The 144,179-nt window shown below is 41.7% G+C and overlaps 5 protein-coding genes across 7 annotated transcripts; 1 reads left to right on the plus strand and 4 right to left on the minus strand.

Moving 5' to 3' along the window:
* The first annotated feature begins 5,592 nt into the window (after positions 1–5,592).
* On the plus strand, positions 5,593–61,458 carry MCUB (mitochondrial calcium uniporter dominant negative subunit beta). Its single transcript, XM_044428655.1, has 8 exons — positions 5,593–5,879; positions 49,928–50,003; positions 50,694–50,864; positions 53,753–53,857; positions 55,218–55,378; positions 57,635–57,838; positions 58,607–58,723; positions 61,049–61,458. The coding sequence occupies exons 1-8, from the start codon at positions 5,727–5,729 to the stop codon at positions 61,124–61,126; spliced, it is 1,065 nt and encodes a 354-aa protein (XP_044284590.1). The 5' UTR covers positions 5,593–5,726; the 3' UTR covers positions 61,127–61,458.
* Positions 61,364–75,124, minus strand: CASP6 (caspase 6). Its single transcript, XM_044428656.1, has 8 exons — positions 74,954–75,124; positions 71,072–71,113; positions 70,137–70,179; positions 67,926–68,075; positions 66,837–66,913; positions 66,018–66,193; positions 64,408–64,564; positions 61,364–63,143 (listed from the first exon to the last, which is right to left on the minus strand). The coding sequence occupies exons 1-8, from the start codon at positions 74,994–74,996 to the stop codon at positions 62,905–62,907; spliced, it is 927 nt and encodes a 308-aa protein (XP_044284591.1). The 5' UTR covers positions 74,997–75,124; the 3' UTR covers positions 61,364–62,904.
* A 10,768-nt stretch (positions 75,125–85,892) lies between these two features.
* On the minus strand, positions 85,893–92,679 carry PLA2G12A (phospholipase A2 group XIIA). Of its 2 annotated transcripts, none has more exons than XM_044429661.1 (4): positions 92,176–92,679; positions 90,507–90,583; positions 88,895–89,060; positions 85,893–85,940 (listed from the first exon to the last, which is right to left on the minus strand). In XM_044429661.1, exons 1-4 carry the CDS (start codon positions 92,393–92,395, stop codon positions 85,927–85,929), a joined length of 477 nt encoding a protein of 158 aa, XP_044285596.1. In that variant the 5' UTR covers positions 92,396–92,679; the 3' UTR covers positions 85,893–85,926. The 2 variants fall into 2 exon arrangements, with proteins under 2 accessions (XP_044285596.1, XP_044285595.1); XM_044429660.1 differs by lacking the exon at positions 85,893–85,940 and adding an exon at positions 86,403–87,886.
* Positions 92,680–94,669: 1,990 nt separating this feature from the next.
* Positions 94,670–111,050, minus strand: LOC123023111 (complement factor I-like). Of its 2 annotated transcripts, none has more exons than XM_044429511.1 (14): positions 110,992–111,050; positions 109,952–110,111; positions 109,535–109,790; positions 107,825–107,975; positions 106,402–106,571; positions 105,858–105,968; positions 104,595–104,705; positions 103,758–103,787; positions 103,242–103,274; positions 101,927–102,030; positions 100,709–100,815; positions 98,753–99,030; positions 96,121–96,222; positions 94,670–94,960 (listed from the first exon to the last, which is right to left on the minus strand). In XM_044429511.1, the coding sequence occupies exons 2-14, from the start codon at positions 110,009–110,011 to the stop codon at positions 94,746–94,748; spliced, it is 1,728 nt and encodes a 575-aa protein (XP_044285446.1). In that variant the 5' UTR covers positions 110,012–110,111; positions 110,992–111,050; the 3' UTR covers positions 94,670–94,745. The 2 variants fall into 2 exon arrangements, with proteins under 2 accessions (XP_044285446.1, XP_044285445.1); XM_044429510.1 differs by lacking the exon at positions 110,992–111,050 and adding an exon at positions 110,564–110,581.
* Positions 111,051–115,518: 4,468 nt separating this feature from the next.
* LOC123023110 (complement factor I-like) lies at positions 115,519–135,419 on the minus strand. Its single transcript, XM_044429509.1, has 13 exons — positions 135,090–135,419; positions 134,669–134,924; positions 133,857–134,031; positions 131,675–131,838; positions 129,865–129,975; positions 126,738–126,848; positions 125,119–125,148; positions 124,275–124,310; positions 122,943–123,046; positions 121,302–121,408; positions 120,058–120,335; positions 117,443–117,544; positions 115,519–116,143 (listed from the first exon to the last, which is right to left on the minus strand). Exons 1-13 carry the CDS (start codon positions 135,171–135,173, stop codon positions 115,938–115,940), a joined length of 1,764 nt encoding a protein of 587 aa, XP_044285444.1. The 5' UTR covers positions 135,174–135,419; the 3' UTR covers positions 115,519–115,937.
* Positions 135,420–144,179: the final 8,760 nt, after the last annotated feature.

Here is a 144,179-nt window from a genome sequence, read left to right on the forward strand (position 1 = left end):
ATAAGCCTGATTGTTTCTTGTGTTAGCAGTCTAGATGCCTGCTCATTCAGTCTATATAGTGAGGTGGGCAAATTGTAGATCTACAGATGCTTTGGTTTACAACTTCCATCAGTCTTACCCAGAATAACAAATGCTGAAGAATGATGGGAGTTGTAGGGCCTCAAATTACCCATCCTGAAATATAGTATTGCTGCCAGTTCCAGCATCACTCATTGCAAGATATCCTTTGGTAGGCTGCAGGAAAGTCCAAAAGTTCTCAGTGAGTAACCTTGATGTTTAACTTCAAATTAAATGTATCAATCGTTGCATGATTTATATGTCCAAGTACCTGGTTGACTTGAAGTTAGATAACAGTGGAAGTGCTGGATAGTCACAAGTGCTAGTTTTTCACTGTTGGCAAACAAAGGGAATGGCAGAGACAGTCTTTGCCTCCCTGACCTATGTTCCTTGATTTTTCTTTGGATTTTTCTCTCTCTTTCAGCCCAACTAGTAAGGAAGCTTCAGAGAGAAAATGGAGGACAACCAGTCATATCCTGGCCTATCCAGTCTGTTTCCCACCCAGTGGAACACCTTCCTCCTCCTCCTCTGAGATCCACTTTCTGAATAGAGGTAGCCAGTGGATCTTTGATTCCTCTTCCAGGTTGATTTACTGTCTCCATCTCAGACAGGGGAATCTGAACACTCCTATGATCTATGGGATGTTCATGCGGGAACCACAGAACCTTCAGCAATTCAAGATTTTAAAAGATATTTCCTCCTTGACCTTCTTGCAAAACTGAGGTCTGCAAGGCTAATATTTTAGTATTTGCAGTAGGGCTTCTAAGTCTTCAGAGTAATCCTATAATCTTTCTAGCAGATCTGTGTGGTGAGTATTATTACCTGCTAATACTCCTCTTTGTGCAGAGACAAATATGAAACATGGGATGAGTGAGTCTGGGAAGCATTTCCCTACCAAGACCTTTAAGCATTGTCACTTCACTAGTAAGAGCTGCATTCTATCTGAGTCACTGTGAATTTGTGCTGCACCATACCACACAACAGACATACATGCACACAGAAATAGAGATTGATTCTTTGCCTTTTTGAGCCATTAGTTTTTAGCTGAATTATAAAATGTATCCTATTAATAGATATCTGAGAATAACTTGGGGATATTAATTTTCCCAGCAGGCCTCAACTGTTCAATGATGTTAACCTTTGAAAGTATTATTTAATCGAAGTCTTTGGAATCAGGCTACTGTAGTCTCACTGATGAAATCAAGACAAATTTAGCCTAAATTCACACAAATTGGTTTCAGTGAGCATATGTCAATCAGGCATATGACGGACTGTGACCCAGTCATATTGTTCTTTATCTGGGAGCAGGGGAGTTGTATGTTAAATGGTTAGCCTGTTCTGCCTTGTGTGCTTGGAAGGTGGAACATAAACACTTGTCATGTGGATAAAAGCAGAAATGGGGAAATGTTAAAGACTGCCACTGAAGGAGATAAGTTATAAATCAGGGGTCTCAAACTTGCGGCCTGCGGGCCAATTGCCGGGACGGGCAGAGCACGGGGAGGGGCCCTGCGGCCTTCAAAGCACTGGCGGTGCCCGGGCTGGCCTCCGGGAGCCACGCGGGATGAGCGGCCCACCACCACCGCTTGATGCGGCCCAGCCTCACCCAGACTCTACTTCCAGCAGCCCCCAGGTAAGTTGTGTTTGAGACCCCTGTTATAAATAATCCAAGCAGAACTGAATTTATTCTCCCCTAAAGTGCACAACAATGCAGTGCAAGGTTGTCATTTTTATTCTATGCTTCTTCCAAGGTTATACATGGTTCTTTGCATCTCCTCATCCTCACAAAATCATGGTGAGCTAGGTTAGGCTGAATGCATTTCCCAAAGTCACCACCACATTAGCCAATATGGCACTTTGTTGTGTGCTTTTTCCAAACTTTAAATAGTAGTAGAAATATTACCCCTTAAATAGTACTTAATAAACAGCACAATCCTATGTATACTGTGTGCATACAATTGCAGTATTATCTGCTTTCTGAGTTCAGGCTGAGGCTTCTAAAATGAGCACATCTGCTAAATAATACCAATATTTTTGTAACCTAGATTGCTGTAATAGTACCCATGTGTTAATTATGTATCAGTAGGGATTCCCTACCAGCCCCCTCTGCCCCATCATGAAGTTCAAACAATGGGAAATCCAAGTAGAGGAAATCTAGCACCTCAGAGTAAAATCCAGTTTTTACCAAGCCGATAGGAAACCTCTGAATTCAGAAACTCACATTTCATCCCGTACAGTGCAGGAGTGGTAGAAGCAATCTTAGGTGTCTGCACCTCTCAGCCTGCAATATTTGTTAATTAGGCTTTTTTGATGATCTAGCTAGAGTATTTCAGGGAGGGAGGGAGGGAGGCTAGGGCAACTTCAGGATATCCTGGCTGCTCCATGCTCCTTGAACCCCTTCTCTGAGGTCACTCTCCTGACCTTGGAGAGAAGCCACTGTTTGTGCCAGCTGCAAGGAAGTGAGGGGGAGGGTTAGAACTCTTAATTCCCAGCTTTGAGGTTGGGATGCTGCCTCCTATCTCAGATTTGGGAACCCAAGTATCCTACGCTTCCCCCCTGCCCCATCCAGACAGGCATCATAAGTTTGTTCTTTTAATAAAAAGCAGCTATGCATTAACAATGTTCATGCAATTTTCCATCTAACTGTTCTACTCAGATGGTCAATTGTTTATGTGTAAGAACTGAATCCATTAGACTGACCCAATTTTGGATAAAATTATTTTTCATTAAGCTGTGGTTAAAAAAAAAGTAACACCATTCATGTGGTGGCTGATCACAAAGGCTATTGTGTCAGACTTTTAAAAGAAATAGAAAAAAGAAGGGATGCTTCTCCCATTTTGACTCAGCTTCTTGGAAGCATGTCAATCTGTCATCGTCACTACATGGTGTCCCAAACCTGCCTGCCAGGAGCAATGGCACAGTGATTTGAGTGACACCCCAGCTGCCCCCAGCTGCATAACTGCAGGTATTGGCTTCTGCATCAAAATGTGTGGTAACAAGTCTTTTGTTGCAAGCTGGGTTCAGCGTGCCTTGGGAAGAGAAATGCCATGGAATAATGTGTGGACTATTAATGTTTCAAGCCTTTGGCTGACAGGGAAAACAACACAATTATGTAGCAGTCCTTTTTATATCAGATTGATTCTGAAGTCAGCACCCAATTGGGGAAAATATATAAGAAGTGTGTAACAGTCCAGATAGACTTGTTTTCATTCATAGTTTGAAGTGCTCTGAAGAGGGAAATGGTGTATTAATGAAGAATTAAGGGATGGATGTCTAGTACAAAATATGCTGATTGCAGAGAATCCAGAGAATTGCAAGGAGGCGAGTAATTTTTATGGAAGTTTCTAGTCCTTACAGAAGGAAAATAGGTTGCAAAACACAGCATTTATATTGCAGTTTAAAACGCTTCACATACATATTTTGTAATTCTTACAACAGTCGTATAAGTTGGTTTGGTGTTATCTCCATAATGTACTATTTTATTTCAGAAAATATCTGTAATGTTTTTTTCATTTAACAATACCAAGCTAAAAAGCCAGAATACCATAATTTTTAAACATTAAAAACATCAAAATAACCAGCCTCAGCTGCAGTGCTGTGTATGTATGTGTGGGGGGGGAGATAAGTAGGGAAGAGCAGTGAGAGAAGGGTGCTTGTCAAAGGCCACCTTGTGTGTGCAAAGCAGACAGGAGAATACTTGAAAGAAAGGAATCTATTATTTGGAGCTTCCTCAGTCTCCAAACTATATTCTCGCATGCTTTATGTAATTTACACAGGTTGTAAAATGTGAGGGATATGCATAATTGGAGGATACAGGTACCTTTAGTAAACCTCTAAAATATTAAAAATGCCTTCCAACATCAGGCATTGGGGTTAGATTTTTCTAAATGTTACAAAGGTAGTAGGTGGTGGGAGAAAGCACTATAGTTTTAGTTAAGCTTCAGGCTTCTAAAATGATCTGAACTGTTAAATATGACCAAAATCTGCTTTTGAATAGCTGGCAACCACTTGTACTAAAACTCCAGTTTATAGTAATGAATATTAATTTGGAATTACTGTAAAAGGTTACTCACTGCTCTCTTCCTTCCATTTCCCTGTTTGAGAGCAGCCATGTGGATGCAAATTACTACTAGTGATTTTAAGTATGAGGTAAGGGGTGCCATTTGCTGTGAATTAATGTTACTTGAAGATCAGTGGACAAATTCCTTCAAGAGCAATGCACAGGTTTTGGGCTGACTTCTCAGAGTGGTGAGTTAAATCTTCAGGCCTTTGGCTAAACCAGCACGAGTGTGCAATTGATGTTTTCTTCTGCAAGTGGAACTTGGACCCACAGCAGCAATAAACAGTTCTATAAAAACATCAAGCACATGAGTAGTGGATTGCCATACTCATCCTGTTGCTAACTTGCTGCACAGAGAACCACCTGAAGCTGCGATTAGGCGAGGGAGATATTTTGCAAAACACGACATTATTAACAAAATTTACAGTTTCTCTCTTTCTAAAACCTCAAATCTTCCTCCCACTACACTGGGTCAGCCCATAGCAGAGGGCTCCCTTTCGACAACTGACAGTCCCGTGACGTCACTCCAGTCACGCCCCTCCAGTTGCAGGAATTGGCACTGTGGGGCAGCCTTCAGCTTTCTCCCTTTCTTCTTTTGTGGCATATCCTAGATCTAATCCCTTAGTAGAGCCATCCCCATATCCGTGGATTATGGTCTCATTTATATTTGAAGCTACTTCATACTTTCTCTTACAACCTCTTTATATTGATTTTGCAGGTTTGAAATCGCCATCGTAATCTTTTATTTCCCCGTCCCTACAGCTTCTAACTTGAAGTATCTGTTTTCCTTCCCTGGCACCTCCATCTCCTGCCCGTTCCTCTCTCGGCTCCGCCGAGGTGTTCACAATTCAGGAAAGTTCAAACCAAATAAGGGCGCAATGCAATACATATGTGTTGCTGCTATGTGCCGTCCAGCCGTCTCCAGTTTATGGCGACCCTCTGAATGAAAGCCCTTCAAAATGTCCTGTCCATGACAGCTTCGAAGTCCTACGACTCCCAGCATTCCCCAGCAAGCTGCCTGGGAAACATATTACTCTGCCCAAACATGCATAGGATTGCATTTAAACACGTTAGTCTTTAAAGTACCACAAGGTCCTCTGCTCTTTTCTCTGCAATAGATGAACTGTTGCTCTTTGGAAACTAGCTGGATGCAGGCACTAGATACCCTTCAGAAAATTTTGATTGTAGACACCGCAGGGCAGGGACCTATCCTCTTGCAAAGCTTTCTTCGTATTGATTTTGCAGTGCAAAGACCCTTATTACATCTTTTGCAGTAAGCCCTATTATTGAGGTCCATGTAGACATCGAGCTGGGAGGGCAGAAAGTACTTTGCAGCTCCGCCCTAAAGTAGCATCCCCTTTTGGTTTTCTCAGAGAAGCGCTTTTTTTTTTTTTCTGTCGGCCAAACATATGAGGTGGCGGGGCGGGCACGAAGATATCCGAAGCAGGGAAGAAGCGCCTTCCCCTTTAAACCCGCCCTCTCTGATTCTTGGAGGCGGCTTCCTAGGGTGGTGGAGCTGCTGCCTCGCCTTCCGCGCGGGCGCGCTCCGGCGGGACGTGGCTTGCGCGCCTGAACGCCTCTCTCCTAAAAACGCGCAGGAGGACGAGGGAAGATGCTCCCTGGAGCCAGGCAGTTGCTCCGGAGCTGCCAGGGAAGATGGCATGCATCGCCGCCTCTTCCTCAGCCCCTGGTGCTGCTTGATCCCGCTCCGGCAGGCGGAGGGAGAAGCAAAGGCGATTGTTCTTTGCCGACGCACCGGACACAGGTGAGTGGCCGGCAGGCAAGAGGGAGACCTTGCTCTCCTCCCTCCCTTTCTGGGCTCAGGCCTGAGGAAAAACTTTCCAGCCACGCCTCTTCGCCCCTTTTGTCCGGGCTGGCAGGGCGAGGCGAGGCGAGGCACTTGGCTTCTTCGTCTTCTTGCTCCTTGGGCTTCCTGAATTCTCGCCCCCTCCTGCGGGGAGATCCTTGGCCACAAATAGCCGAGCATAAAGTTGCATTCGGTATTTGAAAGGGAGTGGGCTGGAGGGCACCCTTGCTCTTTTCCCCGGCAACCCTTCCGGGCGCCGATCCATTTCTTCAGAGTTTTGGGCTGGAGGAGACATCACGCCTTAAGAGTGATCGCATTTTCCCGGCGGGGAAGCTCGTAACTAATGCAGGAGACGTGGAGCAAGAGCGGAGTCGCCGAGGTCCGACGGGCTTGCTCTCGAGGGGTGAAAGTTCGGCTGGAAGTCAGGACTTTGCTGAAATTCGCATGAAAGGCCCTCAAGCTCATTCCGGGAAGAAGAACTTGTAAACAATCCTATTTAGATGAAACAGATTTAAAAAAAAAACTTTCCAGTTGTGCAAAAGGATTTTAAAAAAAATTATGTGAACAGTGTGTTAATGATTTTTTCCAATTTAATTCTGGGAATGCTTGCACAAAAGTGCTTTTCGTTTTGTTTGATGGGGCTTAACCCTGGCCAGTTTGGAGGTCGATTACTGCCCGTGTTGACCCTGCTGACTGGGGATGATGGGAATTGTAGTCCAACACTCGCAGAAGGCGCAGGCTTGGCGAATTCAAGTATTGCAGCCTTATCACACATGTAATAAATAAATAGATGAATAAAATACCTTGCGTTGAATAATCTGTGCAGGGAATGTTGCATGTCCTTAAGAAACTTCGTACATATTTTCTCAGAATGAAGGTTCAGATTGCATGTGTATGTAAGATGACACTGTTTTACTCGAGCTGCAAAAAAAATGAAGTTTCAAGCTGTGTAGATGCAAAGCTCACTAATTTGTGCAATCCACTAAAGCCATTTAAAATCACTAATGGTATTAAGCCTCCTACCCCATCCATTAACCTGTGTGCACAGTGGGCAAAATGTCCAAAGAGGTTAAACTATACTAAAGGAGCAGTCCTGTGCCTCTTCTGTAGCATCTGAAAGACCATAAGATAGCTTGGATGCCCCAGTCCCAGATCATATTCGGTGCTGGAGAATCCTTGGGGGTTCACTGAGGGTGCATTTCATAGATTTATACCATAAGGGATAGTTCCTCAGCCTTAAGTAAGTGTGCTCTTCCATACATGTAAAAGGTGCAGCTTTAATGAGACTGTAGTACTAGAGTGCTTCAACATTAGGAATCCTGTGGGTGTGCTTCCATAGGAGAGATCAGGTCCTTTGGTTAGCTAGAACAGTGGTTGGCAGGCTGTCTTTTCTACCTTCTCACACTCTCTTCACCATACCCCTATCTCACTGCTTTCTAGAATATATTCTTAGTAGTCAGTCCCTCTAAGGGGAAGAGGGATATGGGATAAAGTGGAGCAGGGCACCCAGAAGAGAAGAATCAGGAGTGGCCTCCAAAATACTTAATCAGTATTAAACCAGTACAAATATTAGCACATGATCTCTCCCTTACTCATCCTTTTTCTTTGTGTTTTCTTAGATTGTAAGCCTGGTGGCATGGTTTCAATCTTTCTTTTGTAAGCTGCTTTTCAAGGCTTTGGGGCATACTTGTTCCGCTAGGTTCTGCAGACAAATGTGCAACCTTTAAGATCAGTGAATCTCAAAAAAAAAAACCATCAACAGATGCTACACAACTTTTATAGGTATTGGTGACTCACTGCTTTCCAAACCTTTATACTAGAGCAAAATCATTTCTTTCTTCAGGAGCCTCTGGCCATTTTTGAAACAAACGCATTTGGCAGAAGCAATTGCATTGTTCAGGGAGAGCAGTGTTGGTGGAAAGCTTCATTTTGCTTAGAAACAAAGTGTTGTCCTGGCTCAAGTTTTTTGTCTTGTCAGGTGGTACAACAAAACGCTTCAAAATCCAGAGCTGAAATGTGTGACCTTCAGTGCTCTGTTCTACACAGAACATTGTTCTAGTTCTGAAACAGTAATGAATCATTCGTGCAAAATGTTTAAGTGACAGTTAATTTAACACAGCTGTATGCTGCGTTGAGTCAGATATTGAGACAGTATTGCCTGGGAAGTAGAAAATCTGCATGGAAATGAATCCTGTAAATAACATTTTCCATCAACGGGCTGGATAAATCTGTAGCTGCCTATGTCTACTTTTAGCTATTGAAAAGATTGTTTTCATTAACAAGTTCCAGAAAGTATGTAGTAATCCTGGGATATGGTACTATGTGGTATGAAGAGAAACCTGTAATGTGATCTTTTTGGAATGTATTAGGTTGCCACTGCATCTTCCATTAAAATAGTCAAGTAGCTTTACAATCCACCATTATTTTGCGACATGTGGCCAATTGAACAGTATCTCTTCAGTTTTACCCTTGTGGACAGTGGCAGCATGATTTAATTTAATTTATTTATTTATTCATTTATTTTGGTATTCTCCTTTTCATGGGATATGTATTCACTTTCATTTCCTTAGAGATCTACTGTGGGAATGCCAGTTTGGCTTTGAAAGTACAGGGATAAGATCAAGTGATTATGTTGTTCCCTTCCCTATGAGTACTTCTGGGTTTTTTTCCTATTAAGTTGCAAGACAGATTATTTAAAGGAAGATTATGTGTTTGGGTTGCATCCACATGGTTGATGTTGAACCATATGCAGAGTTCTTCATGTGTAAAAAAGAAAATCCTGCTTATTTTATGATTGAAATATAAAACTTGTAACTTCAAAATCCTAATCAACAGTGAAATATTGCTAACAGTTACAAAAATTGTCTCTCACAGTTAATGCTGATGACTCACTTTTCTCTTTTGACACAAATTTAGCAAATTCATATGCAAACCTTTAATTGCACTAGATTTAATTGCACTAGATTTAGAATGTTAAGTATGAAGCTATTGAATTGCAAAAAAACCTTTGGGACAATGCAGGACTTGTACTAAATCTAAGAGGCATTCTGTTCCTTTTTCATTTACCAGCAAAAGTGCTATCGAAACTAGAATTCTGTTTGTTGCTTTATGCACAAAAATCCATGTGAAAAATGTGTGTTTAAAATGCTGATCCTGCTTCAGATACTTTTTATCCATCACATTTATAGACAGAGGTCCCCAAAGACTAGCTAGCATTGATGACCAGCTAAAATGTGTAGTTGTCTACACATTTTAGACATTGTCCTTCCTTCAGGTTGGTGGGAAAGAGACATTTTGACTCTTTGTGCCAGATTGTTATTAATGACCCTCTGGCACCTTGGACCAGCTGTGTGCCTGTAGGAACAATCCCATGTCCTCCACGCCAGCACAAAGAGTAAGAGCAGGAGCTGGAGAACAAGGAGATGGATGCTTGCCATGCCAAGTGGATTTGGGTACCTTGATTTAAAAGCCCTTATCGAAAGAGGAACAAATACCTCCTATTTGAGGAACTCTATTACAGGGGAGAAATTTCCTTTGGGTTAGCAGGCAGAGTATGTAAGCTTTTCAGTATTGTTAAAACGTTGACTTTTCATATTGCTTGAACATAAAACAATATGAAGATTCAACATTTCAAGAATCTTGGAGAGCACTGGGAGTGAGAGAGACAGTTCCAGATGTTGAGGAGAGAAGTGGAGGTACTTCTCAGGTGCTCATGCAGCCTCTGAGAATAACCAAGATGTACAGTTAAAAAACGTAAGAGTTTTTCAGAGATAGATGAAGTGGGTATGGCTCTCAACTCCATGATGAGAGTCAGCAGAGGGGGGCAATTGGAAGATCAGTGTGCAGAGTGAAGGCGTGCTCATTTCCAAAATGCCCCCCCCAAAAAAAAAGGATGGAGCCCAGACATACTCATAAGGAGAGTTCCTAGAAGTAAATACCAAGTTGAGTTCAATTAATGACTCTGCATGCTCAGAGATTCATTCTGGGTATTTGTGCTTCTGGAAAAAGAACATTTTGCAAAGTCTGTGGCTTTGAATGCGCAAAGGGAAGAACCATAGCTCACAAGAGGAAGGAATCAAGCCGCCTGTTGAGAACCTCGTGCCATCATCTTAATAGTTGTAACAGCTAAGGAGGTGTGCTTGCTAAGAATTCTTTGCACCGAAGCCTCAAGGAGGGAATGCTGATTCAGTGAGCAGCTTCTGCCAGTTGCATGTTGGCTTAGGGCAAATCTTTTGAGTCTTTCCACCCAAGGAATGCCACTTGCAAGCACTAAACAAGATTCTGTTAAGAAATGATAGTGTGAATCAGGCTGCATGAGGACATGAGCCTTTTACATTCTGTGATTATGATGGATGCACAGAAGACTGTGGAATCTGTATATCTTGACTTTTATCTTGTATTGGGAGTTGTGACATGGAGGAAGGAAAAGCCGTTGGTTCAGAAAAGTGAACTAGGCCAGGGTATCTGTTATCCTACCCATGGATGCATAGGAAGCACCATGTGGGGGTGGTTTGAAGTGACTCCCTCCATGCAACAAACCAATTCTTGTGCAGTGGCTTGCCACACAGATCAGTGTTTATTTATTTATTTATTAAAACATTTCTATGCCGCCCCATTCGCCGAAGCCTCGGGGCGGCTCACAACATAAAATTAAAATACAAGAAATAACAATGTAAAATAAGTCGCCCTGGCCAGATAAAATAAGCAAATAATATTAACAATTAAAATGACGCTTAAATAAAAAGGTCTTTGCCTGGCACCGAAAAACAAATAACGACGGCGCCAGGCGGACCTCTCTGGGGAGCGCATTCCATAGATTGGGCGCCACCGCAGAGAAAGCCCTCCTCCAAGTACCTACCCTCCTAATTTCTTTCACGGAGGGTTCCCGGAGAAGGGCCTCTCCCGCAGATCTCAAGGGGCGGGCGGGCGTATATGGATGTAAGCGCTCCTTCAGGTAACCAGGACCCAAGCCGTTTAGGGCTTTATAGGTCATCACCAACACCTTGAATTGGGCCCGGACTTCAATGGGAAGCCAGTGAAGCTGACAGAGGACTGGAGTCATGTGAACATAACGCCCAGTCCCCGTCAGCAGCCTTGCAATTTTGAACCAATTGGAGTATCCGGACCGTCTTCAAGGGTAGCCCCACGTGGAGCGCGTTACAGAAGTCAAGGCGGGAAGTCACCAGCGCGTGTGTCACTGTCGCCAGGCAGTCGTACTTCAGGTAGGGGCGCAGCTGATGGATCAGCCGAAGCTGAAGGAAAGCGCTCCTCGCCACCACTGTCACCTGAGCTTCCAATGAAAGCTCCGGGTCGAGGAGCACTCCCAGGCTGCGGACCTTGTCCCTAAGAGGGAGTGCAACCCCATTCAGGACTAGGTTCAATTCACCCTCTCCGAAGCCCGACCCACCAACCAACAGGACCTCTGTCTTGTCTGGATTGAGCTTCAGTTTATTGGCCCTGTGTTGTTTTCCTTGCCATCTTCTGTAAACCAAGTAGCCTTTCCGACTGCCTCAAATGTTTGGGAATGCTCCAGTTTGAGAGAGGACAAAATGTAGGCAAGCTGATTTATGCAGCATTGAAATTATTCTTCACTGTGTTTACGTAAGGATTAAAAGAGGCGTGTTTGCAAATGCACAAAACAAGGTGTGTCATAACTGCAGATTTTCTTTCAAGGTTTTATTACTGCTCTCTCATTTTGCCAAGGATGTGAGATATATTTGCTTTCTTCTCTGGTTCTTTGGTTCCTGAGTCCTTGTGTGTTGGGTCCTTCACAAAGGATCTTACCTGAGAGCCAATGAAAATCATAATCATAATGGGCTCAGGATAAGGTTTTTCTGACATGGAATTGGAACCTGACTGCTATCCTAAGCCATAGGACAGCCTTCCACAACCTGGTTGGGGGCTGCAAACTCACATTGGCTCAGACACCATGGCCAGTGGGCAAGAATTCTAGGAGTTGTAATTTAGAACAGTTGGAGGGCACCAGACAGATCCCCAGGGGTGTGATACATTGATGCGTTGTGATTCACATTGCACATTTGTTGGGTCCTCCATGCCTCCTACAACCATGCAGCTTGTGGAGATGGCTGTGGGATCAGGAGAGGCATCATCAGCCTTCTCCAGGCTGGTGCCAGCTCAGCTAAAATGGATGACAGCTCTCATAATCCCCAAGCCAGCTACAGAAGGTGTCCTTGGTGTGGAAGAGATAAGTCAATTGCACCTCCTACATGGCACAGTTATGTACTGTAGCACCTGCCAGACATCTGCCATGCACATATGGCCTCAGCCAAGCTCCAGATGTGTGGATGAATTTAGAACCTTAAAATGGTACTGAGAGACAATGAGTCAAGAGCAGTAAAACTAACAATCCCAGAAGAGATTCATAGATGAAGAGAAAATTCATAGGACAATGTGATAAACGTGAATCTGGAACAAAATGAATATTTATAAATGTTGCACATTCTTTCTGATCTTTTGATTAGCCTAATAAAGGTATTATACTAATACAGATGTTATAGGGTTGAATGTTATGTCTGTGTTGCCTAAAATATAATTCAGAGTAAAAGGCTTAAACATTAGGCAAGAACATGCTATGTTAAGGAGGCATAGTTGGACATTTCTAAGGGATTCAGATCAGTATTTTGATACAATAACCTTGATTGTAATGTGCTTCAATCTTGTCATACTTCAGTGGGGGAAATGTGTATGTTAAGCAAATTTTGCAGGGTTTAATAATCTGGCACTCGGTGATCAAAGTAAATGACCAGAATTATATAATCCAACATAAATATTTAATATATGCAATGCAGGCCAAACTCAATTTCCAGAAAACTAGGTGTTATTACCAGGGAAGTCTAAGGACATCATTCCAAACAACCAGTAGTTTTGGCAGCTATATTGTAATCACAAATTAATGAGCTCCCTACATTATTTGAGCTGATGTTGCTGCTGCCATAACTCTTCTGCTGTCATACAGAGATGCTGTTGATTGATGTACATACAAAGCTGGCTCCTGGTTGGCGAAATTGAGACCGAGCCTCAGCAACTAGCAAGTCCCTTTCCCCACAGCCGCTGCTTAGTGGATTTCCTTCTCTCTTCCATTGCACCCCTCCTGCTCCTGCATAAGGCTATCTAGATTGTTCTTCGAATTGGGAATTTGTTCTTCACTTCAAACTATGATGTCATGTTTTTGCTTTAAAGAAGACCCGTCTTAGGCTTAATTGTGGTTCATTGTGTTGATGCCTGATGGAATGCTCGGCTGCAGTCATGGGGACAGCTCTTCCAAGGAGGAGAAGCAGCACACATCCTGAGACTAGCTGCCAATCTGCCAGCTGTGCTTGGGGGAGAGCTGGAGCCTGTGCATGTCAGCCTGGTGACTGGCACGGCAGCTGTGGTGCTGCTTCTCTCACCTGCATTTTCCACATATTTGTGCGGTTCTGTGATTGTGAATTGATCAGTCACCTTAACAAGCCTGTTTATCCAGTTCAAGTTAGAGTTTGCAGCTTTTTAGAACAAACCCAGCTGTGTAAAAGAATCCAGGATTGAGTCATGTGGACGTTTACAAGTAAACATTTCTATATTTCATGGCAACAAAACATAATTTTGGGTTGGATCCATCATAAGCTGGGTTCCTGGTCCATTGGGTATTCTGCTGACATAATGGGGGCAATACAATCCTCCTTGATTCCCCTTCTCCCCACTGTGCCCTATCTCCCTAAAATTTGCTCCAGAGGATTGGGAGACCCTGTGAAGCAGTGGGGGGTGGGAGTGGGGTGTGCAGAAGGCAAGCGAGACAGCAGAGCTCACTTCCTACCTCCTTTTCTGGCAGAGGAGTGTTCCTAACAGGACTCTGCTCAGGGACTGTTACCAGTGGTGGAAGAAAAGCTGGATTCAAACTATAGTAGTTTACTATAGCTTGTAATTGCCATTCGCTCATCTTATTTCTTTCACCGTTTATATATTTCAGCTTTAAAGCATATGGTGGCATCAGCGTCTCAAAACAACTTAGTTCATTGGGACAAATGTAGTAGTAGTGCAAAGGTGCACAAGCAGATTTGTTTGAAAGTCATTGATTGATTGATTGATTGATTGGATTTTTTTTAACTGCCTCATTATCCATAAGGCTTTTTGGGCGGGTTACAAAATTTAAAAATATACAATAAAAATGCAACTAAAAATAACAGTGAATAAAATCTAACAATCCAGAAGCAAAGTATGTCATTGTAACATTTCACAGAGCCATAGATTGTGCAGAACCAACCTGAAAGGCACAACTATAGATAACAACCAGATATATAATATTAAACCATTGAAATTATTCCAGTGATTAAAATATCAGGAAAATAAAATGGTCTTTGCTTGGCGCTGAAAAGAATACAAAGAGGGCACCAGGTAAACCTCTCTGGGGAGCTGATTCCAAAGTGGGGGTGCCATTGATAAATTCTCTGTTATTCTTGGAACAAAATGATCTTGGTAAAATGTGTTCCAGGAAGAATATTTGAGATACAGTTCTCATGTGTGTTAAAAATAAATCTTAATGCTTACTGATTTTGGTCTTTTGCTGCATCAATCCCAAAATAGAATTTTAGATGAATATTAAATTTGATCTCTCATTGTATTTGTGAATACAGAAATTGAACTCATACAGACTTGTGGCTAGCAGCATCCTTCATAGCTGACTGCATGAGACCATCTGTGCTAAAAGATAGGACATAATGCAACTGATACAAAAATAAGCTTTAATTTAAAATGTTCTTCTTTTAAGTACTTTTATATTTAAAGAAGCTTATAAAGCATTAAACAATCATGTTAAAATTAGGAATTAAGTTGTCATGAAAACTACTGAAAAGTAGCAGAAGACCAAGCCTTCTTTAAATGTGATGCTGCTGCTGCTGCTGATGATGATGATCTTTATTATGGTCAGAGACCAGACCAAAATAAAACATTAAAAATACAGAAATATTGGAAAAATACTGGCAAATATTAACCATTGGTTATAAGGTATGCATAACAGTGCAGCAACAGCAGCTCATAAACTTGCTTAGATGAGTGAATTTGTAAAACTTGTTCCAACACAGGAAACCGAGAGTGCTTGCCCTGTCCAAAATTTTGGTGCCTTTATGGCGGAAGCCTCATCTCTTGTATTTGTACATTATGTTTTAGTGTTGGAAGAACAAAGAATACGCCTTGGATGCTAATTTTAGGGCTCAGGCAGATTTGTTAGGGGGTGGCTTTAGCTCTAGCCAGTAAAGTATGATATATGATGATGAACTGTCAAGTACTGAGACTAGGGGAGAATAACAGGAGGCTCTTGCAAAGGATGGCTTATAAATATCTTTAATAAATAAATAAACAAACAAAGCAGGAGGATTCTATCCTTTTCATTTGCCTGTGCTGCAACATGTGTGCTCTGCTAGTGGGTTTGAGCTTCTACTTCTCCCTGTTCTGTAGAGTCCAGTCCTAATGGTTTAAGAAAGAGTTCTAGCTTTTTAAATATTTTTATCCAACTTCAACACTACCAGGCCCTTGGGATTTTTCCAGTCCCTTTGATACTGCAGAGCTTCCAACTAGCAAGACCATCTCTCATCGCAACATACAGTTGAACAGGTTTTAAATCAAAGCAGGGTTGGTACTCTCATAGGGATAGAGATTACAGGCATGAGAGGGAACAGAGAGATGTCTGCAGAGTGGAGAAGCTCTTTCATTTAAATGTTTTGAATAGATGCTGATTTCTGACGCCACCAGCATAATTTCAGGGTTTGCTTTGCAAATTCATGAGGGCTTGAAACAAAATGGCTCGGTGAATTGCTCTGCCCATAGTTACCATAGTTGTCTCTTACATTTTCCAAGCTCCCAGGTACTGAAGCATAAATACAACTGGCTCTCTCCTCCTTTTGGGGTGTAAAATACAGAAGGGACAGCTTTTCAGGCCACTTGTGTTTTCCTGAATGTGATCATAAAGTTTTATAATAAATTCTGTCAAGTCTAACATTCTTACAACATCACAGGCACTTGCACTGAATCATTCCTGAGTCTCTTGCCCTAGCACAAAATTTGCTGAATAAATCACACACCAGTACGCTTGGCATTTTATTTATATGCATTTAGTATTGCCTTCAACCTAGTGCCCTCCAGATAGTTTGGACTGGAGCACACCATATCGATGAAAGGGTTTCTGCAGTAAATCTGCCTGTACTTTGCAGGCATATCTTGGTCTATGACCAAGGCATTTTGGGTTTCTTTGGATTTATTAGTGCATCCCTTGCAAAACAGCACACCATTTCTAGAGATTAACTTTGCTTTATACCATCAAATTGGCTTTAAGTGAATTAACTCCCAGTACTTTACTCAACCAGCCCATTGAATAGATTTTTGCCCTTAATTAAACTCTGAACTAGACATGTGCAGAATTGCCTAACAAACTTGCCAGGGTGACAAAGCCAATGAAGCAGGCCTTGTTCCGTATGTTAGCCAAATTAGGAATCTGGTTGAGTTGGTGTGCCAGCTTCCTGTTGAAATCTGTCAAAAACCAACGTTCTACAGGAAATAGAAATTTCCGCAGTAAAGTTTCCATGAGCTTTTTATTTGTGAAAGTGTCAGCTATTCAAACCTATAGAGTAAGTCAGCTGGGTTGTATGTCCTGCAAAATTGGCATATTGTTAATCTCCCAAAGATTCTAACAGTATGTGGTATTGCCATCTTTCTGTTTGTAAGATCACTTTAGCATGCAAAAAAAGAAAAAAAATGCATTTTTTTCCTCTTGTTTCAAAGCGTCATGTGAGCAAGTTCTAAGTCTCAGCTGGTCCATGTGCTTATAAGCTGGGTGTGTTAAATGCCAGTAAAAACATATAGAGCCCAATAAAAGCTTGGGTTAAGCTATTCACATGTCATCTCTTATATGACTACATTAAACTGCAGAGTTTGGAGAAAAGCCCCTCATTTCTTTTACAAGGAAGTTGCCTGCCTCAGCACTAGTAAGAACATGGTCATTCTCTTGCCTTTGATTTTGTTTCCATGCCATTGTGACATAATAGAATTGAGAGTGGCAGATTGCCAACATAGTATTTTGCTTGGCAGGGTGGATATGGAAGCTACTTTCAGATTAAAAAATATTTGCTTATTCAGAAGGTTTAATTGTAATGTTCATATTTTAGAACTCCTAATTATCTCAAGTCCTTTTGAAATTGAACTTTTGGAGCAGATGTTCAGTTGAAAATAATCTGAGCACATGAGTTCTCTTCCAACCTGGGGTGATACCGAGTATTCCTGGGAAGGGTTCCAAACAGCTATGTGTGTCTGTTTCCAGGAGACTCCATTCTTTCTCTCTAGTGTTTCTCACCCCAACCTTGTGTTCTGTGCCTTGGGGCATGCGCAGTCTTCTTTGAGCTGTTTCTGTATACTCTCTCCCCCGCCCCCATTTTCCCCTAAAGATGTGTTGTGTTTGGTTAAACCTGGGGGTTTCCCCAATCTAATTTCTCTCCTGTGTATGCATATGATGCTGTTTTGATCAGGTAAAGATTAGCACTCAGAAAATTTCACTATGAGTATATGTTGGAAGGAACTGAAAGATTTTTGTGGTGGTGGTGAAGCTGTAGCAATGATTGAGTGAGCTGTCTTGATGTTACAGAGAGGCAGGATGTGGCAGGGGAAAGTCTCTGGCTGCCATCGGCTCCTGCTGGGGCTGAAGGAGGAAAGAATGGTAAATTGGAAGGCAGGAACAGGGACCTTCAAAGACAGCAGGACTACAGAGGAAAGAGGTCTAAGAAAGGGACTTGTCCAGAGGAAAAGGAAGAAGAGTTGAAGGCTAGAAGGAAAATTTCAAGAGAGTGAGGGAATTGTCCAAATCTTTTAACTGCAGGCCTAGGTATTCCATTCCAGTTAGATTTTTACATTTGCTAAACTGTGAGACCTGTATTTGGTGCTTTTGACCATGGGCCCTCAAACTACGGCCCACAGGACAGATCTGGCCAGCCATGCCCATTTAGCCGGCCTGCTCCACTGCCCGCACGCGTGCTCACTGCCACCTCACCGCGAAGGTGGGGAGGCGGTGGCTTGCTCACTCGGAGATGGTTTTGGACTCGCTGGGAGATCTCCAAGTGAGCGAGCTGCCACCGTGCATGCCCGACGACACCTCACCTGCCCACATGCCCAGCTCCCCCCCCCACTGGCCCTCACAGGTCGCCACTGCCTTTCAACTGGCTCCCTATTGAAAAAGTTTTAGGACCCCTGCTCTTGACATTTGCAGATCCATTCACAGGCGGAGCCTAGAAGCCCCTAGAGAATGTCTGAAGGGCCACTTACTTACTTGCCTATTTTTGGCTTCCCCAATCCAATGTTGGAAACACAGGTTTGATTTTGGAGCTGGGGACCCCTTGCTTCCCCCCTTGCAACGGGGTCTGCCCCAGCAACAGCCACCAAATCTCTAGGGAAGGGGGAAACAATCTTATTTCTCTTGCACTTTCTCTTCTCCTGATGATATTGATTGGATGGTTGGTTCTCCTATACTATCCACCCCACTTACAAAGTAATAAGAAATAACACCTGCATTTATAGTACCTTTTCTTATTCCAGTTTTAATATTACGGAGAGGTTAACCATAGAAAATGGAGCCCTTTTCAATCTACTAAATACCTTGTGCTGTAGTAACAAAAAATGGAATGTTTACAGAAAGGAAGGAAGGTTAAGGCTAAGCAACAGTCGGCAGCCTTCCAGGTGCAAATTGCTAACCTTTGCAATCTGTGTGCCACTCTTTCAGTCTTGAGAGGGTTGGCTGCAGAGCTGCATCTCATATCTAGTGTGATCTATGTGAGAAGCTCTCCAGTGGATTGACAGGCTAAGGGGAGAGAGTTCAATACTGGTTGGTACTGTGGAGAAGAAGCATTATGATTTTCTCTCTGTCTGGTAATGTTGTGATCCCTGGAGGTGCTCTCTGCTTTGTTCTTTTAGAAAGAGGGTTATGTAAAACCAAGATTTACCTAGTTGAAATTGGATAGATAAATTCATTGCAACTGTAGTGTGAACATCTTTGAAAATGGTTGAGAAAAGTTTCAGTGTATTTTTGACCAGAATTTATTGAATTTGTGCCTCATGGAGCTTAACATGGATCTAAACAAAATATGCAGCCTTAAGTCCACAGTTTCCAAATTTGTGATATGATTCATGCAACAAGAAACTGATTGGGTTCACACAAGACAAGCCATCTCTTGGCTTTTAAGCCACTTTGGTTTATCGTGTTGTGTGAAACCAGTCAAAACGTTTGAAAAATGTGGAGTTCAGCCATGGGTGGGACACATTTCCACATGAAGTCTGTGGGCAGAGCAGTGCATTCAGTTGGGCCTACTCCCAGGGAGACTCAGCCAAATGCACCCCTCCCCCACAGCCATAATTGTACAATTGATGCATGCATTCAGAAAAAATACACATAAAAGCATGCACAAATGTTCATGCAAAACCCACCACAAAATTCACACTGCCATACTGACTTGAATGAGCTAGAGATCAGAGAACTTTGAGCTCAAGCGTTGCTTGCTAACACACCTTTACCCCCCTTGCCCTAGTCTATACCTAATGCTTTAGAGGAACTGTGATTATTTTGGGCCCTTTCTTTGGATGGACTTCTCTTATTCAGGCCTCCTGGCTACATAAGAGTTGGTATCAAATTGTAGTTTTCTTACTGTGTATAAATGTGGGCATATTTATTTTAAGGCAACACTCCTCTTAAGGGCTCCTTAAGGGTTTTTAAAATGGGAGGGGAGAGTGAGAACACACAAATTCAGGTAGGTTTGGAAATCACAAAGTTCTTCTTACAGCCAACTTGAATAGAAACAGTTGATGGAGAAAGGGAGCTGGTCTCTCCACTGAGGTCCCAGAATCATAGACTAGTAGAGTTGGAAAGGGCCAGAAGCCGTCAGGTCCAACCTGCTCAGTGCAGGGATTCAAGGTAAACCATCCCGCTCAGATGGCTGTCCAGTTCCAAGGTGACAGAGAGGGCCTGCTTTCTATCTTTTTAATTGATTTTAATCATCTAGTACGTCGCGGGTCTCTGGACAGCTATCTCCCTCTGCTTTCTACTGCTTCTGGCATAGCTGTGTATTCTGCCGTGACTGCTCTTTTACCTGGATCAATCTGATTTTTACATAGAATGTCTGAGTTGGAAAGTAACTTAAAGGTCATCATTCCTGTCCCCTGCTGATGCCGGAAATCTGCTGAAGCATCCCTAATAGGTGGCCATTCAGGCTCTGCTTAAAAACCTCTAAAATGCCAAAGTGACATCCAGATTTAGTCACACTTAACCCAGACCCACTGAAATCAATGTGAGCTAAGCAAGTTGTGAATGTTTGGCTTCTCTTCCTTCTTTTGATGCATGTTGGTTTGACAGTCTCAAAATTAATCACGAGAAATAAAAGGGTTATTCTTTTTGTTTTTATTAAATAACTAGAACATCTGAATGTGGACATGAAGAAATATGTGTAACAAATGGGAATTGCTGATGTCTGCATTTCAGTAATGCAAAATGCAAGAATGGTATTTTTGCATTGATTGGTCTCTAAAGCTGGTTTTCTGGGTGACCGCCCAAATAGGACTTGCTTTTGTGCTTATGCCCAGCAACAACAAACAATTGAAACTACAGAGAGGAGCTTTTGCTTCCTCATTGATGAACATGCACCATGAACTTGCAGGTTGGCATTTTGATGAGGTGGTAAATGATATTTTTTGAAAGGTACTAGTAGTTCCTTTTCATTTAGTAGCTATATTTTCTTTTTCCTGTCACAGATATTCTGTTAACTTTGTGTTTGAGTGTTGATCTTTGCTTATAAAGTGCAAAAAGGGTTAAAAGTGCCCTGCACCCAACATTTTCCTTCTCAAAATACGCTTTCAATGGCCAAAAAGACCATAACAAGATCCTTAAGTAAAGTGGAAATGAAATGAGCTACTTAATTAGTTGTGATGGTTTTCAGCCATCCCATTCATCCTGCCATCTTATACTTTGCTTTTGCTGCAGTGTCAACTGAATGCCTGTGATACTTTTCTTATCCATTCTCTCTTGGGGCTGAATGTTCCAGCATGACTGATGCAGTCTTGCAGTTAGCTGGCCCTTTTGAATGCTCTTGTACCCTTCACTGAATCTCTTACTTTAGGTGTTCATGAAATCTCTAGCATTATTTGTTGTAGTAACTTACTGCCCTTCCCTTTCAAATTGGTCTCAATTTCCTTGAACTGTGCACTCATGCTTGATATCCTTTGAAGTTTACATTGCTAACTCAGCAATTAGCTTTACAAGTTTGGGCAGTGTTCTTGGGAATGAAGCTTTTCTTATGACAGGCTGTGCTCAGGATGCATCATAATTGGGCAACAGAGATCAGGAGCAGATGAGCAAGCTCTGCCAGGGAGCTTTTGCTTGCTTTAAGCAATAGAATTCTTCCAGAGTTAATTATGGCTCTGAGCAAGTCAAGAAAAAGCAGTGTTTTTTTTTTTTTTTTTTTGCATTTATATGGGTCTTCTTGAGAACCATTTCTGCTAATGAAATAAGTAGCTTCTCAAAATGCAAGCTAGTTAGACCCCAAAAGGGCAATTGTTTTGTGTGTGGGAATTTTGAAAAGTGCCCATTTCATGCCCTAGCTATAAAGAGGTAAGAAGAAATGTTGTTTTGAATTTCATATCTTCTCATCAATACAGCAAAGGAAGTGTGGCATTTTGTTTTCAGCTTAGCTTTTTGTGTGCATGATCTGGTTAAGCAGAAAATACCCTGAACAAAGAAAGGGGTGCTATACAGTGGTGTCCTTCCACCAGTGGAGCAGACACTTCTGGTGAATGATGTTCCTCCTCCTCCCTCCACTTCTCCATCTCTTCCAGAGGATTGGAGAACCCTCCTAAGCAGTTTTAGGGAGCATGAAGGGGAAAAGGACTCCTGCTGTGAGAACACAAGACCACAGTGTAATGTTGAATATAACCCAATATCCCTGGAAACAGACAACTGTGGTGTTCCAAGCAGTGACAATGACTTCATGGTACCTACAAGATTTAAAGAGCTTGTTTAAATTTTAGTCTAGGTTCAAAATATCTAAGACAGCCTCATCTGTATAGCCATAATCACAACTTGGAAGATCTATGAAGAGAACACTCTTAATGAGAGAGAGATATAAGGTATTCAAGCATAGTATGCATATTTTTCATTGACCTCGTTGGCTGAATGTGTGCTTTGAAATTCCCATCCTTAGCCAAGTCATTAAAGACCAGCGCTGCATTCTGTCCAAAATGTAGTGTTGAGATGTTTGTCATAATTACAGGTCAAAATATATAACTCTGGTCTGAGATCAGCTGCATTGACTCCCTATCTGGCTTCTAGGCTCAAGTCGGTGTTTGCAGACTTTAAATTCTCGAATGGCTTAGGACCTTAGACCTGCCCAAGCACTGGTAAATGTGTCAGTGGCTTTGCTCCTGGTGCTATCTTAAGATAATTTCCAAGTAAATATAAAATTAGAACCTTTTATACTATACTGTTGTTACAAGAATGCCATCACAGTTTGAATTCATTGAGCTGATACTATGTGTGTATTTGGAGACTTATTTTAGTTGAATGTTAGCGTGCAACATTTCTTAGCATTTTCTTAGGTTTTTGATTGGTGCTGTGTTTTGTTTGTGTTGATATTAGAATTGTTTGTTAGTTGTGTTTATACTTACATTAACTTTGCATAGTTGTTTGATTACACTCTGTCTTTTTCCAAAGAATCCCAGAGTGTATACATCATAAATAAATGTCAGGTATTGTAATACTTAAAATATTTGTATTAGTGTGCTCTGCTCCTTCTTTTTCCTGCTGGACTTTCTAAAGTGTGTTCCCGTCTCCCATCTTCCTTTACGTCATTCCTACCAGTCCACATAGGATTTTTTTAAAATGGTAGATCAAAATAGATTCTCAGTCTATTATAGTTGCAGTGTTTATCGATTTATTCACAAGTAACATTTTGCCCATTTGTGTGTTGTAATAACAACTTGCTCATATTTAAAAAGATTAAATCCCAGTTGAGTCAAAAGGCAGGTATTTTTCACAAAATCTCCTGCAGCAGCAAATAGACCTCTTTTCTGGATATAGGAAGGAGAAGTACTATTTCAAGAGGAGGTCAGAAGTGCTTGCCCCATATATAATAAGGATAATTATTAGGATAGTCCCTGTACTGAACTTATTAGGATAAAGATAGTCCCTGTACTGGACTACGCTTGCCCTCAATACATCAAGTCGCCCAATCTGATAGGCCACCTAGAACATGTACATCAACCTACCACCGTATTATCCTTGACTGAGTGATTGATCAGTAGGACCAAGAAGAGGAGTTTTGAAGAAAAAAATGGCATCCAAAGGGACAGTGAAGAGATGCAAAAAAAGGACACCTGCCTTCATTGGGGCATGGTGCACCATTCTGAGCTGGCTGCAGCAGTGGCCGGGAAGGGGGAGTGTTCCCTGCGTCATGTTGCTTCGTGAGCCACGCACATGGCCCCATGCCTGGTCCCAAGTCCAGTACCCTCCTAACCTCTCCACCACATGCTGCAGTTTTCAGAAGTATTTACATTAAAAATAGTAACTTTTAAATACCTGCTTTTAAATCCCAAATTATTTGGGAACACTGTTTGTTGAAAACTTTTTTTAATGGCTTATCATATATACCATCATATAAATTGCCCTGTGAAAAAGCTGGGGGTCTTCTTATACACCCGACCAGAAAACCAACCCAAAATATCGATTTTGTCCTATATGCGAGCCACGTTATATGCCAGCATATATGGTAAACAGTTTTTCATGAAAGGTACCTATTTGGTCTGCAAACAGCATTTGGTTTTCCCTAAATAAAATTAGCTGATAAAACTATTTTGGGAAAAGGAAAAACCAACCCCTCTCCCACTGATTCCTGCTAGATGCCTTGCTGATTCACTCTTTAATGAACTTAAAAGGATCATTATTAGCTGTTTGTTAGCCCCCCCGCCGCCCCCAAATAAGTACTGTATGCAACTTGGCTGCCAAGTCTTTTTATTTCCGGTTGGCCTCTGAACTGCAATAAATCAGAGTTGATAAGGAAATAAGGCCCATACTGTTGTGAGCTAGGGTTCTTCCCTTCACACATTCAGAGCCCCAGACCTTTCTTGCAAAAGGATCTTCATTGACCAAAGCATTTTCCAGAAGCACAAATACCCAGAATGAATCTGTGAGCATGTACAGAGCTGATTATTGAATCCAATGTAGATCTGACCTCCAAAAACTTTCCTTATGAGCATTCCTGGGCCCCATCCTTTGGGAGGGGCCTTCTGAAAATGAGCATGCCTCCTCTCTGTATGGTGATCCTCTAATTGGGCCACCTCCCCTGCCGACGTTGCCCATCTCTGAAACTTCTCTGTTCCAAGCCCCCTCCCACTACCTGTTCATCTTGGTTATTCCCAGGGGCTGCTTGTGCACCCGGGAAGTCTGGCCTTGAGATAAGCATCCCTGCTTTTCTCATCTTAGTGTCTGGAACTGGCTCCCATTCTTGCTCTTCCTCCTCCATCTCCTCTGAAGTCCAACCAGCAAGCCTTGGACAGCTATCTTTCCCACTTGCAACAGATTCCATTGGACAGTAAAGTCTTTCAAGGCCCACATCCATTCCCCATGAGCATTTAAATGAAACCTTCTGCTGCTTTTAGTCCCTGCTTCCCTCACTCTTATCCCAAGAATAGCAGAGCAGAGTAGCATGGTGGGAGATACAGAAAATTTCTTATCCCAGAAATTGGCCTTACAAAGGCAAAATAGTGCTATGGAAACTACTCAGGAGTGAGTCTTAGGGCACAATCTTATGCAAGGATAGTCAGAAAATAAGCCTACAACTCCCAGCATGCCCCAGCCAGCAGCCAAACCCTGTCTCAACCTGCATACTGTTATGCCTTTAAACAAATTTAGATGGGAAAAACATGCTTGAAAAATAACTTACGATGTAAATTCTGATTTTGGGAAGGAAACAACTGCTGCCCTGTATGGTCATACAAATAAACATATAAGAAATTATTTCTTCCTTTGTGCTAAAAGCAATATAATTAGAAATGCAGATTCTTTCAGTCTCACACACTCTTTCTATCTAACTAAAAAATGAACAGTGGCATATCTAAAAGGCATAGCTGCAATTATGTTACTAATGGGCACATTTCAAATCCTGAATTTGCTGTGATCTTTGCAATGGTCTTGTCATATTCTAATGTATTCTGTGTTGCTACCAGCTTCATTCTAAACAAGAAAAAGAGGTGTTATGCTAATATAGTAATGCAGGAAATTAGCAGTCTCGTATTTCTAGCAAACTACAATGAGCAAGCTCATGTAGTATGATTGAAATGCATGATGAATACAGCATTCAGTTCCGCCAAAATAGATTGCCAGTTCAAATTTCAGTCTTCTGTGTTGCTTGATAAGATTTCAGGCTAACACAAAAAATCTACAGACTTAATAATGGTATTGTGAAAACAGCCATTTCATATTTAGACTGATGAAACATACACAGGCTTTCAAACCTGCTTGTCACTATTCTCAGCATTTGGTTGTGCAGAAAATAACACTGCCTTTCCCTAAGGGGTTTGCAGCATGAAGTGTGACCATAAACAGTGTCCTAGTTTGAGAAGAAACTAACTAGCAGCAAAAAAAGGCCAACAGGGACAGGTTGTGACCATTTGCTAATATTGGAACACATTCCTGCTGCTCCTTGATTTTGAGTCATAGAACTGTGCTCCTTTTTGCCTTAGAAGTTAACATACCTGGTATGCTGTACCACAGCTACTTGCTCTCAGAAAAGAGAAGCAAAAATAATAATGTTGTGCCAGATGAAGATTAATGTTTAGCAGTACAATGGAGGAAATGAGATGAAGGAGGCAGGTTACCATCACGCTTGGTGGCAAGATTTCCAGTCACCTAAAGGGAAAGCAGAATTGAAACATATCAGAGTGATACCAGCCTCCTTTATATGCTGACTTTACAGATTCCATGTACTTAATGAAAGATGCTAGTCCCTAGTTTGAAAGAAAAGCCTTTCCACTTGAGGGGGTTGAACCTGCTCTATTTTTGTGCATTGTGCTTACCTCATTAGGTTATAAATACCAGGTCTCTTGAAATTATTATGGGTCTTTAGAAATCATAAAGACACTTTAGCTTGGCCAGGTTTTATTGCTTCTGGGTGTGACCAGGCAGTCAGGTTATGTGACTTGTTATGCTTGGCCTAGAGCGGCCCACTCAGCCAGGCCCCACCGATGCCAAGTGTAAGAAGCTGAAACCTCCCTTTTACAATCAGTGCTGTTCTCTGCTTAAGCAAAAGGCCAGGTCAAGGCCTTACAAGGCAGATGACCTGGCTGAGGTCATCTCTAGGCCAAGTGCCACCTCTTAGTTGAAACTATGGACTACCGAATTGACCAGGTGCCTAAACAATAGGAATATCCTGGAATAAGCCATTATTCTAGGGGAAAATCCATTTCCAGACAGTCAATAGAGGATTCTTCCAAACTCTCCAGCCAGGCAAGGGTGAAGGGACCAAAGGAAATACACTCCACAGGATAAGGACATTTGTGTGTGGGTGGGGGGTGTCTTTCTTTAGCAGCACATGCACCATGAGCAGGTTTTCTAGGAAGTATGGCAACTTCATGCAGGCATGTGGGAAAATTTCAACAAATATCCTCTGGCACCGGGTCCAGGGATAGTTTTCCCCCTGACAAAAGGGGAAAGACCTGACACAGGCCCCAGGAGAACTTTACAATGGACATAGTGGGTCTTCCAGGAATCAAGCAGGAGTTTGCACAGGGCTGTGTTAGCTAGAAGGCATTTTCCCTTTTTGTTTGTCGTTTGCCAAGATTTGCCTTTGACTCTGAACTGCTCGTTGTTGTGTACTCAGAATCTGACCAACCTTTCCCTTTCTGTACTTTTCTTGAATCCTTCACGGACCTTTCATTCTGTTTTTACCAGAAGAGAGACTTTGTGGTTTGGGGGTGAAAGGGGCAGGCTCAGGAGAGGCACATGGTGTTTTGGGTCACAGCAAAACTGTTTCAATGTCCAGGTCGCATACAGGATGCTGAGAAAAATCTGTCTTCTTGCTGTGCTCCCCTAAGGACACAGGTGGGCTGCAGAGAAGCCTGACACAAGGGACCTCATTGCATCCTTGTCCATTCATTTCCAAGAGAGCTTAAGAATTGAGGAGATTGGGATGGTTTTGCTCTTACTGGCAGCAGCTGACACTAGGTGAGGCCGCTGTTCCAGGCCTTATACCTTCAGATGGGCTTGCTTCCAGACACCAGGTTGCCACATGGTCCATTTACTGTGTCAGTTGCATTGTCTGTGGGCTCATGTATTGGTACTCTTCAAGGCAGGAATTGGAACTCCAGTCCCTGCCCTCACATCTCTTTGCTCAAAGGATTAAAACACATTTAGAAATGAATATTTTACAAGGTAATATGTTTAGAAATGATTAATAATTGAATTTGGAATGGAAATTTTCATGCTTTTTTTAAATCACAAGTTAATGCAGAAATAGAACAGACTTAAAAGGAGAACACTTACATGTAAGTGATACAGACTGGGAGAAAACTAATTTGTTCATTCCTCTGACTCCCTTTCTCTAGCAATTGAATTGCCTACTCCTTTTAAAAGATCTTGCTTATTTCATTGCAGTGTTTTAGTTTCCTCTGCTGAGGGGACTACTCTCTATCCCCACTGCAGTGTTGCATGCTTAGCATCCACCCATACTGTAAGTGTAATGAAAGTTGGACTTGCATGCTGCTTCCAGAATATCAGCATTGAATTTCATCTGATGGCTGCCTAGATATAATCTAGTCCCCTACTTCTCCTTTCTCACCCCATGCTGAGATAACTGCCTTGAAGCACCCTCAGAAGGTTTTGAATAATTGAGAACACTAGTCCCAGCGGGTTTTCCCCATGATTGCTTACTTTAAAATGTCGCTCTTGATCCCATTAGCTTCCTTCAGCAACCTGTATAATTGGAATAAAAGTGTCCTTGTGTAACTTTTGACTAGAGATGCTATAGAAACTCTTATCTTTACGAATTTTTATACCAACTGACCTGATCCATATCTACCAGACTTGAGTGTGGATTGGAACTTAGATATCTACCAAATAATGTATTTGCTGTCTGATCTGACACAGTTCTCTGCTCAGAGGATTACAATGCTCTTAGCAATGTGTGTTTTACATGGGGATATATTTGGAAATGTTTATTTATTGAATTTTTAAATGCAAATTTTCATGCTTTTAAAATTGGAGATTAATGCAGGAATCAAGACTTTCAGGAGAATATGTATGTGTAAATGATACAGACTAAGGGAAAGCTAATTCCTGTAACATCCTTTCTCCAGCAATTTAATTGCCTGTTCCCTTTAAAAGGTCTTACTGAATTCATTGCAAAGTGTCATAGTTTCTTCTGCTCAAGGGACTTCACTACCAAAATTATATAAACAACTTAATAGCATTGTGCAAAATAAAAAAGTAATGTAACTTTGTATACCTTAATAGAAAAAACTCACTTTTCAGTTTAGGCAGAGCCCATAACAGGAAGAAATTTAGCTCCTTTCCTTATTATTCCCTTTATTTTTTCTTGGCATTAATTGTCTTGTGTGGCATTAATTTTATTATGAGAGCCAGTGTGGCATGGTGTTTACAGAATTGGACTGGGGATCCATGAAACAGACCTCTTAGTCCCCATTCAGCTATGAAACTCCCTTGGTGACTTTGGGCCAGTCTCTCACTCTCAGCCCAGTCTATCTCACAGGGTGGTTGTTGTGAGAATGAAATAAATGCATTATATAAATGCAATGCGATGCTGCTGCTGATGGGCCCTCTATTGTAATAATGTTAAGGAAGTTACAGTGTTGAGAAATTTGGGGCCTGGTCCAAGTTTCACAAGATTGTCTGGGATAGCATAGGTGTATGTGGAGGCCTAGCTCCAAGGTCCTGTGATCTCAGAGCTGGGACACCGGAACCCTCGTTCCCCTGTAGCTGGTGTGAAAGAACCATGCTGACTGCCTCTCTGAGTTTGGAAATTGGCCTCTGAGAGGAGGAAAGGGGGTGTGCTGTGTGGAGGGGAGAAGGCTGGGACCAGCTGGCTATGGCATACCCAAGCAGCACCTTCGCCTCCTTCCCATCTTATCCGTAATGCTTCATCAGGATGGCTGAAAACAGCTGTTTGGATGAAGTGAAGGTCATGCAGTACAGGTGGCAGAAATTGCTGCCTTACACTGAACATTGGATGCCTAGGTGTCTCTGAGTTTGGAAGCTTATGTGCCTCCAGCACAGAGTGCATTGGATTGTATAATTGTAGTCTCAGCCTCATAATTAACAATATTCTCATACATGCATTAATACACAATCCTGAACAGTTAAGGAGAGTGCAAACGCTTTTGGGAGACTTTGCCTTGTGGCAAGCCTTCTGGTTCTTAAATACTAAGAATTAAAGAATAATACTGAAAGGTAGCACAAGGTAGCATGCCAAGAACCCTTCCATTACAAACTGTTGAAATGTGCAGGGATTGTACAGGAAATTGCCTGTGAACTTTCACCAGGATTTGTGTTGGAGAAATACTTCATATTTTTGTCTTATTTCCCCTCCAGGCAGCTGAAAGTGGCATTTTATTGTTTTCCTAGAAGCATCTCTATTTAGACTTGCCTAAGTGACTAAGCAGAAAGTGATTTGAACCTGGATCACCAAATACATTGCCTAGCAGAGTCTGGGGTTTAAGCCTGGTTTCCCGTATCACCCAAGCCTAGCACAAGATCTTCTGCCCCAAAAGTGGCTGTCAGTAGACATACTGACAAATTACACTGATGGACATTTTACCATTGACCATATTCACAACCAGTAGATCCTTCCACCAGATTTTTCAGTTTGGTGTCAAACCTAAGGAGTAGTCTTAACGCACTTCTTCATCCATTCAGTAAAACTCTTAAGCTAACCTAAATTTGCTTTCTGAACTGAAACTGCTGCACCAGCTGTAACATGACCAGCTTAGTACTTGAAATTTTCTGGGAAGAATATAACGCAAGTGTTTTATAGTGGTAGTGTATAAATCTGAATAGATGCCAAAACGTATGACTGGTCAGCCAAGGACTTTATTTATTTATTTAGGCAAATAAGGTCACATCAATGGGTCACTCTTCTTTCCCAGTTGCAAAAGAATAAAAAATGAAATATTTTCCATTCAAACCACTTAGTTTACTTAGTGGCTGAGTCTGGGATTTTGCAACTAGGAAAGGAAAGTTACCCATTGACAGGATGATTTCTTGTTCTGGATTTCCTGCCTTCTTTTCTATTCCTATATGTATTCTCAATGTTTTTAGATTGATTGTTTTGGACCTTTCTGGGTCTTCTGTGGTTGCTGAGAAGAGACTGCTCCCTGTTGCCCAAGACTGCTAAGTGCCTGGCTTGTATCTGGAGATCTTGAAATCTTGCTTAAAAGGGGGATACAAAAAGAAATGTGTTTAATGTATTTCAAATGTTAAGCTGTTGAAATATAAAAGTCAGCCCCTAGCACACTGAAAGGACTCTTTTACAAGTCTAGAATGTTATTTAATTCATTAGAGTCTGAAGAAATTTGCAGTGCACAAAACGCAAGCTTGGCTTCTCTTTATTGATGTGTGCATGTGCCAGAAAAACAAGGACAGATGGCAAATGAAAGCAAGTCCATTTTCATCACTTGCTTACTACCTTCTCCTGCTGGGACAACTACAATAGTCATCTGCTGTAGAATATAGCAGGGCTTTTATGTAGTATGTGCTGCTCCTTTGCACAACATGATAGTGTAGTAACATCTGTGTAAAGAATAAATGAAAAGCATAGTCTTGTTTGGTCTCTTAGATGCACAACTAGTCTTCTCCAGTAATATAAGCTGTTATTAAACAACCATATACCAGTTGGAAGCACTGTTGTATCATGTTCTTAGGCATAAACCTGGTGGGGAGAGGCAGAGGGAGAGACCCTAAAGTTATGCCTCTATATACCAACTGTAGGTATACAGGAATTGGAACAGGAGGTTGATTGGGCATTCATATCCTATTTAGTGGCTTTTCAGCATGGTTGGCTGCTATATGAATAGAATGCTGGAGTGGATGGACTTTTGGTGGCCTGAGGTAGCATGGCTCTTTATGTACATTGCATTATAAAAGTTTAGGGCACTTCCAGATGGATGGCTGCTGCCATTGGCTGCTGGCAATCAAAAGGCACTGTGCACCTGTTCCATCATTTCTTCCTTAGTGGATTTTATGAAGGCAGGCAAAAAGATGGAAGAGGTTGGAAAATTCAGAAGGGCTGCCAATTGAAGACAGCATCCTCTACACACATACATAAAATTCACATTTATTCTATTAGCACAGTATGATCGATAATACAGTAAAATCCATCTGGAAATACCCGAAGTTATTCTTTACTGTAGAAATTGTAGGTTTTAGAATTTGGCAAACTAAAAAATACATTATGGTAACTAAATCCTGTGATAAATTGTAGATGAAATTTTATACTACTTTAATAAATGCTTAGTGAGTTCTTATTTATTTATTTATAACATTTTATGCCGCACCCCTTGCAGAAGCCTCGGGGCGGCTTACAAACAGACCAAAGAGTTACAAAGAGTTCTGAGGTATTAATTTGGATACCAATATGAATTCATAATCCAATGACAGTGGATTGGACGTGAAGAACTAAGCATGGTATTCTGCATACAGAGTGAGGTCTTTACCTTCTGACATTTGGTCTCTGTTACCCCTGAAAAGCTGCTCCTGAGCATGGGGGCTGTTTAAAAGAGTTTGTGACACGATGGGCTGTAGCTGTGAGGAAGAATTCCCAGGATTGCAGGCCCTTCAAGACAGTATGTTCACAGGCAAGCCCTCAGAACCTCATTTCTCATTGCTGGGATTATATTGAAAAAGCTCCATAAGGTATGGCAAACAATACTTTAAAGGACTTCCGCTTGAAAAGTAGCTTGCCCTTAAGAAGGGTAGAATGGAGAATCTACTTGGCTGCTATGATTGGGAGGCTAGACCTGGTTTCCTGCAAAACTCACAGTAATGATGATCAGTTCATGAACTGGTCAGGTTGTCCCAGTTTTTGGAGTTTCATAATGCACATTCACATCAATGTTAATATTATAGACCAGTCTGAAGAATGTGCCAGACATTCTGAGACATTCTGGTAGAATAGACCCATGTCAAATGCATGCTGCACCCACTTCTAGCTTGTAATGTACATAGTACCAGGCCACTGTAGTCCCCTAGGCCATAGTGCTAAGCCACCTCTGACCTGGCAGGGTTGCGGGTGCTGTGCTAACCTTGGCTAGTGGCAAGCATTGGCTGTAAATAATTGGCCCGGTGTCCAATGTAATGACTCCTTCTGCTTTGTGCTCACTTAATGGATTCTTGCATTGGAGAGCAGGGCTGGGCTAACTGTGATTTTTAGTGCCTTCATACTGTAGAAAGTGCCACTAAGTTTAACATTCCTAGCTATGGATAACTATAAATTACTTTTGCTTCTTTAGAGTGTTTAGGGTTTGATCATATTTCTTTGCCACCAGAAAGGATTTATTACCTTCATAAGAGGCAGAAGACAGTCCTTATAAGCTTTATCACTACAGACCCTGCTGTTGCTTTATGGCATTAATTATGGAATGGAGATGACTGACAGTCCTGCCTCATTTTGTTGAATAATGTTGGAGAGCTCTTACAGATTATTTTGAAATTGCTTTTGCTGAAAGATTTTTAAAATGGTAGATATGGGAATTAAGCTGTTCATTGGCTATTGAAAGTTCTCAGGCTGTAATTTTATGAAGAAGGTATGCAATTGTATATATTGTAATCAGGGTGGATAAAAATCAATGATTATAAATGGATTTTTTATTTAAATTTATTTTTAAAAATAAAATGCTTTTTGGGGAAAAATGCTATCTAAATATAGTTTTCTGTTTAAGATACATTATAGTCCAAAGGCTATTCATCATGGAAATAAAGATTAGTTTATAATTATGTAGCATGAGGCTGTATATTCTTACAATGTTTAAATTTTTTTGGTAAATGAATTCCATTAATCCATTCACAATGTCATGCTCTTCCAGACGTTTCAGTAAGATTATTGGGCACTTTTTCTATCTAGAAGATATTTTCACAGGTGCTTGGTTTTACCATTCTCAAAATTGTGAATTTGTGTCTGCAGTGATCACACGCCTCTTCTTCCCAGCAAAAATGTTATAAACATACAGAGTTGAGAAAAAGGCCATAATCCCATTGTTCCTTTGCAAATTTATACACACAAAATCAACTCCTTACCTCTTAAGTGCTAAGTTTTAAAAAAATGAATAGAAGATAGTTGGGAGTGAAACTTTTGCACAAGAAACTAAGTGCAGGATGGAGGGGCAAGCAGTAAAAATAAAGTGAACCCTTTTGAGCAGAATGCTCCACAAATCTTTGGATCTTTTTGTGTATAGCCTGAGGTTTATCACAGTATTCTTTCCGTGGAAGAGAATGCCTATAAGTGCAGCCAGCCATAAAAGAGACCCAGTTTAGAAATATTTTAATGAAGTTCCTGTGCCTTTGGGTAAGACAGGCATACATGCAAATTACGTAGAAAACTATGATTTAAATCTAGTCTTACTGACTAGTGATTTAAATTGTGATTTAAACCAATTTGATTTAAATTAGTTCCACCCTGAGTTTAATTAATGATGAGCTAACTACACTTGTGGGTGGGCCTGGCTATGCTGTGAAAAAGAAAAATGATGTTAATATAGCTAGAGGAAAATTTAAACTTTAATTATAAGTATCCCATGTAGAGCTGCTCTCTTTAGTTGCCCTTTTTATGACTGCGTATCTTCTGTGTGCCCTTTAATCATCAAGTAGATCTTTCATATGAAAAATAATAAAGTAGAATTTTAAGCTATTTTTTTTCAAAATATGTGCTTTCCTTGCTAAAATGAATAGTAGTTAAATTAGATTTCTTATATGTAACCTAAATGCAATGCTATGGGGCAGAATTTAATAGGGTGCTTATGCCCCTGCAGAATCTCTTGCAATCCTCTGATTACCAGCAAGAAGTAGCATTCATGACTTGCACAACAAAGATACAGTACTTCCAGGACACGAGAAATGAATTTCTGGAATGGGGCAGGTTGGCAGAGTCCGTATACGAGCTCTGTCAACCAGTCCCAAACAAGAGATGAGAGTTTCTGCTCATTCCAGAATGCCCCCATGGAAGTGCTAAATCTCTGTTGCACAAACAGGGACTCCTGCTGATACAGTGGAATTGGTGGGAGGTACTGCTTTAACTAAACTGAAACTGCAGGGTGCAAGAGAATCAGTAAGGACATAAATACAGTGGTGCCTCATATTTTGAACTTAATTCGCTTCAGGAGGTTGTTTGACCTCTGAATCATTTGAAGTCCCAAGCAATGTTTCCCATCAGAAATGGGAAGTAAATGAATCCATTCCCAGACCCTAAACAGTACCCTATGTAGGGGCTATATATATAACCAGAAATTAAAGCAAGAAAAGGCATTGAAGACATTGAAAAGGCATGTGCTGAAAAGGCACAGAGATGCTTTCCCAGCTAGGGACAACTTGGGCACACAACAGATGATGTTTCCACAGTGACCTCATTGTTTCACTTTGCTTGCAGTTTGAACTTAGAAGCGTCATTTGAACTGCGGAGTGATTTTATCTTTATGTTTGAACTCTGGATCATTCGAACTTAGGGTCATTTGAAGAATGAAACACCACTACTCTGTTGAATTCTGCCCATGAACTGATACATGTTATGGCAATGTATGCTGGGAGTTTTGACATCTAGTTGAAGAAAGCTGATACAGAGAAGCAACATATAAAAAGTACTTGCTTTCAACTGGATAAGGAAATGGATTCAATTGCTATATGCATCACATAGTCAAAGTGTGCATATCTCTTTGAACATAATTTTGCCTCTGTCTGTATGAATGTTCTAGTTTGTGGCTTTCAGATTTCTTCTGCTGCTACTTGTTTGACAAATACAAGATATAATGAACAGGTTTGATAATTCTGAATGGTCTGTGACGAAGCTGAATACATTGTTCTGTGAGTTCAGAATAAGTACAGAATGATTTTTCATTTGATTTGCTCATAAGATACAGAGGACAGTATCAGAGATATGAATGCATCTTCCTTCCCTTGCAATATTTCCCTTTCCCTTGGGGAAAACCTGATTTTATCAGTGCAGATGCTGTGCAACTGTTGTCATAGTTCATTATTTCAGCTGAACTTGCTGCTTGTAATGAAAAACAATGAGCCATGCATTAGAGAGTGTGTGTGTTTGAATGCTGTCAGACTGGCAGAATATCATTAGAGAACTGTGGGTGGCCTCAAAATTTTGTTAGCCCTTTTATATCACAACATTATTTAGTCGATTGACATGATTTTCACCATACCTTTTGGCTGCCAAGATGGTTTCCGTAACTAAAACATGAACATATTAAAAATATTTTATAAAAGCAAAATCAAATGCCATTAACTCAACAGAGGAGCATAGCATAACTAGGTCAGTCTTACAGTCTGACAGCACTGAGTACGTCTTTGGTTCCAACCTTAAGAATATCAGCCACTTTTACTTAAATCCTATTGGTATTCCTTTTTTTTATGACCTACTTCTTCATAAGAGTTAACACATTTTTCTCAGCCTTGTATTAGAAATCTTATCAACCAAATATAGAAGTTCCAGGGTTTTATTGCATCTGTACCAGGCACTCTTTAGAATGGCCTATTAGGTAGGTATGACCAAGCCATGTAATCTTTTCTAATTGTCTCTCAATCCCTGTATTAAACTGATGTAGCACGTACATTTTTCAATTCACATGCCACATCCCTTATGCCAGTGGAGAAGTTCTTATGCATGAACAGGAATAACAGTCCATGCTATCAAACAATAAAGTAAGGGCCAAAACAGAGCTTAGTGTAAATGTATACCTACTAGCCATGTTGTCTAAGTCATTTTGCTAGTCACACATTTCAACTAACATCTGTTTTGACCCTAAGTACTTGTGTCCTTTGGTTCAAATCATGTTTAATAACCAGTGCCCGGTCTTCTCTCTTTTCTAATTTCTTCTCTTCTGCTGCTGCACTGTTTATCTAAAATTATTCTAAATTCAATAAGATTATAAGAGGGAAAACTAACATTTTATATTTTGTACCCCCTTTAAGTAAATTCTCATGAGAATGTGTGTATATTTAAGTAGTAATCTCCTACGGGACCAAGCTTGTGTTGGAGTAGGAGCGCATCTATTAGTCAATGGAACTTTTCATCAGATAGAATGGAAAGGCAGAGAATTTTAATTCTGATAATCTTGCAATCATGCCACGTGTGTATTTTTTCTAGTCACGTCAGACAGATTACTGCCTCATCAGAATAGGCCCTTCAATTTAACACACAGTGTTCATGTGAAATTTGTTAATATATTGCTACTACTGCTGTAATGACTTGAGAAGTGTATGTTGTCCACTTTCTATTCAAACTGCCATTATTACTGAGCAGTAAAATGACTGTGGAGGTGATGGCAGAGTGAATACAGTCTTAGGGCATCTTAAAAAGCCTTTCTGTTCAAAATGGCACCCAATTCTGGTGCTCAGGGATGTCTGGAACTCACCTCTGCTCCAAACTATCCTAACCAGAAGCAAATACAGACAGGTCCCCTTTCCTTTATCCCATCTCCATTAGGGGCAGAGGGAGAATGTGAGAAAGACTAAAGAAGGGCTCGTAGAGGCAGTCAGCCAGTGGAGGCTGTAGGAAAGTCTGAGCGAGATCCCTTGATTGTGTCTGCTCTGAAGACCAGAGAGCAAGGCAGAAGGATTCTATTTTTGGACAAGAGGTTCACAGTTGCAGTGGAGGACCAAAAAAAGTAAATATGCCATGCTGATGCGGAGAACTTGTGGGATGGGGATAAACAGGGTACTTATACATGTGTAAAAGGCTGAGGGCTAAAACAGACAATGATTGACTTCACTCAGCACAGCAACCCATTGCAGGTTGCTGCCCATGATGTGTTGTTATGTCATGTGAACCTGGACCAATTTCCCCAGGGTGCAACAACAGCCAACTCTCAACAGTGAGTTTTTAAGTATTATCAAAAGCACAACTGATCTTAGTTTGCAAAAAAGTGGCTGTGCATCATGCACCCATTTCACAGCGACATCCTCAGGGCTTTTGCTGTACAGGGTACAAGGAAACCTGTATGTCCCAAGGATGCTACCTACTTAGGGACATGCAAGAATATTAGCCATCCTATTTTACTGGAGGACTTAAGGTCAAAGAGCTTTGCTAAAGGTAAGGATCCATTGTTCAAGAGGGATTTAGAAATACAAAATTGGCAGGAAAATGTACTGGTTATAGGTTACATATACGTGCACACATACACTCACAATCTTTTTAGCTTTGCTATGTCAATTTATGAGGGTTGAAATGACTGAGACAGTTGAGAATTGAGTGGTTTCTGCTCAATTCTAAATGAATAGCAGAACCTGTAGATAAATTTTAGTCCTGCTTCTGCAGGTTTTCTCTTTGTTTTGCAGAAGAGTTGCATTTTTTCGGAACAGTAAGTAGAGTATCCTGGTATCTGACATGTTTCTTAGCTATTTAATTCTGTACACATGATGCTGGTCTTTGGAGGGAACATTGGTTGGGTACACCCAAAGTCTTCTAAACTTTGAGAATTACAGATACCTTGTGGAGCACAGAATGATCACAGAAACCTCTGTGCTTCTTCCAGTATGCAGAATCTTAGATGGACACTTCGGCCAGTTTCAGTAAGTCTTTGCATCTGCTCTGGAGTACAGTCTGAGGTACCACCAAGATAGATCTTGTTACCTCAGAACTGCAACTGGTATGCAAAGAACTGTATCAACTGGGAGTATGGAACAGGATTGCTCTGAATTTGGAGCTTCAGCTCTGACCTCACAGTATGTTTCCAAGGCTGGAGCTGGGACTCTGAATTTTCCTATTGCTGAAAGCACCTACCAGCCATGGGACCGTACTCTTAAGCTACTCTGTTTTAACTTAACTGTGTTTTCTTGTCACACAGTCTAAAGTCATTGACAGTAGAACAAAATACTTATCCTCTGATGTTTGAATGTTGCCATTTTTGTGTTACCTTTGTGACCAGTTATCCTGCAAACATACCTTGTTTTGTCCCCTGTAGGCACAAGGGCATTGCTGTACAGATGGACAGATGAGTAGGTTGAAAAAGACATTAGCATTATTCATGACTGGGTTGTGACTTTGGAGACAAAGATGGTTTCTGGGTTGGTGTTTGCTAAGTGCCCAGGGTTGTTGCTAGTGAGTAGCTGATTTAGGTTACGGTGCATTTTGCAAACCAAGATGGCTTTCTTACCCAAGGCCTGTGCAAGAAGTACTGCTGTTCTACATATTGTAGAGTATTGATGATAAGTTGGAGTGCTTTTAACTGGGAATGCGATAGCTGATGACATGCAGCATTCTGGAATATTCTGTTCTTTGCTAGACCTGTAGTAAGTTATCCAAGAGGATACTATTCTGGGTTTATCAGTTGCATCTTAGAACTTGGCTGTGGATGCTATGTGGTATGATCTAAATGGAAGTGTGTAGATACTTTCAAGTTTGGAAAGTTCCATCTACATCTTATTTTTCTTGCTGATGTTGTCTGGGGAAAAGTAGAAAATTACATTACTATTAGCTAATGCAGTCTCCAGTGGAGACAGATACTTTGGTTTTTCTTAAATTGCCCTTGTGACTATGTTTTCATGAATGTCTGGCGGTGGTTGATGCAAAAGAGGCTAGAATGGGCTTTGCATCTACATTAGGTACCTCATTTGAAGCACAAATAACTTGAAGCTTCGTAAGAATGCAGTGAGGTGCAGTTACACTCTTAATATATATTTACCTTTACTTGAAACATACTGGTGGCAAGTATTAATTTTCTTCCAGGGGCTATAAAGAAACATAATGGGCAAAGTGAATAGTACTTTTATATGATGAGATTCATTAAGACTGCAATGAAATAGAATTAACAAGTTTGGAATGGGAGCTGCTGGTTCTTAACGCCACAGCATCCCCAAGTTAAATAGCCTCCCCATATTTGATATATCAGTTCAAAACAAAATCTACCTGTTGGAGGTGGAATAGATTACATATTTTAAATACAGTGCTATATTTGATTTCTGTTTTCTTAAAGGTAAAAACCTTATTTGAATAAATACCAAGAGGAGGATGGTGTAAATTGTGTCCTACAACAGCAGGAGGTTGGACTCGATGGCCTTCATGGTCCCTTCCAACTCTACAATTCTATGATTCCATGGTGGTATTACTTCCCTATGTGCCATGGAAGTATTCCTGCTTTATTTGACTGCAAGTGTTTTGTTGATTAAATATTATTTTCTTAGGGCTAGGGCAGATGAGCAAGATGGAATTGTCTTTGTTGGTTGCAGTGTTGGATTTGACAGCTCAGTGGGAGAAACTGTACAACCACTGTTGAAATGATAAAGGGTGGTAGTAGTTACAACCCCTCTTAATGAAATCTACAAGCTCCACCCCATTTTAGCAAAATCACAGCCCACTATAGACTTCTGAAAATTACTCTCAGCTCCTGCTGTCTATCTTTCTATATGGTTCTGTTTCTTTTATGTTTTTGTAAAGTGGCCTGAAAGTGTTAACTAAAAGCTAACATAAAACATTTCAGAACAAACAGATCAATGGAAACAATAGCTGTGGAAGCACTCTGTCACCTTGTAGATTAGGCACTGAATCAAATCAGTGAGGCTTCGCACAGGCAGCTGGATAGTACTGGATAGATTCAGGCTGCAATCTTACGTTTAGACAGAAAAAAGTCCTCCAACTGCCATCATTCCCCAACTAGCTGTGGTTCGTATAACTTTCACCACTGCCATGGCATTACAAGGCTGACAACGTAAAGGAAGCAGCCATGTGATCTCAGGTGACAGTCTAGCAAATGAGGCCTACTGCACACTTCTAAATATGCAGATCGGAGGAGGTAGACCCCTAATGGGATGCTTTGCACAGAAAATATGACTACAGTATAGCAGCATAAATGTGCATGGTACATTATGGTATGGTGTAACAGACACACACAGATCTGTTCCACAATCTGTAGTGGAGAGTACAGATTCTCCCATCTTCAAACTGCTTTCTGACTTTAATAAGAAAAATGATGCATATATATCTGACAGGTCATCTAGCCCACCATCCATATTCCATTATTTACGCACAGTAAATAATTTAAGGGAAGCTGAAAGCTGGGGGAGTATCTGAGAACATAAGTATTGGTTTTCATGAGTCCTGTATTCAATCTCTTTCTCTTTGCATGTGCATTAGGGAACTTTAAAGATTGAGCAGTAAAACTTGCCCTGGTAAAGCTACTTTGGAATTTATGTTGTTCTCACTAGGGGCTTTATTAAACCATGCAGTATATGAGGTCTATTAATTCAGTGTAGGTGTAAAGGCAAAGAGAAGGTCTAATGGAATTTTGTTTCATAAATAATAAAACTGTACCAGGTTAAGACATCAGTGAGCACTAAACTGATTGTTTCATCCTGTGTTACAATCAAGAGGTTCATAGCAGATCAACAGCAAACCATAAACAACCCAAAGCTATTTCTGCAGGGATATATTTCTGCAGTTCAGGTCACTCTTCTTAGTAATATATACTAAAGCTAGATATGTCAATCTTCTTTCTAACTATCCTTATTTTAAACCAGACGAGGTTTAAAAATCCATTAGTTGTGATGATCATGCTCACCTTTGAACTTTCTGGCATGGAAGTATAAAAATCCCCTCTTTAACAGGTACTGTAGAATTGTTGGGAATTTTACTGAATTTCACTGAATTTTATAAAACTGTCGATCTTTCTTGTAAATCAGTGTCACATCTCTCTCTCCTCTGTATTCTAGATTTTTAAAAAGATGCTCTTGCATTATTGGTGCTTAGCCTTGCTTTTCATCAACAGCTTCACTTGTGCAAATTAGCAAGGCAGTCCCTCATTCATTTCCAGCAAAAGTGAAGCAAGTATTTACTCATTTGTCTAGACAGGTTACTTTCAGAATTTCAATATGGCCAGCTAAGTTTGGTATGCTCTTGGGTATATTGGTGAACAGGAAGCAGGAAGGAAATACAATGAAGCAGGAAGGAAAAAGCCTAGCATGTGAGTGACAGAAAACACACCATGGCTCTGACTAATGCTCCTAAAAGCCTGCTGTGTGGCAGCATAGACAGCAAACAGGTGATTCTTCTGTGCCAACATTGCAACCTCACAGTGCCATCTAAAAAGGCTTCATCAGTTGGTTCAGGGCTTGTTACAATCTAGCTTCTCTTTGAAGGTTTAATATGGCCTGTTTGTAAGGTACTTTGAAGATAAAATAGTTTATATCTACCAGGTTATGACTGGCAAGCTATGCAAGTCTGATCCTAGCTTGATGAATGATTTTCTGTTAATGTGTTTGGAGGATGTTGACAAAGGTACTTGAACAAGCATGCCCTAAAACATGTATTCTTGAACCTTTCCTTGGGGGAAAGGGGGTTCTTTTCCAGGTTTTTACAGGCCTTCAGATCTCCTATGTTGAAGGTACTTATCCGTGTAGTTAGTACATGGACCTGCTAGCTTGTTTTCGTTTTAATGAGTAAGGAGCACATATGATGCCTCTAAACAGATTTCAGAATGTTAATTCTTCACTTTATTTGCTATGTAATTGCATTCACAGAGTGCTTAACTACTAGCCAACTAATGCAGTGTCTTTATTGCTGAAGTGTGAAGGCACGATTGGGGCATAAATTGTGTCTAGCCAATGTTACTGTAATGGGCATCCAGTAGATTTCCAAAGTGATTAGTACTGGAAACTGTAAAATTCCAGGTGTCATTTAGGTCATAGCAGTCTGTTAATAAATAATGCTAGAGATCTGATTATTTGGAACATGATGTTGAAGTAATCCATAAAATATATAAAACTTACAATCAGTTTACAACTAGCAGAAAAACAGGCAAAATGAATAAGGTGAAGAATAAGAAATGGTTAGAGTTCTGCCACTATAGTAAAAAGGGATGGGAGGGAATTACAGAGATGTAAAGGAGATGTTAAGAAGTATTTTCAGAAAATTATTGCATTATAAATATAAATCCAGAGTTAGTTCTATAGCTTTTCTGCTGCTGAGAAGTCCAATTACAGGAAGAAAAAAGATGAACAAACTTCTGAAATATATTATTTGGTAGATTATACTGTCATACCGTAATGGGGAAACTACAGTTAGGAGAAAATTCAGGCTTTGATTTTGGTGATGGGAAAAAGAGGGGAATTATGCTGTTTTCTGGTGTGTTAATTATTATGCATACTTTTTAATTTCAATTTTTGCTTAATGGTTTGTCAAAGAGTTCTGGACTTCCTGTACCAGAATTGTAATGCTACCTCTCATCCCAAAATGTTCACCCTGGGGAATATTGGGAATTTTAAGACTTCTTTCTGTCTAAACATGCATGGGATTGCACCCTAAATGTTTCTGAAATTATGGGGATAGACTGTTAACTATCTTTCTTGTTGTATCTTGCATTCTCATCCAGTATTATGAGATGATGCTTGAATCCTAAGTCCTAGAAAATAGTCTTGGATGGCTGAATTGTAATTTCATGTGTAGTTGTCATAAATCCATTCTACAGAATTTATCTTTTCTGAAACAAACAAGCATTTTGCATAGGCAACACAGGGTCATGTTTCTGCAAGCTTTCATAGCTGCATATTTAAAAACAAACACACAAATCAAATGTGTAACCAAGTTCTTTCTTGTATTAGCTGAAAATGTTCTGCCTCTTGCATCCTCCTTCCCAGTCCTCTACAGATTAGTGGAAGCTCATTACAAGCCAGCTCAGTTGTTGAATCATGTCACTCCTCCTTTGAACTGTATTTTCTAAGCTGCATGAAATTAAATCTTAGTTTTTGCAGAAAACTTGGCTCCCAAGGGACTAATTTATCTGAGAGGCATTTCAACCTGTAGTTCATGTTGCATGCTGCTGGAGTTTTGTCAGTCAGGGTTTTAAAGCAAGAAACAATGTTTAAATTCTGACAGTCTTCTAATTAAATATTTTGCAGATGGCATTTGATGTGTGGCACATGGTTAACAGTTTTTATATATGATATATAGAATGCACAAGACTGAGTGTTATTCATCCTCTGTTTGCAGGTTGCTACTGAATACCACCTTGGCCACATTTCACTGTTCGGAAGACTGTGCTCCTTTCTGATCAACATTAGTGTGCCCACCAGCATCCGCCCCTTTGCATCCTTCTGTGCATCTCTCTGAGAGTCTTTATAATAGCTGGTTTGCAGCTTCCTAAGATGCAGAGGTTGAATATTCAAAACTCTCAGCTCCCAGAACATCTGTTCTGGAGTTTTTAGTGTGTAAACAAGCCTTTCAGGGAGCAGGAGTTTACTGCAGAGTTCCTGGAAGTGAATCTGCTAGCTGATGATTTGGCCAGTGTGGGTGCATTTGAACATAATAACCCTGCCGTGCCTCTGGGCTGCTGGGCTTGCACCCCCATCTTGCAAACAAGCCACTATCCTTGGTTTGAGGTTAAACCTTTCCATGAAGAGGGTTGTCATATGTATTGAAGAAGAGCAAAGCCAGGGACCTGCAATCGTGGTGCACCATGATATGGTGGAAGAGGAAGAGCCATGCATCACTGCTGGTCACAGCGCCACTTAAAGTGGGGCTGATGAGAGGAACCACCAGTAATAAATTTGGAAAGGACAGGTGGCCAATGGCATCTTTCAGATCCCATTTCATTTGTGAGTGTAGGACCAATTTTATCCCTCTCACACAGAAAAGTGTTAGTATAATTGTCTTTCTCAGAAATCATATCCATCCCAGTTACTATAATAAATATTGAATTGGTATATTGACCAGTGAAGGCATAAGACATTTTTAAATCACAGAAGAAGGCAAAGCTGAAATTATTTAGAAAGCCACTAATGTTATTTTACAGTCAGACAGCATTCAGAGTTGGCACACATCTTATTGAGCACTGGTGGCCTGTGGTAGCTATGCCTGCTTCTTTATATTGCTCATTAATTTCACTCTGGCACTAGGAGAGGTTCTGTACTGTGAAACTGTTGCAAAACTAATTGTTTGCTTCAAGAAATGTACTAACTTTGCAATGTTGAGAGCAGGTCAATGGCAGTAAAATTTGATTAAATGGCAGTGCTGTGATTAATTTAATCTACACTGTACATAAAAGTGTTATATTAATCTCTGGATGAGATTTGAGGAATTAATTATTCATTGTACTTAGGGCCAAAGCAGACAGTGCCAATAAGGTACAGAACTGATTTCCCACTGAATCCCTAAATAGAGATACAAGGAGACATGTGCAGTGTGAAGAGCTGAGCTCTTCTCCTTCCAGCTGCTTAAGTATATGTTTCTCTCAAAATATTTTTCTGTGTAGTTATTTTGTTTTTTCTTATAATAGGTTTCTTTAAGTGGAATAACTCTCCACAAATTCTCCTTGGGCAGCAGTATGTGGGTGGGGATTTTCAGCCGGCCACACATGCTGTAGAATCTCCTGATTCTTTCTGTAGGGAATTGACAAAGACCAAACCGGTTCTGCTGCTGTCTCATATTAGTGTGGGTGTTTTCCTGGTAGGAAGAACAGCATGTAAAGTCCCATTTTCCTACTAGGTTTGTGTCGCAGACCAGCCCCCAGCTTGAAACTGGGCTTTGCTGTGGTCTGTTTCTGTCTTCCTCTTTGTCCGCCCCGAAAGGAGAAGGAAGATGGCAGGGGTGGGTTTCCACGATGAGGGCACATCCAACCCTCTTTATATAAACAGCATTTATGGAGGCAAAGCAGCTCTGGGCAGAGCAATCCTGATAACGCAGTATTGCCCTCCTGCCCTGTTTATGGGGTTCCTCTAGCCAAATGGTAAAAACAGAATGCTAGCCTAGGTAGGCTTTCATCGGGTCCAGCACAATTCCTGTTATGTTCTCAGCTAATTGGTAAAACTTTTTAGTCCTGATTTCAGGGCAACATCCTGTATATTTGCAAGGCAAATACAACTTGATTGTATTTGCCCAGTGGGATTCCACAATTGCTCTGAAGTATTGATTCATCTACTGTTTCATCGTATACGTTAGTGCTAGTTTGCTGTGTGTGAGCCATATATTTCCACTGAAGTTCCTGATGTTGCCTGGTTTTACATTCCTCTGTGTCAAAGACAGACCAACAGAAAGTTGGTTGTAAAACTGAGCCAACTGAACTTTTCAAGAAAAATAATAGATATTTTAATCAGCACTTTTTCTTAATACGTATTAATGGTATGCGTTGTACAATGAACACTTAGAGCTACCCTATAGCATAAGCCAAAATTCTCTTGGTCAGTTTTGTGTTAAGCAAGCACTGGCACTGTTCACTTATTCTTTCTCCTCTCAATTTATCTACCAAAGCAGCATTTTCCATTAACCAGGTACTTGTCATCATAAATCTTGCAATTACTCATTGAACAGTGAAGTGTGATTTGTTTCGATAAATTTTCTAGCATTTGCAAAAGGAACCTATGGCTTTGCAATTATTTTGACAGAGCAAACAGTTACTCAGATTTGAGATGACAAGGAAGCGATGTTGAGATATACAAATATAGATACTGAAGTTACTTGACAAACAAAATGCCCATGCTGGCTTTCTGAGCAATTGGACAATTTTGTAAAGCAAATTAAATTGATTACTTGGAAATGAGGTTGCCACTTGCAAGTTGTTCTAAAAACTTTGTAGCAAAGGAAATAAAACTGTACTAGAATTTGCGAGCATCCTATAGTAACCAGAATCACAGGTAAATGGATATTAACTTAAAGCAGAAATGAAGCACAACTTTTCTTTTAAAACAGGAAAAGTTTGCTAGGTTTGATGATTTCACACAAAAACAATAATAGTTTGCTTTTCTTCTGTTTGCCTTGTTTTGAAAAGAAAATTAGTTTGGTAATCACCAGGGTGTGAGAAGCAAATTCAAATGCTCATTCAGGTAAGGGCTATTTCTCATATTAAAACTTCACTGCTCAAGCTGCTTTTTCCTTCACATGTGACAATCCAGACATTCAGTTTAAAATGTCGAGGTTATTTTATGTGGGGCTATGTGAAGGGGTGAATTTACTATATCATCCCAGGTTTGTTCCTTTTTTGTTTTGCTGTCAAGTCTGTACTATTTAAGTGCATCTTTTGTTTCAAATATCAGAACATTTTTAAGAATCTTTTTTCATGGTTTTTACATTCTCTTCTCTGTAGGGAATGTTGTTGATGGCCATCTTTCTCCTTCTTCCTTCCTCAGACTGGGTCAGAGTAACACCTTTTCTCAGGTCAGAGATGCTAGGGAGACTTCACTCATCTATAGGATCTACAGCTTTCATGACTGGCCTTCATGTCCACATCCAAACCTGTACTATCCAGTACTTACGCACCAAAACTTGGTGGAGCAAGGCAAATGTCTAGATCAGGGGTCAGCAACCCGCGGCTCTGGAGCCACATATGGCTCTTTCATCCCTCTACTGCGGCTCCCTGTCACTCAAAATATGTGTCACAACTGCCAATGTGCGACATCTGCCGGCACGCGATTTATTGAGCTTTTCGACCCCCGGTAAGCCAACCATGCATAAATCCAAGAAAAGAAAAGTTTCAGAAGAAAACAGAACATTTAATGGTACGTGGGCAGATCAATTTGCTTTCACTGCTGATGAGACTGGTTTACCAGTATGCTTAATATGTGGTGAGAAATTGGCAAACAACAAAAAGTCGAATGTTGCAAGACATTTCCAGAATAAACACACAGCCTTTGCTTGAAAAATATCCGGATGGAGATTGAGGGGAAAAAAGCCATTTTGGAACTGATGTGGAAGGTTGAGCTGAGCAAAAATCATTTCAAGAAGTGGATGAAGCCTGCAAATTCAACTATATATGCTAGTTTTGTGGCCGCTCAGGAAATAGTCAGGCACGGGAAGCCGCTCACAGATGGAGATTATATAAAAGAATCATTCATTGTTTTCATAAATGAAACAGACTATAGTTTTTTTATACATAGCATAAAGGTAAAAAACGATATATGCAGTGTTATCTTCATTTTAGATGTCAAAAGGGTTTTGTGGCTCCCGGTGTTTTCTTTTCTGTGGGAAATGGGTCCAAATGGCTCTTTGAATGTTTAAGGTTGCAGACCCCTGGTCTAGATCGTCCTTACTGAGCTGCTCAGCTTCAGAATTGGAAAGAGCATCATTTTGCACACCCGCCAGTTGATGCTGTCAGTGTCACCATGGCAGTTGTGCCAGCTCAATTATCAAAGCCAGCTCCTCGCTACTCCTTTTCCTTACACCCGCCTTTCTCTTCAAAAGAGCACGTATGTTTTTCAGCACTAGTGCCCTAAGCCATACTACTGCTATTTTCCTTTTTCAGAAAAAAATGGATAAGCCCCATCATTTTCACAGGAAAGTTGAGTACGGAGAGGCACCCAAGAGAAGAGCACTGGGGTGGGCTGGGAGGATACCGTGGCTTCAGTACAATAGGGGCCAACATAGGAAGCTGCTTTATACTGAATCAGTTCATCAAGCCCAGTAATGTAGAGACATCCTGGCAGCAGTTCTCCAGAATTTCAGGCATGATTCTTTCGTGCCCCTACATAGAGATGCCAGGGATTGAACCTGGTACCTTCTGTCTGTAAAACATGTGCTCTTCACACCAAGCAATGACCTCTTCCTATGCAAGATGGCCAGCATCTTGAATAAGGAGGTTAGGGAGTGTCTTTTTTCCACCATAGCTGAAGCTCTGTGGTGACATTTATGGGAAAGGAATAAACCATGAATGGTCATAGCATGTATCGCCTGAACCACAGAAAATTCCTCAGTTCCTTTAAGGTCTTTTAAAATGCAGGCTGTAATGCATGTATATATCAATATTAGGGTCATAACAATAAGCTCCCAGGCCAGAAAGGGCTTTCCAGCTATGGGCCATGTTGGTAGGCTTGAATACATGAAGAAGGACATAATATCCTGGGCAAGCCAGTGTGTAGTAAGAGAGGATGCTGGGATTCTTGCAAAGAAAAGGTCAAATATTTCCCTTGAAAAGGTTTGCAAATCAACCCTGCAAGGAGGATGACCCATTGTCCTGAGACACCTAGAAATTACCTCTAGCACCTAGAAACACAGACAAAGAACTCAAGGCTTACCCAGAGAAACAAGGTTATGGTTATCAAGAAACAGTCAGCACCCTTCAGACTCATCTTTCCCATAGACACATGCTTACAGAAACAAGAGTCTGAGGAATAGACATTAAGGGGTCAGACCCATTTTGAACATAGGAAGAGGGAGGCAAACTCCGAACACAGGCCTGCCCCCCCCCCGCCCCACACACACAGCTGTGGATGCCTTGCACACTTCCTGCTCATGCATAAGACTTCTGTCAAGAGTCTACCCTGCAGGACAGGTAATGGACTCCCTTTCCCAAGCTTTCTCCCTGTCTGTTAGCTTCTCTCTCTGGTATGCAGGAAGTTCTTTATCTCTTTAGAAATAGAGAGTAAGATTTGGATGCAACAGGAAATTTGCTGTCTAGACAATATTGGGTTAAAAGCCTGTGCCCTCTCTATGCTTTTTGTTGAATAAGTGTTATGTGTGTTTGTGTGAATGCAAAATGAAGGCTTGTTCTCTCTGGCCCTGTTTGTTAAACCCCAGCAAAAGATCCCAAACCTTTTGAGGCAGTTTGGAAGAGAAGCGCCTTCTTTTCAGGTGCAGGCAGTCCCCAAGTTATGAAAGTTCGCATTGCAAAGTACTCGTATATAAGCAGAAACTGCCATAAAGCTTATTAATTTTTTAAAATTACAATGGAAAATCATTCCCATAAAGAGGAAGCAGAAGGGGAGAGAGGGAGGCCTCCAAAGCATGCCTCCCTGCCTTGCTCATCTGGAGAGGGAAATTTCTCCAGCATTTCCTTGCTGCCAAGAAGAGGCACTGACAAGTTTGGGCAAGGAGGGGGCCTAGAGATGTTCACAGTTTTGCCACTTTATGAGCGTCCTGCTCCCCTAACACCTGTGAAATTCAACTTAAAGGCAAATTTCAATTTTCTCAGAAATGAATCTCATTTGTAACCTAAGGACTGCCTGTGTATAGCTCCCCAAGATTACCTGGCATAACAGTGTGTGACTTTTGGCCTTATGCTAGTATAGTCCCAACAAGTTCAGCATGATTAGATGTTGGTATGGTGTTTGCACCTGCAACTGGAACCCCATGAGAAGGAAAACAGCTGGGGAAGGATTTTAAGTGGTAAAAACCTGTTGAACATCTCTTGTGTTCTTGCCTCTAATACACTAGAAAACAATTATCCTCCTGCAAAAAGCTCCAGTGCATTTCATAGGAAAAATTGACTACCCAGAGCAGTAATTCATTGTTCAGTTATCCTATGAAACTCTCTATCTTGTTCAAATTTAAGCTTAAATTTGTTCAGGGACTCTATTTTAAAACCTTGTGTATATAATTCATTTAAGCTTCTTGAACTTTTAAGCTTTTAAAAAGAAAAATATTTGGGGGTTTGCTATTAATTTTATATTTCCTATTTCTGAAGTTAAATCTCTCCTGTATTACTGTTTAAGAATTAACATGTTCTGCTAAGTTCCATCCATGGTATTAACTTTGTATTTTACACATCATCCTCTACTACATTTCTATCTTTGTTTTAGATTATCTTTTGGAAATCTTTGCAATCAAATAAAAGTGGAGGAAGAGTTTTTGATTTTAAGAGGTTTGCTCATGACAATATGATTGAGTTTCTTGCCTGTTGTGCATTACCCAGAATCTTGGCACACTCGGTTCTGAAACTAGAATCTTCAATAAATATCTGGTCTTCTAACCTATTCAGTTGGCTCTGGGGAAAGAAGCTCAGGGATGAAAAACAGGCTTTATACTGAATGTACTCAGCTGAAAACGCTGACATCTAATCCATCATCTTTGCAGATACTATGTCTGAAGCAAACTGGAAACCTAAGACATCATAGAACAGCACTTTATGGCACACTAGTGCCATCTGATGGTAAGCTTCCTTATTAGTTACTGTTTTCATATCAGAAATTGGTTTCTCGCAGTTTTGGGGTGCATAGCCAAGAAAAAAGTTGTTTTATTCTGAACAATTGGATGCCTGTACATTTTTGTGCCCCTTCAGCACTTCTGACTCCTAAGCATTCATGGTCCTCCTTGAATAATGTACATGTACACCAGGGGTGGGTTGCATGTGGCCACCTGCAACAACCTGTCTGGAGGGCATCAGGTTGGGTAAGGCATGTTTGCAGCAGATAATGCCTTTTCTTTGACCACCTGCTGAGTTGAACTCAGAGCTTCTTGCTCCACATCCTGAGTATAGCCCTGTGGGTTTTCAGAGTGAATCCTTCTCCGTTATACCTGAGTACTGTACAAGAGACTTCATGTCAAATGTTCTAGTGTTTGACTTGTATTGATATCAATTTAGTAGAGTTTCATCGCACCCTTTCTTCAAGAACGTCATAGTAGCACAACTGGTTGCTCCCAACTTATATGGTTATAACCAGAAAAATGTATCAGGCTTTTCTGTTTTGCCAGGATTTTCAAGAGGTGCTTCAATTTACTGCCTTGCTGTTTAGGGCTATTATTATGATCGTTATTGTGAGCCTTTGGGTATAAATAAAATTAAATGCTTTTCTTCTTCTGCCCCGCCCCGCCCCGCCCCGCCCCGCCTGCCCTCCACCAGAAGTAACAATTAATTATAAATATGGACTACCAGTGATAACCCTCACACTGCCATCAAGAGGAGAACGATGTCAGTTTATCGTCAAGCCCATGCTGATGACTGTGGGAGACTTCCTGCAGGACATACAGAGGGAAGATAATGCAATTGAAAAGGTAGAAGTCTTCACATCAGGTACTAATGCTTCTTGTACACCTTGCATGTAGTTCAATGCAAACTCCTTGCATGAATAGCAAAGTGATTGTGGAACCCTGCTTTACTCATGCTTGTTTTTCTTCATTGATTGAGAAGCTTTGCCAAGAGCAGGGTTAAGATCAGAGCTTAACAAAGTTGGGCACCTGTTAAGACATACGTTCTAGCCGAAGACATACTACTGCTACTACCACTACCACTCAAGTGGGTCTTGCTGGTACTCCTCCTTGATGTTCTTTCCTCTGTCACCCTTGCCCTAGCTTTCCTTGGGAAAAAAGAGGAAGTGCCAGCAAACGTTGATGGGAACTCAGAGGGAGGGATACTAAGGAGAATGTTGCCTGATGGATGCCAAAAATATGCAGGCTGGTACTGTCAATAAAAACTTCCAAACTAGTTCTACAAAAGAAAGGGGATTTTTTTTCTATTTCTTTTAATGGATTCTTAAAGGTTTGCCCAGTTGCAATGTATGGCTGTGAAAGCTGGACCATAAGGAAGGCTGAGCGCTGAAGAATTAAGGCCTTTGAATTGTGGTGCTGGCGGAGCCTCCTGCGAGTTCCTTGGACAGCAAGGTGATCAAACCGGTCAGTCCTAGCGGAGATCAACCCTGACTGCTCTTTAGAAGGCCAGAAACTGAAGTTGAAACTCAAATACTTTGCCCACCTAATGAGAAGGAAGGACTCCCTGGAGAAGAGCCTAAGGCTGGGAACAATAGATGGCAAAAGAAGAAGGGGACGGCAGAGGATGAGGTGGCTAGATGGAGTCACTGAAGCAGTTGGTGTGAGCTTGGGTGGACTCCTGGGGATGGTGGAGGACAGGAATGTTGTCCATGGGGTCACAATGGATCGGACACGACTTCGCGACTAACAACAAAAGGTTTTAACTAAAGCCTGGGGTCCCTACAAGTCTTTTAAAGAAAAGAACTGCATGTTGTTATTCCTATGCTGGAGACAAAAATGTATGCCAAGAAGGTTCATGTTAGTAATTTCTGCTGAAGAGATTATCAGACTTCCGATGAAACCATTCTTGGCACACCTGCAGATGCATTTCATTTTCTATACTTGTACCTTTTTATAAGCTCAGAATAAGTGACGTTTGACTGATGGTTATGCACCTGCACCATTGAATGAAAAATTATCTTACAGAAGGCTGTTTGTGGTTATAGACTACTAGAGAGACTTGTATCATCAGACCTCCAATGTATTTAAGCTCTAAGGCAGATGAAAGGAACACTTCAACAGGTGCAAAAGAGAGTTTGTGCAATGCTTTCAGACAAATATTCCTGACCCACTTTCTTTTCCCAAAAATAAGTTGCATTTTATTAATATACTAAATATCATTTGCAGTTACATGTAATTCAGCATTTTTGTGCTAATACATTTTCTTTATGAATTCTTTGCTGTTGAACAGAACAAAAAAAAACCCCAGAATATTTCATACATCTAAATGTTTAATGCTTTCCCCCTTTTCATTGTTGTGCCAGATTGTAACCCCGATAGATTGGGTGGGGAAAAAAAGCTCTGTACTTTACAGTTCCCATCATCAGATGCCCAGCAGGAATCCAGGTGATAGAATTCCAGTCAGGAAATGCCTGCATGGATTTGCCTATGGCACATTTCATTTGTGAGACAGATAAAGAAAAACTGGCCAAGCTCCAGGCTGAATGTTTTATCAAAGCCTTTACTGAGCTAGTTTAAATCAATATTGAGACTGTTCTCTAGAGCATATGTTTTGTTTCAAGGGTACATTTCTCTCTCTCCCAGTTTCTCCTTTTTCCTTCTGAGCAGGTCAGGAGGAGAGGCCTCTAACTACAACTTTTATTGTGTTCAAACGGACCAGTCAGGACTGACTTTGTGAAAATAACACAAAGGTAGTTAGGAAGAGGCATCCATAGAGTTAAAATGGTTGGTTGTGAAATTAGTTCTTGCTCATACCAGGAATTGTTCTCAAACTGAATTCCCCTCCCCTCTACTCTACCAAACAGAGTTGGCTTAACCCTCAGGGAGGTCCATACTACTCTTAGGCCAGATGACAGGAATGCTGGATGATACTTAATTGGTCTGCTTGTCTGACTTGATGTCAAACTACTGGATTGAGAAATTCACACCCCCTGTGATGCTCTCTGTTCTACAGTGTCTCCCCCTGAATCAGAAACGGTCTGGTTCTCACCAGCTGCCTAGCTTATCCTGTAGCTCGTTGACTTTGACATTTCAGCTAAACATTCCAATCCTGCATCCTTTCCCAGTTCAGATTCAGAGTTGGAAATCTTTACCTTGGAGTGGGAGAAGCAGACCCAACCACTACAATTAGCTTTCTGAAGGTCTCAATTTTTCCATACCTGGCATCCAGCTAAAAAGATGAGGGTACAGGTGACTGGAAGGACCTTTACTGCATCACTGCCATTAAGAAAGGTGGAGTGCGCAAAACTGGCCTCACTGGATAAACAGTCTGACCTGTCATAAGGCCATTTCCTGTACTCCTAATGCTTAGCAAAGTAAATATCCATCAAATACAACCCTCCATTTTCAGCATTATTTCTGCTGCCACAGACTGAAGGAACAGAATTGGAAGCCGTCTTTAGCCCTGTCTCCCATGTTGTGATCTCAGTGAAAATTATGAGCATGTCTGTGTGCTCTCTCTTTCCCCCCTCCCTCCCCCCCTCGAGCTGTTACTGGCCAAGAGAGAAAACCTTAGATGCAATGTCATATCACGAGTGTTATTAGGCACAAGACATTCATGAAAGTAAGCTCACTGCACAAGATACTGGTGTAGTAAATGTTGCCTATATTGAATTTCATTGCCTGTAATCAACATAGTGATTCTTTCAATAAAATATAAATCGCCCTAATTTTTTCATTCATTTTTTCCTGCAGATGGCAGTGTGATTTCAACTTCAACACTGATGGAAGTTCTGTTGATGAACAACTTCAAACTTGTCATCAATGGTGCAGAATATAGTGTACACCCCTCACAAAAAGGTACACAAACTCATGACCATCCCAAAATGCTCGGGAAACTTTTAGCTGTGAAATTACTAAGTTTTAAATGAATTGCAGCTTGAAATCCAGGCCTGTTGCCCCTGCAGCAGATGCTCATAAGCCTCTGAACTTAGAGGCTTTCAAGTATCTGGTACAAGACATGGTGGCATCTGATTTCATCCATTTAGATTTAGAGTTGAGGAGGAGGGAAGGAAGGAGGCTGGGACAACTACATGGAACTGGCACAATTCTACAGCCCAGCTTCCTCCCATTCCTGTCACACCCTTTTTCTCCTCTTCCGAAGCCTAGTTTTGACCCAGGGGGTGGGCTCAGACCTCAGAATCTGAGGTCAGAGGCCCTCAGTACTCAGACTCTGAAAAATCCTCTGTTCTCCCAGGGGATCTCTCAAGAGGCCAAAGGATTGTGCCCAAAGCCTTTAAAAATAGAAACTGTTTTTGTTGGTACCTCTACTCAGAAGCTTGCACCATTGGGTCTAATGGGACTGTACTGTGAGGTAAGCACATGTGGAATTGCAGCCTTAAATCCCCAACCATCAACATCTGTTTTTCTTTCATTTTTTATTCTCGGAAACTAGGATTGAATCTAGTGGCCATCTTTATTGTAAGTTGGATGGACGGGGTATAAAAGTTTTAAACAAATAAATAGTCGTTATGCTTTTAAATGATTATTGTCATTTAAAAAAAAACCCTGTTGCTTGTCTTAGCCAAAAAAGTTTATACTCAAATATGGAGGGAGGCAGGTTTTTTTTTTTTTTTTTATGGGGGGAGGGGGTTATTAATTTAATTAATTTCTATGGTGCGCAATATCCAAAACTCTCTGGGCAAACTGTTGTGAACTGCCTGGAGAGTTGGCTACTGGATGGTATGGTCTTCTTATTCTTATTTGCATTATTACATTGAATTTATATTAACACTTTTATTCCTCTAGTAAGGAATCCAGTGAGGTAGGTTAAACTGCGAGGTAGTGACTGGCCTGTAGTCACCCTGTGGGCTTCATGGCTGTGTGGGGACTAGAACCCAGATCTCCAGAGTCCCGTTCCAGCACTCTTCATGAGAACAGCAACACCACTAACACTTTTGCATTCAAAATTAAATGAGCACAATTGAAATGCAAGCATTTTTGCATAACCTTGCTCAGTTTGCATGCTTCTGAGCCTGAATTAGGGTCCAGTAGTAATAACAAGGGGTTCCTGGGTACCACTGACCACTGCAGTCTCCTGGAGGATTGCTACCTGTACATTGTCATATGTAACTCCTCATCCTTGGAGAGGTTGTGGTGGAAGTTCAGGAGTCCCAAAAGTTTCATTGTATAGTGACTCCCGATTTCATTCTCCTTTCAGGTAACATGAGCTCAGAGCGTGTTACAGAGATAGATGATATCAAGTCTATGATCCAAAGATTATTTGTAGCACTCCATTTAGAAGATCATCAGAAAAGGAGAGAGAGGGAACTAATGCAAAAAATGGAACTTCTAAAAGAAGAACTGTTGCCCCTAGAGCAGGTTTGAAAAATACTTCTTTTAAAGAAACCTTTTGTGAAAATCTGTGATGAATTCAGCAACTTGTGTCTTTCACCTGCTAAATCAGTAATTCATTTTATTGTAAAATTTACGTATATGTATTATATGTAATGAATAATATATATCTAATATATATACATATATGAGAAATTTATAAATACATAGATCTGATTAATGCAATTTCTTGAATTTCATTAGATGGGCATCTTTAAAGCTGAGATATCTCACCTTCTTTGTTTATATGTGCTATTGCTTTATATTGGACAATTATTTTTAGACAATCTTGCTTTACATCAAGTTACAGAGTGACTTCTAATAAATTTTGGTCTTTCCTTTTTATAGCTGATTTTCTTGGGCAGCCTGGGATCTTTTTTGGCTGTTTCCTCTCTCTAGATGGATGTCATTAGGTTCTAGGCATGCAAGAACGAACCAGATTCCTCCTGTGGTTTCTCCTGCTAAAGATGTGCGGCATAAAATGTCACATCAATTACACTTTGATCCATTGACTTTATGAGGCAATCCAGTTTTAGAAATTGGCAAGAAAACGGTGGACATGGACAAATAAGATAATGTTTGGTTTGGATTAAATGGTGGGTGGTAAAGATGAGTTATTGTCATCCCTCATGTTAAATATTTGTCAGCAACGGCTGGATGGCAATTCCTGCAACGGCAGCATTTGTTAGGATCAAGATTTAACCCTAACACTTTCACAATACCAGTCTCTGATGTTACTGAAAGTACCTCTGGCTGGTCAGGCAAAGCAATCCATCATTCATGTCTTTAAATATGTGTCCAAAAATAAGGTGAATAAATACAAAGCAGGAATGGAATAGGGAAATGGATTGTTCTAGTTTGCCTAATCAGTCGATTGCCACTCTGGCACCTATACCTGTTGCATCCATGGATCTTTGCTTGTGTCTTATTCAGCAGAAACTTGTTCCTATTAGATGCCACAGCATCACTTTTAATATGGGTTTGTTTAATTTAGCTAATTGTTGGCAGTCAATACAACTAATGCGTCTTTTAAGCATATGATTTGGCATTATTTACTAGCTGCTTCTTTTTCAGAAGAGATTATTATGCAGGTAAATGTTGCATCAGAATGGTGTGAAATACTTTTAAATTATCTGCTTCGTGGAAGGTAATGCATATTCCACATAAATGATTTTCAGCACTTTTGAGAGCTAAAAGATTGATATTGCAATATGGAAAAGATAAATGCTCTTGCCCTATAATGTACTAGATTGAGGACCTTATACCACTTTCAAAATTTGAATGAATGTATAGATGCCACCTTCAAATGGATACTTACCTGGATATCTGCTCCACTTTGACTGACGCTTATGTATAATTACTTGAATGTACTATTTTCCTAGAAATTCATTCATATATATATATAATAGATACATACAAATTTATTCATATAGATATTTCTTTCTTTTTTCTGTTAATTAAGAGGACAATGCGGCAGTCTCTGGAGAGCATCTCAGGGACCATAGGATTTCTCATAGCCATAGTTGTTGCTATGACTTCAGAAGGGGGCCTCTCCTCTCTCTTCTTGACCTCTCATGGCTGCTCTGGGTGGAGCCACAGTGCCTGCTTGCTAAGGTCACAAAGGCAGCTGAAAGCCACAAAGAAGAGGGAGCATTCCAGTGGGCTGGGAGGGGAGATGACTAGGTTACTAGAGGAACTGACCTCTCCAGCCCTCGCTGTGCCCCTGTCAGTGCTTCTCCTCGTGGCAGGCTCAGAAGCCCATCTAGAGGGAAATGAGATAGGAGGATGGAGAGGTGACAGATGAGCTGAACTTCCACTGTCACTCCACCACCCCTGCAGGACATTCGATACACAGCAGCTTTCAAATCTGGAGGCTTTTGTCTAACAGTGTGCTGTCCATATAGAACTGCATTGTAAGCCACTAACACTAGCTCAACAGAACAGATAAAGTTAGGTCTTGATATCCAGTGGTCATTAGAAGACTGAACAAAGATGGCTAAAAGACCAAAGAGTTGTCATAATGTCTGCTCTCAGGTGACTTTCCCTGAAAACAGTCTCTCTAGATGACAGTTCAGCATTTGAATTTTATACAGTCTTCATCTGGAAAATTATTTGAATGTTGTAAACTCCAGATCTCTAAGAAGGACCAATTCAGTACACATCTGAATACAATGGAATATGTGGGAGAGGAACATAATTGAGCACTGCTGTTTCTTTGGTGTGTAACATAGGTTCTCTTTCTAGATGAAAGCTGGAATTGCTGCATCTGTTGACGCTAAGACTTCTCGTCTTTTATGGATTGGCTTAGCCTTAATGTCAACTCAAGGTGGAGCCCTGGCTTGGCTTACTTGGTGGGTCTATTCATGGGATATCATGGAGCCTGTCACATACTTTATCACCTATGGAAGTGCTATGGCATTCTATGCGTACTTTGTACTTACTAAGCAGGTAAGTCTCCTTAAAGCAACGTTTTTGGAGCAATGATACACACAGAAAATATTATCGTTTGTATACTTGAAGTCAAAAGTTTTTGAGGGTATATTTGTGAGGCTTTTAAAGTATCCCGACAAGGATGCCTAGGTGTTATTTTTGATTGCAAGATAAAGCATTGAGTGTTCTATTTTACTCACAGCTTTTACATTACAGTATTTATGGGTAACCTTTCAACTGCAAAGCCCTCAAGACAGTGTGCAAAGCAAAGATTAAAAACAAGAGCACTACAAATCTCCACAAAAGAATAAAATTGGCTGCCAGCCCTCATTTGATTTCCTCACCTCAAGGAGCACTCATTGCCTTGAGATTTAGAATCATTCCATCTACAAAAGAAGAAGGTGACTTGATTTTCTGACATTATTCAGGACATGCTGACTGTGGTGATTCTATGTGTAAAACTTTAATTCTCAGAGTTGTGCAACTCTGGGAGTGGTAGGCCAACATGGGCACCAACTGTGGAAGGCAATGTAAACAATTCCTTAATAACCTTTTAGAGGTATTCTGAGATCTTTCTCTTTGGGCCAGCATTTCTGAACTGGGACAAAGTGATGCATTGTATGTCCGTTTTTCCTTGTTTGTCCAAATTAATCTAAATTAAAATAGGATGTTTTCTTCACCTTTAATGACAACAGCTGCAATAAAATGTACAAATTTTACAGCTATCATCCTCCAGTTGGAGATTTCAAAGTATTTTATTCTGTTTCCTTTTCCTGACTTATGCAGGACTATATTTACCCAGAGGCTCAAGACAGGCAATTCCTCCATTACTTTTACAGGAAATCCAAAAGCCAGAGCTTCAATGTGGATCAGTACAACAAGTTGAAAGAGGAACTTGCAGAGGTAGTTGCATTTCTCACTTTCAGTCAACACGTTTCCATCTATCCAATATAATTAATTGAAAATTGGATGTTTTGAAGCTCAAGTGTTTGCAGCTCTGGCTGCCAACTTTATCTCCCTCCCTTGACAGAAAACAAAATGCCAACCTTGCCCCCACCTCTTCATAGAAAAGTCTTATCTAACTGAATATATTGGTTTATTTTGGAAAAGGGAATTTAAAATGCATACCTAGAGCCTCTCAACAGGGATGAAACAGATAAAATTATGTTACATTGCATGAATGGGTTTTGCTTCTCGTTCCATCTGCTGTAGCAGCTGTGATTAGTATTGAAGGGATGAGAAATAGAAAATCCTCCAGCTCCAGAGTAAACAAACCTGATCTACCTTGCTGTCTGCAAAAGCTGACAAACTGTTTTAGGAGGTTTTAAAAGCACAATTAATACTGTTGAATCTGGCAGTCCAGATCTACTCAAGCCTTCCAATCCATTAAGAATTACTTGATTTGTAGACTTCAGCACTGCTGCTCCTTAACTTCAGCATCAACTCAGATGCGCCAGCTGCAAAAGAGAAGACCAAATTGCAGGACGACCTGCCTGCCACCACTGCCTTGCCCCCACCCCCTACTCCCCAGACTGGTGAGAAGGCACTATGGGTCCAGAGGGAATTATAATCTTAGCAAAGTGCTGAGTCTCTGTTGTGCACAGACCTGATCCTGCTGCCAGTAGCTGCTTTCAGCAGATCTACCAGCTGGAATGGGGACTGTGCCATTCTGCATTGTTACGTGACTTCAAATTTAGCACAACACAATCGTGAGTTCACAATCCTTTGCTGTCTTTGGCATGTCATTAACCAATGAGCGTATACCCAAGGATACCTTTCTGCGCTTCCCACCACCCCGTTGCTATCTTGCCTAACCCTTTCAAATTCAGGTGGCTTACTCAAGTGGTTAGTTGAATTTGAAATGTGGAAGTCTTATTTCACCATCACCAACACCGCTGGATCCGCTCAGTTTAAGCTGGGGTTGGTCTTCTGAGTAGTGAAAGGACTTTTATAATCTACCCATGTTGGAGATTGAACCACCTTTGACCTACTGTTGACCATTTTGCAAGACATTCTGCAGATAGAATTACTTACATCTATTCAGATTAGGGAGTCCACTTCTGAAACAAGGATGGAGGGTTGTTGTGGGGTATCCAGCTTAAGCTTTCATGGAGATGTGAGACTGGAAAGACATATGCTTGACCCTTGCCCATCTTAGTTGCCTAAAACAGAAAGTTCAGGCATATCTAATTGGGTCTTGACGGTAGTTTGTGCTTCCCATTAAGAGGGAATAGTTCCTAATTTCTGAATGAAGCAGTAGCGACTCTTACTAAAGAAGTCTACAGTTAACTGGGGCAATATTACCAGGTGTCATCCTGTATGTAATCTTGTTTATCATGTGTACAGCCTTTTTCAAAATGGCATATTAAGTGCATAGCTGCATCTTCATTCCACAGTTAAAACTTACTATTTGGATCTTTTCTAGTCAGGTTTTAGGACTAATTGCAGTGCAGAAAATGCTTTGGTTGCTCAGTGGGCTGACCTGCAGCAGGAGATGGACAGGGAAAGAGCTACCTTGCATTTTCTGGTAGTGTTCTCAGAGTTTTAATTTTCAAAATGTGCCCATAGGGCCTGAAAAGGTTGAAGACACCTAGTATAAACCATTTCTTAACAATCAGAGACTTGGGGTATTTATATTGGCAGATGAATGCATTTTACCAACATCCATACCTAATCTCATTTCCTCCAAGCTGTCCCTGGAATGTTTCATTATTTTTTTTAATTCCTGCTAGCACAAATATATAGGACCAACAAAAATAATTTCCCTAGCTCATGTTTGCCAGGGAGCACATCCAGAGAACTGGTGGAAGATGGCTACATGGAAGGATCCAATCTGTTGTTACTCTTCCAGCCCTTAAGCCATGTGTTTTCTTTCTCTCAGAGTTATTAACAGTCTCTGATATAGGAGAGGTGGAAAATAATGTAGGGAAGAGTCAGGACGCAGTTATATTTTTATCCCACCTTTCCTCCAAGAAGCCCAAAGCCGCATATGCTATCTCTAGGAGTTAGTGACTGGAAAACGTTACTCAAATCACTTAACAGTTGAGAGAGGACTAGAATCTAAGTCTCCATAATCCTAGTTCAGGACTCTGCTACAGCAGCCTTAGCATCAACAGAGTGCTGGAAGCTTGACGGATGCTAAGAGTATAGCAAAACATAGCACGCTATGTTAGAAGGCTGAAAGGAACTTTCCACAAGCTCACAATTTTCCCCCTTTCATACCAATAGGTGGAAGATGCCTTGAAACGGCTGAAGAACCCCTTGCAATTGCACCTACCAATCCAAGAAATAAATGGCAAACGTTGATTTTTTTACATACTGTAAATGCATTAGCCTTGTTGACTTGCCTCCAAAGATTAGAAACTGGACATTTTGGACTATTTTTAAGAGTTTGGAGTAAGGAACTCTATTATAATAAATATTGAGCTTAAAACAGTCTGGAAACTAGGACTTGTATCTCTTAACACAACTGAAAAATTAAATGAACCAATAGCAGTTATTCTTGAATTTCTAACCCATTCTTGAAGCAAAGGACAAAACCAGTTTTTAACTGTTTATTTTTTTTTATTCTATGGCTCCTCTATTTGAATGTAATTTTCATAATAAGGTAAATAAAAATACATAATTGTTTGGTTTGATTTTTCTGATCAAGGTTTTATACAAAAAGAAAAACATGTCTTGCAAAATATTTAACATACACATGCATGGACATTTTTTCCAGGCTGAAATGATTAGTGGACAAACAGTATACAAAATGTCTTGTACAAGACTCACGAGAGAACCCGTCTGCACTGACATGCTTTCCTTCAGCATCAGGTTGAACTATCAGGACCTCAGAAACTTCAAGCACAGCTTGGTAGCCTGGATACTGCATTCCCCAATCTGTGTAGAAATGGCTGGTGTTGCCTGCAATAATCAAACCAGCCTGAACAATTCACTGGAGCAATGTCAGTGAGGGTTGCACCACTCAGTCTTAATAGTATTCAGGTGATACTGGGCAAAAAGAGGCAGGGAGGTCAATCCAGCAGAAAGGATTAAGGTAGTGATCCCTGAAGATTATTGCAAATGTATAAGCAGAACTATCAAAACCATTTAAAAGCACCAAATTTCACTTACAAAATGTGCTATAAAGAGTAACTTAGTGTAAACAAACAGCAAAAATACGATCAGTTCTACCCTTCTACCCTTATTACTGAAATGTCAGCACTGACTTTTATTTTCTAAAACTCCCTGAGGCTAGTGTAATGTTGACTTCTAATCAATTTCAAATACAGTACATCAAAAAGTAGTTAATCCTGGAATGTTAAATTTCATATTTATTTTGAAATTAATTTCAAATTAATTTTGAAATTTTGAAATTAATTAATTTCATACACAGCCAGTGTAAAATATTTATTTGGAATTTCTACGTGCCGTGCTGTTGAGTTCCGAATTTTGAAACCTTTCGAAATGGATAGGAAAACCGTTCTTGCTGGCTGTCATTTTACTGCATGAGTCTTTCCATTTCATAACGTTACACCTGATTTGAGGATGCAGTCTTGCAGTGCTACATGTCATCTAGACTGCCATAGGGAGGCGTCACCCGCAACTCCAACCCCAGAATTGTACTGCAAGGTCAGAGGTGGGATTCTTTCTTTGGAATGTCCTTCCTCTACCCTCGCATCCAGCCTGGTTCTTTCTGCACTGGCTGCAGCTGCAAGGTTCAAAGAGAGAAGTGAGGTTCTGCCACAACACCATATAATCTGGCAGCACCTCAGCTGTGTCCTCATGATCCAAGGCAAAAATCTTAGCTGGTAGAAGCCCTCAATGGAATGCCCATGACACCTCCAAGTATGAAGAGTTGCAGGCAGCCACATTATATGGTGCTGCCTGTTGAACAAAATGTCAATGCTGGTGTGATATCAAGTAAATCAAACAGTGTACATTTTACAACACAGTCCTATACATGTCTACTTGCTCCCAGGTAAATGGGTACAGAATTGCGCTCTAATTCTCTCTATCTAGTATTTCAAGTATGTGGTGAGTTTGGTTTGATACGTCCTCTACAGCAAACACAAAAGTGGATCTGTTACTTCTGTCCTGTGCTACTTAGACTTTGGGCGGAAATGCAGCTTCTTAGTTAACATTGATGCAAAGCAAGGAACCTGCTTTTTTCCCAGAGCAAGTGGATCTCTGCATACATCCACTCTGCGGTGAGACACCTTTCTGTTAACCAATGTCAGTAGCTCTGTAAACTCCAGGGAACAGCCATGCTTTCTTAGCATCTCACAGAGATCTTGAATATACCAAGAACCATTTACTGTCTCACGGTGAGAATAGTACCCTATTGGAAAAGAAGAAAATACTGTTTTTGTAATGTTAAGAGAGAACCTTTTATCCCAAACTTAAATTCACTGTTCTTAACTTGCTGTGAGTCACCTAGGTGTTACTTAAATCAACTCATTGCTTTTGGAGAGGTGAAAATCCACCAGTGTAATCTTGTCAAGACTTTGGGGCAGAAGCCCAGGCCTCCAGTCAGCAAGATGGGCTCAAGAGCCTCCAAACACAGCAGGGCTGGCTTACCATGTTTGACGTACTAGTGCATTACCACTGGAAGAAGTTCTAAGACAATTGAGCCCAGCATCTTAGTAAAATTACATTACTGCACATCCTGTTCCAAAACGCATTTCATTTTTATATCGATCATGAGGGAAATTCATTCCCAGCACAGGAATGATTAAGGGATAGCTCACTCTTTCAAGAAGAGCAGATGGCAGCAAGGATCCTGCTCTCCAGAATAGCAAAAAGTGACAAAACTGGTAGGCAGAAAAAAAAAAAACAGCTGGCCCTTGGCAGACCTGAGGAGGGAAACCAGTTAATGGGCCCAGGGGAGGAGTGCTTGTGGCATCTTTCTGCAAGTTTGGTCTAAGTAAGACTTGGGTTGGGGAGAGAAACCCCTACACTGTATAATGACCTGGTTCACACATGACTGCTTCCAGTGGATTAATTTATCTGTGTGACTACTGCACTGTGCTTAGGTCGTGAAAGCCCAGATGACAGTGAGGAAGGCTTTGGGAGTACAAGTGGAGAGGTGAAGCTTTCCATATCACGGGGGAGCCTCCACACATCCTGCTGTGTCAACACACCTCTGCAGGTATTTGCATGAATGCTCAAGGGAGAGGCTAGTCAGCACACTATGGAGCAGGGATAACTGGCACTGGGTTCGCCTCAGTAGGAATGGTGCTAATTGTACGAGTTTCTCATATATGACACAGTCGTCTCTACTCTTCCTGCACAGGGACAACAGGTATATGAGCATCTTTACCTGCCCATGATCTTACTGATTAATTTCATGGAGGAAGCAGTTCCTTCATTCCAGCTTTTTACTCTCTCTTAGGAAGGTTTAATTTGCGATCCTCAAAAGCTTGATAACCAATGCTGATATTTACATACACGTATATCAAATACACTGTTAATCTTTGTGCAACAAGCCAATAATGCAAGTGTAGAAAAAACTAAAAGGAATTTGTCTCCTTATTTTGTAAGATAAATGCTTCCCTTCATGTTACCACCAAGTAAGTTTAGTGAAAACATAAAATGGATTTTACCTTCTGCTACAGAGTAACACATGAGAAAGTCAGCGCCAGCAGGTAATGTATACACCGCAGCGGCATCCACCGTGATCTCATTTATTTCTGACTCTTTTTTGCTGTCCACTGTATCATGAAAGAGGACTGGGTCATCATGCTTATCTCCTCGGCACGCCTGGCAGGGGAAAGTGCTCTTTGAAATGAAATATAGTAGTGGAACGCCATTCTAAAGCATAACCCTTTCTGATCAACCTGAAAAGGCCCTATTCATTCACATGCATTGAATATACCAAGGTTAATTACTTTTTGTTTATGCTTTGCTGAGCCTTAGCTTGGAAAATGCAGCACACACTGATTGTTAAAAGCCTGTTCTTACACCTCCTATCATGGAAATGCTTTGAAGCAAAAGGCAATGTTTAAAACAGTGAAAGTGGCACAATCTACTATGGCATTGCAATACACAACAGACAAGGCGCCTTTGATAACTGGCAACCATGAACAGGATGGATACGTTTGCACAGCACAGCATGACAACCTGCCCTGGCAATAAGCCATAGTGGGCTGGTTGTCATCCAAACAACCCATTGTGTGCCCAACAGACCATCAGATTAACCACTGGTAGTTTTCTTTAACCCTTCTCCCCTCCTGGCCCTCCAAGTTGTCTCCCTGCAACAAAATAAACCATTTCATTTCCTGGGAGAGGTTGCTCATGCTCTCAAAATCCTACTTTAAACATGAATTACCTTTGACAGCAGTCAAGGTAAACTACCCCTGGAAATGGAGTGGCCTGCAGCTTTGCATGCCCCCTAAGTGGTAGAATCTTGGAAACGAGTATAAATATGAGGGCACCCTTAGCTCAGATGACTCTAGAACCAACCAGCCTGGACACCTCCCTGCACAATAACCACCTATTCCCACAGTTGCACAAGTATTTACTAAAACTGGGGAAGGAATGCAAAAAAAAAGGCAACTATGGGCAGCCCCTCCAAGGAACCACTGGAGCACTTGGAAGGGACTGTCCACCGCTATCAAAATGGCTGCATCTTTAGTGTGCATCACCTGAGAGCTGCTTGGCCAGAGCAGTAAAGGGTTTTGCTCTTACCAAACTGCTCGGTAACTGGTGGTCACCTGGGTTCAGTCAACGCAACAGCCCACCACGGGCACAACAACTACTGCAACCCGTGGGTTGTCAGAACGCCTAGTAACCTCAATGAAGCTGTGATGGAGGAATTAATTTGCATTTCCTGAACACCACCATTCTTCTCTGCCTGCCCAACTGAGAGGGGGAACTGCACAACGCAGTAAGTAGATTGTTAGTTGTATTGTATTCTCAATTGTTCTGAGTCTGGTTTCTTTGAATTTCACCCGAAACCCCTGCCCCATGTACTGATTATTATATCATCTTGAACTGTATGCTTCATTTTAGTTTGGTTTGATTTATCCAGACTGTATCATTTGCCCTTGTGGTATGCAAACCAGAAGTAACTAGAGTGATGCTAATGTCTCAGCTCACCTGCAGTTTTTGCTCATTTTTAATCCTTTCCTCCTATTTCTAAAAAAGGCACAACTCTGTACTTTGTGCAAAAGTGATTTTGATCTCTTATTTCTCATATATTACATTATCTCACCTGAATTATAAAGATTTTTGGCTTCCCTACAAGACTCGGGCATTTGTCTCCTTTAAACATGCTGGTCAATGACTGTATCTTTATTTTAGCATCATAGGCGTAAACATGATCATCTTCTCCATGGCTCAAGAAAGCACACACAAAGCAGTCTGCATCGTCATGCTGCTCTGTGGCCACTGCAAGATAATGTTCCAATTTAATTAGTGACTTTCAAATCAATGGTTGGTCAAGTAGCATACATTTTTCTTGGCTAACTTTGGAGCTGGGCTCAGCACAAAGGAATCCCTGGGGTAAAGCACTGGGAATACTCTCCTCCTTAGTAACCACCTGCCTGCTATGGGAGCATCCCAGGATCTTTGGGACTCCTAACCTCCAATTTATTTGAGATTCATACCAAAGAAGTAATTGCCTCAAGAAAATTACACTACTACTGGACAGAGATTTTCTATGGGGCAATCCTATCCCTCAGAATTTTCCTATAACCCAATTAGTACATTCTGGCTTTCTGCTTTGGAACTGAAGTTCAAAAACAGTTTCATTCTAGTATTTCTGTTGGAACTCTCCAGCATAAGCCACCAACAGTAGCAAAGCATTTTATTTATTAAATATAAAGAATGTTGATTCAGCAATAGACTTGTCAATCTAGGTATTATGGAGCAGTTAATAAGAAGATATGCAACGGCTACAAGTTAGTGGTAAGAATTATTTCTTCACTTTCTTGGAAAGTTCTTTTGTATTAAGAATTGTATTAAGGAAAAGTAAACAAATTCAAACATTCACTAGAAATGGGTAGCAGAAATGACTCTAAAAATAACTTACCATTGTAAATGTTTTGTAACACTTCTTCTGCTTTAAGGTCATCAAAGCACTTCACTTCAAATCCAAGCTCAGTCAAACTATTCATAAAAAAACCAACTTCTTACTACTTGTTATTGTTTTATGAAACTTTGTTCCTCCTTGCTGAGAAGAGGAATAAACATCTAAACATGCAGCTTTAGAAACTGTATCAAGCACCAACAACTAACCAGTTTCCTATGACATGAATTCTGCAAAATGGTAAGGAAAGAACAGAATAAAAGTAATCACAAGATAAGCCAGTTTAAATTGGGTGGCCTTCTTGTACAGCAGCCTGAACTGCACAGCAGTTCAATAAAACAAAGAGCTCTCCATTTTGCAATACAATTATAAATGGGGGGTTATATCCCCTAACTCCCCATACTATGGTTCCAACCTGAATCAGGAACCTTGTGCAAACCCTAAACTAAAAATGGAGATAGAAGACATATCTGCTAGCTGTATCTTAAAAGTAGCATCTGTTTTTGCACTTAGGATAAAAGAATTCTGAGCCCAGCAAATTGTTTTAGGAACTGAATGGAGTCCATAATCCTTCTGCACAGACACCAAGCTTTTTTCATTTAGTGGCATAATTCAGGATAGTAGTATCATTTTGTTGTAGCTGTCAAACCATTCTGAATCAGAAAATCTTGCTAACCTACGGCAAACAGCCTGAGATAAAACTAGGAGATGAAGCTCTACCACCCTCTTGTTTCAGAGTAGTCAGAGTGCCTCACATACATATTCCATGATCCTCTCATTGTGCCCTATAATGCAGACCAGTTCTATTATCCCTGTAGTCCCAGAAAGAGAAAGACTACGAGATAATGGCTTGTCTAAGGCCAAGTGGCAAGTTCCTGGCTAAAGTGGCATTGCACTGAAGGATTCACAGCTGGAACTATACCCGTTTTCGCGGAGATACCAATCTTTCTCCCAATCTATCATGAGAAGTTCATCTTTAGCAAAAACAAAATACTTCAGCCCTTTTTTGATTTAGAAATGACAGGAAGTTGAACTGAGTTCCCCACACACACTGCACTAATGAAAACTAATTTTAAAGAACAAAGATCTCACATGCGTTTCAGGTTTTCTCTGTCAGCAGAAGTACCACGTCTGTCTGGTAATGTTAAGTGCCAAAAAAACCTCTCATGATTGAAGATCAGAGCAATTCCTCTTCTCTTGTGGCTCATTTTGTACTCCATTGCTGGATCAAAGAGCTGGATTCTTCAAAAATAATGCATTCAATTAACAAATATAATCTCTGATATATTCATATATCCCTTCTGATTCAGTTAGAACAAGTTGATAGCTAGGAATCAGAGAAGTGCACAAACAGTACTTCTGATGATTGTCAATAGATCTAAGCCTTATTACCAATTAAGAGGGTCACACATGGGGGTTAACTTCAGAAGCCTTGATTGTCTCCGAACTCAACGCTTAGACAACTCAAGTGCCCACTTAATGTGCTACTGTGAAGATCCAGAGTGCTACTTATTTACTACTTGAGGGCCAGGTCAATTGGTAACACTCAAAGTCTTTTTTAGCAGTCTCTTATTATTACCTTGATACTTTCTCTAAAAAGTGTATCCAGAACTCTATGCAGACACAAAATTGGGTTGTGCGACAGGGCAGGCACACACTCACAAGCCCTGTCCTCAGCGCCCTTAGAGGATCCCCTAAAGACTTTTGGGCATTCTACATGAGAGTCTAAAAAAGGGTATCAAGCATGTTTGGTTAAATACTCAATAAATGAAGTGGAACACACTTAGAAGCTCCATGTGAGAAGGAACCCCGCCTAATCCAACTTCAATCTCACTTGGTAGCAGAGACAGCAGCAATGAAATTTTATTTCCACCAGAGCTGGTAAATGTCCCGCTTGGTGTGGTTGCTGCAATGCAACAGCCCAAACTCTTGGATGACTCACTTTGACTAAGCTGCTGGAAATTTTGCAGTTAACATTACTCATATCTGTAATACGAGAACTGGCTTACATGGCAGTTCTGAAAGAGAGAAATGCGACCAGTGCACCATCTGGTCATATTATTATGAGTACCATTTAGCTTGCTGAGGGCATGGACTTTGTCATGATCCAGAAACAGTCCTAGTTGCCCAAGATACGGACATGGAGCTGCAACCTGCAGCTTTCGGGTCCATTCACCATAGTAGCCTTTCAGATCACTTGTCTGGGTTGGGCTTAGAAAGCACTGAGTTACAATAGATTTGGATCGTCCTAATTGGGTGGGGGTTTCTATTCCACCCCATGATCTTTGGCCTGTGAGTTGCCACAAAATCTGTCGTATCACTTATGCCTTTATCATCTACATGAAACTGCTGCTGGTGGTTGGGGATTTACCATTGGTATTTATTTATTTATTTATTTATTTATTTATTTATTTATTTATTAATTAAAACATTTTTATGCCGCCCCATTCGCCGAAGCCTCGGGGCGGCTTACAACAAAAAGTTAAAATAACATTTTAAAATATAAACAGTAAAATACAAATATATAATATAAAACATACAATATAAAATTTACACTGCAGTATCAATAGTTCTATTCTTGAGTTCTGTTTGTATGCTGATGGACTTTTAGCTGCAACTTAGCATTCTCTCGCCTGGATGTTGACTATTAACTGATGCTTATTAATTGTATAATTATATCATTTCTATGTAGACCTGTTTTAGATATTCTGGAAGATCTTCACTTCATAGCTCTTATTTGTTAATGTATTTTTGTAAGTCGCATAATATTTCTACATGAAAATATCTGACTTAAATACATTTAGTCTAGTAAAGAAATACAGTATAGATCATGGGTCCTCAAACTAACGCCCGAGGGTCAAATCCAGCCCGCCATGCCCTTTTAACTGGCACACCCCACAGGTTTTGCACTCGCTGGGCGAGGAGGTCGTTTTAGAAATGCTTGGAGAAAACTAGTGAGCAAGTCAGCAGCAGCTTGATTGTGGGAGTTTGTTTTTTCTCCTCACGAGCAAGCCAGCTCCTCGCCCCATGCCCCCCTCCCCGTCTCTGCCTTGCCTTGGCGGCCCACAGCTACTGCTGGCCCGTCAACTGGCCCCCTGTTCAAAAAGTCTGAGAACCCCTGGTATAGATGGAAGTCTAATCCTGCAGTAAAATCTGTTATAAATCTGTTTTGAGGGCTCCTAAAACATCTGTCTTTGTATTGTCAGAACCTTGGCACAGAATCTATAATCTCTGTGAATGACTGGAATATAGTCATTATGGTGACTGGCATAAGCCAGAAAACAACTTCTCAAGCATCTTCACCTGTTATCAATGGCATCTGCTTCTGTGAAGTTTTGCTGTCCATCTGTAACACAAAAATAATTTGGAACATCTTTGAGCCCTGCATACTTAAAGGTGCATTTGAATGTCAATAACAAAACAGCATATTTTCAAATATAAATTACATGCAATCAATATTTTTATAAAATATCTTGATCTAGGATAATTAAATAGAAATTTGCATTAGGACTTTAGTAGTAGCTTATGGGTTTGGAAGCTGCTCCTGAAACACTGCCCTCTAAATCTGTGATTAGTGATTTTTAAAAAGACATATTTGTTTTGAATAAATCACATGAACAGATAACTGTATACTGGCTTACAGCCTTAATTTCCCCCCTGCAATCCCAGTAAACAAACAGATCTGTATTTCAGCTTTTAAAAAACCCACTCTTCCATGTCATCAAAATCTTCAAACTAAGTCTGAAGCAGTATTGCTCAATCAAAAATAAAAAATAACCACTTTAATGATTATATTCTTCCTGGCATCCATTCACACATCATCTATTTTCTGTTCCATAGATAAGTATCTACAGATGCTTGGATACAACCACGTGCAAGCCACATGCTACTCTATGTGGCTCAGGAATGAAGTTTTGAGCCAGCCCATACCCCGAAGGAACAAAAGGACATCTTCAAACCTCTTCTACAAGCATGTATAGAACAACATTATAAGGACATAATAAATCGCCTCTACAAATCTAACGTGATTCTTGGTTAATTCCCTGGGGTTATTCAAACAATCCAGCATCTTTTAATGGAAAGAACATTCCATCTACCTAGATCAGATCCATCTCTAGATCTTTGCACCTCTCCCCATATTCCTGAGAGAAGGGCTTGTTCCTCCTACAAATTGCCTTGATCTGTTGCTACTTAGAAAGGTTCATCTCCAATTATATTTATAGCAAATGGTAATTTACCTTTGAATTGGAACTCATTCCTGCAGTCCACATGGATATCTCCTACAGGAGAAAGCAATAATCAGTATCTCGTTCATAGCAACAAAAGCATTACTTGAAACAATTCCTTTTCAGCTTTTGTAAACAATTGTGTTGGTCCAGAGTGTCTAATCTCTCTCCCATCCACGTTTGTTATTATATTTACCCCACACCAGAAACAGGAAAACACTGATACATACAAATGTCAGCTTTACAACTATTAGATAACGTAGTGTTTCCTCAGTGCTCATTAAACTGATTCAGAACGGGCTGCCATGTGGTGCATGTGGTCCACAGTCTCTTCATCCTCTCTGTGTTCCTGCCCATCCTGACCTTCACAAATAGCATCCTCCTCCTTTTCTGATTGACAAGTGAACATAAAGCAGTTTAGAAGAAATGGTGATTAACGTGATCACAATTTCCAACCTGATGCAGCACATTACTATTGCTACTGGCAAGTGCCTGCACAGCCATAGGATTTTTTTGGAGTTCCAGCTCCAGCCCTGGAAATTTGCTTCAAGGTTAATTAGTGCTTGTACTCTGAATGTGGTGCACCTTCCTTCTAGCCCTTGCAGCAAGCACAGGAAGAACCGCGCTGACTGCAGCTCCGAGGGCACAAGAGGGCGCTCTGAGAAGTTATTTTGGGGGCCAGGAAGAGACATGCTCCCCCAGAATATGCAGGATCCTTGCAGTGGCTCACACTCTTTTCTGCCTGCTTCAAGCTCAAGCACTAGATGGACACACTCAGCTATCCAAGGGTTTGCATAGAGAGGGAAAGCAGAGGGGATCTTTGCCTCCATGTTCCTCCAATGCATATAGGATGCCCATATTCCTCCAAGTTCAGTGTGTTATGGACAGCTTCTTTGGATTGCACCCTAACTGTGGTCATTGATATATTTTAAGTTCGCTCTTCACTTCCCCTTCTTTCCTTGCGAATCTTTTGTAGGATTCTAGGTTTAGCGGGACTATTGTTGTTTTATAGCTATTTACTTTTTGGTCAGTAATATTGACTTGGATGCTGAACGAAAACACCCAGAAGACACTCTGTTCTGTTCACCTCCTCATGCCCCATGCAGTCCTCAATCCTCTGATGTTTTGGAGAGAATACAATGGACTATTGTGGAGAGGAAAGGACCCTCCCTCCACAAATCTTAGGGTTCAGCCCAGTATTTCCAGTAACACTTCATAACTGATCACAATACACCATATTAAGGTACGCATAATCAGCAAATGAGTTATAACTTTGTATAGTCTATATTTTTTATTATTTTTAGATCCCATCTCTTTTCTACTGATGAACTCAAGGTAGCCCCATGTGGTTCCCACGTGATCTCTCCTCCAAGCACTGACCAGCACAGAAACCCTTAGCTTAGCAAGACAATTGACTCATGTGCATTCAGACCATGCCCTGGAACTTTCCTCGATATTTTTAAGCTGAATGACATGGGAAACAGCCAGTTTCCCATAAGGAAATGCTTTCACTTTTAAGTACATTTTCTGCTAACACAGAGTTGGCCCTGGCCAGATACTGTTCCTTCTTTTTAATCCCTTTTTTTTCTTGAATGGTTTCCCACCTCAGTAGGAAGCCTACACCAAGGAAGGCACAAGAGGTGCCTCTCCCACCGTCACGTGTACCAGACTTGCAGGTGTCCCTGAGAAGTGGAAAAGCCTTTTTTTCTGGTATGCACCCTCTACAAATGCAACAAACTGGGTGTGCACACTATATAGGCGAGGTCTACAGGGATCTGAGAAACTGCTGTGGACACCACCACAAAATGCCTAAACAGTAGATTATTGCTTCAACATCTGCCTGTCACATCTGCCTATCCATCTTAGGCCGTGTCTACTACAACATCCCTTTAATATTTGTTATCCAGCAAATTACTAGCGGTGCACTGCAGCAAATGCTATGCAGCTATCTTTGAAACATGTTTTGGCAATGTTTAGAAGCTGCTCCTTTTTTGGAGGTTATCACATACAAATGTTGTATTCAAAGAGTCTAACATTCACTGATGTACCCATGCTTTTGAATTACTTATCCGTTTCCTGAAAATTAAGAATTGAAAGTCAAAATGCATTCTCTTGTCCCTTTTGACAGCTAAAATACCATTTCACCAAACTGGGAGGATCAGCACTCATTTTCTAAAATGCAATGGAGGACCTTACAATGCTTTTGCTGTATAAATCTATGGCATATAGATGCCAGATAGTACTTATCTGTGTATCTGTTAACTTCTGTTAAAGACTATGTATAAAGCCGTACGCATTTTGGATAAATCCACGTAAGTATATTTTTTAAAAACAGGAACAACTGAAAACAAACAAATGTTGGTGTTCTGAGGGTATGATGTTAGGCCCTTAACCAGGAATGCTCCCAAATGCAGCCCTGGAATTAAAGTGTAAACACTCTGTGAGAGCCCCAAATCCTGAAACATCTGGGTGGGGGGGGGCATTGCTGTTGCCATCCAGCTATGTGTACAGCTGAGGTAGGAAATCAGGACTTAGCCCAATTCACTGCACTGAAATACTGCAGAAGTGTGATTACCAAGTAGGAATATTGTGCCCTTTTTTCCTGAATTTTGCGCAAGTGCAGAATGTTGCTGTGATGCAGGACTGTGGGGAGAGGGGCGCATTCTGTTGCATGCAGCTGGGCGCACTGTGTGTCTGTCCCAGGAGATAAGCGCTGCTGCCGTAACGATTTTTGCGGTGGCCCTGAATCCCACCACTTTGTTCACTTAGACGTTTGAGGTGACAGCTCCCTGCACTGTGGAACACTGGTTATCCTGGCTCTGATGGAAGTTGTAGTCCAAAACAACGGGAGGTCACCAGATTGGATTGCTGCAATCACTAGCTAGCTGCCGCATGGGTACTTCTGTTATTGCCAAACAAAAAGCCTTGACAAAGGGACGCCTTTGCGGTCTGTTCGACCCGGGTCCCGTCAAAACTTGGCGTGCGCAGAGCTCGGCAGCATCGCTCAATACGCAGCGTTCTCGGGGACCGATGCCAAACGAGCCCAGCGGCTACAACGCCCTGGAAAAGACTGCGCCGCGGCCGCCGCTTTGCTCCGGCTACTACGTGAGCGGAACAGACGGGCCAATACCGGAAGAGACTCGGCAAGGCGAGAAGACAGCGGCCGCCCGTTGGGAGGAGCTGCAGACACAAAGCGAGAAGAACAAAGGTCGGGCGTGTGAACAGAGGCTGCACTGCTCGCTCTGGCCTGCAGGGAAGACGGCCGTTGGCTTCCATTCCCCCCGGTTTAACAATGGATGTTCCCGGTTCCTTTTTGCTTGCACCAGATCCCAGAAAGACCTTTCTCCCCTTCGCGTGCTTAACATGCATTTTCATAGCGCGCAGTGCCGTTGGTCGAAGGGAATCCCGGTGTGTTTGTGCATATGCGTATGAAACAGACGCTTAAACCACTTCCACCTGAAAGCTTTGAGCTTATTTCGTGTAAAAGGCATACGGAGAAAGCAATCTGCGTGTGCTCAGAGAAAATCTTGGCATGAATCTGACTCAAGTTGAACTTGCGGGTTCCCTTTTCCAGCAAGACACCTCTTCGCCCACAAGCAGCACCCATTTTTCTGCAGTCTTGAAGCGACCCGCGCACGCGCAGCCTTCTAGTTAACGGCTGCCTTTTGGCCCGAAGTCTGTCTCGCTGCCGTGGCGAAGGGACCGTCACCCAGTGCTGGGGGGCGGGGGGGCGCCCAGTCCTCCGAGGACCAGACAGAGAAGCAGAGCAAGGCAGGGGCCAAATCCTCCCCCCCGCTCGGCCCCACTCGTTCTGCCTCAAAGCCGCTCGGTTCCGCCACGCGCAAAAGTACAGCCCTTTAAACAAGCTTCCTCGGCGCGCTGCGACGCCCTTACCAGAGGTGTTCTTGGCGTTGCGCTGCTGCTTGAGGCTCGCCATGCCTGTCGCTTTCGGCTCGGCGACCTGTTGCTGATAGGCGACTAGTTCACCTCGGTGCGGCTGCCGTTGCTAGAGTCAATGTTTCTCCTTCTCGGACTTCCTGGAGGCAAACGAGGCGGCCAACCTCCCTCGGCTGCCCGCCCTTCTCTCCTCCTCCGCACTTGCTCATCCACCCACCCGTACGGCCTCCGCATGGCTGGAGCAAGCGTCTCAAGGTGCGGCGTGGCCGGGGCTTTTGTCTGCGAGGCCAGGTGTGGCAGACCTTGGCTACGTTGGACGAGCCAGCCGTGTGCAGGGAATGCTCCTTGCTTAGGAACGGACGAAGGGCAGTCGGCGGGACTTGCTCCCCAAATTTAGGAGCGTTTAACCCTCCCCAAGAGTGGTGCTAGGCATTAGAGAGCTCCGGGGACTTAGGTGCATAGGGCAAAAAGAACTGTATAATTGCATACGCTAATTATAGACTCAAAGTGTGTGCACACGCGCGTCTTTGAAAGCCCCTGTTTCTTAAGGAAAATCCACTTGTATAGGGAAAAGCACTAGGCCACTCAGGTATGACCTAAATCATGGCTGATGAATATACAGTAGAGGTGACAAATAGATTTAAGGTATTAGATCTGATAGAGTGCCTGAAGAACTATGGATGGAGGTTCGCAACATTGTGCAAGAGGTAGCAACTAAAACCATCCCAAAGAAAAAGAAATGCAAGAAAGCAAACTGGCTGTCTGAGGAAGCTTACAAGTAGTTGAGGACAGAAGGGAAGTGAAAGGCAAGGGAGAAAGATACACCCAATTGAATGCAGAATTCCAGAGAATAGCTAGAAGAGATTAGAATGCCTTCTTAAATGAGCAGTGCAAAGAAATAGAAGAAAACAATAGAATAGGGAGGACCAGAGATCTCTTTAAGAAAAGTGGAGATCTGAAGGGAACATTTCATGCAAAGATGGGCATGATAAAGGACCAAAATGGCAGGGGCAAAGATGGGCATGATAAAGGACCAACAGAGGCAGAAGAGATTAAGAAGAGGTGGCAAGATTACACAGAGGAACTATACAAGAAAAAGCTTAACGTCCCTGATAACCACGATGGGGTGGTCACTGACCTCGAGCCAGACATCCTGAAATGTGAAGTCAAATGGGCCTTAGGATGTCTGAGCAACAACAAAGCTAGTGGAGGTGACAGTATTCCAGCTGAGCTATTCAAAATCTTAAAAGACGATGCAGTAAAAAGTGCTACACTCAATATGCCAGCAAACTTGGAAAACTCAGCAGTGGCCACAGAATTGGAAAAGGTCAGTTTACATTCTGATCCCAAAGAAGAGCAATGCCAAAGAAGGTTCAAACTACCACACCATTGCACTCATTTCACATGCTAAGAAAGTTATGCTGAAAATCCTACAAGCTAGGCTCCAGCAGTATGTGGACCGAGAACTACCAGAAGTACAGACAGGATTTTGAAGAGGGAGAAGAACTAGAGATCAAATTGCCAACATATGCTGGATCATGGAGAAAGCTAGGGAGTTCCAGGAAAACATCTGCTTCATTGACTATGCTAAAGCCTTTGATTGTGTGGATCACAACAAATTGTGACAAGTTCTTAAAGAGATGGGAGTACCAGACCATCTTATTTGTCTCTTGAGAAACCTATATGTGGGTCAAGAAACAACAGTGAAAACTGGACATGGAACCACTGATTGGTTCAAAATTGAGAAAGGAGTTCAGCAAGGCTGTATACTGTCGCCCTGCCTATTTAACTTATATGCGGAACGCATCATGAGAAAGGCGGGGCTAGATAAATCACCAGTTGGAATTAAGATTGCTGGGAGAAATATCAACAACCTCAGATACGCAGATGATACCACTCTCATAGCAGAAAGTGAAGAGGAACTAAAGAACCGCTTGATGCAGGTGAAGGAGGAGAGTACAAAAGTTGGCTTGAAACTCAACATTAAGAAAACTAAGATCATGGCATCCGGTCCTCTCACTTCCTGGCAAATAGTTGGGAAAGAAATGGAGGTAGTGACAGATTTTATTTTCCTGGGCTCCAAGATCACTGCAGATGGGGACTGCGGCCAAGAAATTAAAAGACACTTGCTCCTGAGGAGGAAAGCTATGGCAAATCTAGACAGCATGCTAAAAAGCAGAGATATCACCCTGCCAGCCCTGCGTGTAGTAAAGGCTATGGTTTTCCCAGTTGCAATGTATGGCTGTGAAAGTTGGACCATAAGGAAGGCTGAGCGCCAAAGAATTAAAGCCTTTGAATTGTGCTGGAGGAGTCTCCTGCGAATCCCTTGGACTGCAAAGTGATCAAACTGGTCAGTCCTAGAGGAGATCAACCCTAACTGCTCTTTAGAAGGCCAGATACTGAAGATGAAACTCGAATACTTTGGCGACCTAATGAGAAGGAAGGACTCCCTGGAGAAGAGCCTAATGCTGGGAACAATAGATGGCAAAAGAAGAAGGACGGCAGAGGATGAGGTGGCTGGATGGAGTCACGGAAGCAGTTGGCATGAGCTTAAGTGGCCTCCGGGGGATGGTGGAGAACAGGAAGGCCTGGAGGAATGTTGTCCATGGGGTTGCGATGGGTCGACTTTGGGACTAACAACAACAACAACAACAATTTATAAACAGATGTATGGGACAAGTGAGATGCAGGTATTTGATTACAGGAAACGGAAAAAAAAACTCGGACAGAAAGATTCAAGGGGAGGGAGAGAACAGAAGGGAGTTAAGCGCATGTAGGCACCGCCCCTCCCCCCCCACTAAAACAGGAGGATCAGATGGAGGAAATTATCAGGGCCCCTGTGTCTATTTCAGCAAGACCCCAGGGACAGTAAGGTGTTTGCTGGGCATGCTGGAAGTTGTCGTCCAACACAACTGGATGGTGCCCAGTTGGGGCAAAGGCATCCTTAAAAACTATTCTGGTGTAAACCTCCATGGACTGACTTTATCATATGCATGTAATGCTGTGAAGTTTCCGGTTTCCATGCAGTACATATTGTGGGACAAGATGTGATGGGTAGTAAAAAATTACAGACTTCAGAAATTAAATGCAAAAAGTAACAATATTGTTATTAATAGTGATCATGCATAGTGTAGTTGTTGCTGTTTGTCTTATCAACAACCATCACACCGAGTTATTCTGAAGTAATTTCAGCAGGGTAGTGAGAGAACACTGTGCTTGGTGCACACCCCAAAAGGGGTGCACAAAATTTGGCAGGCCAGGGACCCATCAGTTTGTGGTAAAGAAGCACATGGTCCTATGACCTTGGGAGGGCCAGAGACATGATTTCAGTGAAAAGAGGAAAGTCTGAAAGCTAATGGGATTTGGGAGGGCCAAAATACAGAGGCCAGTAAGTGCTGGGTTCTCCTGGTGTTTGAACAAAAGAAAACATGCAGCTGCTGCAAGAATGCCTTTTTAGCAGCTCAGCAAACCCTCTTTGACATCTGATCAAATCAAGAATTCTGCTATGCTTAAGGGTGGGCAACCTCTGACTGGCCACCCTACGTATCATCAATTATGCAACACTTTGCCTGGGGTACATTTGCACCTGGTTTCTGCTTGATGTACCTTAATCTAACTGCACAGCACTTGAATTGGTGTGTCTTGAATAAGTCATAGCAGTGAACTTTTGCCCTGCATATGTGACCAGATGCTAATGACCTAATGACAAGGCCACTTGCTTTGGACTCCACACTGCTCCAGCATGGATTTGCAAGCCCTCAAATGCTGTTCTTTTTATAGAGTGCCAGGCTGTGCTTCTTAAAACAGCAGAACCACTTTACAGAGGACGAGGGCAATGTGACTCTCCAGGGAGCCTGCCAACAGATTGCACAGCAAAAGCCTCAGGTAGAAGTGTCCACTGCACAAGTTTCACAACACATTAACTCCCCAGGGAGTTTCACCCTTGCACTGCTGGTAAAATCCTCTATGCCTAATAGATAATAAGGCACAGCCATGAGTCAGGGAAATGTGATAGCATGTCCCTCTACCTTCCTGCCTTCTTCCTGCCTTCTTCCCTCCTCCTTCCTTACCCACCCTGTAGTGTCCCAGGGGTCTCTCCAGGAGTGCGGGGGGGGGGGGGGGGGGGGGGGGGGGCAGATGGACAGCAGCTTCTTTGCCAGCATCAGCAGGAGTGCAGAGCAGGGAACCAGAATGGGGAGGGGGGCCCAGAAGGGAATGGCCACCTCTGGCTGAGCTCAAAGCTGCAATAGGTTATCATGTTGTGTAACCCAGTTGCTGTCACCCAGCTAGGTGACCTAGGCTTGGAAACAGGAAAGTTATACTGGAGGCAGGGGTACATTGGGTAATCAGAGAGGTCTATTCCTGCTTTTCAGATGGAGACATTTATCTGCATCCTGCTTCATCTGCCTGCTCTTCTCTCTCCCCTTCCCCCCCGCCAAAAGGGGAAAAAACCTAGATAATGTGGCTGGAGGAGTCATACTGAAAATACCAGTTAGGAATATATTGGAAGCAGGAGTAAGAGGGAAAAAGCACAAATGCAGTGGTACCTCTGCTCACGAACACTTCAGTTCACGACCAAATCAGGTTGCGAACAGAAATTTTGGAAAAAAATTGCCTCAGTTTGCGAACTCCACATCGGGTGATGACCACAATCCCAATCATGTTCGTGCGGGAACATGGCTGCAATTGCGGCCATCTTCCCCACACGAACACAATCGTGGCTATCTTCCCAGCACTGCAACCAAGTGTCAGAGCATGTTCGTGTGGGGAAAATGGCCGCGATCGCACAAACACGACCACAGCCATCTTCCCCACTGACACATGGTCGCAGCTTCCTCTAGTCGAGATCGCGGTTGCAGACTCTCCCTCCAATTATCTTCCCCCCACCTAGGTTAGAGTTCTCTACTGTACTGTACTTTGTTACTTTGTTTCAAATTTTTGTGATTAAAAAAATATTTACAGAATGGATTAACCATATTTACATTGAACCTTATGGACAAATTTGACTTGGCTCGTGACCAATTTGGGTCGCGACCAGAATCATGGAACAGATTAAGTTTGTGAACTGAGGTACCACTTTTGTTGTTAGTTGCGAAGTCGCATCCGACCCATCGCAACCCCATGGACAACATTCCTCCAGGCCTTCCTGTCCTCCACCATCCCCCAGAGTCCACCTAAGCACTTACATAAAACAGAAGAGGCCTGTGCTATTTGTTTGGAAGTAGTTGCTACTCACCAAGACAGGTGTACTGCTTCTGAATATGGTAGCTCCATGATTAAGTAAACGGGTTAGTCATGTCAGTGGTAGGTATGAAGTGAGGGAATAATCCTATGCTGATTTTGTGTACGAATTTTGTTTGTATGATTTTGTGTTCATAGTATAGCTGGGGCCATGATCTGTAGTAACTGATCACTGATTAGCATGTAGAGCTGCATGAGGTATGGGAGGGATGAACAGAAAGTCGTGCTCCTGATCTTTTTGACTTGTAACTCCCAGCATTCCTGACCGTTGGCCATGATGGCAGAAGCTTCTTGGAGTTGACCTGCACCATATCTGGAGATCTGTCTATCTCTGAACTATTCAGTCCCCAAATAAGGTTTCCACACTTGCATACCTGAAAAAAAATATTTAGGGCACACTCCTACGGTCTCCTAACATTGCTTGAAGGCTGGGGGTCTCACCTCTGAGGATCTGGGACTTGGAAGACTGAGCCCTTGTCCCACCCCCTTCTCATCCATTGTTGGAGAAACTACACCTCTGCGAGGATGCCAGTGGGCCTTGGAAAGGTATGCCAGGCAGCCGGGATGGGAGGGGGCTCATGGCTTATACCTCTTATGCCCCCTTTCAAGCCACTTAATCCAGCTAAGAACAGCTGTCTAGATAAAATACGCAGTTTGAGGTACAAAGGCAACAAAGAGCAGCCCCCTCCGCCATGCACGTGCACACAGTTTACTTTGCATCTGCAACACATGGGGCTGAATTGTGCCCTCAATAATTTCAGGTTCACAAATCAGTTATTGGCAGTTCGTCAAATTATTTCAATGACTTTGCTCTTATGCTTAGTTTGATTATCTTGCTATTTTATATTTTTCTGCTCAGTCTCATGCATATACAAAACCTAAGTGGCTAACTGGGCAATTAACTGAACTGCACTTCCCATGCCGCAGTTCGAAGTGTTCAAGGATTGCCAGATAAAGCTTTGCAAGATGAATGATTTTTCACCTTGTGGTACTTACTTTTGCCTGTGTGTGAATTTTAACAGTCAAACAGTTTCAGGTTTTATCCTTACTTTGTGCTTGTGTATGTTTGCTTTATCGATGAGCCATGACTCATATTTTGCGCTGCCAGTCAACCACACTAGAATTTAAAAAAAAAAACACGTTGGGGTTTCAAGGTCAGCATTTTTTAGTTGTGGCTAATTACCAGCATCAGAATAATAAGGCATGCAATTTCATACTCCTGGGGCAGGGTGGAGTTACTTTCCCAGGATGAAATCAAACCTGCCTGTAAAATCACAGAGCTAGGGTGTAAACAGTTGCTGCTCCAATAGCCATTCTGTAGACTCTGCAGTGTAGAATCAAGTGTATTATGAAGATCTGCTTGAAATTCTGTAAACACCCTGTATTTTCCCATGATGATTATTCTGCGCACAGTGTAAGTGGATATCAGCAAAGAATTTCTTTCAGAATTACTGGAAGATTCCATAAACATTAATTAGCTAAGCTATACTGGTTTTATAAAATATATCTCTGTTTGAAAGTTTTGCCCACTTTGTTATATCGGTATCATAGTCCATCCTCTATATCACATGATGTAATTACTAGGATAAGAGTACTGAAATTGTTAGTACTTGTGTGCCATATCTTAAACTTATACCCTATAAAGTAGGGAACACACAAAGGAATTTTGAAAATGCGTTTTAAGTTTTCAGCCTTGGTGTATGAATATTTTATGTATTTTTCTTCCTTCTGTGATTATCATAAAAGGCTATTCTAGCTCTCTTTAATTGTCTAGATTGTAGCCATTATGATCACATCATCTGTGATGTGGAAGTCTGTGCAAAGCCACCATATAATATATTTTTAAAATTATATTTATCCTGGTTCCACATGCATCCTAAGATTATCCAGCCATGTTGCTATACAGCCTCCAGTAGGAGAGAGGAACGACAAGAAGAGGAATTGTCTTGACTTAGGGCTGTTAAGGTATTTCCTGATTTTTCCATTTGAAAAAATGAACAGCATATGCAGAATGTAATCTGTGACATAACCTAACATCGCTATATCCTCCCTCCAGCTTTTGCACAACCAGTCATATATTCATTTTTATACATGTAGTTTACCACTTGTGTGAAATATTGGAAACATCCCCAAATCTAATCAAGTCACACCTTTGGATTCACTAGAATCCAGTTTTTGTTTTTTTCTGTTCATCGTAGCTTTACCAGTTCTAAGCAACTCCCCCACAACACCCCCCCCACAAATTACATTAAATTATTATGATCAGTTTGTTGTATTTCTGCATCTCCAAATTATCTGAAGAGATGAGAGCTGTACAGGGTATGGAAGTCTTAACAACTTAGTTACCATTGCAAATTATCCTCAGAGCTGCCAGAGTCATCTGTCTGCACCTAAAACAGCACTTTCAAGCAGATCTTAACAACCCTAAGGGCAGAAACCTTGCTTTTCATAAACAAAGGTGAGTTTTTTCAGGATGTTAACTATTGTGTGGAATATAAAATTCTGTCAGTGAACAGCTCCTGACACTTTGATTTCTGACACTTTCTGCAGTTTGGAGGGAAAATCCCAGTCACTGTGTGTGAATGCAGTGGAAACATAGCTCTGAATTCTGCAACTGGCCATCACTTTTCCAATTACTAAAAGGTCGACATGATCAACATGAGACATGATCTGTTTCCACCCAAGTGTGCACTGGTATTGTGTGTGTGAAGCAAAGAAGGTATGTTCCATAAGGCAGCAGCAGCTTTGAGACTGGATTTTAGATTTGCTTTGCCTCCAGCCTATCTAAATTGAAAGTCTTTCCTTTTTGACTTGCCATTATTTCGCTTTCCTTTTCCTTTCTTCTAACTTGGTTTTTCTCTCATAACTTGCTTCTGCTGAACTTTGTACCTACAGCAAGCTAATGCATATAAACTTTTGGCTTTAAGTCACTTGGTTGGGCATGCTGTTGGCAGGCCAAAGCAACTCTCAAATTCATTATCTTCTCTGCGATTGTGTATTTGGATTCTCTGTAGAATCACAATGATGAACACTTTTCAAATAAACAAGATCTCATTTCTCAGATTTGACTGACTTACAAATCTGTAAAACAGCATTTCCCATGCAGTTTTGTCTACAATACTTGCCACCAGAGTTGCAGCATTTGTGAAAAATGCAGCTAAAGCAAACCTGCAGCTAAATACTAATTTTCCTGAGAAATCAGAGGGGATTTCCCCCAGATCGCCAAATTATACTTGGATTCATGGTTTTGTGACATCTCAAAAATTATTATAATTGTTTAATGCCGTGGTTTTCAATACACAAAGTATTTTAGGGAGGTCTTACAGTTCCTCAGTGACATGATCGGTAATGCCAGAACAGTGTCCCTGAAAGATGGCTTGTGTGCTACCACTGATCTGTGCAGTTTTACTTCCAGCACATAGCTCCATTTGTATGTAGCAGTAGTGATACCAGAAAAGACATCTTGGAACATGCCTCAGAATATTCTGCAACCCAAGATCGGTAGCAAGACCAAAAGGGTGACTGAAGCACTCCATGAAAGAAGTTTGAAAACCACTGATTGAGTATTGCACATCTGTCTCTTCCATGTCACCTGTTAGAAGAACCACCTGCATGTTACACAATATAAAACTCAAATTGGTATTAGACATTTTGGAGAGCTAATATTCATCTAAAAATGGATGTTCTGCAAAAACTGTTACGTGGGCTTGTAGTTTACATTTGAAGGCCAACAAAAGGACCTATGATAGTAGGCTATTTCAATTTGACATGCAAAATATATGAATTAGAAGCAGTAATATTGGGCTTGCTCTCTTTAACATAGTCTGTACATATGGACATGGCATTCACATGTAACAGTAAACCATAATTTAGCACTACATGAAGAAAGGTAAAACAGCCTGTCCAAAGCTTTGGGCTTACATACTGTCTCCCTTTCCCATGTGACCAGGAGAAATAAAGCAGGATTCTGCCCAGTATCTTATTACATGTGTGGTTTAAAATAGCCAACTGCTGAAGAAATGAACTACAAAGCCTAGGCTGTTTAGCTGGCTTGCTTAACAAAGTTGTTTTGTTAATTGTTCTGGTTCACATCTAATGACAAGCCAGGAACTGGACAAGGTGAAGGATCTAGTTTATTCCACTTCCTGGGCATATAGGAGAAGGGAGGAGGAGGGCTATTCTGCCCATGTATTTAACATTCAACCATGGCTTATCATTGGACCATCCCAGTATTCTCTGTTTAGTGTTTGAGATGCCTGAATGTTTTCCTAAGGCTGGGCAGTTGGTATAATGCATAGTTGTGAGCTATATTAGCAGTTCATAGTAAATATAAAACTTTGCAGTTTCCTAGATTTCTCTCAGTCCTACTTCTCAGGACTCTTGTGAATCTAAAAATGGGAAGGGTGGCTGTGAGGCATGAATAATTTAATAGCCTACAAATTTGCCTACCTGTAAGTAAAATGTTAGAAGTCGTTATTATAGCTGCACATTCTACTGACTCAGGCAGCTATTTTTAAAATTAGCACGGAGCACTTAATTTATTGTACAAAGGCTACAGCAGAAATTCCATACAAAACTAATGTTTGAAAGCTTGGTTTACTTGCAACTATAATAGCTCAAACAACTCAGTCATGTGAACTAAGATGTTTAAAAATGTGTGTTTCCCCCATTTTATGCATGTTGGGGCATGCATATACCAGGGTTACTGCATATACCAGTAACACTATTTTCATGTAACTACAGTACAGTAACAAAGACAGAGATAAATGCTTCTTGCAGGAAAGACCGTAATACGGACATGCCCAAACAAATTTTTCACTTTTTCATTTGCTAATAGCTGCCACAATATTCACTGGGAAGCATCAGCTGGATTTGGGTGGAGAACCTCAGGACCTGGGGCTAAATCTGGCACTCTGGAATCCCAAGATAGCTATACACCCTCCCTTTTCCCTAACCACCCATCATTTTGTGGTATCCTGGTCTTGCTATAGTTTTCTTAATTTGAAAGGCTGAAATCCCTCTCCTAAAGCTTAGGTAGTGACAGCAAGAGCTTTCAACACCAGCAGCCCGGCATTATTTGCATGTGTGACTCTTGCTTCTTTTGCATTTGACCTTGTGAAGCCCAGAAATGCAACGCCACAAGCTTCTCTGAAATTGGATTTGGCCCTTGGGCTGAAAAGAAGTTCCTCACCTCTGAGTTGGGGAACGCCATAGTGGAAGGGAAAGCCAGAAATAGCCTAATGAGGTGAAATGCGCCCAGTGACACAAAGCACTGAGACTAGGCTGGCACAACACAACCTACAGCGTCATCAGCCACAGAGGGCTGTCAAGTCATCTGAACCCAGACTGCTTCCCAAAAGAGGCCTATGGTTCAGGAACAAGCCACCACCATCCAAGGCTTGTCTAGACTTGTTCCTCTGACAATGAGTTGCTTGCTTTGTCTGAAGCCAGGAAAGTAATTTAATCATGGCTTGTGGGGATGAGCTAGTATGCCGCTAACCCCATCGCTACCACCAGTCACAGCCCTTTTTACTGATGCCCAAGTGCTGTTTTGAAGGGACCATCGCCAGTTTGTGTTTTGATGTGCCCCCCAAAATTTGTGCCGTGATTTCCAGACTGTGTATCAGAGCTACGGGGAACATTACAGCCAGCATTCCTTGTACATTTAAGACTTGTCCTAGCAGTAGTCAGCTTCCACAGCCAAGTACACACGTTCTTGCATTGTTCCTTTATGTAGCTCTCACTGATAAAGATCCAGTGGCAATATTTCCACATAAGCCTATAGTTTATCATGATAGCAAGCCTAGGTGACCCTAAGATGCCTAAGCTTCCTCTTTCAGCATAGGCACAAGAAATCTGAACTTTTTGCTTAACATGTAACCACAGTTTAATGATTCAGTCCTAAGCTATGGTAATCTTTGGTTGTGATTTATTGAAACAAGCCAGCTTCACTAACCATGGTTTAAAGTTGGCTCATTTCAGGAGACTTAACTGATATTTAGCTGTAAGACTAAACTGTCATTAGTCTGAGGCAGAAGCAAAAGTTTTCAATCAACTTCCATCTGTACAAGAGTGGGGGAGGGTGAAAATGCTTGAGCATAAGGCCCAGATATAGTTTAATTTTTTCAGGATGAACCACAGTTTGTTACATTCAAACACTGTCTAAATAACAAGCTTGTTAAATAAATCATACAAGTTTTCCTCACAGTCATGTCTGACGCAGTTATATTTTATTAACAGAAAAAAATTACATGGTACAGATTCAGATTAAGCTTTGATGCCTTCATTTGTTTGTTTCTTCCCCTTTCCCCCACATATATAGTAATATTTTCATCTTAAAAACATTCTTAAAATATGTTTCCTCAACAAAGGCTACAGAAGAAAATATAACTACTTTTCAAGTAATTTCATTCAACACTTTGCAGTGCTTGAGTGTTCTAATATGTCAGGAAGAATCATGCTCTGCATGTCTTTGAAACAAAATGTGTCAGTACCCAAAGAAAATAAATGAAAATCTGTAGGTCTCAATCTGAGTGAACATAGTTGAGACCAAGTCCTTTTAAATTAATAGGACAGCAGTATCACAGGTTATGCTGGGACGTTCATAATTAACTTTAACTGGACTGGTTTCTTAGGAATAACTTCATTTTTAACAATACCAAAATAGGAGTTTTGAGAAGAATTTTCTATAAACAGTATTTTATTGTTTTCTATAAACAATAAAATTTTCTATAAACAGTCAAATAGAAAAGTGAAGATAAAAATGATTAAACATCAAATCAAAAGCAGGCCTGTCAAAGCCATGCCATGACCCTTAAAAATACAAGTACAAAGGGATCTAATAGTAAACTTCCTCACACTGAATAATTGCAAGTATTTCCTTTGGGTTGATAAGATCTTCTTATGATTCTCATAAACACTTAAGGCACTTAAATCTCATAGGCATGGATATATAAATGGGTAGAGATACTTCACCATTTTAAGTGAAGCCATACTATGACTACTGGCAGATATTCAGGGCAAATGTATTTATTAGTCCTTTCAGAAACAAAATGCACTTTCAATGGAACTTACTCCTGCTTAAGAATACGGCTGCAATTCTGGATACAGCAGGGCTTACTTCCAATTAAACACACACAGGATCACAGAAGCAGAGAAGAAATCTATTCCGAGATCTTACATCTCATGCTAAGATAGTCAGATTGCAACATCTGTTTATCAGGCATTTTTACTGAGGCACTGAAGAAATAGTGATTGTTGGTAAAACCACAATTTGACCTAATTTTCAGACCATGCAGTATTTAGTAGTGTTCACCTCCTTCCTTTTAGAGCAGGAGTCATCCATACATGTACCATTCTAAAGGCCACTTGTCAAAACATTTATACGATGTATGCAAAAGGTCACAGATATCAGCAAAGCTGACAGAAGAAATGCTATACAAAATTTTATAAAATTAGTGTCTTCAACAGAAGTACAGACCATTTTCCTGTTCAACTGCATGGTTTGAACAGCTTTGTAACAAAAGGCTTCTACTAGTATATAGGAAGCTGTAGGAGATCATATGCTTCTTTAAAGGTCTCTCTTTTCTTCATACTGGCACATGCATGCAGCTCTTTGACTATCAAGGTATGGTTTGCATCCTAAATGTATAACTGCATCAAATACTAGTTGGACTGCTGATTCACAGGCTAGAAGGGGAAAACACAAATCCATTCATATTTTAATAGTTTAAAAAGATCATTACAGAGAAAAACAATGACATTTGATTTATTCAGGCTTCTCCTTGAGCCAAGATTGGATATATAATTCATATAACACAGAGACATATAAGAACAAATTTAAATATGTATTGAATTGCATTAAAAACTATTTTAAAAACTACCTTTTTATCAAGAAATGACACTCTACGTAGCTTACAAAAGCAATTTAAAAAAAATTAAACACATTAAATACAATAAAACAGGACAATTACAGAATACAAGCAGCATCCTATTAACAGGCGAAAGGCCTTCTAGAATAAAGTGGACTTGGCTTGACAGCAGAAGGACAGCAAAGAGAGAGGGAACCTAACCTCCTTTGGGAGGGAGTTTCATAGCCTGAGAGCAGACATCAAAAAGCCCCTCTCCTGTGTTGCCTCCAAATGTGCTTCTCTTGGTGATCGTCTCAAAAGAAGGGCCTCCCCAGAAGATCTTAAGGACCATCCCCAGTGTGGTGTCCTATACAGGCTGTGCAGCTTGGGCCAGTGGGGTTTCTTTAGCCCCTACAGCACAGCTGCCTAGGACATCCCCACTGCAGAGCCTATAAAGGGGCCAACTGTGGGTACTGTGCTAAAGAAAATCCCCAGTAATCCATCAGTTTTAAAACCGATGGGTTGTTGAGTGTGAACCAGGTCAGAGTTCTAACCCATGGTTTGTTGTGGGGTTATAACTCCAGGTTGTGTCTCCTGAACAACCCAAAGGTCTGGGTTTGTCTGTCACAGAGCACACCACAGGAACAATGGTTGTCCTTACATACTAGAACATAATTTCTTTATGCATATATACACATGCATATATACCTGAGACACTGAATGCATGAGGAAACAAGTCAATAGTGAAATCATATCAGTATCTGAGCTCTAGTTCAAATTGCCATTAAAATAATTTCCAGAGACATAGAAACTCTGTAAAGATCCCTCACAAGAGAACTTCTCTTACCTTGTACACTCTCTGGTATCCCTAATGTCTTCTGCACGTCTCTACAGATCTTAGAAAGGCAATATTGAAACTGCTCATCACAGTCGTGTTTTTTATTGCCACAGGTATCATAACACCGGTCATGTTGATTGCAGCATTTTGTCATTGAGGGAATGCCAATGTCAAACTGAGAAACAAGTTCTTATGGTTATTGTTTTGTGAGAACACTTGCAAGACACACCATTCTAAGAGATCAGCTGCTAACAGAACTTTAGAAAAGATGAAAATAGTCCTCTTGAAAGCAACCTGAAAGGAGCTAGAGGGATTTGGGGTTAAACTCTGCAAATACACAATATACATCATGCTATTATTAATAATACAAGGATCACATCTTAAAAATAACATGGGTACAAAACCAATAAATGACTGTCCATTGAAATTTACACTGGAAGTCTGAAAAAGACCCTTTTCCAACCAAAACCAGAACCACACTGTAAACAGTCATCCTGGAATAACCACAACAGCAAATAAATATATTTCATTCTAACAGCTGGGTGAGTTTACCAAAGCAACTTGTCTTCTGATGCTTCTTATAGGAGCCAGGAAAGGATTGCTTTTTCACAGCTTGGAGAATTTAAATATGGCATTTTGGTATTCATGGATGCTAGAAGTCTAGAACTTGCCTATTCAGAGATAAGAGATGGATTTTGACAGGCAGCCCACTGGCTAGTAAGTAAATGGACTTTCCATATTGCAAGGTTGAGCCATATGGGGCAACATTATCATCAGACCGCCAATGCCACCCACAGCAGGTCAGTCAAACACTAGGACATGATGTTTGACAAAAAGAGCTGTTTCTGCATCCCCAGCATGCTTCTCTTCCAATTTCATCTGAATTAGCAAAAGTAGTGTCAAAGAGTGTGAGTTGTGCACAATACGTAAACAACAGTAGAGAGCAGTGACTGCAAGCTTTGGATAACAAGGGTGTTCAGGCCAGCTGGGTCGAGGGATCAGATGTTTTTATTTGCAAGGTGACTATGGAAGGCAAACACTGCCTCTAGGGAAGGGAGATTAAGTGGTGGATAATTAGGAATTGCACTGTGTGTACACGTGTTGCAAGGAATAGCTTGCAGAAGATAGCAGAACTACTAATGAAAGTATTTAGTAGGCTGATGGTTGATGACAAGGGGTATTTTTACAACTTAACTAAAAGACCTACCACTGACTTGCTCTTCCATAAAATTAAATGCATTTTTCTGGTAAAAATTACAGTTGCCTATTAGATGGCAAATGTGGCTCTCAAACACATAGGAGATTTATGTCCTTGTTCTATACAACTGCAATCCTACACAGACTTACCTGGAAGTAACCCAACGAACTCAGTGTGACTTACTGCAGAGTTGACTTGTATAGAATAGCACTTCGGTGCTTTCTAAACGCCACAGGCATGACTTTGCACCCTATTCTTAAAACACTGATACTAATTTTCTTCTTAGAAATATGGATATGCCTGTTTAAAGAAATGTGTTAAGAAGTAAACTGAGATCACTTTCCATTTTAGCATTCTTCCTTACTCTGTACTTTAAATTAAGTCAATGTACTTAAGAAAGCACTAGAGTACAAAGATACTTACATGAACTCCAAAGAGAGGTGAACCACATCCATTGGGTGGTGACGGTTTATAGCCATACCGGGGTAGAGGTTTATATCCTGCAAAATATGAAAAGCTTTAAATGCTTTGGGTTTTTCCCTTACCTGGTATTTCAGGTCAGAAGCTCAAGTCAGTACTACTTGCTATTGATGTATTACTTTATGTTAATACATACAAATGGAGTTAATTTCAATAGGCTCAACAAAATCCAGATTTAGTATAGACAGACACACTTCTGTGTTTGGAAACAATCAGAATAAGCAATAGTCTTATATTCAACAACTTTTTCCTGGAGCTATGCGAGACTGCTGACACAAACATATGTTGATTGTGTCTATAGGACACAATACCAAGTAAGTGGGTTTAAAACTGTAATCCAAATGGTGTATTGGTCAAATAGTACATTTAAATTAAGTTTAAATTTCAGCTTGAAGCATTTGCCATTCCCCATAACTGCATATGGTGACTAATGCTGGACTACCTTATAGGGTTGTTGTGATCATTATAGAAAAACTGCATGTGAACCTCCTTTAACTATTTAGGACAACCGTGTTAATGAATTAGTATTTGTAAGCAATGGCCACTGTTAAAAACAACCAAGTTCTTGATATTCAAGCATCTCTTCCTTGACCAGAAATGACTCTGACTGTAAGTTAACCCCAGTAAAATTTAGGATGCAATTCTATGCATGTTGAGACAGAAAAAGACCTACAACTCCCAGCATGCCCCAGCCAGTTGTAGGATTCTTTAAAGTCTAAAATTGCATAGGATTGCACCCAAAGAGAATTAAGTAGCAGCAATTTTTATAAAAAGCCTCAATTGGTTAACCTAGCTTCTCAATTCTGATGACAGAAGAATGGGTTATTTTTATCCCCATTTCTAAATCTTTCAATCTGCTCCTTAACAAATCATGTGCCTAGGCACACAAGTTTGTTTTTTGTTTTTTAAATAAATGCCTAATCCTTCTGTAATACAATCCTTGGCTCCATTACAAGGTAAGACTAACTGAAATAGAAAAAAGACAAGGTTGAGGTCATGCTAAAACAGATAACAACAACTGCACAGGTTAATCACACACAGCAAGAAGCCAGAACTACAAATGTTAATTGTCACTGTCAAGTACTGTTGTGTGGTGTTACAAAAGGGAAGCTATAGACACACAGGCATGTATGTGGCTCTTTATGGTGCAACAACTATAAGGAAACGAACATATTTTAAGAGGCAATCCTATGGCCTCTTGTCTGGATAAAGTTCCATTAGGAGTAACTTCTGGACTGCAGTAGCATGCATGAGATTGCACTGCCCACCTTGCCAGGAGTCATACCTCAATTATCTGTATGCCTCAACTAGCAGCATCATGTTGGTAGTTCTGGATCTGAATACGTGTATCCAGTCCATGGATGCGCCTACATTTCCTTCATTATGAAGCTCTGCAAGGTGTACAAAGGGCTCCAGGAGATCCCCCGTGCAGACCCTGACCAGCCCCCGACCTTTTGGTAAGATTAGTGCACGAGGAGTCCCCAGGATTCATTTTCAACCGGAATGTACTAGCAACAAACAAAGCATTGTCGAGATCTGGTTCCATCATAGCAGATACAGACCCCCACCCCCGCGACCCTCCCTCAATTCGTGGCGCAGTTCTCAGTATTACCATCGCTGCATTTATACTGGCAGAGACCGTCCTCTCCTCCCAGGAGATCCAAGGCAGCGTTCAGGTAAGTGTCGATCTTGTGAACACCGTTCCTGATGGTCCTCAGCGTCATCTTCCAGTCGGGGGTGTGAGGCTCTTGGCACCAGCCCGTCTGGGGCTGGCTCCCAAGCCAGCCCCAAGTCACGAGAAGCGGCAGCAGGGCCCGGGTCCCCATCGTCATCCTTCAAGGCCGGAGCTCCAGAACGGGCACGCGCGAAGGCTCCGGTGCCGGAACGCCGCCGGGCAGGGCAGAAGTCGGAGGGCGCTGGCGGACGCGCGCACCAGCTGGGGCTAGGGCCCCGCTCCTGCGGCGCCGAGCAGCCCCATTACACACACGCCGCGCCAAGCAACCGCCTCGGCGCAGCGCACACAGCGGACGCGCGGAGTCCCCGATTCCTGGGCCAGCTCACGCCAACAGCTTCCACCATCCCGTCACCAGACGCGCACACGTCGGGACCTCCTTCCCCAGCAGAACGGCAGCCAGAACCGCCCTCTTCCCGCCCCACCCGTCCCGGCCGGGGCGCAAGGAGGCGCAGCGGCAAGCCTTGCAGAGAGGAAAGGTCGCGGGGAGCAGGCCGGAGGGGCGGTTTCCTCCGGAGCCTTAAAGCAACAAGAGCACGCTTCTCTCGCTTCCGCAGCTTCCCAGGAGGAGAGGAGAGGAGGGCCGGGTTGCGGCAGTGCGGGACCTGCTTCCCGCGGGGCAGCCTTCCTCCCTGTCGCCTCTCCCAGCAGGGGGCCCAAGTCCGAGCCGCTGGGTCGCCCAGAGACAGCCGGCGAGGGCCGTCTCCCTGGGCAGTGCGTGCCTGCGGCTTCCCACGGCGGTCCCCGGAGGGACGGGCGCGCAGGCAGCCCCCTGCGAGCACCTCACCTGCTCTGTCTCGGTCGGCTCGACATGAGTTGCAAATGGTGGAGCGGGGCTAGCGTGCCTGCTGTTTGCTCCCTTCTTAAGACAGAAGAGAGTCCTACAGCTTCTTGCATTCCCCAGTCAGCCACCTGTATAAGCAACTGTAAGGCTGTGCTCTGAGAGGAGGGCGGAGTTGCGTATCGAGATTATTTAACATCATTTTACCAAGGCAAACCCCAAAGCCAAAAGCAGGGTGTAATGATGCAAACCTATACATGTTTGAACAGCAAGTCCTATAGTCCCAGCATGTCAAAGGCTGAGAAGTCTGCGAATTGTAGGATTTTTCTTAGGATGGCACCATTCTTTTCTAGGGCAGGGACTTAAAGCAACACAAAAGAGAGAGTTGAATTTACTTGTATTGGGAAATTGCCGGACTAAGTGTGGCCATGTTGATTTTCTTGGAACTCTCTGTGGTTTTTAAGATACTTGGGAATGCAGGATATTCTGTTTCTGTGATCCTGTTCCTTCCCGACTGGTGGATCTTAGCAGTGGGCACAGTCTCTTCTGTCAACTTTGGAGCACCACTGATGGACTGCCATCATATCCCCAAGCCTTTTAATGTCCCAGGAACTGATGACTGAGATCAGTGGGAGGTCTGGGTTGAAGTATTATCATTCTCAGTGTCTGATTTCAGAGAGGCAGTAAGGCTATTCTTGTTGCTGAGTAACTCTATGACAACAGTGCAGGGTAGTCTACCTTTTGTTGTGCTTAGAGGCCATGTCTCCTGTTGTTGTGTACACAGAACACATCAGAACGTCTCTACATAAGGGAAGATCCTGACTGGGCCATGATCCCTCCTCACATGGAACTTCTAATATATTCTGAATGTGCAGATGGTAGAAATCTAGCTAGTGGATGCATTAGTAGAGGGGCTGGCTCTTGTGGCCTCACATATTCTTCCAGTGAATGAGGAAGTCCAACTGAACCCTTGATTGACATGACAGATCAGTGCAGCTTCAGTTCAGAAGTTGATAAAGTTAACCCAATGCAGGTGTGATGGAAGCTCTGGGTTGGAAGATTTGGCAGCCCAGGGGTAAGTTCAGCCTGTTCTCAGTGTGGTTGCAGTGGCCTTGAAGGAGCAGGTATGCTGCTTGCACATGCTCATTGCTTTCCCTGAATTTTCAGATGGCACTTTTTGCCATTCTTTGGGCTACTCTGCTAGGTGTGACCCTATCTAGGAGAATCACACTTAGCCCCCATTATTCATGCCTTGATAACTTCCAGTTGGGATTATTGCAGTGCACTCTATAAATCGCCTCTGGTTCAGAAAGTGGTATCCAGATTCTTGTCTGGTACCTAGATATTATAGCAGAAGATATACCACTTCGTTCAGGTTAGCCACCTAATCATTTCTGAATTCAATTGAAAGTGCTGCTAATATCTTCAACCATTTATTTTTGCAATAGTTTGATCTCCATACATTATCGTATCAATCTTGTTTACCACTTTGTGTTTCCACTGATAGAAAAGATGAGTAAAAAATTAAAAAGCATATTGAAATCAAATCAAAACAGTGGGGCTTAAAATGGTTAAATAACCATTGGGATGGGCTCAATCTTCTAGCCAACTTTTATTTTGCTTTGCTAGGACAAGAAAAAACAAGAACCATGTACTTAAACCACAAGAATCACACATTATGCCGTGAAATCACAGAGAAGCCAGTATGATGGCCAATCCAGTCAAAATAATTGGCCACCTTTATGTAAATACTAGGGTGTCCTCGTTTACCACAACGTTCTCTGCTTACAATGCCCCAAACATATCCAATGTTTCTAGAGTCAAAACATATTAAGGGTCCCCCTGAGTCACCTTGACAGGCATCTACAGAGCCATCATGAGTACCTGAAAGGAGAAGAACAGAATAAATTTCTTAGATGTGCTGCTTTTGGTACTAAGCAGTGTACCTTCTCCTCCCTCCCCTCTTAAAGTAAATGTGAGTCCAGTTTTAAACTGTTGTAAAAACAGTCACTGATGTTGACTAATGAACATATTTTGTAGAAAAGCCCAGGTAGGGCTGGAGAGGAATTTGGTTCGGTTGAATTTCAAAGCAAAGTTCTCTGATCTGCACTCAGACTTAATCTGAAGATTGGCTGTGTCCCTACTTTGCATTCAAGTCTCCTTCCCCATTTTGAAACAAGGTGCATCAAGGGCTGTGTCTGTTCTTTACAAAAACTAACCACCTGAAGCCCTGGGCATGGAAAAGGCACACAGGAGCAGTGCACCAGATCTCTTTGATTGCCCTGAATCTCAGAAAGTCTTCAGGCTGGGTGATCTGCGCTGCTGCCAAAACAAGCCCAAAGAGTGGATAAATGGCCAGGTCTTAGCTGGGCACCAAAATGAAATGGGCATCAGTGCTAGCAAGGCCTCTATGCTGAAAAGACATTCCACAGCCAAGAAAGGCCTCCTGCATGTTGTCATATAATGCAGGGCTCCCAGTGATAGGACACCAATCCTAACATCACTTACCTAATCTCTTGACCTGCCCTGGATGGGGTTGTGCTCACACCCACACATACCTTTAGAGCAAGCTTGGAGGGCCATTAGTTCTTCTGACTGCCATCCACAGTATAGCATATTTTTCCCAGCTTAAACCTTCAGGTGATTTGGGGGGCTATGATGAATGGGGGTAAATAACTGAAAGGGAATTTGATTTGAATCTGTATGAGAAATTAATGAGGGGTAAATCAACCTAAGAACTATAATGATAGAGTGGGTTGCAATTTAATTGAAGAATTTGCAGTAATTGAAAGTATTTTGTTAAAGATATTTGCTTCATTATGGGGAGCCCATTTTGAGGGTAGATTTCAGTACCATGGATAGTTCCCATAAAGCTCAGAATAAAAACTGCAATGGATAAGGTGCCCCAATGACATAGGAGTAGCCAGACTCCCATGATTACACTCTTAAACATTTTTACTGCCATGTATTTCAAAATTTTTGTTGGATCATCTTAATATGAATGATACTGTCTCATGTATTTCTGTTTTGAAGTTCCTTCTCACCTGCACATTCCATTCCTTCAAAAAACCGTTCTCTGTAGATGTCAGAACAATTTCCCATCAAAGAAACATACCCCCACTTGAGGTTGAATTGTCTTCTAGAACCTAAAGAAGAAATGAATGTATCTGTTTAGACCCCCAAACATAATTTATCAATTGTTCACATACAATGAATCTTCTTGCAGGAATTGTCCCACTTCAGGCTTACTGCATGATGCCCTAAGGACAATTAATTAACAATTAATTTGGAATGAAACTCAACCTATTTCAATTGCAATTGGAATAATCTGATGGTTTTTCTATCTGATGAGAGCTAACAAGGGGAAAATAATACATTGGAGAGGCCGAACTTTTAAAAACCATTTATAACAACTTCTAATGCTATCAATGAAGCAGCTGATCTCATAGGTTCATTTCTTTATTTCATGGCATGGGAAACTGAGGTAACACGATTGCCCTTGACCTTGGTTAGGGGTCCCCATGCTTTCTCAATGGCAGGTGCATTAGGAATTTTGAGAGAATGTTGTGGGCAATGACCAAATGACGGGCATGGATGACTGTGCCCATTCATAAAATGCCTTGCATAGCAAGCATTGCCAGTCAAAAAGATATATATTTCTCAGAAAATAATTTGTTAAAGTACTTTACTCTAAGGCAGAAGTGGGAGTCTGAGCTTTAAAACACAAGACCATTCTTTCAGATCCAAATAAAGATGGTACTAGACTTTGCAGCCCACCGCTTCTAAGTTGATTTAAAAAAAAACCCTTATGAAATAAATGAAAATCAAATGGGGCAAAGAGGCAGGGGGGCACAAGAGGCGTTGAGTGGGAGCACTTTGTGGCCCAAAGGCAGCCTATTGGAACCCCAAATTTAGATGAGGTTTGTCCGATCTCTCTGAGGGGTGGGAGAGTACTCTTGCAGTTGCAAAAGCACGCAAAAGCAAGCTTGGGGGTCGGCTAAAAGCCCTGCCCCCTCCCGCTAAGGCAGAAAAGGCATCTGTTAGAAGGGGTGGTTCCTATCTCAACCACAATCCTATGAATATTCACTGGTGCTTATTCCCAAGTACATGGTTTCAGGATTACTGATTTAGAATACATTCCTCTGGGTGGTGTTTTACAGTGCTGTCTTACTCCAAGATGCCTGTAAGCCCCCAAACCTGGGGTTGCAGACATCTTGTGGAAGGCAGGAGGGGGATGGAGTTGAAGGTTGTTTCCATGCTCTTCCCTACCCCCTGCAGAGCACGAGACAGTTGATTTTGGCCAACAAAGGACATTTAACTCGGTGCTTTACCAAGGCTGCTGCTTCCATTTTCTTTGCAGGAGGAAGAGTGCATCCACTCGGTAAGCTTTTCCTTCTCTGACTTCCTCTATAGTTCTATGTATTCCATTACCCAACACAAGATGGTGCTGTGGTATAGAGTGGAATTGGGAATATGTGTGAACTTTGGGATAGCAAATCATGGGAATGTATAGGACAGTGGTGGTGAACTTTTAGAGACCAAGAGCCCAAACTGCAACCCAAAACTCACTTATTTTTCACAAAGTGCCAACACTGCAATAAAATCTGAATACCAAGGTTTTAGTTTAGGAAAGAACAACTCACAGCTAGTCCAAGCAAATATATATATATATATATATATATATATGGCAGCGCACTGAACGGCCATGGAAAACCTCGGACGAGTCATGGCTAATGAGTCGCGGCTCGTGATGTCATCACCTGGCGGCACTACTCCTTTCCGAGCATGTGCATGGCCCCTGTGTCCGCTGTTATCCAATGCTCGGCTGCTGGGCAATGCTGGGTGACATGGCTCGCGTGCCAACAGAGAGGGCTCTGCATACCGGCTCTGGCATGCGTGCCATAGGTTTGCCACCACTCTCCTAACCCTACCCGGGTGCAATCCCCTAACCCCACTATAGGGGTAAAAGACCATTGAAAAGAGAGTGATTTTGAAAAAGCCTTCCTTGAGTAGCTTTTTCTGCAAAGTTCAACATATTCCAACCATCAAAATCATACCAGGACATCTTGTTTTTCTGACCCTAACCCAGTGATGGTGAACCTTTTGGAGACCGAGTGCCCAAACTGCAATCCAAACCCCACTTATTTATCACAAAGTGCCAACATTGCGATCAAACCTGAAAACTGAGGTTTTAGTTCAGAAAAAACAACTCATAGCCAGACCATATCCTTGGCAGCCACTGATCGGCCATGCAAAAGCTTGGACGAGTCACGGCTAATGAGTCGTGGCTTGTGACGCCAGCACTTGGGACCGCTACTCCTTTGCAAGCATGCTCATGGCCCCTATGTGCACTGTTACCCGATGTTCAGCTGCTGGGGAGAAATGGTATGACTGAATGGTATGATAAGACTACTTCTCTGCTCTAAAGGATGCAACCCTCTGCAAGACTAGACAGAAAAACTAAATGGGCACACTTTTAGGCCTATTTCTGCCTGAGTGTGCATAAGATTAAGCCTTAAGCACCTCAGGCAGAACCACAGTAATAGAAAGAAATCATAAAGAGCTCAACTGAAGCTTGGCAAACTACCAAGCTCAATGACCTGGTGGAGGAAAGTTCAAGAGAAATATAGTCATTCAGAGAATGAAAAAGTAAACCACTTAGTAAGTTTTCATTACCTTCATCCAACCCCCAGCCAGCCACTTGGCACCGGTGGCCATCTTTGAACATGTATTTTGACCAGGGGACGCACAGTGGGACAAGACCAGGTGAAGAACAGGCAAAATGTATGCGCTTTTCTACCATCTTCAGCAAAGCAATGCCATTTTCACTTGTTTCAGAATTATAGTTTTCATGGATAATAATTTTATCTATAGGATATGTATCGATTTGACCAGTCATAATGACTGCACTTAGCAGTCCTGTATATATTCTATATGTCTTCAAATGGCTTTGTCTGGAAAAGAAACATGTTTTAAAGAGTACAGTCGAAAATGCACTTTTTGACTCATGATGAATTCCCTACTAAATCCATTAGTTGTATAGTATATCTAGAGGAACATGTATTGTTAAAGTAATAACCCTCTATGATTCCCAGAGTGTTCTGAAATGAATTAGGTGGGAAGAGCTTATGCATGGAAGAGCACTGACAATAATACATTTCTGTCTACCACCTCAAAAATCCATTCAACATAGGACAACAAATAGTCTAGAAGCCTGTGATGTATTCATTTTGCACATTCAGGTAGATTCTAATATATGGCAATGCTTGAAAACAGGATTGCCCACATGCATATTTAAGGTGGTGTAGCCATCGCAGCACTATTATGCTCTGGATCAGCTTTCCTAAATCTCTCCTAGACTGTTGGGCAGAGCTACTGACTCACAAATTTTCATAGTTCTCTATTTACCCCCATCTTTATTCATTGTATGGCTATATCAGCATTCAAAAACACTTTCACATGTTAAAATCTATCTGCATGAGCAAAAGTAATATGCAAGAGCAAAAGGTTCCTGCACTATTCCATGTACTTTGTTGACCTGTCAGTCAAGAAAGACGTTAATCTAGACCAGGGGTTGGCAACCTTTAACACTCAAAGAGCCATTTGGACCCATTTCCCACAAAAAAGAAAACACCAGGAGCCGCAAAACCCTTTTGACATCTAACATGAACATAACACTGCATATATTGTTTTTTACCTTAATGCTGTGTTTATCTTCATTATGATTTAGCTGCAGCTCTTGTTCAGTCACTAAAAACTGTTATTTTTAATCTTACATTATAAACTAGTAGGACTCCTTTCATATATTTTGAATAGGAGAACAGCTTCCTGAACAAAGTCAGTGCTAAAGGGCTGCATGCATTAAACAGCAAACCCCATAAGTTCGTCAGCAGTAAACGCAAATGAATCTACCCAAGTATCATTAAACGTTTGGTTTTCTTCAGAACTTTTCTCCGATTTATCCAAGCGCTGTGCTGGCATGGGCCGCGAAGCAACGGAGCCGCAGCAGAGGCATTCAAGAGCCACATGTGGCTCTGGAGCCGTGGGTTGCCGACCCCTGATCTAGTCCTTTATGATCTTCTCTGCATGCATTTCTCTTGAAGACACATTTGTTCACACAGGTTTTTCTTAAGCTGCAAGGGACTCTGTTTCTATCCTGCTTTATTGCTATTGTTGAAAAGTTTTTAACTCAACCACTACTGTGTGACTGGGATCCTAACTTTTCTGGGATGTAGATAACAGAGACTGCACATCACCTATAAGAAAGTTTTTGAGGCAGATTTAAAGGCCCTACAAGGCCACTGTGCTCCGCTTCTTGATGCAAGAGAAGTCTACCAGCAAACTGTTCATTTCATTTTCATTTCATTTATCGATTCATATCCTGCCTTTTTCCTACAAAGGGCTCAAGGCAGCTTGCATTATTCTCCTCCTCTATCTTATCCCCACAACAACAACCCTGTGGGGTAGGTTGGGCTGAGAGTCTGTGACTGGCCCAAAGTCACCCAGTTGGCTCCATGGCTGAGCGGGGACTAGAACCCGGATCGTCTGAGTCCCAGTCCCATGCTCTTAACCACTACACCACACTGGGCAACTTGGACAAAACCATCTTCAAAACTCTCTCAAGCCACTTACCTAATACAGTGTGCAGCAGTCAAAACCCAACAGCCCCCAATATAAACTCCACCACAGTTGATTCTTCCTGTTTGGTCTCTGATTGCTACTTGCCATGGAAATTCACCCTGATTAAAAAGGAAGATAATATCTCTTCTTGTGTTTGCATTTTATTTATTTATTTATATGAGTATTTCTATGCCGTCCCATCGCATAGCCTCAGGATGGCTTACATAAATTAGAAGAATAAAATAAAACATAATAAAAATAAAATCCAGATCCACCCTAGCTGCAGATTAAAACCTATATAGCTGATGTTAAAAGTTATTAAAATACTGTTGAAATAAAAAGGTCTTAGCCTGGCACCAAAAACAAATAACAACGGCGCCAGGCGGACCTCTCTGGGGAGCGCATTCCATAGGTGGGGCGCCACCACAGAGAAAGCCCTCCTCCGGGTACTTTGCCTCCTAATGTCTTTCATGGAGGGTTCCCAGAGGAGGGCCTCTGCTGCCGATCTCAGGGGGCGGGAGGCCAAATACAGAAGAAGGCGTCCCTTTAGGTATCCAGGTCCCAAGCCGTTAAGGGCTTTGTAGGTAATAACCAGCACCTTGAATTGAGCCCGGACTTCGATGGGAAGCCAGTGAAGCTGGTAGAGGACTGGGATTATATGAGAGTAACGCCCAGTTCCCATCAGCAACCTGGCAGCTCTATTTTGCACCATCTGAAGTATCCGGACTGTCTTCAAGGGCAGCCCCACATAGAGCACGTTACAGAAATCCAACCGGGAAGTAACCAATGCATGTGTCACTGTCACTAGGTAATCATCCTTCAATGATAAATGTAACCTCCCAATATTATGTATATATAATTACTTATTTATGTATTTAGTTGATTTCTACCCCAATGTTTGTCAACAAAAACATTTCTCAAGGTCTCTAACAACAGAACCAAGCTTAGCACACAAACTTAATTTAAATGATTGTAAAAAAAATAAATAAATAGCAAGCACTATTAAAAATGCAACAGTAAAAAAACCAAACCAAACCAAACCAAACTGCCACTCAACCCAATAGAATCCTTTCTCTTCTTTACTTTTTATTTTTCTTTCCTTCTTTCTTGCTGCATCTTCATATTTCACCACACCTTACTCAGCTCTTGTACCCACTGTCACAGTTACTGCTTGACTACAAAATACAGAAAAGACAGCCCCGCTGTTTCAATAAATTTCAGTAACCTTACCATTTGTGCATTAATTCCACCTACAATTCGCTTCCGTCGAGAAACTCTGCTATTTGCAACACCACAGTGTAGTTGGGGTAATAACATTTTGATCTTTTTTCTCTCTTTAATAAAATAGATAAGCAATATCATATTTATTTGTTATTCAGCAGTATTTAAGAGTCACTTATAATAAAGAAATTCAAAGCAATTTACAAAATCAAGTCAATATACAGGGGACAAGAGTACATTTCTGGTGATGCATGCTAACATATGTATTAGCATATGCTAACATGGAGGCGTGCAAAAACTAGAAGGGTTGCTGCCTGCCTAATTTGTAGTGGAATGGAGTTTCAGTGCATTTGCAATCTACTCAGCATTTTAAAAGAAATTGCTTTATTCTTATATATGTCTGATTTTGAAAAGGAAAAGCAAGAAGTAATGTTAAGAAAACAATCCCGTGGTCATGGGTGAGTATTCCAGGGACTTTAGGATGGCTTGGGAAACCTTTTGAAGTTGGAGATTTTTGAAGCTTTTTGACTTTGGAAGAGATCTGACCCCTACTATCTCAAAGCCAGCATGCAGGGAACAGCACTGTTTGCAAAAAAGTGGCGATCCTCTAGGCAGAAAGGGGAGAAAAGCAGAGAAGTCAGCTTATGATTTATCCTGAGCTCCTTCTAGCTTCCTCTCCTCTTTCCCCCAAAGCATCGTCATGAAATGGGCTGAAAAGTCCATCTAGGAAAAAGGAAGGAGTTTGCAGGAGAAGGGAGGTAAAGGTTGCCCTCTGAACCTCCTGCCGTTGTGGCTTCAGCCTGGAAAGGTACAGGAATCTTGAAAGCCTGTGAGTTTCCGAGTATCTGAGCGGCAGGTAACCCAAGATCCTCTTCAAGCATGCTTAGGATGTTAAATGCAAACTGAGAAAAATCCAGAGCTTCTGTTGCACCCTTTCGTCCAATGATTATTGACTTTACATACTGTTTATCAGGTAAAAACAAGTTCCCATACAAGTTCTGGCAATTTAGTGTACGAGTCATCAGAGAGAATACACAACAGCATTGTGAAAGTCACTGGCAGCACTCAGGCAATTGTTCCATATGAAGGGCTTGCAGTGCAGAATGGCCTTCAACACGTGTATTTTTACAATCTAGTTAGTTACTGCACACTTAATGATAGCAATTCCCAGTACGCAAAGAAGACTTTAAAATGAGATGTTTGTAGGGGACAGGATAGAAAAGCTTTTAATAAATAAATAGTCACAGGACTGGGCTCATTTTGTGTTCCTGGAAGCTATCTAAGCAGGTCTCATCATATTTACTCCATGATACAGTGTATTTACCTTCATCCATGGACTCAGAAGCTTGTGCTCTTTCTGCGGTGAAAAAAAAAAAACCCAAGTGTTTACAGCTTATTTAAATTCTTGCAATTGAAACTATAGATTCAAGACTCTGGTCCCTGTAGCTTGGGCTTTAGTGGTGTAGATGACATATATTTCCATGTGGAGAAAAGCTGTTTCCTTCATAATTTCTGCATAACACATCTGCTGCTAATGACAAGAGCCAACTCAGCCATGCTTAGATGATTCTCCCGGCCCCCAGCACAGAGGAAAAACTCTGAGGCCCACTAAGAGACTTTACCCTTTCAAAAGAAAATAATGCTTCTGAAATTCCTTCTGCCCAACAAGCAAGAAGCTGAGGAAGCTTTGATGGAATGAAACCTCGGAAGTCAAGAGTACACCATCATCTGGGCTCCTTAATAATCAGCAGGGCATTATTAAGCAGGAGACTTTTAAGACGATCACTTTGAAAGATGAGTGATAAAACTAAGAGAGCAATAAAGAAACATAGAATATTACCTCTTGCATTTCCCTCTGCTTTTTTATCACCTATGTAAAATGAACACACATTTGCATAAAAATAAATCACTCATAAGGTAAGTATGGTTGACACATAAAACTACCAAATGACACTGGATTGTGAGCAAGTTTGCCTTGCTCTATATGTATTCTTATTGCAGGAAAATTTCCTTGCTTATACTACTGAGAAGCTAAAAGAATAATTTAAAACTAACACTAACAGAACTTTGAAAAATAATGATTCGTTATGGGTTCGAACTTCAAATTAGAGGTAGATAAGAGGCTGTGAATTTCTGCATCATCATATTGAATGGGGATGTGCTGCTGTGGCTATTGCTTCTATTACTACTATTACTGGGTTTGAAAAACTTCTTCGTCTTTCATTATAAGGCTTAAGGTTTTGATTTTAAAAATTGTTCAGGGAGTAAAGCACATGGGGTATATCCTTTGCACATCCCACTGAAATGTGCGTTGATGTTTTGCTTGAGCTGTACTAAATCTTTTCCCCACTGCTACAGCCACTTGGATGGTACACCTTGCATTTCTAACAAGAATGAAAAGCCAGTTGGAAACTTTATGTCTGTAACTGGCTTGCAAACCCAAATTGTCAATGGTTAGATTAGAACATGCATATCTTCCACAGATTGTAAGACAGGTGCACTATGTTATGATACTCTTTGTGGAAATCTAAGTTGTGTGAAGACTTCCATTGTGTGCTAGACTCAGAAGCCATTCCAATTTTAGTTAGCCAGAAGGTTGAAATGTCCAAATCCATTTTCACAGGGTGAAAATGACTGCCTGAATCCAGCCATAGATAACCACAAAGCCTATGCTTACACAATTGCTGACTTTCATCTTCTCCTGTTAGGCAATCGATTTCGTTGTTACAGAGGTACTCCTTGGGAATACACACATCTGACTTGCAGTGGAAGCTGCCTGCCCTGCATGCTATTGGAAAGAGATTTAAAAAACAAGAGTGCATCAGTAGGACAAGATTATACCAAACACTCAGTATATCTCATTCAAGGAAAACAATCTATGCATTGCAACTGGAAACTCTATATATTCTTATTGGGAATATCAACTTTGTGCATGTGTCTACATGCATGTGTGTGTGTTAAGTTGCATATGATAACCTCCTTGCAATATTGACTGCTGAGATGGATAATTAATATCTGATGTGTTTCAAGAAACATGACATCTTTTCATATGTCCTCCTCAAGGGAACATAAACTGACTGTTGATCTTGATTCCCACCACTCACAAGTGGAAGGGGGTGTGATTTTTGCCCATTTCTCCTTGCTGTATCACCTGGAATGCTTTCCCCATGTGTGCCAAAGGACTGGGAGACATTCCATAACAGCACAAGAGGTAGCAGAATAGATATTGTGGGGAGTCAATGAAGTTTTCCACCTTTCTTACTAAAGAAAAAGGACTCTGAAAGATTTGATGGTCTTCTCTCCAGGGGAAGGATTCCTTCCCTGAATTAATGGAACACCAATTAGGATACCCTCTATAAATAAGCATTTGTCTGAGAGTCAAAAGTGTTTGAAGCATCTTTAAAAATCATTCAATAGTATAGAACTGAGCACAACACAGCAAGCAACCTGGCATAGTTACCATGGTTCACAGTCTTTTAAATCATGATCTGCTTGATCAAGGAGTTTCTACATTATCCTGGTTTACATCCTTCCTGCTCGGTCCTCCCACTATTGGCACATATTCCATTAGCCACTGTGCCTGAAACCCAATCCTGAGATGCATCATCCCCTGCCTATATCATGTGCTTCTTCTTCATTAGTTCATATATAGAGGGTGGATGACTGGACTGGTTTCTGCAGTTGCCACTCTTTCTAGAAGACTCTGGTAGTTGCATGCCAGGAGCATGGACACTATGAGCTTGGGTTCAGAAAACACATGGAGAAACCACAGAACAAATGGTTGGTTCTTTTCATGGTTTCTAAAGACCAAACTCATCATGGTGAAATACAGTAAATGGGTTCAGATCCCACGACAGATCGAAAAAGAAAAAACCACACGGTTTGTCGTGGGGTCTGAATCCAGCCAATGTACAAATAAGAAGGATCCAGCCTAGTGTACCTCTGCAGCAGACTTCATCACTTAAGTCTCCACAGTCATCGATCCCATTGCATGTTTTCTCTGAAGGGATACATTTTCCATTGACACAAAAGAATTCTCCAGGGGAGCACACTGTCAGTGAGGATGAAAAACAATATTTTGGTAAAAACACTGTGCTACAGAAAAAGGAATAGAAAGGAAGATGCCTTACAATGAGTCAGACCAGTGGAGCAGGCAGCCCAGCACTGTTGATACTGACTGGAAGAAGCTCTCCAGGATTTTAGGCAGAAGTTGGTTGGGCGGCCAACCCTCTACAAACAGAGCATCACCTGTGCGACTGCAGTATGGCCTTTCGCTTCTCTTTGCTTCCCTTAATCCTGTCATTACTCCCCAAGATTGTCTTCACAGGATATTTTCACTCTAGATTTCAGTGAATAGCAACAGTGACCCAAAGACATGGGACTCTGATGATCTTATCTGGAGGCAGCTTATCTCTTGCCCAACTATAGAGCCAGATGTTCAGCCCAGAGTTATTAAGCAGACACACGACACACAGTGTACGAACCTCTGTGGTGTTCGTGGCACACCACCTTAGCCAGCTTCTCATTCCTTGGGACCAGTCGAATTACAGCACATTCAGCCAGGCTGGTCTCTGTCCCCCTGCAATTCGCTGACAGGCATTCCAGCGTCCGTGAAACACCATCTGGTTCCACCAGCTCTGTGGAATCAGCCCCTCTGTCCAAAGCAACCCAAAACCGCACAGTACATTATCACTGCCCTGAACACCAGCAATCTTCCCTACATCTGACTCCTCCCTCCCGCCACCAAGGAGAAAGGGCTCTTTTGAACAAATGCCCCAGGCTATATTCTGGGAGCAGAGTGAATCACAGAGAGCAGCTCTGAGGACTGACTTTCCATAATTAATTGCAGGTACTGATTCCGTCCTGCTGACAACAATGTGGAGCAGTCTTCCCCAACCTGGTACATTCCAGATACTTTGGACTACAACTCCCAGCATTCCTGAGCTACCGGGGACCGAAAGATACAAGGCACTGAACCAGAGGTTCACAGCCCTGAGAGTCCTCAAATGACAGTGAGAGCAAGTGGTGATGTTTTCCATTATCTTTCCTAGAAAATACTAGCAGAAACTAGCAATTCCTAGCAACGCTCCACTAGCGTCCACCATCTTCACTGGCCTACAGTTTCTCTGGGTCTCATGAGATACACATCACGGCCACCACATGGTAAGTGAGGGGTCAAGAATGTGTGGAGGCTGAGTGACCAGGGGGCGACGATGGTCAAGTGCTGGGAAAGTAACGGTTCAAGGCTCTTTTCTGGCTTTTACAGTATTTATACAGAGATAGTTGGGCTACAAAGTGTACCAAAGAACTTGCATAAACACTCTTAAAGAACAAAAAATGAGCTGGAGAGACCAAATCACCAGGTTTTCACAGGAGGGAGGACCTTATCTCACACTGGCCTTCCCACCACCCATGTAATTGATCAAATCTGCATTTGAACTATTTGTAGCCACCACCTAGTTAAATAGACAGAAACTGAGAAGGTGATGGATGTGAGCAGGGAGGGAGAACAACTGGGTAGTAGGAATAGTTCATTTTCTATCTTCTAAAATAATTCTTTACCCAGTTTGTTGACCTGCCCAGCATACTGGTCTACCTCTGTAAGAAGTTGGTGGTGGAGGGTGGAGGAGGAGGAGGGATGGAAAAGTGGAGCTGAACTGCATGGGCCTTTCCTGCTGCCTTGTAAAGGTAGTGGGGAGAGAGTGAATGACCAGGGCAATGGGAGCGTGGGCTGGTCAGCAAAGAGCCAAAGCAGCGGGGGCCTCCACAGGGCATCTTGCCCATGTTCCCCTCAATCCTGGCAGCACCCCGGAAATAAGTTAGGGAAGCTGCTAGACTCTGGCAGCCTCCTTTAAATATCACATGGCTTATGATTTCAGGTTCTCCATTCTGTCCAGAGCCTCTTACTCTGGAAAACCAAGATTTCTGCAGGCCACGTTTGCTTCTTTCATGCCCCATCCACGTCCACAATAAAAGATCTTCTGCCCATGATTAATTTCAGCTTCAACAATTCCTTCGGATGATGTATTCCCAGAGGCCAACGATAAATGGAAACTGTCTAGAAGACAAAACAAATTCTGCTGACATTTACATCACTTCAGTTATATGCTAATGATACTAAATGCACTGCAGCCCAGATACCTCAGGAGACATGGAACAATTGCATAGTAGCGGAATTTCAGCCCAGATGGCCTAGTGTGTTTAGATTGCAATCCTATATCCATTTACCTGGGAGTAAGCCCCATTCAACTCAGGGGGAGTTACCTCTGAGTAGGCATCCTGTTATTGATTTGTATTATGTCTTAGGCATTGGATAGGATCTGCTGTGTATGCTTCTATTTAAACCTGCAAAAAGTCAAAGCCAAGAGCCATAACAGGTGCTGTCCAAACATAGGTGATGCAGTCCCTGAATGTGCTTGCGGCCATGCAGCATAGCCCAGAGCAACACATGTGCTGCATAACTCGCATTTATGCAATGTTCTTTTATCTCGCATTATACCCACTTCCCTGTGGCCAGGGTCTTTTTATTATATCTACTGATTACAAGTTCTGTTCAACAAGGAACCTGCCTAATAGTAATTGAAATGTCCCTGTTTGCAGGTTCTCCATGTATTATTGCTTTGTGTTGATTAGATTGTGGGATTATTAATGCTTAAATTCTAATTGGCCCTGTAGCTATGGAGAGCTGGTGGGGGCTTAACCATAATTGCAGAGGAGAAAAAATACTAATCAACGCTTCCTCACAGGTGGAAGAAAAACTGTAGAGAAGTTTATTCCCATAGCTTGGGTCAACTGGTAGCAATTAAATGGGCCAAATGGGCGATGACCAAGTGTTGGAATCAGAAAGTATCAGATGGGCTTATGAACCATCTAGCACATCTCCCTGCTCAGGCATAGGATCCCTGAAAATAACAGCTGGTCTGACTACAGTAGACAGGCTCATAGTATCACTGGGTTTTAGCACAATGCTGGCAAAATCAGAGGTCTAAAAATACATGGGACAGTTATTCTGAAAGCAACATCATGGTGTGAATGAAGAAAAATGCCATCTGGGTACTCCACAAAGGTGCGTGGACAGCAGATTGTAATTCCAGAGAGATGTACTAGTGTAGATGCACGCACCCAGAATTCCTGGTAGGCACAGTTAATGCCACACTGTTCTGGTTTCCTTTCTACGTAATCCAGATGTGTAGTTTATTTAATCCATAGCTGGTTGCCCTATCATGGGCTTGTCCTCTTAAAGCCATTCACATTGGTGATCATCACTACTTCCAGAAGCAGTGAATTCCATAGTTTAACTGTGTGTTATCTGAAGAAGCATTTCCCTTTATCTGTCCTAAATCTCCCATCCGTAAGCTTTATGGGATGACCCCAAGTTCTAGTATTATGGGAGAGAGAAAAAATGCCAAGAATCCACATTTTCTTTTTCTGGTTTGCTCATAGTTAACAAACCATGGTTTCTTAGCAGAGCTGCATTCACACAGAACAACAATGCAGAATTACACAACCCATACCATGAGTTAGCATTCTGGGCAAACTAGGCTAATGCCCCAACTACCCTTCCTTGCTCCTTCTCACAACCGATGAAGCAGAAAAGGAGATGTAACAAGTTAATACCTTGAGGGTTGCAGTTTCCTCTATTCATAAATTTTCCCCTGTTCCTTTGGCATTCTAAGCTCTTTAGTTGGCAGTAATTTTGGAAAGTCTTCTTGTCAGTGGAACAAACTGAGGTGCCATTTCTTGGGCACTGGTAGGGTATCTTACACATACAGGAACCACCCACACACCTCTGCCATGGCAGGCAAAAAACCTTCTCACAGGAATTCTGAGTATAGCTGTGCTTTAAACATTCTTCAATCAGGAATGTCTGTTGCTAGAAAAAGGAGTAACACATGACATAAACCAGATAAAATGGGAGGTTTTACAGCTCACATTTATGATAAAAACACATGTTTAAAAAATGAGGACAGGCTTAAGAATCCTACAAATAAAGTGTAGAAACTTACAAACATTTTATTTAAGCTGAAACCTTACCTTTTGTGCCAAAATAAGGGATAAGCATAAATTAAGCCCAAGCACTGATAATAGCTTCATGATGAAGAGTATTTGTCTGTGTATTAAGAGATTTTCTTTTCATATAATTTCCCTTGCATTCCTTTGCCTTTGACCTTTGCCTTTGTTAATTTTTAACTACCTGCAAATATGTTTAAAGAAGACATTTTACCACAAGAATTTCCACACAGATCAATGTTTCCTATGTTTCACTCTAAGTGAATGCTCCAGTTGCCCTTCAATATGGTTTGGATTCCTAGTTCCGAGGCTGGAGACAGTGATCTGACCTTCCAGATGGGAATCTGCACTCTGTGGTCCCTCCACTGTCCCCTGCTGCATCCACCTAGAAAGAATCACTCCAGCTCCCAACCTCAGAGAGAAGTTAAAGGGGGGTGTTTCGTGGCCTCCTCCCTCCCCTTCCAAAATGCATTTGACTGAAAATGCATGAACAAGAACACAGCATGAGAGAGAGGGGAGGTAAAGATAGCCTCTACCACTTCTCCCACACTGCACTGAATGCCCACAAGCCTCTGTGTTTGGAGCTGACAGGCTCCCTAAGAATGTTTCCAGGTGAAGCTTTTATTGCAGCTTTACCTTGTCTCAGGATATTATTGTCCACTTGCAACTTTCCAGTGTTTTTCCACAGCTTCATCTGTCCCCCTACCACACAAATTCCAAGTAGGTAGGAAGGACAGGATAGGGCCCCAGGCCTTCTGATTACTACTGCTAGAACCTCTTCATCACAAGTACCCCATATGTGTCCACCAGGCAGACGATTCCTAGGAAGACCAATTTCTTTCTCTTTGTGACTAGCCAGACTTTCTACTGCAGTCATTTTGTGGTGGCACTCATGGCAGCCTTTCAAACTTTCAAATGGGTCCAAAGGACCCAAAGTATTGCCTATCCTGAATACTTACTGTTTCATAAGTATATTAAAACACACGTAGGCACACCCCTTAAATATTATACATAAAAGTGTGTTCCTCTATCACCCCAATAATTTTTTCAAAAGACAACCTTACCTTTTGTCCCAAAATGTAAGAGAGCACAAGTGCAATAAACATAAACGCTGATAATAGTTTCACCATGAAGAATATTTTCATTGCCAAATCCCTCCTCCCCCAGCCTCCGATTTCTGTTCTTGGGTAATTTTTAACTACTAGCAAATATTTTTAAAAGATATTTTGAAATCAGTGCAAGAACTTCTATGGGTATTGAGGATTCTAAACGTTTAGAGGAGGTCTCCCTGTCTCAATTTTACTCCAATGGCAAGCAAGTAAGAAAAGTAAAGATGGAAAAAACTGAAAGATCCCAATAAAATCTACTGTTCTGTGCTAAACTTTCACATATCTTGTCTCTACAGTTTCACATTAGCTGATGGCTGCTTCTTCTATCTACTTCTTTGGAACAGTTGTAAAGCACAAATGATAACTGTTGGTGGTTCGCAAATTTAACTAATAGACATCTCAGATTTCAAGGTTCTGTTTGGCCAGTTACCAATTCCTTGGCAAATAGATTAAAGGGGGGGGGGGGGAGTACTGTGTGTTCAGCTGTGGGTGTGCCACTTTTGGGAACTACAGCTCAACATCACAAAAACTGGAACATTAAACAAACATATCAGATAAAGGGATAACAAAATACATTCCTAAAATCAAATCATTCAAATACATTCCTAAAATCAAAATCATTCAAATTAAAACAAGTAAAGACTATTTTATGTTGTTGGTTTGATTCGGATTGAGGTGCAAATTAACAGGCTGAAATTTCCTTTCCATGTAGCTCTGGGCAAAATGTCAACAATGCAGTGGTTTTACAGATCTAAATACAAAGTCGCCTTGAAAAGAAAGAAAGAGAGAGGTGGAGAAAGCTAGTGTGAACATACTGATTCTCCTGAAACTCTCAGTGACCTTTGATACCAACAGACACATTATCCTTTGGACTTGACTTGTAGGGCATTCTCTTTCTTGGATAGTCAGGACCACTTGGTACTGTGACATCTGGCCCTTGGGTGGAGGATGCAACACACACCATTCACTCAATATTCCCTTGTTCCCAAACTACTTTGTGGTGTTTTGTGAAGAGCCCATGGCTGTGTTCCAACCTAGCAGTGTTACAGCTGTTACCAGTAGGAGTGGCTTTAAAGCTTTCTCCCTCCTCCCCCCCTCCACTCATAACTTGCTCCTCCTCCTTTCCTTAGACTATATTTGTATAGGATTTTTGGGCAGGAAGAAACAAATTAGAAAAGCTACTGCAGGAAGAGGGCAGTGATGACAGTGGAGGTTGGAGAGCCTCCGAAAAGACCAGGGCGAGGGGCTGCTTTGTGGGACAGCACCATGCAAGAGTTAGTGAGACATGAAGGGAGAATGGGAGATGCCATCACCAGATAGCTGGTTGAAGGCAGGAACAAAGGAAGAGGAAGAGGCTGAAGAACCTCAGAAACAAGAAGGTGGTCCTAGAAGGAATGGTGCACATCCAGCCAGGCAGGCTTAGCTAAATTCTCATGAAACTGTTGGATATTTAGTTTGAAGTGGCACAAAAAGGGTCCTAATGGTCCGAGTCTTCAGACCATACAACTAGGAAAGTAGTGGCCCCTCTGTTACTGGAGGTATTCAGGCAGAAACTGGAAAGGCGTCTGTTGGGGATGCTTTAAAATGGAGTCCTGCTCCGAACCAAGTGTTGGACTTGATGGCCTAAATGCTACGTGGATGATTCTCAGCTGTACACCTCATTCCCAAGATATGATTCCCGAGAGGCAGAAGGAGGACTGAGGCCCTCTACCACTTGTCAAAAAATCTGACATGTTAAAAGGCCCCCATGAATGGCAGCAACATGACCAGAGGCCACACCCCTGCTGCCCAGGTGCATGAAGAACATCAGAAGGGGCTCTACAGGGGGGCCCTGATGGGGCCATGATCACGTTTCACATAGAGGACCTCTATAGATCTGCATGCATGCGGAGCCTTTTCTGACCTCCTCTGACTGTGCAAATGGCATGGGTTCAGCCTCGGGGTGCATTAGCAATGGAGCTGCCCCACCCAGCTTTACAACCCCACACACCATCTCAGCACATGGGAGGCGGGTCATCTGGACTTTTAGCAGAAGTGACAAATCAGGGTCTGATCTGCAGTTGACAGGAGTGATACACTGAAATGTAATCCAGGACAGACAAAGGCAAAGGGCCAGGAAATTTGTCAAACCACCATGTCCAGCCTGTTCTCAGTTTGGTTGCTCCATCCTGAAGAAGCAGGTATGCAGCATCTGAGCACTGCTTGTCCTGATTTCTTTTGTTGGCATTGATGGCTTTTTGCCAGCTGAATTTGGAATGAATAAAATACCTACATCCTGATCCGGAGAACACACACTTGGCCTCAGTTATTCATGTCCCTTTTACCTCAAAATTGAATTAGTACAATGCTCCCTTTGGGCTGATTTTAAAGGCTGAAAAGTTTCATTGGTTTGCAGTTTGGCATCCAGGTTACTATCTAAAATCCAGAGAACAGAGCTGTAACTCTGGTCTTACATCATTCCACTTGGCTGCTTATTTGTTTCTGAGCTCAACTTAAAGTGGTGGTTTTAACCTGTGATTTGGTATCCACTCAGAGAGTCATCTTGGCTAATGGGTTAGACACTTGGCGGGATAGAAACTTAATAAATAATGATGATGATGATGATGATGATGATGATAATAATAATCTAATTAGGGCTGGACCCAAGTTCACAGTCCTTGGTCTGCCAAAGTCCATAGACCAACAGTCCAACCCGCCCTCTCGGATTGAGTGGGGATAATAGAGAGCTTGCTGTAGCAGCTTCCTTCCTTCCTTAAAAATAAAATAGAATAGTCTGAGAGCAGCCAACTGGGCATGTACAAGATGCCCAGAGCTTTCTGATTTTAAATTTCCAAGTATTTGTGTTCGGCATGACGGCATCAGAAGGTAACGCCATTTTATTCCACGGCATCCCAGTGCTGTTTTGTTCCAAGTGTGAAAGGTGCAGCTGCAAATGCGCAGAGGATTCCTTTCTTTTATCAGGGCTGGCAAACAGGCTTTTGTTGGGTTCTTGCTCTGAAATATCAGTAATGTAGAAGTGGCTATGAAGCAGGAAAGGTGGGGGTTGTAGGGAGAAGAGAAATGGTTGTTTCGTCCTTCAGTGCTCAAGGAATCAGCAGTGTAGTGGAGCCAGGGCTTGCAGGGATGCAGTGCTGGCACTTTTTTTTAGCACGGATGCTGCCATCACCTGCCAGCCACCCCACTCAAGATTCCCTGTTCCCTCTAACTATAATCTACAGAGTAGCTGCGGGGAGGGAGAATGAAATGTCCCAGCAATAGTATGTTGTTTCTTGGTGTATTGCAAAGATGCATAGGACTGAACATGAAAGAGTGTTGGCATGGTCCACTCTCCAAATGTCAGTTTCTAGGAACAACAGATTAATAAAACATCAACAAGTATTATTATTATTAGAGTATATCTTCTTTATTTAGCAATAAAGGGAGTGCAGTGACATTTTCCTACAGTGCATATTTATTTATTTATTTGAAACTTTTATATACCGTCCGCTTCCAAGGTCTCGAGACAGTCTTACAGCACAACAGAGTTGAGCACAGCATTCAGAATGATTTTCTATACAATAAAACCCCACAATAAAATCACACTCAAGCCTTAAAATAATGGGAAAATAAAAAGGTTTATTGAAAAGGAATGGAAAAGATCTGAACAAGAGATACTTGTCTACAAGTTTGTGTGGCATGTTTTCTTCCTTTTTAGTGTTCATAACATGAATAAGGGGACAGAGTGATTAGAAAAAGTGTGAGGTTTCATCTCAGAAACAAGCATTTTTCTCTTTACAGGCACATGGGAAGGGAATTGGTGTCTTCTGAAAGAAATCGAAAGAATGGACTAGAATGGAATATGATTATGTTCTACAAATATATCACACCATTAATAAAATACACAGACAAATACACTTCTTGTGAGGTGGGGGTGCCCACGGGCAAGGGCTGGTGAGGCGGTGGCAGGCGTGCACGTGTGCGGCAAGATCTCCGAGCGAGTCCAAAACGATCTCCGAGCGAGCAAGCCACTGCCTTGCCACCCGTGCGGCGAGGCAGCGGTGGGGGCAGGCACAGGGAGTTCAAAACCTCTGAGGTGGGCCAGATAAATGGGCATGGTGGGCCGGATCTGGCCCGCGGGCCGTAGTTTGAGGACCCATGCCCTAAAGCGTGGCTGCCAGACAGTGTCAACAAAACTGAGCTGGATGGACCAACGGTCTGACTCAGTGGAAGGTGTTTCCCATGTTCTTAGGTCCACAACAGAGGCTTATTTATGATTTTGTGTATCCTTTGTTCCTACAGAAGAAAATGTTTGTGTTGCTTGCTGTGCATTAATTACTTCGAGTTTTGAGGCATCTGAGTTGCTCTGAAATGAAGGAAATAGTAGGATTCTAGTTTTGCTTGCTAAGATGATAGAACATTCTCTGTTCATCATTCTGTCATCTACCCAACAGTGTAGCAAGCTGATCAAATCTCAATAAAAGCCCAATTATAGAAAACAAATGATTTGATGGGAAGATCGCTTTTATTTGTGCATATTGTCTAAGTACAAGGAAACATACAAGAGCTGTGCATAAAAGACCAACAGAATTTTCAAACTATTGAAATGCAAAATTTTGCAAGTCCTAACTAAGTGCTGATCCTCCAAGGCATAATTCAGATAGAGGTAAGTACCATGGATTTCAACTAGCTTAAGGCTCCAATACAATATACCCTTACTTGAAGGAAAGCCCCACTGAATTCACCATGACTTACTTTGGGAACATGCTTAGGATTGCAATGAACATTGCTCCTATCACAACTAATGAGATTTAAAATGTTTAACTTTGGCTGGATGGAGCTCCTAGTTTTCTAGCCAATCATTATATGGTGTTATTACAAGGCAGAAAGAAGGAATATTTCCATTCCAAAACTCAGACATTCTGTCAAGGCAAGAAATTCAGTTTAGTGTGATGGCTAATCCAAGAAAAATAATTGGCCACTTTTGTATAAACTCCAGGGTGTCCTCTTTCACCACAGTTTTCACCCCAGCTCACAATACCCCAAAGGTATCCTACATTATCGGCGTCAAAACAAACCAAAGGTCCTCCTGAGTCACCTTTACAGGAATCTACAGAGCCATCATATGTACCTGAAAAGAGACAAAGCAAAGGTTGATTCTCCTACTATAACTGCCAGTTTCATTCTCACTTAAACCACTGTAACAATCTTGATATGGATGCCAGTAAAGACGATGAAGAAAACTTTTTGTAGACAACCCAAAGTGCAGGTAGATGAGGGATGTTTCCAGACAGAACATACCTAGTGCTACCAATCAACTGTGTTTTTCACCAGAACAGATTCTTCTTTACAAAGAAAACATGATGGAAGAAGTGGGAGAAAATGGAGTAGAGGGATTAGAAGTGGATGATAACCGTATCTGGAGAAGGGATGGTTGAGAATTCCATTGGGTTCCTGGTTTGATAAGAACTTTCCAACATACGTAACTTTTTTTCATTAGTGGGATAGAAGGAATTTGAGATTAAAAAGTTTTGAATGTGGGAGAATGTGAATCTGACAGAGTCATTCATCGTAAATGCCTGTGTGCTGAATTAGGGCTGCTATCTCTTTTTTTCCCAATGGATTCCTCATCTTTAATTCTGAATGGCAGGTAAGAGGACTATCCTCTCCATGGAGAACATGGCGTTTAGCCAGTGCAGATTGGTGAGAATTTGGTTTGGTTCACTGCTCACTAACAATCTACTGTAATGTCTTCATGTATGTGATGAAAAGAACATGAGGTTAAAAACATCTGAATATGGGACAAAGTAGAATGGACCGATTTATCTCTCTGTAGTCCAGATTCCACTCCCCACCCCTGCCCCTAAAATTCCATGAATAGTAAGACCAGGCTTATGACTGAATTGCCTGTATTTTTCCTGCAGCAGATTCAGAAGCCTTCAGGGTGCAATCCAATCAGGATGCCTGGAGGATGACAGGCATCCTATGGAAGGCAAGAGGCGCGCAGAGGTGAGGTTGCCTCCTTGCTGCTCCTACCTGGCAACTCAGCTAGCCAGTGATTTCAGCCACTTCAGAGCCAGAGAGGCTGAGGCACCACCAGGAAACTTCATAGCATGGTGATCCCTGTCTCCTCCCATCAGCCTCCCAGCATAGCCAAGCAACACCCCATCCAAAGTTGTTTTTGCAACCTTGGAGAAGCAGCCAGTGCCATTCTTTGGGAACCAGCCATGGGCAGAAGGGGAGCGCCCTGACAGTGAAGTCCCAGCTGTACCATGAGAGCATTTAGAAAGGAGCTAGTGGCCATAGGATTGTGCTACACATTGTTTTGCACAGTGTTGCCACTGTAGGGAGTGCCAGAAAGTAGAGAGGGCAGTTGCAATAATAGTTTACAAATTTACATCCAGACAGGTATATCAAAATGCATGCTCACCTGCACATTCCATTCCTTCAAAATACCGGCCCTTGTAGATATCAGAACAGTTCTCCATTATAGAAATGCGGCCCCACTTAAGGGCAAATTGTTTTGTAAAACCTGAAGAAAAAACAAGTGGCCAAGAAAACAAAAAGGCAAGACAAACAATTTAGTACATTTTTTTCTTGCCATTGAGCTTTGCTATCTTACCTTTAGGCATCCAATATGTGACCATGTCCCACCAAGATTTTAGTTGATCAAAAAGCCATCCCAGATCCCTAGTGTCTAGATTGAGTAGCCTTCTCTGCCAAGTCATAGCCTTCTTCATATTAAAGGCCAATAGTACAATCATAAGTATATTGCTGGTAGAATGCTGGCATCTGTAGGACCTTTTTCTGTCTGAACAAGACATGCATTGTGTCTTAAGCTGATTATAACATACATATATAAAAGGTGTGAGATGCAAATTGCCAGCAAGAATCAGCTTCCCAAACTGTTACATCAGTTTCACAATTTTACTGCAAACCAGTGACCAAGAAGGGTTATGAAGGCCTACTCAAACAATATTGCAAAAAGTTTGCAATGCTTTTATGGATGCTTCTGTATCTAAAGAGGTTATGCTAGTGCTGATGGAGAAGGTGAGGAGACTCTCAAATTCAGCTGTAGTGGGCAACTTTGTAAGGTAGTAGAGGAAAATGGCAGGCATTGTGAAAGCATTTAGTCAAGTATAAGCAACAAACTTATATCACCAGCCCCTTCTTATTTGAAGATTTGGAAGGTTGGTCAGTGCTCTGCCACATCTTTCATTTCATTTGTTCAGTCTCTTTACATTTCTGGCTGCATGATTTGCAATAATAGTTAGTCATGATACTATGACATCATGACTATTTGTTATATATGATGTGGGGTGAAGGGGGTCAGAATGACTCAACAACCCCATTGTAAGTGACAAGCCATGGTGTATTGTATCATGTAATCCTGGACCATTTCCTGCAGGGTAGCTTATGGAAAGGAAACAAAGGGGTTGTTTTATCCACAATGGGCTTTCACATCATTTGAACCTAGGTAACTGACCCCATTATGGGTAGCTGGAACTGGCCAGCAAAGTGTCTGGCAGAAATGGCAAGAACTTCCTGCCACACTTGCCAAATTCACCTGGGCCATCATCAGTGCCAGCCACCCAAGTATGCAAATCACACTTTGGGGTAACTGGCATTGGCTGGGTATTCCATGTCATGGCTGCCAGTTTTTTTTAACTCTTTAGCCCCACCCTCCAACATCAGGATACCTTGCTTGACAGTCGTTTTTTTGGCAGTCGGTGTTTTGAAAACCATTGAGCGCTCCTTCAAAGCACATAAACAATGGTTGGTAAATAATTTCTTTAGGCATTTCTTTTACTATTTTTAATATCTACTGTGAAGGTGTTCTGTGAGTACAGAATGAGGGAGCCTCAACTCTGCAATGTTGAAATGCAGCAGGTAGCATTCTCTGTATTTTGCTTTCTCTTGACCTCTGTCAAAAGGTAAGCTGCTGAAGGAAAACGAATAATGAGGGATCTTTGTTTCCAAAAAGGGGTGGTGAGAGTTACCTCCTTTTTTCAGTGAGATCCTCATTATTGCTGCTGCTGCTTTATTGCCCCAACTGTTCTTAGGGTACCGAGTATTTTTCACTTTTTTTCTGAGACTCTGGCTTCTCAGAAAAGTGCAAAAGTGCATTCCACCCCCCCCCCCCTTTGATGGAAAAGGAATTTTGAAAGCTCATTGCCAAAACTTTGGGTTCCCTTTGAAATGTGGTTTTGACAGTGCAATGGACACTTTTTTGACAGGGACATAAGCATTTGGCTGTATAAGCATTTTGCTTTCATGCCTTTGTTTCCCCTTGGCAGTTCACCTTTTCATAGTCCTCAGGAGGAAGTGAGGGAAAACTTTATTTGGCCCTTCTTTGAGTCAATGACCAGGACTGGAACCCACTGAACTTTGACAGCAGGTGTCCTGCTTCTCCAACATTGCCCATCCAAAACTCCCTATTTCTGTACTTGCAGAACTGTGCACCTGTACAGGTATGCAAGTATGACTGATTTGCTTTTTAAAAGAAAAGCAAAAATATTTGCATACATTGTTTGCACATTTTAAAAAATGGTTGCTATCCACTGACAGCCCTTTTAATGTGCCACTTGGGCACTTGATCGCTTTGGCTATCAATCTGGAAATTACAAAAACTGGAGATCATGATCTTCTACGGGGGAGTGATGGTTAAAGTTACAAAAAAGCCACAAAAAGCCATGGTGGGAGAAAGGAGCAAGGAAATCAGTCCTCTGCAGAGTCTTCTGGGATACTTGTGGGAGGACTGAGGGAGAAGGAGAAAGAGGGATGGAGAAACAACCCATAGTGAGCCTGATCATTTGTCAGGCACACTGCAGGAGGTTTGCATAACAACTAATCTACCATGGCTTATTGCCATGATGTGGAAATGCATTTGATGTCTCTTTCCAGGGCCAACGTCAAGCATAGGCACACACCCCTGCAGGGGTTAACTGAGAACCTGTGGATGTGCTCTCCATGGTTGCAACCTCCTCATTCACTTTTCTCTCATTCTGGCTCTGAGAACATAAACAATCATCAAATTCTAATTACCTTCAGCAAGTCCAAAGCCAGACACTTTGCACTTGGAACCACCTTTGAACATGTATTTTGACCAGGGAATGCATACTGGGACGGAACCAGGTGGAGTACATGGAGGGTTGGTGTTCTTAGGTGTCAGCTTCAGCAAAGCAATGTCATTTTCATATGTTTTGGAATTATAATTTTCATGGACTATTATGTCATCTAAAAGAAATGTATCTATTCCAGTATTCATCTCCACCGTGTTTAGCATTCCAGTCCATATCCGATAAAGATGCCTGCGGCTTGACCTGCAAAGAAGATTTTTTTTTCTTTTTAGAAAAGTATAACATAGTTAAAATGTAAACTTTGATTCAGGATAAATTTCCAGCTGCCAGCTAATCAGTCAAATGGTTGCTATCAATGAAAACTTTCAGAGACAGTATTTTGCCAAATTTTTGAGGGCAACTACATCTAAGATACCACATGACTATGCTCCCAGGACACCACAGCCCAACATGGATGGCAAGCTTTCTTGCTAACCTGGACCGTTTCCTGCAGGACAGCTTCACATGAGACAAAAACTAAACCAAACCCAGGACTTATTCTAGGAGCAGTTTCACCCATGATAGCTTGGGGTGTTGTCTGAGCCCAAGTCTAACTATAGATTAAGAGGAGAGCAAGCTTCTTGGCTTTAAGGTTTTAATGTATTATAAGCCACCTAGGAAGGCCTCAGCAGTTATAGGCAGCCTATAAATGTATGTATGTATAAATAAATAGATAAGATAAGATAAGATAAAAGAAAAATGGAAACATATTCCAGGCCAACCAACTATTACTTGACACAAATTGGGAAAAGGTAGCTAATGTAGCTTGTTGGAAACTGCTGATGAAAATCTAACACACTGACTTCCAAAAGTACAACACAGTACTTGCTACTTTGTCTGGAAAACTAACACAAACAACCTCTGGAATATGCCAGTAGTATAAGATGGTGCAACTGGTTTCTGGGGAAACCAGTCGTGCCAGCTAACACTACTTCCTGAGCACTGGAAGTCACTATTGCTACTTCAGATGTGTAAGCAGAGCGACAACACTGGTGCTGTCCCATAACTTTTTGAAATACTTCTATTTCACTGTTTCTTTTCATTTTATTCTACTAAGGATTTGCAATTTATTTTAAACTATTGCTTTTGTTCTGTTCATCTCACCTGAAATGTATGGATAACTATCACGTACATTTAACAACAACATTCAGAAACCCCCAAATCAATTACCTGACACAGTGAGCAGCAGTCAAAATCCAACAGCCACCAATATAAACTCCACCACAGCTCACTTTTTGTGTTTCACTTCTAATTGCTACTTGCCATGGAAATTCATCCTGCAAAAAAGTGGATTAAGTCATCCCAAACCTCTTTTTATGCACAGGGACTACAGTATTTTAACAGAATTGTCTTCTTAGTCATATTACTTGCATATAGACCAAATTGTTGCTGTTGATCGGGGCATTGCTCCATCTTTTAAAGATGCAGGGACCAGTCTCATAAGACAAAATTCTTCATAAATCTGTACATACATATTCATATTTATATCTACAACCACAAATTCATTGATAATTGCTAGGACAAATTCACTGCAGGCTGAGCCAGCCAAACAATTTCTCATCAAAACATCTCAAATAAAACAAATCCTTCAACTGATTTTCACCTTGCCCCTGATTATCCCAAGCCAACTGAAAACATTTTCCCCAGCTGAATTGGTATGCAGGGAGAGATTTTTTGCGGTAATGGTGGTGTTGCAACATGAAGGGAAGGTAAAATTACCCTTTCTCTCCCCCTTAAAAATTTGTGCCTGAACAGCAATTAAAAAATAATAATCTGCTGGCACCAGTGAAAACTCATAGCTCTAATAAATATATCAAGGGTTCAGGGGAATAGATTTGGGCCAGGGACCCCAAAAGCCTAGAAACAACAACACAACTTTTGTTATTGTTATTGTACCTAACTTTGGCTTACTGAACCAGTCCAATCCAGTAACTAAAGGCTTACATTAGTTTTCCCTACTGTCCATTCTGACTTCCTACTTTATGAATGAGGTAAGAAGGAACTGAGAAGTGAGAAAGAGGAACAAGGTTTCTGTGTTACATTTAAGACAATAATTTAAAAATGAACCCCCAGCTTCTTATGTTTATCGCTTTCAGAGCATTATACTGGATCATGGATTACTTGATCATTATTACAACTTCTCCATGACTATAAATATATTAACAGTGCAATCCAATGAGACTGCTTGTAACTGTCCAAATTCACAGGATTATGGACATCCTATGCATGATGGGAGGTGCCTCAGAGGCTGTCTGCTGCCCTTTCAGTTCCCCCCACCCCAAAGAGCATGTCTCTGAGGTTGGAGCCATGAGTACATAAGAACCTAAGAAAAGCCATACCAGATCAGACAAACCATACAGCAGCCAGCCAGGTCCCTACAGGATCCCACAAGTAGGGCAGCACTGTCCTGCTGAAGGTCCCTAGCAACTGTCTCCCTTGGACATGGAAGGATTGCCTTCCTCTGTAGCCAAAGCTTGGAAGCCATGGAAGCTGGAGGGAAAACCATGTGCTTGCCTGTGTGGGCATAAAGCATAGCACCTCCGATACTGCAGGAAGCATACTGCCATCAGAACTAGTAGGCACGGACAGTCTTCTCTTCCATTAATTTGTCCACAACTGGCACAGTTCTTTCTTCACTGGCTGCAAGGGCACGAGGAAGGCGTTCAAACTTCTGAGTCCCAGCTCTGACCTCAGAGCAAATTTCTGAGATTGGAACTGAGACTGAATTATCCCATGCCTGTCGAGGCTCTGCCTTAAGCCCAAAGATAGAGACCAGTACAGTAACCATTTCACCTGCTTTTTTCCATTTACCTTTTCTGCAGTAAATCCACCTAGGATTCGTTTCCGACGAGTAACTGTGCGGTTTAAAATGCCGCAGTGTAGCTGAGGTAAAAATGTTTTAAACTTTCTTCTTTCTTTAAGAAAACAGATTTGCAGGGTTATGCCTGTAATATATGCTCACTTATATTTTTATATTTGTGTTTTAAAACAATAACACTTCATGATTGTATTTGAAGGGCAAATTTGGCCATAGCGTACTGTCACGTTCTTCTCAATTCCCGAGTGGTGAGGAATTATGAAACAGCGCTACTACACTTTGTTCTGGGTGAGAGAGTACTGTAGAGATATATGGCATCTGTGTCGCACCAGTTCGTTTCCGAATGTGGAAATGGAAACAAGGAAGACTCCTAAAGCAAGCAACACTGCTACGCCTGCAGCACAGTCCCAAAGACAGCAGCCCCACTGCTTCACTTAAAACTGATTTACAATTCTGTGCATCTACATTCAATTGGCAAAACCTCCTACCTCTGCCTGGCCTAGCTCCCCCTTCTACCATTTGTTTCTCTGCCCTCCTCAGCCTTTGATGGGCTACAGGACTTCCCAAAAGTGAAAGCCATCAAGGAACATTCAGATCTTGGGTTCAGTCCCAGGTTGCCACTAAGTTTGTTTTAAGCATAGCAATAGACCTACTTGTACTGCTGAGGTTTTTTGCCAAACCCAGTTCCCGTGGAAAGTCTTTTTAATGACAGGTGAGTGGGATTAGAGATGTTATGGTTCGGAGACATTTGGGCCATATTTCATCATGAACAATATTTTGGTTTAAGCAATTGACTTTGAATTTCCATCCCACTGAGGCATAAAATTTCCTTGGGAATGTCTGGGATTTGGAAGTTCCAGGTTCTGGTCATCACTCCACCATGAATTGCACTGGATTTAGGTTAGTCACTGACTCTCAGCCTAACCTACTTCAAAGGGCTGCCATAAGATTCAAATGGAGAAGAGGAGGGAAAGGAGGAGGAAGATGATGTAAGCTGCCTCGGGTTCCTTGCAGGAAAGAAGGTGGGGTAGTAATATAACTGTCCCAGGGGTTTCAAGGTTTTGAAAAAAGGACAGTGATGCAAACAAGCACACACACTGTTTGGACTGATTCATGCATGCAGACAGTGGTATATGCAAGCTTTTTATCCAGTGAAGAGGCATTTTCAAGGGTGATCAGTGACTGTATGTGTGAAATCAGCTTTAGGTTCCTGTCTTGTGCGTACTTGCTTGTGAGTAAATAAGACTAGGCTGTTAAGCCTTTCTGAAAGTAATCTAAGCGCATACCACCTGTTCTATTTGTGCTGTGATGAAGTGCACATTTACCTTCATCCATGGACTGCTCAGCTTCTTTTGTTACTTCTGCAGTAAAACAAGAATGTACAACTAGCTTTAAGTTGGTGTAGCTGCAATTGTAGATTCAAGTGTTTGTTTCAATCCCCTTGGTTACTAAGGGGCTTCAGTCACACAATTTCAGCAGGATGCAGGTGACATCCTCCATCAGTTGTCACTCTCCCCTGTTGCCTCACAACTTCTTCCATCTTTTTTCATACTAGAATAACATCTATTAAGGAGGCAAAGGTAGTATTGTTCGGAAGTGCTTTCTGACTGGGGAACATTATGTTATTACTGTAGGGAATATCCCAGTGTTGCCAGTTTTCCCCCTGGAAGGACACAAAGTTGCCAACTCTTGCATTATTCCTTGCATCTGACCTTTAATAGTTCTTTGGCTTTGATAGCAGGTCATAATTTTTTCCTCCGCAGTTTTGTGGAAAGTTTGACCTGCTAATGCCTCCATGCTAAATCTGCTTTTAAAGGCTCAAAAACAAATCAAAACATCTTTTTTGGTCCAGTTAACTTAAGTTAATGACTAGCACTCAGAATATTCTTTAGCATTATCCTGATGGATGTTGCCATCCACCACAAACATTCTACGTTATCTAGAAATATTGTTCACAACAGCTAGGTGGGAGTCACTGCCCCGTGGAGATATTGCTGGCGTGGCCCAGAGCTCCATATGTAAGACGTTCAGTCAATTAATCTTAAGACCAAACTAGACACAATGCTAAGTGCCTCTGTGAAGGTTACATAAACATTGGGAGCCTCCTGCCTTTAAATATGGATCCATAAATAAATGGGAATAAAATAACATAAAAACATGAAATCTTACCTATTTCCCTTCCCTTAGGTCTGGTATCACCTATTTAAAAGAAACATATTTATGCAAAACTAAAAGATATGAAAAATATACAAAAATTACAAATGCATGTTGTGGGATAAAGCTAGCTTTAAATGTATTTATATAACAGAAAATGTGTTTGAAGGTGATTTTCTGGATGAGATTGCAAAGCAGCTCATAAAAAACATAAAAATATCATTTGGCTTGGACTCTTCATTATTAACAGGTAGTAAAATATAGTTAGTATCTATATCCCGAATGAGGACAAGCCCCTCTGCTGAGAAACTTTATGGAAAGGCTTGCAAAATTGTTTTAGCTTCCATTATCAGAATTAAGGGTTTAGTTTGAAGTCCACCAGCTTGAGCTCCATTGGAAAGAATGCTGTCTGCCTCATCGAGCTATTCTAAGAAGGTTGAGCTTCCGTAGCCCATTTAGTGGGACTGCCTGTATATTAAAAAGTCACAAGAACAAAAAATGTTGTTGGAAATGTTATACCTGAAGAACAAACTTCAGATTCAGTGATCTACCTAATAATGATAAACATCTCACGGTTAGGGCACTGCCTAGGTTTGAGCATTGTTTGACTGCTGATAGGAGCCATTGGAGCTTTTACAGGGGACAGTCTGAGGCAAGACAAGGATGCTGAAGTCCAGTGATGAGCAGTGGTTCTCAATTGATTTACTTCCCGGGCTTATCAGGAGAATGTGGGCAGCTCCACTCCCAAGGCCAACAGGCTTGTCTTCCTGCTAAGCCCAAACTTTGTTCAATTGCCTGCCGCTGGGTCGGAGTCCTTGGCAATGGACGCCTAGGAAGATCCCAGGCTGAGGAGCAACTGTTGTCAGGGCAGGAGGGGAGAATTTAAAAAGGGCATTTTGTCTCCCTCCTAGCACGCAACTGACTGGAAGTGCCTTGCTAACCAACTGCTGCTAGGCTTCTGCTCTGGAAAGGCCACTGGTTATTTTCTTTTCCAGGTAATGCACTAGAAGTTTATGTGTGTGCTTGGAAAATCAGGATTTTGTTTGCTCTTTTTATCTTTTGTTCCTTGTCTTTTTCACTTTCAATCTAGTGCTTTTGTATTACTCGCCTTGGCCCTTTTTGAAAATAAACATGGCTCTTGTCCTAGTTATGTAGCTTTCAAGGGGGGGTGGGCGAGTCAATGCCAAGTCCAGTGCTCAGGCCTAGTAGCTGGATATCTGGTTTTCTTAGACTGAGATGGAGGTGCTAGGATGGCGAGTGTGCCTAGCTCTCCTCTTTCTGCCTCAGTCTCCCAGGATGGAGCTCTGGTGCCCATCCCGCTAGGTATTCGAAAGGGTGAGTCGGAGGGTGGCGGCACTCTTGCAGGAGTGGGACAGGCCCAGCTGATAGAGTGGTTAAGCATTGTGGTGCAGCCATCCTTCACAACAAGGGTTGTGCCGAGCCCCTGTCATGCTCCTTGGTCACACCCAGTTGCCACATGGTGGGAATCCAGTTAGGTTCTGTGAAGATCCCCACTTTGTGATGGGCTCAGCTGCCATCACAGCTTTCTTTAGGCAGAAATGTATAGATCCATTTGCACAGGGAGAAAATGATTCTCTGGTTCTAACTACAGATAATTAAAAGTGTGTGCTTACAAAATCGGCGACTTTCATCTTCTCCTGTTAGGCAGTCTTTTTCGTTGTTGCAGCGGTAGGACTCTGGAATGCAGACATCTGAGTGGCAGTGAAAGCTGCCTGCCCGACATGCTATTAAAAAGAAACCGTTTGCCTTATATAAGATATGAATTCCTGAACAGCACAAGAATATATCAAATGTATAATACATCAGATTCAAGTGTGCAGGTGAGCATGTGTATTGCACACACAGTGTAAAAAGGAAAGATAAAATTGTATATATTCTTCTTGGGAATGGAAACTTTTCTGTGTTCTTCTATGTAAGGATGTAAATAAAGTATGGGTAAAGTTGGTGAGCAAGACACCTCTAGTCACTGCAGGCGCTCTCGCTCGCTCTCTCTCTCTCTCTCGCTCTCTCTCTCTCTCTCTCTCTCTCTCTCACACACACACACACACACACACACACACACACAAAGGCATGGAAGAGTTGTCATTCCTAACCCATTCCCAAGAATTGTATGCAATTCTTATAATTGTATGTGGAGCAGTGGAACTTACTTCCCTTTTACTATTACTATGGTAGTAATAGTACATACTATTTTAAGAGTAAATAATTTAGTAATACTTAACTATTACTAGTTATAGCTTTTGGTTTAATGAATTTTACTCCTATATGAGGTGGTCTTTAAGCTTTTTTGTCAATGGTATGGGAGTTGCTTATAAACGAGTGGGCGCCATGTGATTAGAATCTAGCTGGGTTCACGTGACATGGCAGGCAACCCTGTACTGTCTCCAAAAATGCACAATCCAATGATTTTTGCTCAAATTTACAAGTCATATGGTCACATGGTTACTGGGGTAGCATGGTGTCTCTGTCCCCACTCTACCCTTCTGGCTTCACCATGAATTGAAGCAGTCCCCAGAAGCAAAATGCCCATCCTTTTCCTATTTTTGCCTATGGATCACTGCAGCCTCCTGTGCACTGTGGTCTTGAGGTGGGTTCCCCCTTCCCCCTCCAAACATGTCTGCTACTAGGGAGCTGAGAGTAGCAACAGTTGAAGGCTAGAGGTGGCCACTTTTGTGGCCACTCTTACTAGGAGACTCTATGGTATTTCCATATCAAATGACAATCCCAGGTCTGGACAACTGGAAAAGCTGCAGTGAAGGGTGGAAACACTAGAACAGATTGTATAGTTTCAGAAAACTACCAAGCAGGAGCTCTGAAAATGGATCCCATTGACACAAAAGACACACAATGGTAAGACTTCATCATGGCTTCTCATGTCATGCAAACCCGATTAGATTTCTGTAACGCGTTCTACATGGGGCTACCCTTGAAGACAGTCCGGATACTCCAATTGGTTCAAAATAGAGCTGCCAGGTTGCTGACGGGGACTGGGCGTTGTTCTCATATAACCCCAGTTCTCCGTCAGCTCCACTGGCTCCCGATTGAAGTCCAGGCCCGATTCAAGGTGTTGGTTATGACCTATAAAGGCCTAAATGGCTTGGGACCTGGATACTTAAAGGAACGCTTGCTCCCATATATGCCCTCCTGCCCCTTGAGGTCAGCAGCAGATGCCCTTCTCCAGGAACCATCTGTGAATGACATCAGGAGGGTGAGTACCCGGAGGAGGGCTTTCTCGGTGGTGGCGCCCCATTTATGGAATGCGGTCCCCAGAGAGGTCTGCCTGGCGCCGTCGTTGTTTGCTTTTCAGCGCCAGGCCAAGACCTTTTTATTTAAAACTTATTTTAATTGTTAATTGTTTATTTAACTAGGGTTTTTTTTTTTTTTTTAGCCGAGAATGCACTGAGGTTTTATTGAGGTTTTATGGTATTGGGGGTTTATTGTATTGGGGTTTTAATGTATGGTTAACTTTTTTGATGTTTTGAGCTGCCCTGAGGCTTATTGCGATGGGGCGGCATAGAAATATTTTAAATAAATAAATAAATAAAGCCTGCCCACTGTGTATAAAGAGCCCCATCATGTGGAGGCTGGTCAAAAAACTGCCATGTCCCTGGGAAGTGCGTGCAGATTCCTGCAAGAAATGCCAATACAACAGTTTATTTTATTTACTAATTTAGAAAGCTTCTATGCCGCCCCATTCGCCGAAGCCTCAGGGCGGCTCACAACAATAAATAAATAATAACAATATAAAAACAATATAATTGGAGACGTCCTGGCCAGAGAAGTAAAATGAATAAATAATATTAGCAATTAAAATGGTGTTTAAATAAAAAGGTCTTTGCCTGGTGCCGAAAACCAAATAATGCTGCTGCCAGGCGGACCTCTCTGGGGAGGTCCCATAGATTGGGCACCACCGCAGAGAAAGCCTTCCTCCGAGTACTTACCCTCCTAATTTCCTTCATGGAGGGTTTCTGGAGAAGAGCCTCTCCCGCTGATCTCAGGGGGCAGGAGAGCATATATGGACATAAGCGCTCTCTATGTGACTAAAACCTTTTAAATGCAGCCTCCAGCCAGGATCTTTTGTAGATGAATGGCTTTTACATAGACTGGGAAGATGTTTAAATGCATCCTCAACTTGAAAATAAAAAGGGAATATTTTCAAATGGTTGGGCTTCACTGAGAAGCCAATTCTATGCTAGAGATTAACACAGAAACAGAGCGAGTCAGAAGGGGTCTCCCGGGCCATCTAGTCTGACCTCCAGCACCAGCCGGCTCCACTCACGACACACCCACCATGTGCATGTCCAGCCTATCTTAGAACACCTTCACCAATGGGGCCTTAAGTAAGGGACTGAACTTTATGTTTATTGCATTTTATGATAGACTTTCTTTCTTTCTTTCTTTCTTTCTTTCTTTCTTTCTTTCTTTCTTTCTTTCTGGTATCTGTTTTATGTGATTAAGATATGGGTTGCAATGCTTAAATCAATTTTGTGTTATTGTTGTTTTATTAATTGGATTCTTTTGTAAAGTTCTGTGAGCATTTTGATTTAAAAGCAATATATAGATTTAATACCTAGCTTGTCCCAGGAAATATGAAATATCTTCTAATTCATAAACTCAGCTTAATTAGACTGTACTTTATGAATTTGCTTGGCAGCCCCAAGCCTGGAATCATCTTTTGAGACTTGTTCATTTGTATACAATTGAGAACATGTGAAAGAAGAATGGTCCTATTTAGCGTACCTCTGCAGCAGACTTCATCACTTAAGTCTCCACAGTCATCGATCCCATCACATGTTTTCTCTGAAGGGATACATTTTCTATTGACGCAAAGGAATTCTCCAGGGAAGCACTCTGTCAATGAGGATGAGAAATAATACTTTGGAAAAATATTAAAACACTTTGGAAAAAAATATTAAAATAGACTTTTAAAAAGGAGATCAATAGTTTGCTGCTAAATTTTGGTGGTATGGTGGCAGCGGCAGTAGATGAGTCCATTTCAACAAAACAAAACAAAAAAATGCTCCCTCTTGCAGCCATTGCCATACTTCTGAAATTCAGCAGCAAACTATCCATTTTCCTGTTTAAAGGGGGCTTATTTCCCCTGCTGGTGTGCCAGTGAATTTCAGAAGTGCAGCAGGCTCTGGGGTCCAGAGGCTAATATGCTGTCCTGATCCCTGGAAGTCCCCCCCCCCCGCCCCCAAACAAATTCTAGAATAAATTCACAATAGCACTGGTGACCCCAAGGCTTGGAGTCTTAATGTTTTTCATATTTGGCTGTCTCTGTTATTGCTATAAACAGCAAGGCAATGCTCCCTCTCTATCAGTAACAATCCTAACAAAAGGAAAATGAAAAACTTTAATTCACAAGCATAGAAAGCACACAAATAGCAACAAAAGACCTAAAACAGAGAGTAGGCATTGCCTGGCTATATTCACAGCCACAGAAAATAACAGGCTTGGTTCCCTGGCTGCCCTGGGAGCTTTGGCTTGTGCAGAGGCAAAGGTGTCAGTGCAGGGAAAGGGGAGGCAGTCGTGGGTTTGCTCGTCCAGTTTCCCGCTGCACCCAGCTGAAGGACACATGATGGGCGCAGCCTGGAGAGACTTTCCTTCAGTCCGCACATCAGAGAAGGCTTAAGGGAGCTGCAGCCTTGGCTTGGCTTCTCTCCCTCACTGGCCAGGCTCACTGGGGTTTTGCCTTTCCTGAAGTGATGCCAATGGGTAGGAAGTTAATGGCCAGGCAGAATTATCATAGCTTGTTGGCACTGGCTTGGAGCCAAATCAATGGGAAAGGAAGCCCCCCTCCCCCCCAAAAGAAACAGGGACCAAGGTTGTTCCTGGGGGTGGGTCCACAGGGCTGCAGCCCAGCCTGAGGCTGTCTGCCAGCACCACTTCTGGGAAGCAGGGGGCCATGGAAATGGGGCCTCCTGTAGCCAGATCTACTCAAGTTCTGGCAAAACTTCCTTTTGCTAAGAGGCCACCCAGGATGCAGGTTGGGGTGCAGACTGGGCAGCAGGTGGCCTGGCCGATTAAGGGATGCTATTATATGCCATGCAATCAGTACAAGCTGCAACCAGTCAAGTTGTGGCCAAGATACAGTGCAGCACCTCTCTGAGTCTGAAATGGTTCACTTTCCTGTTAGAACTACCCAGTTGGGCACTTGTGGAGCAAGCAAGCTTATCTGCATCCTAGTAGTGAGCTCAGATACTGCTGAGCTATACCAGCTATGCACCCATATTGGGGCTATGGCTGGAAAAGAAATTGCCAAGGGGGACCCCAAGGTTTGCAGCAGTAGGGGAAAAAAAGCCTTTGAAGGAAGCATCTTAATGTGAAAGCACCCTGTGAGGTCTGACCATGCTTAGTAGCTGAAGAGTGTGGCATGTCTGTAGTAGGTCCCCCATACAGGGCAGGGGGTGGTGTTATGGAAAGGGGTATTCTGGAAGATGATTCACTTGTGCTCCAACAATCCATTGTAGGCCCTACTTGGCAATTCCATCATTAAACTATAATGTCTGATGGTTCACAGTTTCCCCATAAGACATACTTTACCTACCTCTATTGGATTGGTGGCACACCACCTTTGCCAAGGGCAGGCTGGTCTGATTCAGTCTAGTTAAAGCACATTCGGCTAGGGTCATCTCTATCCCTCGGCACGTTGCTGTAATGCATTCTGAGGAGAGATTGGATGGCACAACCGCCTCCGTGGAAACAGCCCCTCTGTGCAATGCAACAACAACAAAAAATTGCATGATGGACTTTCACTGTCCTGAGAGCCACATTTTATTTATGTTGTATTGTAATTTTCCCAACAGATAAGGAGTAAAGTGTGGGTCTTTACAGGGCCAAGTTGGACACAAAAAGGAGCAAATGGCCAGGGTAGATTGATGTGATGGAATCTCAGAGAAGATCTCCTTTGTGAACCTCCCCATGCATTTGGGTCAGCGGGAGGAACTTTGCTTCAAATGCCAGGAATTATGTCTCTGTTGTGAAACTCAGTTCAACAGACCTGCCTACTTTTGATTTTGACAAGTTTTTGAAGACCATCTTGTTCTGGCAAGCATTTGGGAAATGTTCTAGATTTGTGCTACTGTATTTCAACAACTGCTATAATGGATTTCTAATGGCAACTTGTACTTGTTTTTATCTCTAATTGATATTCTTGTATGGCATTGATTTTATGTTATGTTTTCTAATTAACAGAATTAACTGAAGTTTAAGTAAGTTATGCTGAAGAGTTTTAAAGGATGCTGTAGAGTAGAACTAAAGGAATAAAGCTGTACATTAATAAAGTAAACAAGTAAAATTGTGGTGATTTCACTGCAATAGAACCAATTTGCATTTCCAAACAAGACACATGCATAGGATAGTAAGATTATACCACTGCAAATCTGTGACTATAACAGTGACTCAGAGTGTGATATTTTAATTAAAAACACCAAGAATCTCATCAGTGTGGTGTAGTGCTTGGTATTGGAGTAGGATTGGGAAGACCCAGTTTCAAATTGCCCATCAGCCATGAAATGCTGCTTAGGTGAGCCACCATCTTTCATCTAACCTACCTCACGGGGTTGTTGAGAGAAGAAAATGGGGTGTGTGCAGAGGAGAACCATGTGTGCTGCCTTGAGCTTGTGAAAGGAAAGGTGTAATATATAAATAAGTGTTTCCCAGTGTTGCTTAGTAGGACAACTCATCTCCCTTAAAACAGGAATGCTGCCTTACATCAGGAGGTGCTGTAGTGTATTTTTGTTACATTTCTATCTCATCTTCCCCCCCTGCAAGGAACCCAAGGTGGTTCACATAATCTTCTTCCACTCCATTTTATCCTCACAGTGTAGGTTAGGATGAGAGATGGCGGCTCACCGGGGGCACGTTCGGCTGAGAGTTGGCGATTGCCCAGAATCACTCTGTGAGCTTCTAGGAAGAGCCGGGCCCAGAACGCAGGTTTCCTGCCTCCCAGTCCAGCACTTGAACCCTTGTGCACACTGGGAGACCACAGGCTTTGTTTGCAGAAGGTCCCAAAGTCAGGCCTCAGCATCTCTAGGCAGGGCCAGGAAAGAGACCTGCAGGGTACCCTGGAGAGCTGATTTTCCATCCATGCTGAGATTGCACTGAGCTAGAGAAACCAAATATGGCATAGGGCAGCTTCCTGTATGAAGGGGGGATTATTTACTTGAGACCGCTGGAGAGCCATTGCCAGTCAGAGTAGAGATAACACTGAGCTGGAACAGGGTAATTCTGGTCTGAGGAGCGATAGTGAAGCTAGGGGCAGCTGACACTTTATTAGCTAGAATTCCCCACCCAAGATGTCCTGTTCCTGCTGAGTATTTATCTGTTTAGTTATCATACTTGTAAGCTGCCCAGGAGCCAACGTTCTCCAAGCAGTGTACAATATTTTAAAATGTAGTACTAACATTAAGGCAAAGCAAAAAATAAAAAGAGAGTAGAATCCTTGCAGTAGCTGTGAATCCAAGACAAGGCTTTTCCCAACAAGAAGGCATTGTTTCCTGAGGTGCTCTTGAAACCTATTAGTATTACGAGAAGCTCCAGGGACTGAATTTAAAACCTTCGGCATGCAAAGCACATGTTCCACCACAGACCTCTGGCCCTGACCTTCTAATTTATAATGAAGGAGTCTAAGAATATGCTGGGACTTTGCTAATTAGTGCTGGCACCATCCTTTAAATATCAAATATATTAGCATGAAAGACTCTTCATTCTACCCCACAATCTCTTACGCTGGAAAACCAAGGTCTCTGCAGGCTACATTAGCTTCATTTATAGTCCATCCATGTCCACAGAGAAATGTCTTCTGGAACTGATTCACTTTGACTTGAACCATTCCCTCTGATGGTTTAAATCCACTTCCCTCAAATGATGCATTTCCAGAATCCAAGAAAATGTGAAAACTCTCTAGAAAACCAAGCAAAATCTCATGTGCATGTCCATTCATTGTACAAAATGCAGTTATGTGAATAAAACCTGCTAGCTCTGAACTTAATGGGTTATGATATAGTACATACTGAGGCAACATCCCTGAGGTTATAGGAGTGGAGTATGAGAAATGTTTTGATTGGATAGTTTTACTGTTTCATGTTGTTGCTATAAACTGTTTTAAGATACTTGCAAATGAGGGCAGTGCAAAAGTATTTCTAATCAATAGTTAACTTACCTCATTTTCAATACCTTGTTAAACCAAAGAGCCTTATGAATCAATTTCTACATAAAATCAAATATAGAGCCAAAGGGACCTTTCCTTCCATTGCAAAGCTGGCATGCCCCCACCCCAATGGGGACCATAGCAGAGCTAATGCCCCCCCCCCCAGTTTTTTCTGGCTCTTTCCTGCACATGCTAGCTAGTTGTAAAAGGAAAGGAAAGTAACAACTTGGTAATGGTGAGCACCCTGTGAAACTGCTAGTTTGGCCCCAAATGTCACAGAATCTCTAGGAGAGCACATCAATGCTGGAATACCCTCCATCCTTAAAAGTGGCCCTTCTCACTGCGATGCATAGTTCAGAAGCAGAAAAGGAGCCTAAAAATATTTTTTACCTTGCTCATTACAAATGCCTCTGTGCACAAATTTGCTCCTTCGATGTCTGCATTCAAAGCTCTTTTGAGAACAGTAATTTGGAAACTTCATACGGTCAGAAGAACAAACCATAGTGCCATTTTTGGGACACTGATAGGGTAGCTTACAGACACAGGCACCCCGTACACATTTCTGCCATGGCTCGCAAAAAACTTTTTCACAAGAATTGTGAGTATACTTCTGGTTTACACAGTCTTCTATCAGATATGAGTCTTGCTAGAAAAAGAAATATTACTGAATAACATATAACATGTCAGATTTTTTAAACAAACACAGATCAGTGACAGACACATTTTAAAAAGACAAATAGCAACTTAAAATTCAAGAAATAAAATGTGCTTCCTTGTTACACCAGTTAGTTTATGTAAACTAAAATCTTACCTTGATTCCAAAAATAGAAAGTGATAGGCTTAAACTAAATGCAAAAGCTATTAATAGTTTCATGGTGGAGAGTTGTCTGTACATGTAGAATTTCTTTTCCAGATTTCTTTTCTGTCTGCAGCTTGTGTTTAATTTTTAACTGACTGCTAATATTTAAAAAGATGATTATGAAATCAGTGCAAGGAGCCACATGTGTTTGATGGTTCCAACCCCTTGTGAAGATACTCCTGCCTCACTCTAACTGCAAGAAAACATAAGCAAACCAGTAAGAAACAAGAAACCAAAAGGAATGTACTATTCTGTGCTTAACTCTTACATACCTTGTCTTACTCTTACATTCACATTATTCGGTAGCTACTCCCTGTACCTAATTCTTTGGAGCAGTCATTAAATCAAAATGAAAACTGGCTCTGGTTTGCATATTTGACTGAGAGGGGCTGGGTTTTCAAGGTTATGTTTGGTCAGTTGCTCAATTCTTTGGAAAATGGATTAAAGATTGTGTGCTGAGTTCTGAGAGTGACAGTTTCCAGGGCCAACAGAATAACACAATGAAATCTAGCAAGTTTATTTAAGAAATGAGGCATTATACATGGATCGTATCACTTTATTTAACAAGCAAAAAGGAAGAATGATAAACACATGTGCATGCAAGTGAGAAACAGAGTGAAACATGATCTACCAAAGAGATCTCTTATACATTGGGATGTCATTGTATGCCCTTGCTCTCTTTTCACGTGAATAAAGGGCAGAAAGTGAATGTAGATCTGATCAAAAAGTATGGAGCTGTACCTCCTCATTCAAATAAACAATGTTCCCATGAATACGAAAGAGACACACAAGCCGGCAAAAGCTGATTTGTGAGCCTACCACACCATTGGCTACCATGCTTTTCAGAAGAGCAGAAAGAGATGACGTAAAACTCACGCTCCAAAATGATAAGGGTGTGAGGGTGTCAGCACAAGGCAGCATTGCTTAGATTCAGTCAAACTTCTAACTGGAGAAGGAAACTGATGAAAAGCTGTCCTTTATGAACCTCACGAGGTTGGACAAGGGGTCCTTGAGATATGGAAAACCAACCTGGACATGCTCCCCAAATGGAAGAGTTCATTGCAGAGAATGACCATGTCCGAAATGTGAAGCCATCAACCAAGCATAATGAGATCATGTCTTCATGATTGCTGTTCGGTTGTGGTTATAAGCTTTTCTCTTTAAACTTGTAGACAGATTTTGTTTGTTGGGTCTTTGCAGAGACACTAGCTCTATTTACATTCTTGCTAGATCCAGTCAACATGTGTGGAGAAGTATTGCAGCCCTACCTTGCTCCATTGTTGCATTGTCACCTTGTATATGCAGAGGGTAAAGAGGACCATCTCTGGAATCCAAGGAGCAATCACTCTACATTCCCAGGGTTCTAAAGCATATGGAGACCCTCTACGGATACAGCAGGACCTCCTCTTTGGATCACTGCCCTTTGCATGAACAGGTTGATGCCTAGGATAATGGAGAGGGGTGGATGTACAGTGCTTCTAGTCCTCATGTTTTCACTGTATTTGGTCTTAAGAACAGGGTCTGGAGCAACATATGCATCTTGAAAGCAGAAAACATTACTTCAGACATGTATCTAGCAGCTATGTTTCCTTTTTTACCCTTTTATTCAAGATCATAAGGTCAGTAGTATGAGGCAGGGGAGTGATCAAGATGCTGATTGAGAGCTTGCATCTATAGTAGAAGAAATATGAACAAAGGACATACCTGGAAGATCCAGTCCATTTCTTCATTGCATTTCTATACTGTCCCATAGTCAAAGCTTTCTTTCACAAAGTGTACAACAATTTAAAGTTCAGATTCAGTTTACAATGATCCTGATTTACAGTAGTGACCTGGTTCACACAACAATCTAGGTTTGTTTGTTTGGTTTGAGGGGGAATGAACCAGAAGCAAATGAGTGTGCTGGTTCCTCTTACCTTACCATTCCTTCCACAAGTGAGAGAAGTAAAACAACCTAGGAACATCTCACACCTGTGTTGTTACACATAACATACAAACTGGTGTGAGAAGTAGATTTTAGGATTAGGAGAGAGGCCCGTGAGAAGAATTAGAAAGGGGTAGTTGGACTGTATAGGAATTGAAAAATAAAATATCTGTTTTCCAATATTGGATCTTTTCTGGAAAATAACCTTGTTTGCTGAGCGGCTAGAATGCATGGCTGTTTGTATAATGGCAATGAAACTAAACAGTACTGGTATGGTACTAAATTTGCCCATGGACACTGGTCTTGCATGGTTGATCCTGTGGAGCTAGGTGCTCCAAACTTCCAAAAACTTACCAACTTACCAAAATGCAAACTTTTTCTCCTAACTTACTTTTTCTCCAAAATCAAAGGATGAAGCATGCTGAAATGCATGGATGCACTGGATAAAGCTGTCCATGCCTGTCACTGTTTATAACATAGATACATTATTCCGCTTCTTTGATCTGTGAGACTTCAGGGGACCCAGCACTGAGAAAAGATTGGCTTCCTTTGGAAAGAAGGCCTCTGGTCATTTTGTAACATTTGTGGTTTTTTCCCCCACAAATACAGGGTAGTGCATAGGGCAGACACAGTTTAAACACTCCAACAGTCAAACAAAATCTACTCCACCCACACCAAATCTTCTAGACAGCCACCACTCTTATGTTACTGGAAGTGTCTGACAAGAGAAACTCAGATGAGGCCTGGTTCAGACTATCATAAACAAATCATGGTCCTTAGCAGATGCGATTTGCACAGTTACACACCTGGCTTCAACTTCTAGTATCATCTGATCTCAGACTACATGGCTTGTTTGAGTGTGAGACAACTTTCAAATAACCCAAAACAATCCCTGGGTTATTTGAGGATTGTTTCCCCTTCAAGCAAGCCATGCTGCTGGATTCAGACAACTCAACAACCTGAGGCTGCTGTAGGTGATTAAAGGTGGCATGTGCCACAGCATAGGCTCCAAGTTTCTGTCCAACAGCATTGTCTCTTCATGCAAATACGCAGATTTCTTCATTCTCAACTGAATGTCTTTTGCTCTTTGAGATATTTCAAAAGACGGGGGGGGGGGGGGAGGAATGGCCTAACACTGAATTTCAGTGAAAAGATATTGTCTGGTGTTGACAAACTCAAGTTCAGGACACTAACTGCCTCAGGGAAACCTGCACTCCTAGGAAACCAGTGTAAGATAAATGCAAATACTGTTAAGTCCAACCCCCTTGGTGAGATTTTCTCTACAGTCAGTGTACCTACATTGAAATCCAATACATGTCTGCTCAGAAGTAAGTTCCACCAAAATCAGTGAGACTTATTCTCAGTAAAGTGCAATTAGAATTGCAACCTAGGATAAGTTTCACTGAAATCATTGGAACTTACTTCTGCAAGGACATGCATAGGATATCTATGCCTGGAAAAAAGATGGATGAAAACTGGTACCAAAATACATCCTCAGAAACATTAAACATCCTGTAGTGAGCCGCCCCGAGGCTTGGTTGCGAAGGGGGTGGCGTAAAAATGTTTTAAATAAATAAATAAATAAATAAATAATGTTGTACGTACAGAAGAATCCCCTCCTCTACATTCTTTCAGTGTATCCTGGCAGCATCATATAGTAAATCATCATGAAATAAAATTATATTAACTGTAGCAGGAAGAATAAGAATGACTGGCACAGACTTCTACAGTTATTTTGGAGTTTACACTCAGAATTGTTTTAAGACTAGTGTTTGAGCTTAAAGGTTCTTGATGGTATTGACATTTCTCTTGAGTCTGGATTTTATTCCTGGGACTTTGTTCAGAACAAACAAACAAAAAAAGATCAGTATCAGCAGACCTATTTTGCTGCATACTTCCTTGTTTCCAAACCAAACTGGAAAGAAGAACTGCAGAGAAATCAGCTAATGTATCCCTAACACAAACTTTCTGTCTTGTTTCACAGAAAGATTCCTGTCCTGAGCACAGAGGTGCTTACTTTTGAGGAAACCTGGGCGGGATGGGACCATGTTTCCCAATAACGGTACTTGTTCGTTTATTGTTTTATTGGCATAGATGTTTATATTGATGAACAAAAATGCCACAGTGGTAATGGACAACATTTACATCGCAATAACGATGCAATAGGAGAAACAGATAAAAACAATCACATAATCCATGAAAACAGAATATATTGCAGGGTGAGATTGTGGAAAAACTTGAGTGACCTTTTAGGCAGGTAGTGAGGGCAAGCACCATAGGACAGGTCTGTAAGTTGTCATGTGTGTGTGTGGGGGGGGGCAGGGTGGTCACAGAGTGTGGATCACAGGGAGCCTTCTTTCCTACAGGCAAGGCACTCTCTTGTAGGGCTACATGTTTGCAACCTGCTTGCATGAAACCATAAAGTGTGCTTAACACTGCCTCTTTGATTTTGAAGTAAAAGCAGCTGATGAGCAGGAAGGATAGTTGCTCCAATAGTAAACAGAAAACATTTACACACCTGCAGAGGCAGAAAAGGTGCATACTGAAAGGACTGGTTTTCTTACACTGAGGACCCCCTCCCTCCTACATGTTGTGAGCCAGGGTACCTCCTTCACTCATGCAAAAGCCACAGACGGTTTTCCATGTCCAACCTTCTCCTCAATACCCTTTTCTAGGCTCTACTGGAATGTAAAAACTGGACAGCTAAGGAGGCCTGTGTTTCCTTGGATGCTGGGTGCTTCAAGACCTTCATGGAATTTTATGGGGGTTCTGGATGAAGTCATTTTCCATCTGTAGCACTTCCACTTTCCTGTCCTTTTTTCCTATTGTGGAAAATCCATTAAATATGAGAAGCTGAAATAGCTGTACAAGGCTAACATGAGTATTTTAGTTAAGGTTGGTTGTTGTTGCATGTCATCAGACTGTCTGCAACCCTATGAATGAAAGCCCCCCCAAAATGCCCTGCCCTTGACAGCCCAGCTCAGCTCTTCTGTACTCTAGTTCCTTTCAGGATTGATCCATCTCATAGCTGGTCTTCCTCCTCTTCTTCTGCCTTTGTTTTTCCCCAGCCTTCTGCAGTGAGTCTTGCCTTTTCATGATGTGCCCAGAGTAGAACAGTTTCAGTTGTTGGCTTCCAGGGAAAGTTCTGGATGAATTTTAGGTCTACTTGTATCCTTCTGTCAGTTCAGGGAAGTTTCAAAGCTCTTCACCAGGACCTTGTTTCAAACAAATCTTACTGTCCAGCTTTCACACCTATACATAGTGCTCAGGAATACAGTTGTGTGGATGATCTTGGCCTTGGTCTCCAGTGAAACTTCCTTACATTTGACGATCTTTTCTAGTTCCTTCATAGCTGCTTTTCCAAGTCCGGATCTTCTATTTTCTTGGCTGCAGTCTCCCTTTGGACTGATGACTGATCCATAGACAAAGTCTTTCACAATTTTAGTTTCTTCATTGTTAACCTTAAAGTTGCACAATTGTTTTGTAGTCAGGATATCTGTTTTCTTAATGTTCAGCTGCAGTCCTGCTTTTGCACTTCCTTCTCTTACTTTTATCAGGAGCTGTTTCAAGTCACTGCTGTCTGCCAGTGATATGGTATCAACGGCAAATCTTAAATTACTGATCTATCTTCCACCAGTTTTCACTCCTTTGTCTTCTAATCTTAATCCAGCTTTCCTTGTGATATGTTCTGTGTACAGACTGAACAGATAAGGAGATAAAATACACGCTTGTCCCTGCCAGGGCAACCCAGTGCTGAGGCACATCCATGTCTTCCAGGCCCATTCCCTCATGAATCTGTCCAATCTCCTTTAAAGCCATTCAAAGTGGTGGCCATCACCACTTCCTGTGGCAGCTAATTGTATAGTTTAACTATATGCTATGTGAAGAACTACTTCCTTTTATCTGTCCCAAACCTCCCAAACTTCATGGAATGACCTCAGGTTCAAGAGTTATGGGAGAGGGAGAAAAATGTCTCCCTTTCTCCTTTACCTACACCATGCATTATTTAAAACATCGCTACCATGTCTCCCCTTACTTGCTTTCCCCCCCTTAAACTGAACAGTCCCAGTTCTAGCTGCTCCTCACAGGAGAGTTGCTCCACCACACTGATAATTTTGGTTGCCCTTCTCTGTACTTTTTCCCAACTTAATAATGTCCTTTTTCAGCTAGAGTGACCAGAGCTGAATCCAATATTGTAAGTATGGTTGTATCAAGGATTTGTATAAAGGGAGTAAGATTTTGGCAATAGTACTTTCTTCTCCATTTGAATTTCTGTTTGATTTCTTCGAACTGCTGGAAAAACTCTCTTGTTCCCCCCCTTTTCTTGTTCTATTTCTTTGCACTGATCTTGTAAGAGTTCTTCCAGTCTCAGAAAGTTGCAGATTTCTGATGCTCCTTGTATTCTCTTACTTTTGCTTCTAGCCTGTCCTTAGCAATGGTGAGTGTTTCTTCTTTCATCTATCTTCAGGAAGTCTCAGAATACCAGTGCGAGAATGAACTCTCAGATCCACAGGGAAGCATCTTGCACCTTGAACCTCAGCAGTTTTATTGGTGAGAATGACCCGGGTAAATCCTCTGCAGAGTGCAAACTTACCACAGCACTGCCAGATAGAGGTCTGCAACAAAGTACCAGCTTTTACAACATATACACAGGAGCAGGGCAGATGATAACAAAATAATGGGAACATAGTCAAAAAGAATGTGAGAAATCTGCAGAGGGAACTTAATACAATAGTGTAGCAAGTAATGGTGATTACAGGATAGTGGCATGACAATCAGGAATCATTGTGGGTCTTGGCTGTGAGTTTCAACATGTAAATGAGAGTAATTGCAATACTGCTAGAAAAACTAGTCTGACAGCTTTATTAGCTGTACTGCTATCAGCAAAAGAATAGACATGATTAGCTTTCCTTGAGAGTCCCGTTCTGCAAAGGCTTTTGCCACTAAATGTAGCTGCCACCTCAGACTGGGAATAGTTCCAGTTCCTTAAAGGAATGGGTCAGTGATAACACTTCAGGGAATCAAAGAAAATCTGGCTTGGCATTCTGGTTCCTTCTGGGCAAGAGGAGTAGGGATACTGCAGGTTTGATTTTATATCATAAGGGTACCTATAAGCAACCTTTTCCTATAAAAATTCATCTGGATTTTCCCATCTAGCCCTAGTCTTTCTTTTTGTTGCAGGAATGGCTTTTTTGCATCCTTCCCTAACAATGTCCCTGGTTTCACTTCACAGTTCTTCTGGTTCATGGTCAATTGAATTCAGTAAAACAACTTTTATGTGGACTTGAAATTCCTCAGAAATGCTATTTAAGTCATATTTTGGCACTATCCCTTTGTTAGTTATTTTTCAGCATTACCTGGATTTTTGATATACACAGTGCATGGGCACTAGAACAATCTGTTCATGGTCTTGTTTTGGCAGCAAGAATGCCAATACTTCATTGTCTACTTTGATTTAAGTACCCTATTTGATTTTTGTATTGGCCATATGGTGATTTCCATGCAATGTTTAACTGTTCCATTTCTTGTTCAATGATTTATTGATTCATAGCTCTCACATTCCATGTTTTAATTGTATGTGTTCTGCAATACTGGACTTTCCTTTCACCTCTGTGCATGTCAGCCACTAGATTTCCTTGGCTTTGAACTAGTTTTGACATTAGGAACAGCACAGTCCATGCATGTTCTTTGTTCTCCCCCATTAGCTAGTTGAATTCTTTCCAACCCAGGAGTCTTATCATCCAGCACTATCTCTTGCTTCAGTTTGGATTGCTTCATCATTGGGTTTTCAAGGTAAGAAGATTCAGAAGTTGTTTACTGTTGCTTTCTTTTGTGCAGGACTGCAGGTGGCGCAGTGGTTTAAACCGCTGTGCTGCTGTGCTGGTTGATCGAAAGGTCGCCGGTTCGAATCTGCACAACGGGGTGAGTTCCCGTTGCTCCATCCCAGCTCCTGCCTGCCAACCTTGCAGTTCAAAAGCATGCAAATGCAAGTGGATAAAAAGGTACCACTTCAGTGGGCAGGTAACAGCGTTCCGTGCACTTCGGTGTTTAGTCATGCCGGCCACATGACCACGGAGACTGTCTGTGGACAAACGCTGGCTCCCTCGGCTAGGAAACGGAGATGAGCACCACCCCCTAGAGTCAGGCATGACTGGACTTAATGTCAAGGGGAAACCTTTACCTTTACCTTAACCACATTTACACTGTCTACACTGTCACTGCCATTGTCTGCAAAAGAACCTCCACCTGTTGTTTCCTTCAAGTGCTGCTTCTGCCCAGTACCCTTCAAGAGTTTCTCTGTCCTGTCACCATTTGAAATCTGGGATCTCCCCTTTGAACATTTGGCTTTGGGGGAATCCTGCTAAGAGACCAGACTAGTGAGGAATCTGGCCTGCTGGAAGCATCAATCTTCAACATGTTAATATGTGCATACAAGAGAGGGAGGAAAGGTTTAGAGAAACTATTTTAATAGCTTTGCATTGTCCAAAATGACACAACGTGAACAAGATTTCGGGTTCTTACAAACTCCTTTATTATCTTGAAAATGAACAACTGTGTTGTAGCATGAGTTTTCATGATTCATTTCACTGCAAAAAGTATTATCTTTTTACACACACACACACACACACACACACTAAAATGGAAAGATTTAGGGTCCAACAGATGCCAGTTTAAACAGAAAGATTACGTTGCTGGGGCATGCTGAGAATTGCAGTCCTTTTTCTATCTAACCATGCACAGGATCGTGCTTTCAGTTTATTTTTAGCCTTTGCTGCTGCATTCTAGCAATTACAGTTAAACTACTTTTTATAAAATTGTTGTTTAATCATTGCTTTCAAAATTTATTTATATCCCACTTTTAAGACAAGTAGCTTACAATAACTTAATAAAGGCAGATAACATTCAGAGTTTGAACGAAATATCTACCTGGTAGGATATAAATACGTCAATAAACTAACACTGTTTAGTAATTAATTAGGTAAGGCTGCAGTTCGATACATATTAATCAAGAGCAAGTCCCACTCAATTTGGGATTACTCTTTAAGGAAAAGTTATTCAGTAGCGCCTTGAATACCGGATGTTTTTTCTTTGCCTGACTCTGTTTCTTATCTCCTTGA

This window comes from Varanus komodoensis, unplaced genomic scaffold (assembly GCF_004798865.1).
Source record: "Varanus komodoensis strain SLA01 unplaced genomic scaffold, ASM479886v1 scaffold2, whole genome shotgun sequence".
Lineage (NCBI taxonomy): Eukaryota > Metazoa > Chordata > Lepidosauria > Squamata > Varanidae > Varanus > Varanus komodoensis.

Coding starts and splice junctions, on each gene's coding strand:
- PLA2G12A (XM_044429660.1), bottom strand. CDS start 92,395: ATGACGATGGGGACCCGGGCCCTGCTGCCGCTTCTCGTGACTTGGGGC. Junction 90,584..92,175: donor CCAGTATAAATGCAGCGATG/GTAATACTGAGA, acceptor CATATTTTGCAG/GATATAAACCTCTACCCCGG. Junction 89,061..90,506: donor CACCTCTCTTTGGAGTTCAT/GTAAGTATCTTT, acceptor CTTGTTTCTCAG/TTTGACATTGGCATTCCCTC.
- MCUB (XM_044428655.1), top strand. CDS start 5,727: ATGCTCCCTGGAGCCAGGCAGTTGCTCCGGAGCTGCCAGGGAAGATGG. Junction 50,865..53,752: donor GGTAGAAGTCTTCACATCAG/GTACTAATGCTT, acceptor TTTTTCCTGCAG/ATGGCAGTGTGATTTCAACT. Junction 57,839..58,606: donor ACTTTGTACTTACTAAGCAG/GTAAGTCTCCTT, acceptor TGACTTATGCAG/GACTATATTTACCCAGAGGC.
- LOC123023110 (XM_044429509.1), bottom strand. CDS start 135,173: ATGTACAGACAACTCTCCACCATGAAACTATTAATAGCTTTTGCATTT. Junction 126,849..129,864: donor TGATGAAGTCTGCTGCAGAG/GTACGCTAAATA, acceptor TCTTTTTAATAG/CATGTCGGGCAGGCAGCTTT. Junction 116,144..117,442: donor TGAAGGAATGGAATGTGCAG/GTGAGCATGCAT, acceptor GTCTCTTTTCAG/GTACATATGATGGCTCTGTA.
- LOC123023111 (XM_044429511.1), bottom strand. CDS start 110,011: ATGAAGCTATTATCAGTGCTTGGGCTTAATTTATGCTTATCCCTTATT. Junction 109,791..109,951: donor CCCTTATTTTGGCACAAAAG/GTAAGGTTTCAG, acceptor TCCTTTTTCTAG/CAACAGACATTCCTGATTGA. Junction 100,816..101,926: donor GTGGAATTAATGCACAAATG/GTAAGGTTACTG, acceptor CTTTTTAATCAG/GGTGAATTTCCATGGCAAGT.
- CASP6 (XM_044428656.1), bottom strand. CDS start 74,996: ATGGCGAGCCTCAAGCAGCAGCGCAACGCCAAGAACACCTCTG. Junction 68,076..70,136: donor GCAGATGCCATTGATAACAG/GTGAAGATGCTT, acceptor TTATTTTTGAAG/AATCCAGCTCTTTGATCCAG. Junction 63,144..64,407: donor GTGTTACTCTGTAGCAGAAG/GTAAAATCCATT, acceptor CTTTTCCAATAG/GGTACTATTCTCACCGTGAG.